Source organism: Hordeum vulgare, chromosome 5H, assembly GCF_904849725.1.
Source record: "Hordeum vulgare subsp. vulgare chromosome 5H, MorexV3_pseudomolecules_assembly, whole genome shotgun sequence".
Classification (NCBI taxonomy): Eukaryota; Viridiplantae; Streptophyta; class Magnoliopsida; order Poales; family Poaceae; genus Hordeum; species Hordeum vulgare.
In genome coordinates, this window is record NC_058522.1 from 288,440,198 (window position 1) to 288,584,376 (window position 144,179).

Genomic DNA, 144,179 nt, shown 5'->3' on the forward strand with positions numbered 1-144,179 from the left:
CAGAATCTAACTCGCCCGGTCTTTGTGGGGTTCACGCAGGGATCGGAGGAACCAGAACACTTGGCGACTCAGGAAGTTACCCCGGTCAACTCTGACGATGAGTCATCCATGGGCGATTCAGATTCCATCCGGTCTCTCCATGGGGACGGTCTCGGAGGCTTGTCACTGGCCATGGATCCGTAAATCCTTGATCGAACCCGCCGCCAGATCGCCATCTACATGGCTGGGGCAACTCAACCCGCACAAAACCCTACCGGAGGCGATGGGACCGGCGGGACATCCAGAAGTGCATCCGTAGTCCTGGTGGATTTAGCGGCGGAAATCACGAGACTAATGGCGACTCCCCTCACGCCAGAGAACCAAGAGGAGATAAATGCAGAGTTAGCAAAGCTCAGAGAGGCGGTGGCAAAGGCCGATCAGGATGCTGAGATGGAGTCCGCCAGGATCGATACTCGACAAGCCCAAATCACGGCCGAAAGGATGCGATTGAACACTGACAACTGGCGGCTCGAAAGGCAGCAGCGCGCGTCCGACGCCGTCCATCAGCGGAGACACCAGGGTCGCCTGCCCCATGACCTCAACCCGACCCGTCTATTCGACACCCCTCGAACCCCCGGGATGGGAGCCGCCCCAGCAGGAGGACCGGGCCGCCCACCTAACCCGCCGGTTCAGCCGACTGAGGGTCAAATTCCTCGGTTCTGGACCCCTCAAGGCCACTTCTCCACCCCGGTGGATAACGTGCTTGCCGCAACTCGCCACCTGGAGTCCCTTCCGATTCACGGCAACACCCCAGCTGAGATTGAAGCGAGGAACGCCATCGAGATGTTGAAAACAGCGGTGGTTCAAAACGCCCAGTTCTCACATAGCCTCGAGAGATTGCACTCCACCCCTCAGGCAAGCTATACCAGGAGCAGGCCGGAGGACCAGCCTGCCGTAAACAGTGGGCCGCGACACTTCACGCAGGACAACCCGCCCGAGCGGAACCCGCCGGGCCGAGATCTCCCTAATATCCAAGACGCCCCGGCCCCCCTCGCAGGTGGCGGAGGGCGAGTTGGGGTACCATGCTTATCCCCGGCCCTTCGGAACGAAAGGATGCCCAAAGACTTTAAGGGACCAAGGAAAGTGCCTAATTATACACCAGACCTCGAACCAACGTCATGGATTGAGGGTTACGAGATTGCCATGGACATGCTCGACGTAAACGAGGCGGTTTGCGCCCGATACTTCACTATGATGCTCGAGGGGTCGGCACGCACCTAGCTGAAAAATTTGCCTCCCAATTCCATCCAGTCCTGCGCCGAGTTAAAAGAGCGTTTCATCAAAAACTTCCGGGGAACCTGCAAACGTCCAATGACGATTGTCGATCTACAACACTGTGTCCAGCGCCCGGATGAATCGGCCCACCATTGGTCGCGGCGGGTGGTAGAAATTATTCATTCGTCAGATGGTATTACGGCGGCTCAAGCTGTGCTCATCCTCGAGCACAATTGTCATTACGAGCCCTTAGTACAGAAGTTGGGGCGACTCAAACGGAAGGTCCAAGACATGGGCGAACTAATGGACACCCTCACTAGGTATGCCGAGGCCGATGATACTAAGGATCCCGGCGAGGATGGCAAGGCTAACTCACCCAAAAAGGGCGAGTCGTCCAAAAACCATGCCCGTTTCCAGGGGCGCAACCGTCACAATCAGGGGACCAATGGCAAGCGTAGACCGCAGGAGGAGCCCTCGGACTTGGTCGCCAACACCAATGCTAATGATGGCAAAAAGAAGAACGAGGCTTCAGTGGGAAAAGGCCGCGTAACTATGAAGAGTTACTCAAGGGCCCCTGCCCACACCACGTCGCGGCTGACGGCCCGACGAGTCATTCTTGGGAAAACTGTTTCGTGATGCGAGAATTTCGGGCGGAGGCAATCAAGAAGAGCCAAAACGAAGATCCAAACCGGCACCAGGACCAACTCGCCGCGTCCAACCAAAGGCAGAACCCCTTCGGCGGCTTTCCCGAACAGGGGGCTCAGGGAGGCCCGGAACCAGGCGGCGGCCAGTACCCGGTACACTACCAGCGGCGGTACAACCCGCCGGGAGTCTTCCAGCAGCCGCCCCCACAGGGGGCTCCACAGGACCAGGATGACAATGGGGGCTTCCGCAGCAATCCCAAACAGCTAAGTAATGGGCAGTACCACGTTTTCACCACTAATGCTTGCAGGCGTGATAAAAAGGTAAGTCACCGGGTGTACAGTGTAACTGAGCCAGCGATTCCTAGATATCTCCACTGGTCCGAGCAGACCATAACCTGGAGCAGGGAAGATCACCCGCCAAGAATAGATAACCCGGGCGACCTGGCATTAGTCGTGGCCCCCCAAGTGGGGGGTTACACCTTGTCAAAGGTATTAATGGATGGTGGCAGCAGCATCAATATCCTATACTTCGACACCTTCCAGAGGATGAATCTATTGGAGAAAGATTTGATGCCTTCGACCACGGTTTTCCACGGAATTGTCCCGGGCAAGTCGGCTTATCCCATAGGCCGGGTCAGGCTCTCAGTAGCGTTTGGAACTGCGCAGAATTACAGGTCGGAGTCTCTAACCTTCGAGGTGGTCAAGCTGAAAAGCCCATACCATGCGCTGTTCGGGCGACCGGCTTACGCCCGCTTCATGGCCCCCCCGTGCTACGTCTACCTCAAGCTCAAGATGCCTGGTCCTAAAGGACCCATCATGGTTGATGGAGATAGAAGGATCGCAAAGGAATGTGAAGAAGGGGACGCGACTTACGCAGAAGTCGCCTGTGCGGCGGAAGAGCTCAAGCACCATAGGGCCAATGTTGACCCGGCCGACATGTCACCACTCAAGAAGCCGACTACAGATTCTGAGTCGCCCCTCAAGTTCAAACCGACGGATGACACTAAGACAATCGATTTTGTACCTGGCGATTCATCCAAGCTGTTCACCATTTGGACGGGTCTGGACCCCAAATAGGAAAGCGCGCTCATCGAATTCATCCGTGAGAATCGGGACATCTTCGCATGGAAACCTTCTGACATGCCTGGTGTACCGAGAGAATTCACCGAGCACCATCTTAACGTTGACCCAAAATGCAAACCTATCCAGCAGTACCTTCGCAGATTCAACGAGGAACGACGCAAGGCGATTGGAGAAGAAGTCGCCCACCTTTCAGCCACCGGGTTCATCATGGAAGTTTTTCACCCCAAATGGCTGGCTAACCCGGTGTTGGTACTCAAGAAGAATGGCACTTTCCGTATGTGCATTGACTATACAAACCTCAACAGGGCTTGTCCCAAAGATCCTTTCGCTCTTCCCCGCATCGATCAAATCATTGATTTGGTGGCGGGATGCGAACGATTGTGTTTTCTGGACGCCTATTCAGGATATCACCAGATCAAGATGGCCGTGGAAGATCAGGAGAAGACAGCCTTCATAACCCCCTTCGGGGCCTTTTGCTATGTGTCCATGCCTTTCGGACTCAAAAGCGCGGGGGCGACTTATCAACGTTGTATCCAGAAATGTCTTCGTAACCAAATTGGTCGCAACGTCCATGCCTATGTCGACGATATTGTGATCAAGACCCGCCAGGGGGAGACACTATTGGAAGACCTTAAGGAGACCTTTGATAATTTACGAGTATATCAGATGAAGTTAAATCCTACCAAGTGCGTTTTTGGTGTACCTGCAGGAAAATTGCTGGGTTTCTTGGTATTAGAGCGTGGCATCGAGGCTAACCCGGACAAGATCGAAGCGGTTACTTCTCTTGGAAAGCCGGCGAATGATAATCAAGTTCAACGGCTGGCGGGTCGAATTGTGGCTTTAAGTCGTTTTGTGAGTCGCCTAGGAGAAAAGGCGATTCCTCTTTATCAATTGTTAAGGAAGTCTGGTCGATTCGTGTGGACAAATGAGGCAGACCAGGCGCTTGAGGCCCTGAAACGCCAATTGGTTAACCCGCCGGTCCTGGCAGCCCCGACTGAAAAGGAGCCTATGCTTCTGTATATCGCGGCGAATTCCAAGGCAGTAAGTGTGGCTGTGGTCGTTGAAAGGAAGGAAGAAGGGAAGGAATACCCAGTGCAACGCCTAGTATATTTTATCAGCGAGGTGTTAACTCTTTCCAAACAGCGATACCCGCATTGACAAAAACTGGTCTATGGGGTGTTTATGGCGAGTCGAAAACTTAAGCATTACTTCCAGGAGCACCCGATCACAGTGGTAAGTTCTGCTCCCCTTGGTGACATTATCCAGAATCGGGAGGCAACACGGCGAATCGCCAAATGGGCGATAGAGCTTGGGTCTCATCACATACAGTATACTCCCCGCACGGCTATCAAATCCCAGGCACTAGTTGATTTCGTTAACGAATGGACCAAGCTACAGGTTCCAGAAGACCGGCCTGACCTTACCTACTGGACTATTTACTTTGATGGATCTAGGCAGCTGGAAGGCTCGGGGGCTGGTGTGGTGTTAGTATCCCCTCAAGGAGATAAGTTATGTTACGTTCTCCGACTCATGTTTCCCTGCACTAATAATGCGGCGGAATATGAAGCTTTGCTTCATGGCTTACGACTCGCGAAAGAGATGAACCTAACACGAGTGAGGTGTTTTGGCGATTCCGATTTGGTGGCGCAACAAGTTTCGGGTACCTGGGACTCTCGGGATCCCATGATGGCGGCTTACAGACGAGTTGTGTCTGACGTAGCGGGTTATTTTCATGGCTATCAGGTGGACCATATTGATCGGTGACTCAACGAGGCAGCTGACGCCCTCTCGCGACTCGGCTCACAGAGAAAACCGGTTCCCCCTAATGTTTTTCTGGATATCTTGCATAAGCCATCCGTGGTCTTACCCTCAGAGGAGGAATTGGCGATACCAGATCCTGAGTCTCGGCTCGTAGCTGCTCTCCATGTCATTCTGGATTGGGTTCTCCCTTATCTGGCTTATCTCACTCGCGGGGAGTTACCCGCCGACGAAGTTTTGGCCCGCCAGATCGTTCGGCGCAGCAAATCCATGGTCATCATTAATGGCGAGTTGTATAAACGGAGCGCTTCTGGGGTTTTCAGCGATGTGTCTCCCCCGAAGAAGGATGCGCGATCCTAAATGATATTCATTCCGAAGACTGTGGACATCACGCCGGGTCACGTTCTTTGGTATCAAAGGCTTTTCGTCATGGTTTCTTTTGGCTGACGGCTCACGCAGATGTAGAAGACATAGTTCGTCGCTGCGAAGGGTGCCAACGTTATGGGAGGCAGGCTCACGTGCCGGCTCAAGAATTGAGAATGATTCCCATTACTTGGCCTTTCGCAGTCTGGGGGCTGGACATGGTTGGTCCCTTTAAAATGTCCTCCAACAAAAAGACCCACCTATTGGTGGCGGTTGATAAATTCACCAAGTGGGTTAAGGCGGAACCTGTTGGAGCTTGTGATGCGGAGACAGCGGTCAAATTTTTGAAGAAGCTGATTTTCCGGTTTGGATATCCGCACAACATAATTACTGATAATGGTACTAACTTGTCCCAAGGGGCGATGCAGGATTTTTGTCGTCGAGAACATATCCGACTTGATATTTCTGCGGTTGCTCACCCGCAATCTAACGGGCAAGCAGAACAGGCGAATCAGGAGGTCTTGCAAGGGATCAAGCCCCGACTCATGGTTCCCCTGGAAAGGACTCCAGGATGTTGGGTTGAAGAGTTACCTTCGGTACTGTGGAGTATTCGGACTACCCCAAACCGGTCCACGGGATTCACCCCTTTCTTTTTGGTCTATGGAGCAGAGGTTGTTCTTCCTACGGACATAAGGCATGACTCCCTTAGAGTCGCCCCATATGTGGAGCAAGATAATGAGCTGGCGCGTCAAGATTCTTTGGATGCCTTGGAGGAGGCGCGTGACCTGGCTGCGGCCCGTTCGGCTATCTACCAGCAAGATCTACGGCGTTATCATAGTCGCCGGGTTAAGAGTCGGACCTTTCAGGAAGGCGACTTAGTGCTTCGTCTAATAAAAGATCGAGCAGGCATGCACAAAATTTCACCCCCTTGGGAAGGGCCGTTCGTCGTCAGCAAGAACCTCCACAATGGTTCTTACTATTTGGTGGATCTTCGGCCTAATCGACCAACCACAGAGGCTGAGTCAATTCGCCCTTGGAATATTGCCCACTTGCGGCCTTACTACACTTAAGCTCTTAAGCTTTACACCTTGTAAGTTTTTCAGTTTCATTATGAAGTAATAAAATTTTCCTTTACTTGGGGGCTTCTCTATTAAAAAGCAAATTGTGTCATCCTGTTGCTACCATATGAGCCGACAGAATCTGCATTTAGGGTGGGTGCACGAGCTTTCTGACTCGCCTCCCCCTGTCGCGACCTTATGAGCCGACGAAACCTGCATTTAGGGTGGCTGCACGAGCTTTCTGACTCGCCTCCCCCTGTCGCAACCTTATGAGCCGACGAAACCTGCATTTAGGGTGGGTGCACGAGCTTCCTGACTCGCCTCCCCCTGTCGCGACCTTATGAGCCGACGAAACCTGCATTTAGGGTGGGTGCACGAGCTTTCTGACTCGCCTCCCCCTGTCGCGACCTTATGAGCCGTCGAAACCTGCATTTAGGGTGGGTGCACGAGCTTTCTGACTCGCCTCCCCCTGTCGCGACCTTATGAGCCGACGAAACCTGCATTTAGGGTGGGTGCACGAGCTTTCTGACTCGCCACCCCCTGTCGCGACCTTATGAGCCAACAAAACCTGCATTTAGGGTGGGTGCATGAGCTTTCTGACTCGCCTCCCCCTGTCGCGACCTTATGAGCCGACGAGACCTGCATTTAGGGTGGGTGCACGAGCTTTCCGACTCGCCTCCCCCTGTCGCGACCTTATGAGCCGACGAAACCTGCATTTAGGGTGGGTGCACGAGCTTTCTGACTCGCCTCCCCCTGTCGCGACATTATGAGCCGACGAAACCTGCATTTAGGGTGGGTGCACGAGCTTTCTGACTCGCCTTCCCCTGTCGCGACCTTATGAGCCAACGAAACCTGCATTTAGGGTGGGTGCACGAGCTTTTTGACTCGCCTCCCCCTGTCGCGACCTTATGGGCCGACGAAAATACTATTGCTATTTTTCGTTGTGGCATAGTTCTGAAGGTTTTAAGCCTTTTTTCTTTCGCATACTTGTTGAAAATATCTATAGTTTGTTTGCTTTCACATGTGCTATTCTCAAGGCTTAAGAAAGGAGGGTGATAAGAGTTTTTTCATTCATGGCGAATTAAGCGCTATAAAAGACTCTTATAAAAAGTCGGGTCAAATATTTCAAGTCGCCTTAAGGGCGATGTAAAGATTCGTGCAAGAGCTATCATCAAAAACAGTACTGATTTATGGAAAAGGGACCTATTACATGGCTCTCAGGCCAATCTCAATAAAATTTACTTTGCTGGCGCCTCGGGATCATCCTGATGTGAGCTCTGGCCGACTTCGATTTGCAAGTCGCCCAGTACCCAATTACACCTGGCCAAAGCAGCAAAGTCATCTTCATCAGTCAGAATTGATGCTAGGTCCGCCTCCAAGTCGAAAGGATTCTTGGGTCGCCGAGGAGTTAGGCTGGTCGTCACAAAGGTTGGCGGGCTGACCTTCTTGTTTCTGTTATCATAAGCCGCCTGGTATTTTGTTAAGTCAAGGCTTGCGGCAAGTTGAGTCGCGGCCAGCCGAGAATTCTTGACGACTCGCTGATAGTCCTCTTCAACAAATTCGGACCCATCGTCCTTAAGCTGAGGAAAGCCTGCGGCTACTTCTTCTACGTTGATTTCTGGGGCATATGCTAAACAGCGACTCAGGGTAGTCAGAATACCTCTCCGGGCGGCTGACCGAGTTAACTCGCCAATCTAAGGGGGAAGTGTGGACAAGCAGCCAAGCACCTTCTTGATGGAAGTGATAGGTTCTTTGGCACCCATCACAGCTTTAACTGTCAAGACACTGCCTGTGTATAATTGCTCTGTCAGCGTGTAAATCGCCTTCAGCATCAACACACAGTCTTCTTGAAGGTTGGCGGCTCTTGGACCTGAATCATGATGATTAGCGACTTATCGTAAGTAAAACAAAGAAGAGAGGAGGAGATCAAAGGTTTAAGTAAAGCTTACCAAAGATGGCTTGCGTCATGTTGGAGATATGACGCTTTAAGCCGGACAATTCCTGTTGCACAGTGGCCAGCCTAGCTTCAGCTTTCTCTGCCCTCTTCAAGGCGGCATTTTGTTCAGCTTGAGCTTCTTTCAACTCGGCCTTAAGTTTCACCAGTTCGGTCAAGGCCAATTGACATTTTTCCTCCTACTTAGCTCGGGCGTCTTGTTGTCCAGCTAAGTTTTTCCTTAAATCGCCCAGCGCCGATTCGGTCTGAGCAAGGTTTTCCTATTGAAAGTTTGAAATAAGGACAAGTCTCAGAATTACTGTAAAGCAATATCCCTGACACTTGGGGGCTAATGTATATTTTTTTCAGAAATTATACAAAAATCAAGACACGGCTCATCTTTTTACTGATGACCAGGCCCTTGGGGGTTACTGGTCGCGAAGCTTTTTCTAAAGTTCTCGAAGACCCGGCTCATCTTTTTACTGATGACCCGACCCTTGGGGGTTAATGGGAATAATATAAGTGTAACAAAATTTACCTCGTGTTTGTTGTTTAACATCTTCAGCAGGTTTTTCTCCATCTCATAGCTCGCCTCCAGGCGACTTGCAAAGCCAGAACAGAGTTCCTTAAACTCCAAATTTGCATAGTCGGAAAGTTTCGCCTTGGAGAGCCCATACTCGGGAATGGCCTGAGAGGAGGATGCTACATGTTTCGACAAAACTGTCGCTGCCGGCTTAGAAAAGCCAGAGCCAGTAATAACTACATCATCTGGGTCTTCTGTTGTCATCAATGGGTCCGGCGATTTAGAGGCATCCATTGTTTCCTTTGGCGACTCAGGAAGATCCACTTGAATCGCAGGCTCAGCCTGATCCGGATCGTCTTGAGTCGGAGTTGATTTCTTCAGGGGTTCTGATGTTGCATCAGGAATTGATCCACTAGTTTTTCTTTTCTTGGCTTGTGCCCTAACAAAAGGGAATAAGCACGTTAAGGAATTAAAAAGATCGTTATTCTCAAAAGTCGAGGCAAGGTTATCAAAAGACTTACCCCGGAACTCGAATCATTGGTGGAAGTGTTGACATCACTGAATCGCCGGAAGTAGGAGGAGAGTTCTGCAAGAGTTATACATCAATAATACAGGCGGGTTACAAATGTGATCCAAAGAAGCACGAATAATGGTTATTCATAAAAGTACCTCGCTTGGCTTTCTTTTGTTCGTTGCTGGTAAGCCAGATACCAGATCGCCAGAGTGACTTCGTGTTTTCCGGTTAAAGGCGTGCTGTGCTCTCTTTAGTAGGAAATTTGGGTCCAAATAAGCATTTGGATGTGAGAAGGGAACTTTCCCACATATTCGCCGGGCCGGCTTAGGTGGAGAAGGAGATGAATCGAAGGAAACAGAAATTACCTCAATAGAGTCTTCTTGGCTTTCGTTATCTTCATTCTATTACAAGGAGAGAGAAAGATATAAATAAAAGGTCAAAAGTGACAGGTGGCGAGTGAAAAAGAGGACGGATTTGTACCTCTGAAAGTGCATCGCCGACTTGAGATTCGTCGACTTCGGATGGCTCAGCCGCAGCACATTTTCCTTTGCCCTTGGCTTTCTTAGAGGGCGGCTTAGCAGTTTTCATGGCTTGCTTTTTAGGTCTCCTGGACCAGAACTTATCGCCTTTCTGAAAAGGTATATATTATGAAACCATGACAGCAATGAAACAGCAGGGATAAATACCGAGGGCGGGTCAGGTTTGGTTACCTTGGGCGCCGGGTTAATCTTGCAAAAAGGCTTAAGGCCGATTTGGCCGCACTTTCCCGCAGGCTCGCCAGTCAACTTTTTGATGATGGTAACAATGTCCTTTTCTGTTAATGCTGTGTGAAAGTAGCATTGAGGATGATCCAGAGTACCATCAAACTCACACATCAGACCATCTCGGCGGCTCAGAGGAAGAATCCGCCATTCAACCCAGCAGCGGATTACGTCAACCCCGGTAAGGCCATTGTTCGTCACAGATCTTAGCTCAGATAATATTGGGATGAACTCCGACTCTTCTTCCTCGGTGAGCTTATCTGGGAGCTTGAAGTTAACCGGAAGGCGGGTTGGCCTGTAACCCAGAAGCTTGTCCTCACCAGCGGGAGACGTCTCTTGACAATAAAACCAAGACCAGCCCTTGGGATGGCTAGGCATGATGAGTGAAGGGAACGGACTATCCCTACGGCGCTGGACGTTGACGCCGCCGAGTTCCAAACTAGGGCCATTGTGGAATTCCGTCTAGCGATTCAGATGAAAAAATGCCAAAATAGAGGGACAGAAGGCTCGATCCGCAGATAAGCTTCACAAAGAACTTGGAACTGACTCAAATTGCTTATGGAATTGGGTCCCAGATCCTGGAGTCGGACGTTCATGAAGGTCAAAGCGTCCCTAAGAAATTTCGATCCGGGCGGCTTAAAACCCCGTTCCAAATGTTCGACAAAAACTACTATTTCCCCTTCTTTGGGGTTAAGGAGATCTTCTCCCAACCCGGTGCGCCATCCAATGACATCTTGAGGATCCAAACAGCCCGCTTTCACATAATTAGCTAAGACAGCGTCATCAACCTTGGTAGGAAGCCAATCACTCTTGAAAACGGTGCCCATGCTACAAGTAAGTAAAAGTATGATGTTACATGTCTTGGACACCTACTATATGGGATGGAATCGGTTCATTTAACCCGCCGAGTACTTTAATTAAAGAAAGATTTAACCCGCCAGACCAAGAGGCCGGGTTGGGTTGCTATGGCGATTTATGGAAGTAGGGTTATTCCCAAAGGCTACGTTTCTGCGGATGGTAAAATCTATTCATTCTGAAGCACTAAGGGGGGATGAAGACTACAAACGGCTTTTCGCAAACAGTAAATGAGGAATGGATCTACCGAGCAAATGTGAAAACCTACGAATATAACTGGGCACGAACAATTTATTATCAAGTGATGCCCCTCGTTTGGTGAAAACATTGTGTCCAAAGATTCGCGAGTATAGCGGATAAGTAAAAGTATTCAGGGCACTGGCTACCCAATCGGCGCTCGTGCTAATCGATTCGAGGAAGATGAGCGACTATGAGCGAAAAGCTTCAAAGGTACGGCAATGGCGAAAGCTCAAGCAAGGAATGGACCTACTCCTAAAGGGGTGAATGAAGGCCTAACCTGATGCTCTCGATCGGAGAAGGCCGACGGTGACGGAGATCGTTGAAGAAGCGCAGGGGTCCCGAGGAACGAAGAGATCTTCGGCTGCGGCGGAGCTCAAGGCAAGCAACGAGGTGGTCGATGATGATGCGGTGGTCAATGGCGGCGGACAGATCGTCCGCGGTGCGAGGCTTGACGACGACAACGGCTTATGGGCGGCGCTGAAGTTTCTCGGACGAGGGCGGAAGGTGCGGCCGGCGGCGGAGCCCTCGGGTGACGATGAGGCCTTCTGCTGTGATAATGGGGGGAGACTGACGAGACTGGTAGGTGGGATGCACCAGCCCTGTCCCCCCGTCTATTTATCAGGACGGGTGCTGGAATCGAGGCGCCGTGAGCGGAAACCGCTGGGGAATAAAAAGATTCGCCATGATGACGTCCGAAGATTTTGGGATAACGATGCACTAAACATCCGTTGGGATTATGTTAGTTTTCCCGAGAATCGAGGGATAAGAAGATGCCAACAGGAAATGGTTTGGCGACTCAAAGATTTTTTCGGTGTCGGATGGCGAGTTACAATTTCTGACGCATGGAGAAAGGCGAAGGAGTGAATCACCTTCAACTGAGCGGAAGCATTGGCGTGAAAATTTCAAGTCAATCTGGGGCCTAATGTTGGGGATATTACCTATTAAATGACCCTCCCAAGATGGGCCGGGTTACCAGTAAGGCGATTCATCTTCTAGGTTATTCGGGCTTCGACCTGGCCGGTTCAAGGCTGCGGGACGGTTATGATTTATGGAAGGTCTCCGGGTTTTGAAGGACGGCGACTTAGAGACCACAATGGTCACGAGTTGTAAGAAGGAAGGGACTCTTGTAAACCCTAGGGCCTCGACCTATATATAAAGGCGAGTCCTAAGGAGGAGAGGGAGAGTTAGAAATCATCGAGTGCTAGGTTAGGCAAGTTTCGCCTCCCTTGTAATCGAATCCACATCAATACACACAAAGTAGGACGTAGGCTATTACCTCCTCTCGAGGGGCCGAACCTGGGTAGATCGCCGTGTTCCTCCCGTTCAAACCCCTTTGAGTCGCCACCAAGGTGCGATGGCTCCAGTACAAAGTCCTTTCACGAGGACACCTGCCGTGACAAAACCACGACATACATGGTACTTCCTTCACAAAGCTTCCAAATAGGCAGAAACTTAGGAGAATTTCTTGGACAACACTAAAGAAAGGGATGGAGCTGGTTTTTGGTATTCACTAGTGATTTAACAATATAAACCACCATGAAAAGTTTCAGCTCAAGGAGATCAAGGAATAGAGCACTTCCTTTGCAAATTTCCCAACTGAACAGAATTTGCAATTTGATGTTGTGCTCAAAATTTGAATTAGGGAACTTGGGATTTTGATGGAATTGGGGAATATATGGATAGGAGAAGCTCCACAAATTATTTGGGAGTTTTCCTGGCTACCAAAATGGTAGTTCCTTTAGAAAGTTCCCAGAATGCAATATTGGCATTAAATGGGAAAATGCAATTTTCCTTTATTCTATGATGGCCAATATTTTATGGGAGCTTAATATGATCACAAAGAATAGCTCCACAAGTTTTCCTAAGCTTTGGAGATGGATAGCTATTTTTCTGGATTTAATTCCTTCAACTAGCAGAAAAAGGAATTAACTATAAATCAAAAATATTGCAAATGACTTAGCAATATTTTTGGCATATCTAGGGTTTAAAGATAAGGGATGGTTACTAGGAAACGTTTTGGGAGGCAACAAGGCAAAATAATTTGGGGTTTTTTTGAAACAGGAGAGATCAGGGTTTCCCTTCCGGCAACTCGGAAGGTAGGGTTTTGATGGCAAAACCCCGAGAATATATCTTGGGTGGAAAGGCTAGACTGGGGAGAATTTTTGTGAAGGCAAGGCTAGATGACCATCTTCACATACGCAAGAGTGAAAGAATTCCGATAACATCGATAAAAAAATGGGAGTCAAATCTACAAAGGAAAAGAAAACAGGGAGCGAAAACCAGGGTGTTACAATTGGATGAGGTATCGATATGACGAGAATAAGGAGTGGTAAGACCCTTAGCTTGGGGATGCCCCGGAAGGCATCCCCTCTTTCATCTTCAACACTATCGGTATATCTTACATGCAGTTATATTTTAATTCATCACACGATATGTGTTTTGCTTTGAGCATCATTTTATTTTGTTATTATTTTATTGCTGTTATATATGACCATATTTTTCCATAAAAAGTTCTAAGAATTGCGTGTAGAATGCTTGAATTGCATGTGTGATGTGTGTTTTACAAACAATTTTTTTTGTAGTATTTGAATTATGAGATTTTACCGAAATGTGGGAATTTTCTGAATTTTTTTACATAGTACCGTCATAATAACTCGTTAGCCTGTCCTAAATGTTCTGAATTTTTGAGTTAGAGAAGTATACTTTTGAAATGAATTTCTACAGACTGTTCTACTTGGACAGATTGTTGTCATAGTTTGGGTATCTACTTATCCTAGAGTTTTCATGGCTTATATTGGTAGATATAAATTGTGGAATTGATAGTATATAGTACCTAATGTTTGAAAATTATTGTGCAACTTGTCTTGGAAGTACATGAAGTGTTGATTTATTATTATGTGTACTAACCTATCTAACGAGTTCTTTTCATATTTTTGAGACTTAGATGAAACAAGGATATGAGAGGATTGAACGAGATGAAAAAGCTCAAGCTTGGGGATGCCCAAGGCACCCCAAAGCAATATTACACGAAGTCTCAAACAACTAAGATTTTGGATGCTACACATCCCACCTACCTTCATCAAGAAATATCGGTTAGCCAATGTTGATCCTAAGTTTTTATTCATTCACATCCAACCTATGCCAGGACACCAGCTTCCTTGGAGGCGCACCTGTGAAGGCGGGAGTCGTGACTTGTCTTGTAGCGAGGGGCTCGGTGATGTAGAACCACTCGCGCCGCGAGAGCTTCACGGTCTTGATGAAGGTTCCCTTTAGCCACTCCCGTTTCTAGAGTTTGCTAATATAGCGCCCCTGTGCTCGACGAATTCGACACCGTCGCTCTTCGGGTTGACGCGAAGGTCTTCAGCCACATGCCGAAGTGCGGTTCCATGGGAAGGAATGCCTAACAAACTGTGATGAAGGTGGTGATGTGCATAATGGAATTTGGGCTAGATTATTGAAATCTAGACCATAGAAGAAAACAATCCACCACATGAAAGGGTGATGGGGAACCCCAGATGTGAGACGAGGTGGGGAATGAACAAAAACCGCTCCTCGGGCAGGGGGGTGAGGATGCGCTGGCCGGGCTATGAAGCGGTGTAGGCGGCATCGGCCGGGATGTATCCCGATGCTCGGAGCTCTTCCATGGTGGCATTGGTGACCCTGGAGGCCACCCACCTCCCCTTTAGACCCTCTTCGTCCATGGGCAGAGGGTGCAGAAGCTTGGAGAAAGCGTTATGCTTGGAAAGGGGATTGGGGTGCGAGAGCTTGGAGTGTTTGGGAGCTGGAGCAGAAGGGTAAAGTGGGAGAAAAAATATTGTCGCCCCTTGCTCTTTATAATTCAGTAAAAATTTGAAGTTTCCCCTGCTTTGCACCGTAAAAATTGCCACATTTCGACAAATTGATCTATTATGGCCGCACTGGGTGAAAAAATCGATTGATGATATCCCCTAAAATGCGAGGCATGATCTCTGTCTGATACGACATACCAATGAGAGGGTTACCTCGTACCTTGATTCAAGTAAATAATAACTGATGCATATGATGTCATGGGTTGTGAAGCTTCTAAAAAGTTGTTAGTAATTGACTGTTGAACACACATATGCTTATTGTCTTTGAGACTAAGTAAGCCACGCACTTAGGATGAATGAAGATGCATTTTGGCTTTACCACTTGTCAAAGGGATGATATTAGCCTATTGGGGATCTACGAGCTTTGTGTGGATGCTTAGGTTGGGGTCTTGAAATCTCCTGCTAAGCCGAAGACTATCCGGATGAAGACATTATCCGAAGAGGTTTATCCTCCTCTGCTTAAGACCAGTTTGTGGGATATAGATGGTGTCCTGGACTAGGGGGTCCCGACCTAACCATACTAGTCTGTGGGTGGAACTGACGACCCGTTAATGAAGAGGGACTCTCGAGGCCTCTAACCTGTGGCGTGAGAAGGTTGGTCTTCATCAAGGACTTGGAGTGCACTCCAAGAATGTTTATGAGCTGCGGCGTATAATCCCTAGATGGAAACCTACCATATATAACCCTAGATACCCCTGGTGCCTATATAAGCCAGAGGGTTTAATCCGTAGAGAAATATTCCTTCATTCACCATCACCCCTAGGGTTTACGGTCCCGAGGTAGATCAACTATGTACTTTCATACATCCAGAATATAAGCAAGATCATGACATAGGGTTTTACCTTCTTAAAGAGAGCCCAGACTTGGGTAAAATCTTTTGGAGATACGCCCTAGAGGCAATCTTGTATGATGATAGTTCCTATGTGTTTATGAATAAAGATAGTCCTTAGACATTAACCATGATGTGTATTAACAAGTACGCGACTTGTTTGTGCGACTATGCATTGTATGATGACTGTCATAAATAGTCCATAGTCAAAAGGGTTGTGTGGATGCGCATCCAATTAGACTAGCATATGACACGGTGGATGGTTCGGTCTCACTAACCATGTGGCATTGCATGCTAGCCGGATAATATCGACTTAGAAAGATCTCGATAGTCGGGTCCGAGTCAAGATAAGGTGTGCGTTGGACAAACCCGACTATGAGACACAACGTCAGGTCATCTATGAGTCTCTAGTACAACATATGTTTTATGTCCTAAGACCTGAGCTGGCGCCTGTACTCGGGATGGTGACAAACCTACTTTTGGACAACCAAACGCTACTCCATGACTAGGTAGTTACAAAGGTACGTTTCGGTCTTGTCCACACCCATGCTACAAGATATGGTCAATCAAGATGGGATTTGCCCCTGCAATGATGAGAGATATACTCTAGTCCCTTCGGGTGATCCGACCTAGATAAGCATGGCCATGAGATGAGGATTATAAGATAATCCGTATTGTTGGTCGGATTCACCTGAATGAGAAAGAGATCGTGTTGTAATAAGGATGACCATGTTGCCTTGAGCACGACAATGATATGTTGGAAATATGCCCTAGAGGCAATAATAAAATAGTTATTATTATATTTCCTGTTTCAAGATAATCGTTTATTATCCATGCTATAATTGTATTGAATGGAAACATAAATCCATGTGTGGATATATAGACAAAACAATGTCCCTAGTGAGCCTCTAGTTGACTAGCCTATTGGTTAAGGATGGTTAAGGTTTCCTAGCCATAGACAAGTGTTGTCACTTGATGACGGGATCACATCATTAGGATAATGATGTGATGGACAAGACCCAAACTATAAACATAGCATGTGATCGTGTCATTTTGTTGCTATTGTTTTCTGCATGTCAAGTATACATTCCTATGAACATGAGATCATGTAACTCACTGACACCGGAGGAATGCCTTGTGTGTATCAAACGTCACAACCTTACTAGGTGACTATAAAGGTACCCTACAGGCTTCTCCTAAGGTGTCCGTTGAGTTAGCATGGATCAAGACTTGGATTTGTCACTCCGTGTGACAGAGAGGTATCTCGGGGCCCACTCGGTAATACAACATCACAAACAAGCCTCGCAAGCAATGTGACTAAAGAGTTAGCCACGAGATCTTGTACTACGCAACGAGTAAAGAGACTTGCCGGTAACGAGATTAAAATAGGTACTGCGATACCGACAATCGAATCTCGGGCAAGTAACATACCGAAGGACAAAGGGAATGATATACGGGATTGTGTGAATTCTTGACATAGAGGTTCAACCGATAAAATCTTCATAGAATATGTAGGATCCAATATGGACGTCCAGGTCCCGCTACTGGATATTGGCTGGAGAGTGTCTCGGTCATGTCTACATAGTTCTCGAACCCGCAGGGTCTCCACACTTAAGGTTCAGTGACATTTTCGGTATAATTGAATTATTGATGTTGGTAACCAAATAGTGTGTGGTCGTTGATGGTCAATTTTCTGCCCTCCTTAGTCTTTCCTTGATTCGGTGGTATTGTTGGATTGAAGCGGCCCGAACCAACTTTACTCGTACGCTTACGAGAGACCAGTTTCATCGAGTGACATGCAACTTGTTGCATAAAGATGACTGGCGGGTGTCTGTTTTTTCAACTTTAGTTGAATCAGATTTGACCGAGGCGGTCCTTGGAGAAGGCTAAATAGCAATTTGCATATAAACGTTGTGGCTTTGCGTAAGTAAGATGCGATCATACTAGATACCCATAGCAGCCACGTAAAACATGCAACAACAAATTAGAGGATGTCTAACTTGTTTTTGCAGGGTATGCATGTGATGTGATATGGCCAAAGACATGATATAATATATTGGATGTATGAGATTATCATGTTGTAATAGTTAAATATCAACTTGCACGTCGACGCTACGGCAACCGGAAGGAGCCATAGGGTTGTCTTTTAAACTAACATTTGTGCTTACAGATGCTTTTACTATATTGCTAGGTTCTAGCTTTAGTAGTAATAGCATAGATAGTGCGACAACCTCGATGGCGGCACGATGATGGAGATCATGCCGGTGATTTGCTGATGGAGATTAAGAAGCACAAGTTCATGGCCATATCATGTCACTTATGATTTGCATGTGATGTTAATCCTTTTATGCACCTTATTTTGCTTAGAACGACGGTAGCATTATAATGTGATCCCTCACCGTTCACATACAACGGGTGCAGAACAGTTGCACACGCGGCACACTCGGGTTAAACTTGATGAGCCTAGTATGTACATACATGGCCTCGAAACTCAAGAGACCAAAAGGTCGAGCATGAATCATATAGCTGATATGATCAACATGGAGATGTTCACCACTGAAACTATACTCAACTCACGTGATGATCAGACTTGAGTTAGTGAATTTGGATCACGCAACACTCGAATGACTAGAGGGATGTCTATTTGAGTGGTAGTTTATTGGTAATATGATTAGCTAAAATCAATTGTCTTGAACGTAATCTAAGTAATCTTTGCAAAATTGTATGTTGTAGATCAATGGCTCGCACAGTAGCAACCCTGAATTTTAATACGTTCCTAGAGAAAGCTAAGCTGAAAGATGATGGAAGCAACTTTGTTGACTAGGCTCAAAATCTGAGGCTTATCCTGCAAGATGGCCAAAAGCAATATGTGCTTGATGCTGCGCTAGGCAATGCACCACCCGCTACGGCAGACCAAGATGTTTTGAACGCTTGGCAAGCACGTAAGGATGACTACTCACTAGTTCAATGTGCAGTTTTGTATGGCTTAGAACCGGGATTTCAAAGATGTTTTGAACGTCATGGAGCATATGAGATGTTCCAAGAGTTGAAGTTTATCTTTGAGAAGAATGCCCGGATCGATAGGTATGAGACCTCCGATAAGTTCTATGCTTGCAAAATGGAGGAGAATTCGTTTGTTAGTGAACACGTGCTCGGAATGTCTGGGTACTCTATCTGTCTAGCTGAGCTTGGGATTGAACTCTCGCAAGAAGCTATCACTGACAGAATTCTTCAGTCACTGGCACCTAGCTATAAGAGCTTCGTGTTGAACTATAACATGCAGGGGATGAATAAGTCACCCGCGAGTTATTTGCGATGCTGAAAGTCGCTGAGTGAGAATTCCAGAAAGAACATCAAGTATTGATGGTCAATAGGACCACTAGTTTCAAGGAAAATGGCAAAGGCAAGAAGGTAACTCCAAGAAGAGTGGCAAAGCTGTTGCCCCTCCGACGAGGAAACCCAAGGCTGGACCTAAGCCAGAAACTGAGTGCTATTATGGCAAGCGGACTGGTCATTGGAAGCACAACCGCCCCAAGTATCTGGATGATAAGAAGGCGGCTAACACCAAACAAGGTATATATGATATACATGTTATTGATGTGTACCTAACTAGCTCTCGTAGTAGTGCCTGGGCATTTGATACTGGTTGTGTTGCTCACATTTGCAACTCGAAACAGGAACTGCGGAATAAACGAAGGTTGGCAAAGGATGAACTGACGATGCGCGTGGGAAATGGTTCCAAGGTTGATGCGATCGCCGTCGGCACGGTCTCACTTCAGTTACCATCAGGAATAGAGATGAACTTAAATAATTGTTATTTAGTGCCTGCATTGAGCATGAACATTATATCTGGATCTTGTTTATTGCGAGATGGTTACTCATTTAATTCAGAGAATAATGGTTGTTCTATTTATATGAGTAATATGTTTTATGGTCATGCACCCAATGTGAAGGGTTTGTTCATATTGAATCTCGATTGTGATGACACTCATATCCATAACATTGACACCAAAAGATGTAGAGTTAACAATGATAGCGCCACTTTCTTGTAGCACTGCCGCTGAGGTCATTGTCGGTGCACTAAAGACTGGGGTCCCTAGTTCCCCAGACTTGTGCACGGGCGCAAAGAGCCCCTGGCGGTAGGACATGGCAGGACCCAAACAAGATGCACCCCAAGATTAGCAAGGCCCCGACAAGCCTGCCTTGCCAGGAAGATAACCAAGTTCACGCCCATTTAGTGGGCGTGATGAACTCACCAAGTACAAGACCTCGGCATACCTCCCTTCCCGAGATGACAACCGAAGCCCCGGCAAGCTTCCTTGCCAGGACGAAGACCCAAGACTCCGACAAGGTCCCTTGCCGGGATGACGGGTTGGGCACTGGAGGGCAACCGCCCTTGCCACAGTGCCACCGCCCCCAAGTTCCAACGCATTCCGCATGCGCCAGCGCAGACGTCCAGGTGTCGAAATGCATGGACACGTGTCTTCACCAGCACATTGCTGACAAGGACAAGACATGCATTTAATCTACCTGCGAGCGATAAGTGGATAAGCACCGCTCTAGGTTCACTTTAACTTCTCATGAACCTACCACCGAGCACTATAGGTGACCCCTTTGCCTATAAAAGGAGGCCCTTAGCTCATTCACAAGGGGTTAGACTCTTTGGACATTGGCCAGAAAACGGTTATCATCAGTCACTATAACAAACAACAAAACGCTTAATACAACTAGACGAGCAGGACGTAGGGTTTTACACGTAAGCGTCCAGAACTTGGGTAAAAAGGCTTGCCGGACGTTGATCGTTAGCTCTGCTCTTGACGTCGTCTTTCCCCGCCCTACGATCACAAGGGTTTCATATTGATTCCCATAGGTGTAGACCTAGCATCCCGACATCTTTGGCGCGTCAGGTAGGGGGGAAAAGTTGCGTTAACCTGACCTAGCCATTAGTGCACCACCTCTTCTTCATCGCCATGGCACCCAAGATAAGGGGCGCTCCGGTGACTAATGCTCCCGTACCCAGCCCTCCAGCCCCGGTGGGGGCAGGAGAAGGTACGGGCGCAGTACAAGGGGGCGGAGGCCCCGAGATTCTGTAGCATTCTGGAGAACAAACCCAAGCGAGTGGAGTCGCATGCAGCCGCGGCGATCATCCTCGCCGTGGTGCATCGAAGGACATGGCCGCACGACCAACCGATGGCGCGGCCACGTCTAAAGACGCGCCGACGCCTTTCAAGGCGCCCACGCAAGCACATGCGTCGTGGCCTTCTCAGGCCACGCATGACAGATCGCCCAGGAGGGCGGCGATCCGCTGCCACCTAAGGGGACCTCTGGACCCCGTTCTCGAGGTACGCCGAGCAGGCGTACCTGCTCTATTACGGCGCGGGCTGGCGAGCCGCCACGTGACCAATAGGGAGCTCCTTCTAACACGGTTAGAAGTAAGAGCCCCTCGAGGTCTTCGCTCATCTTGCTGCCACCCGCACGGGCAGAAGCACTGAAGCAGGCCCAACTGCTCCTAGATTTCCCTCCAACGGCGGACAAGCAAAAGGAGTGGAGAACCACCATCCAAAGCCTCCTCGCAGTCACTGATGGAGACCAGCCGCAACAGGCAGGGACGTCGAAACGACCATCCAACAAGCACACTCGGGACCGTGCCGAGAAGACTGGGGCTCCCACGGCCAACGTACACTCTCCTCCATGGCGGCGGGAACATGTCACCATCTGTGACGACTCGACCGGGTCTTACAACCCCCGCCACCGCCGCGACCAGTGGGACATTCTCCGCAAGCGACACGGGGAAGATGCCCGCACCCTCATTGAGCGACAATGCGAGACGCGCCGTCAATCGGATATGCGCGCTGGGACCGCCGCTGGCACGCCAGCTTCAGGGTACCCTAGCGACCTACCCTATGAGGTGTGCTGTCCAGTGTTTACCCGTGAATTACGGCAAGTACAATGGCCCAGCTCCCGTACTTTCATGGCGGAGATTCCGGAAAAGTACGATGGCAGGACCCACCCGTCGGAGTTCCTCAGTGATGACCCACAACTACAGGGGATCTATTGTAGTCCTTTCGATAAGTAAGAGTGTCGAACCCAATGAGGAGCAGAAGGATCTAACAAGTGGTTTTCAACAAGGTAATATCTGCAAGCACAGAAATTAACGGTAACAAGTAGTCGTGTGGTGAGATGATTCGTAGCAAGTAGCAAGTAACAAAAGTAACAACGGTGCAACAAAGTGGCCCAGTCCCTTTTGTAGCAAGGGACAAGCCTGGACAAAGTCTTATATGAGGTAAAGCGCTCCCGAGGACACATGGGAATTTCTGTCAAGCTAGTTTCCATCATGTTCATATGATTCACGTTCGTTACTTTGATAGTTTGATATGTGGGTGGACCGCCGCTTGGGTACTGCCCTTACTTGGACAAGCATACCACTTATGATTAACCCCTCTCGCAAGCATCTGCAACTACAAAAGAAGAATTAAGACAAAGTCTAACCATAGCATTAAACTAGTGGATCCAAATCAGCCCCTTACGAAGCAACGCATAAGCTAGGGTTTAAGCTTCTGTCACTCTAGCAACCCATCATCTACTTACTACTTCCCAATGCCTTCCTCTAGACCCAAATAATGGTGAAGTCTTATGTAGTCGACGTTCACATAACACCACTAGAGGAAAAACAACATACAACACATCAAAATATCGAACGAATACCAAATTCACATGACTACTTATAGCAAGACTTATCCCATGTCCTGAGGAACAAAAGTAACTACTCACAAAGCATAATCATATTCATGACCAGAGAGGTAATGAGTAGCATCAAAGATCTGAACATAAACTCTTCCACCAAGTAATCCAACTAGCATCAACTACAAAGAGTAATTAACACTACTAGCAACCTTACAAGTACCAATCGGAGTCGCGAGACGGAGATTAGTTACAAGAGATGAACTAGGGTTTGGAGATGAGATGGTGATGATGAATATGTTGATGTTGATGAGTCCCCTCCGATGAGAGGAGTGTTGGTGATGACACCGGCGACGACTTCCCCCTCCAGGAGGGAAGTTTCCCCAACAGGATCGTCCTGCCGGAGCTCTAGATTGGCTCTGCTCAAGTTCCGCCTCGTGGCAGCGGCGAATCCTCCGAAAAGCCTCCTCTTGATTTTTTCCAGACCGAAACCCTTCTTGTAATAAAAGGGGGGAGCCAGAGAGCTAGCTGACAGCCCACAAGCCCCTAGGCGTGGCTAGGGGGGCCCGCGCCTAGCAGGCCTGTGGCCTCCTGCTTGCGCTCCACTCGTACTTCTTCGGTCCAGTATTTTTTATAAATCCCAAAAAAATCCACGTTGATTTTCACGGCTTTTGGAGTTGCGCAGAATAGGTATCTCAAACTTGCTCCTTTTTCAGGCTAGAATTCCAGCTGCCTACATTCTCCCTCTTCATGTAAACCTTGCGAAATAAGAGAGAAAAGGCAGAAGTGTTGTACCGTGAAGTGTAATAACAGCACAAAAAGCAATAAATATCAACATGAAAGCATGATGCAAAAAGGACGTATCAACTCCACGAAGCTTAGACTTCGCTTGTCCTCAAGCGAAAGCCGAGATCAATAAATATGCCCACATGTTTAGAGAGAGAGGTGTCGACAAAACAAGATACGAACATGCAGGCATCATGATCATGATCAGAACAACAATACCATCATATCATCCCTTATGCTAAAGTGACAATTCCTTCACAAAGTAAAGCATGGATCAAGAACCTTACCGAGAATTAACAACCAAGAGCCTTTAGTTATTGAAGCAATTGCAATTTATCACAACATCAGAAAGAGTCAAATAAGAGCTTGTAAAGCAAATCCACATACTCAATCATCCTTTCGTTCTCTACAATTGCTACAACTCACGTGGTAATCATGAGATCAAAGTTTCAGCTGGACACAGAGAAATATAGGGGCTTATAGTATCGCCTCCCAACCATTTAACTCAAGGGTAATGTCAACAATAATAATTCCTGAATACTTACTTCCAAGTTGACATATGAATATAGATCTTTCCCAAGCATATGACGTTAGCAAAGATAAAAACGAGATAAGGAATTGGTGAAGATCACCATGACTCTTTCAGGGGCAAAAAGTAAAGGTACGAGAAAGGCCCTTCGCAGAGGGAAGCAGAGGTTGTCATCCTCTTTTGAGGTTTGGATGTGTGTCCTCTTAGTGCGGAGGAACGTCACTTTATATTGCCTCCTATGATAAAGAACTTTATTATGCAGTCTCTTGCTTTTATGTCTTCCTCATCACAGGTTCGTACAACGCTTATTTTCCACACACTAATAGATCGTACATAATTAGGGAGAAATTTTTATTGCTTGCACCGATGACAACTTACTTGAGGGATCTTATTCAATCCATAGGTAGGTATGGTGGACTCTCATGGCAAAACTGGGTTGAAGGTTTATGGATGCACAAGTAGTATCTCTACTTGGTGCGGGAGGTTTGGCTAATATAAGGTGGAAGCGATCGTCACATGCTAAGGGATCTCTAGTCATATAACATTGTTTGGAACCAAGCAAACACAATTCATTATGTTGTATTCCTTGTCCAACATCTACTTCTAAGCATGCAATAGTTTAGTGAGTGTTCACAATCATAGATGGTGTCAAAGATGATGTATTTATATGTGAACCTCTCCTTCTTTATCACTTCCTATTAATTGCAACAATGACCAAGGTCTACATTTGTCTACCCTCAACAAGTTTCAATCAACATTCTTTTTATATGTGAAGCCATCACTTCCCATAAGATCATTACATGATCTTTCATGCTTTCTTTCTTTTCTCATTCTCTTGATCATGGCATGAGGCAAGGCCCTTAACTAAGGCACTCTTTATTATATGACTCACGAGCTCGAATACATCGGGGGTGACACAAAGCAAAACTCAAGCCTAAAACACTAAGTCCTTTAATCTACTAGAGAAAGATAAAACTGAAAAGGAACAAACTAAAACAAAGGTAAAGGCAAAAGATGTGATGGTGATACGATACCGGGGCAACTCCCCCAAGCTTGGCACAAGCCAAGGGGATTGCCCATACCCATGCTTAGTTGTCTTCCTTTGGAGGTGATGGTTGTGGAGTTGTTGCAACCTGGGTTTGATCCTCCGTATTCCAAGGCATAGGTGCTCCATCATGGAAAGATGACCGAGTCTCCGGAATCCTCAAATCTGCAGCCAACCGTATTGATTTAAATCTATACTCATACTCATAGTTTTGGTTCTGCAGGTCATAGATCTAGGCTTGGAGGTGATCAATTCTATCATAGAGCCTGGAGACGTGCTTCCCGATGTCATTGGCATCGATCTTGTGCTTGTTGGTGAACTCCGTGATCATCATGTGGTTGGCGTTGAGTCCACGCTCCACCATCCCTTGACACTTGAAGACTTGTTGCTCCATTGCTTCGAGCCTCGCCTCCATGCTTCCGGTCTTCTTGGGCCCCTCAACATCACGGATGTGCAACATCCCCTCACGCATCTCGATAGATTGAGGGTGTTGCAGCACTCTCGCGAGGTAGCGATTGATGACCTTCTCGAAGATCTTGTCCTTCAGAGCTTTTGGGGACGCCATAGCGATCTAGATCTGCAGCAGAAACAGGCTTGAAACGAAAACACACGAAATTTGCGTCATACGAGGGTCAGACCTTTCGGGAGAATATATAATGATTTTTTTCCGACCAGAAGGAGTACTCTGCAAGAAAACAGAGTTCGGGAGGCACACGAGGTGGCCACAAGCCCCCCAGGCGCGGCCAGGGGGGTGGCCCGCGCGTGCGAGGCTTGTGCCTCCTTGTGCGCTTTTCGGACTATATCAAAATTTTCTATTTTTCTAAAAATTCCAAAACGGAGAAAAATTCCTACTGGAAAAGTTTTGGAGTCTGTTTACTTACCGAAACACATACCTCTTTGTTTTCGGAGTCTAAAACAGGCTGATAAATATCCCTTAGGTATTCCTCCGGAGTTATGGTATTGATAATATTGCTTTCAACATTTATGGGAGTACCTGAGATATAGTGCTTGATTCTGTGCCCATTTACCACTCTCGGACAATTACCTTCCGTGTTGTTGATCTTGATAGCACCAGAACGATGTACTTCCTCAACAATGTAAGGACCTTCCCATTTAGAGAGAAGCTTGCCTGCCAAAAATCTTAAACGAGAATTATATAGCAAGACATAATCACCTACATTGAACTCACGCTTTTGTATCCTTTTATCATGCCACGTCTTAACATTTTCTTTGAACAATTTGGCATTTTCATATGGCTGAGTTCTCCATTTATCAGGGGAGCTAATGTCAAATAACCTCTTCTCGCCAGCAAGTTTGAAATCAAAGTTGAGCTCTTTGATTGCCCAATAAGCTTTATGCTCTAGCTCAAGAGGTAAATGCCATGCTTTACCGTACACCATTTTGTACGGAGACATGCCCATGGGATTCTTATAGGCAGTTCTATAAGCCCACAATGCATCATCGAGCTTCTTAGACTAATTCTTTCTAGACCTGTTGACAGTCTTTTGCAGAATCAGTTTAATATGTCTATTGCTTAGCTCTACTTGACCACTGGACCGAGGGTGATAGGGGGACGCAATTATATGGTTGACTTCATACTTAGCAAGCGTTTTACGGAAAGAACATGAATGAAATGTGAACCACCGTCGGTCATTAGGTATCTAGGGACTCCAAATATAGGGAAAATAACTTCTTTAAGCATCCTGATAGAGGTGTTGTGATCAACACTACTAGTGGGGATAACTTCTACCCACTTAGTGACGTAATCAACAGCAACTAGGATATGAGTATACCCATTGGATTTTGGAAAAGGTCCCATATAATCAAAGCCCCAAACATGAAATGGTTCAATGACAAGTGAATAGTTCATAGGCATTTCCTGACGTTTACCGATATTACCTATTCTTTGACATTCGTCACAAGACAAGACAAACTTACGGGCATCCTTGAAGAGAGTGGGCCAATAGAAACCTGATTGCAATACCTTGTGTGCAGTTCTGTCTCCCGCATGGTGTCCTCCGTAGGCCTCGGAGTGACACTTCTGTAGGATCTATCCCTATTCATGTTCAGGTACACAACGTCTAATAACACCATCTACCCCTTCCTTATAAAGGTGAGGATCATCCCAGAAGTAATGTCTTAAATCAAAGAAGAATTTCTTCTTTTGCTGGTAAGTGAAACTAGGTGGTATATATTTGGCAACAATATAGTTTGCATAATCAGCATACCATGGTGTACTACGTTAAGCATTGATGACATTCAATTGTTCATGAGGAAAGCTATCATCAATAGGTTGTGGGTCATCAAGAACACTCTCCAACCTAGACAAGTTATCTGCTACTGGGTTATCAGCACCCTTCCTGTTGGCAACATGCAAATCAAATTCTTGTAGCAAGAGAACCCATCTGATAAGTCTAGGTTTAGCGTCCTTCTTCTCCACGAGGTACTTAATAGCAGCGTGATCAGTGTGAATAGTGACTTTGGAATCAACTATGTAAGACCTGAACTTTTCACATGCAAACACGACTGCTAAAAATTCCTTCTCTGTAGTAGCATAGTTTCTTTGGGCACTGTCTAGAGTTTTACTAGCATAGTGAATAACATTCAACTTCTTATCAACTCTTTTCCCTAGGATAGCACCAACATCATAATCACTAGCATCACACATGATTTCAAAAGGTAAGTTCCAATCAGGTGGTTGAATAATAGGTGCAGTTATCAAGGCCTTCTTAAGTATTTCGAAGGCTTCCTCACAATCATCATCAAAAACAAAAGGAATATCCTTTTGCAAGAGATTGGTAAGAGGCCTACAAATCTTAGAGAAGTCTTTAATGAACCTCCTATAGAAACCAGCATGACCAAGGAAACTTCTTATACCTTTGATATCTGTGGGGTATGGCATTTTCTCGATAGCATCGACCTTAGCCTTATCGACTTCAATACCTCTTTCAGAAATTTTATGTCCTAAGACGATGCCTTCATTAACCATAAAGTGGCACTTCTCCCAATTCAAGACAAGGTTGGTGTCTTGACATCTCTGCAAGACTCGATCAAGGTTGTTGAGGTAATCATCAAAAGAAGACTCCTAAATGGAGAAGTCATCCATGAAAACCTCGACAATCTTTTCACAAAAGTGAGAGAATATAGCCATCATACATCTTTGAAAGGTGGCAGGTGCATTACATAAGCCAAAAGGCATACATCTATAAGCAAAGGTACCGAAAGGGCAGGTGAAAGTGGTTTTCTCCTGATCAGCTTGTGCAACTGGTATTTGGGAGAAACCAGAATAACCGTCTAGAAAGCAGAAGTGTGTGTGTTTAGACAGTCTTTCTAGCATTTGGTCGATAAAAGGCAAAGGGTAATGATCTTTCCTAGAGGCCTTATTCAATTTCCTTAAATCGATCACCATCCTATAGCCAGTAATAATCCACTACGGGATCAATTCATCCTTATCATTACGGACAACGATAATACCTCCCTTCTCAGGGACGCAATGCACCGGACTCACCCAATAACTATGAGCAACAGGATAGATAATACCCGCTTCCAGGAGCTTTAGTATTTATTTTTTTACTACCTCTTTCATCTTAGGATTTAATCTCCATTAATGATCAGCAACTGGCTTGGAATCAGGATCGGTTTTAATCTTGTGCTGGCACAGAGTGGGGCTAATGCCCTTGAGATCATCAAGAGTATATCCAATAGCAGCACGGTGCTTCCTCAGAATTTTTAGTAACTTCTTTTCTTCATGGTCTGAGAGGCTAGCACTAATTATGACAGGATATATCTCTTTTTCGTCAATATAAGCATACTTAAGAGTATCAGGCAACTGTTTAAGCTCGAACACAGGATCACCTTTTGGTGGGGGTGGATCCCCAAGCAGTTCAACAGGCAAGTTATTCTTAAGGATAGGATATTGTTCTAAGACAACTCTATCTATCTCATCCCTTTCATCCATATGCATATCATTTTCATGCTCAAGCAAGTATTGCTCTAAGGGATCAGTAAGAGGCATGACAATAGAAGCTAAGGCAATAGTTTCATCCTAACTAGTCAACTCTTTTTCATGAGGTTGTCTACCAAACTTGGAGAAATTGAACTCGTTTGACACACCTTCAAAGCCAACAGTGACAATTTGCTTCTCACAGCCAATATGAGCATTGACAGTATTGAGAAAAGGTCTACCAAATATGATGGGACAAAAGCTATCTTGGGTGGTAGCAAGAACGAGGAAATCAGCAGGATACTTCGTTTTACCACACAAGACTTCAATATCTCTAACAATTTCTACATGGCAGATAGTATCTCTATTGGCAAGCTGAATAGTGACATCAATGGGTTCTATCTCAACAGGTGCAATCTCGTCTTTAATTTCATCATATAATGATTGAGGTATTGCACTAACACTAGCACCCACGTCACATAAATCATGATAACTATGATCTCCTATCTTAACAGAAACAACATGCGTGCCAACAACAGGCCTATGTTTGTCTCTAGCGTGTGGTTTAGCAATTCTAGCAGCATCTTTACAGAAGTGAATATTATGGCCATCAACATTGTCGGATAGGAGATCTTTGATAATAGCAATGCTAGGTTCAACTCTAATTTGCTCAGGGGTTGTAGCTGTTGTATTGTAGCCTCTACGTATCAGAGTTGAAGCTTTAGAATGATCCTTTATCCTAACAGGGAAAGGTTGTTTCTCAATGTAAGCACTGGGAACAATAAGATCATTATAGGCAATGGCTTTCTCTTCTACTTGATTGGGTTTAACTACATTGACTTCTAAGGGAGGATGATATTTCAACCACTTCTCTTTGGGGAGATCAATATGAGCAGCAAATGATTCACACAATGAAGCTACTATCTCAGAGTCAAGTCCATACTTCGCGCTAAAATCACAAAAAGTATTTGTTTCAACAAAGGATTTAACGCAATCAAACTTGAAATTCATACCTGACTCCTTACCTACATCAAGCTCCCAATCTTCAGAGTTGCGTTTAATTCTCTCCAATAAATTCCATTTGAAGTCAATATCTCTCTTCATAAAAGAACCGGTACAAGAAGTGTCAAGCATGATGCGATCGTCATGAAAAAGCCGAGCATGGAAGTTCTGAATGATAATTTCTCTCGAGAGCTCATGGTTGGGGCATGAATATAACATTGATTTAAGCCTCCCCCAAGCTTGAGCGATGATTTCTCTATCACGAGGCCAAAAATTAGCAATATAACTCCGATCATGATGTACTAGATGCATAGGATAAAACTTTTGATGAAATTCCAATTTCAACCGATTGTAGTTCCATGATCCAGTATCATCACATAGCCTATACCATGTCAACGCCTTATCCCTCAAAGATAAGGGAAAGACCTTCTTCTTGACCTCATCCTCGGGCAAACCTGCTAGCTTTAATAAACCACAAACTTCATCTACATTGATTAGATGCAAGTCAGGATGTGATGTTCCATCTCCTCTAAAAGGATTAGCTAGCAGTTTCTCAAGCATACCCTAAGGAAATTCATAGCAAATATTTTCTGTAGGTGCAGCAGGTTGAGGAGCAACTCTGTGTGCTTCCGTTCAAGGTGAAGATACGCCAAACAAGCCCCTCAAAGGATTAGTTTCCATAGTGACAAGTGACAATAAATTTCAACACTTTATATAAATGTTTCCTTAGCAATTTCCACTTACCAAAGGCGCTTCACTCCCCGGCAACGGCGCCAGAAAAGAGTCTTGATGACCCACAAGTATAGGGGCTCTGTCATAGTCCTTTCGATAAGTAAGAGTGTCGAACCCAGCGAGGACTAGAAGGATCTGACAAGTGGTTTTCAACAAGGTAATATCTGCAAGCACTGAAATTAACGGTAACAAGTAGTTGTGTGGTGAGATGATTCGTAGCAAGTAGCAAGTAACAAAAGTAACAATGGTGCGGCAAAGTGGCCCAATCCCTTTTGTAGCAAGAGAAAAGCCTGGACAAAGTCTTATAGGAGGTAAAGCGCTCCCGAGGACACATGGGAATTTCTGTCAAGCTAGTTTTCATCATGTTCATATGATCCGCGTTCGTTACTTTGATAGTTTGATATGTGGGTGGACCGACACTTGGGTACTGCCCTTACTTGGATAAGCATCCCACTTATGATTAACCCCTCTCGCAAGCATCCGCATCTACGAAAGAAGAATTAAGACAAAGTCTAACCATAGCATTAAACTAGTGGATCCAAATCAGCCCCTTACGAAGCAACACATAAACTAGGGTTTAAGCATATGTCACTCTAGCAACCCATCATCTACTTACTACTTCCCAATGCCTTCCTCTAGGCCCAAATAATGGTGTAGTGTTATGTAGTCGACGTTCACATACAACCACTAGAGGAAAAACAACATACAACACATCAAAATATCGAACGAATACCAAATTCACGTGGCTTCTTATAGCAAGACTTATTCCATGTCCTCAGGAACAAAAGTAACTACTCACAAAGCATAATCATATTCATGACCAGAGAGGTAATGAGTAGCATCAAAGATCTGAACATAAACTCTTCCACCAAGTAATAAAACTAGCATCAACTACAAAGAGTAATTAACACTACTAGCAACCTTACAAGTACCAATCGGAGTCGCGAGATGGAGATTGGTTACAAGAGATGAACTAGGGTTTGGAGATGAGATGGTGCTGATGAAGATGTTGATGGTGATGAGTCCCCTCCGATGAGAGGAGTGTTGGTGATGACGATGGCGACTCTTTCCGCCTCCGGGAGGGAAGTTTCCCCGGGAGGATCGTCCTGCTGGAGCTCTAGATTGGTTCTGCTCAAGTTTCGCCTCGTGGCGGTGGCGAATCCTCCGAAAAGCCGCCTCTTGATTTTTTTCCAGACCAAAACCCTTATTCTAGCAAAAGGAGGGAGCCAGAGGGCCAGCTAGGAGCCCACAAGCCCCTAGGCGTGGCCAGGGGGCCCGCGCCTAGCATGCTTGTGGCCTCGTGCTGGCGCTCCTGTACTACTTCTTCGGCCCAGTATTTTTTATAAATCCCAAAAAAAATCCATGTTGATTTTCATGGCTTTTGGAGTTGCGCAGAATAGGTATCTCAAACTTGCTCCTTTTTCAGGCCAGAATTCCAGTTGCCGGCATTCTCCCTCTTCATGTAAACCTTACAAAATAAGAGAGAAAAGGCATAAGTATTGTACCGTGAAGTGCAATAACAGCCCAAAAAGCAATAAATATCAACAGGAAAGCATGATGCAAAAAGGACATATCACTCAACATCTACACCATCGCGGTGCAGGCTGCCGGGGGACGAGACGAGAAGATACTGGCCAACTACTTCTCGTTGGTGCTCAAGCCCAACGTCAGGTCATGGTTGATGCACCTCCCCAAGAACTCCATTTCCTCCTGGAAGGAATTGTGCCAGGACTTTGTTCACGCCTTCACTGGCGGCCACCGAGCTCCTGGTCAGGAAAGCGACTTGCACATCATCCCCCAAAAGGAGGGTGAACCCCTGCGCAAGTACATCCATAGGTTTAGCCGCATCCAACACAATATCCCGGACGTCCACCCAGCTGCCATCATGAGCGCGTTCCACCAGAATGTGCGCAATCGAAAGATGCGCGAAGAGTTGGCGATGAACAAAGTCCGCGATGTCACCGAGCTTTACGCTGTGGCGGACATATGCGTGCGTGCAGAAGAGGGAAGGAGACTTCCCGGCGAGAATGCGGTGTTGAAGCCGACTCCAAAGACGAAGACACCGACGTCCCCACCAAGAGGGGAAAGTAGCGTAACAAGAAGCGGAACGACAAAACCGTGTTTTCCGTCGAGGCGACTGGCGATACCGACTCTGCCAAGAAGGCGAAAGCCGAGACCTCCGGAAAGGATGCTGCTGGGTGTGGCTCCTGCTAGGGCTTGGCGGCCGCCGACAAACCGGATGGCTCCGGCGTCCAGTACTGCAAGATCCACCGCACCAAGGGCCACGACCTCCAACACTGTCGGCAGGTTGAACAACTTGTCGAGAAGCAGAGATTCGAATACCAAAGGCGGGACAAAGAGAAGGCCCAGAAAGGTGGCGAAGGGTCAGACGGGAAGAAGGGCGCCCTGGAAAGTTCAAAGGCAAGAAAGCAAGGCCCGCACAACCGGGGGAGAAGGTGGAGGAGGAGGATGATGCAGACTGCACCGATGACGACTCCAGCGACCACGAATTCCAGAGGGCAACGGACATGATGTGCCTTGAAAGAGGTGCCTTGCTACATTCTTCCCACCACCAGATCAAGAAGTGGGCGCGTGAAGTGATTGCAGCAGAGCCCTCCACCGACGCGTGCAAGCCCCTAAGATGGTCGCAGACACTGATCATTTCGACTCTGAGGACCACCCAGACCTATCACTGCGGTCGGGTGCTTGCAATTGCTGGTATCACAATGATCCACAACCTCAGAGTGACGAAAATGTTGGTAGACGGAGGGCCTGGCCTAAATCTCATCTCTCCCGATGTGATCCAAAATCTGCAGATCCCCGAAGAAGACCACGAGGACATAGGCGCGTTCAAAGGTACCAACATCGGGAAGATGCAGCCCAAGGGAAAGATCACGTTGTCGGTAACTTTCGGCAGCGATCAGAACTACCGGACGGAAAAGGTCGTCTTCGATGTCGCCGATAATCCGTTCGCGTACAATGGGATCCTGGGGCGCCCTGCGTTGGACAAATTCATGACGGCCTCGCACTACGCCTACAGTACCCTGAAGATGCCTGGCCTGGTCGGCGTCATCGTCGTCCGCGCCGACAAGAAGGACGCGCTCCGATGCACGGACGACCTCTACCGGGAGGCCGTGGCGGCGCCCGTCGCCAGGGCCCCTTCCACCGCCGCGAAGATCCCAGGAGGGAAGAAGGCCAGGAAGAGGACCTCCTGCGTCGACCCCGGCAAGCGCACCTCGTTAGAGTGCTGTGCTACCAGCAAGGACGTTCCTGAAAGCTCCACCACACAAAGAAAAAGGTCCATGGCCGCTCCAGCCAAGGAAGATGGCTTGGGTGAAAATTTCACCATTAGTTCGACCCTCGACAACAAATAGGAAAGCGCGCTCATCGCCTTCCTATGGGAAAATCTTGATGTGTTTGCCTGGCAACCATCAGATATTACCGGTGTTCCTAGGGAGGTGATTGAGCACCACCTTGCCGTGTATCCACACGCGCGGCGAGTCAAGCAGAAGGTGAGGAAACAAGCCCTGGAGCGGCAAGAGTTTATTGCCGAGGAGATCAAGAATCTAGAAGCAACCGACCTAGTCAAAGGGGTCATCCATCCCACATGGTTGGCCAATCGAGTCGTTGTGCGCAAGGCGAGCGGGAAGTGGCGGCTTTGTATTGACTTCACCGACGTCAATAAGGCATGTCCCAAGGATCCCTTCCCCTTACCGCGCATCAACCAGATTGTCGACTCCACTGCCGGCTGTGACCTGCTGTCCTTCCTCGGCGCCTACTCCAGTTATCACCAGATCTACATGGTCGAGGAAGATGAAGAAAAGACCGCGTTCATCACCCCATGTGGCACATACCGCTTTGTGCGGATGCCTTTTGGATTGAAGAACGCCGGCTCAACTTTCGCAAGGGTGATCCATATCAGTTTTGAACCCCAACTCCATAGGAATCTGGAAGCCTATATGGATGACATAGTGGTCAAAACCAAGGACAGATCGACCCTTGTGCAAGACCTGGAAGAAACGTTTGCCAATCTGCACAAAATCAACCTCAAGTTCAACCCCGAGAAATGTGTCTTCGATGTCCCATATGGCAAGCTTCTCGGGTTCTTCGTGTCCCAAAGTTGGATCGAAGCCAATCCCGACAAGATCAAGGCCATCGAACAGATTGAGGCACTGAAACGCGTCAAGGATGTGTGACGCCTAGCCGGGTGTGTAGCTGCCCTGAGCCAGTTCATCTCCAAGTCCGCTGAGCACGTCCTACCCTTCTTCAAAATCCTAAAGACGATGGGGCCGATGAAGTGGACTCCTGAGGCAGAAGTGGCACTACAAGATTCAAAGAAATACCTCTCCTCCGCACCCGTGCTGGTGGCCCCTAGACCCCAAGAGCCGCTGCTCTTGTATCTGGCGGCGACCAACCAGGTGGTCAGTGCTACCCTGGTGGCGCAGAGGGAGGAAGGCGATGAAGCCCAAGCAAAGGCGACGCCACTCAATGAGGATGCGCACAACGGTGAACAAGGGCCCCCTACGGAAGCAGGGGGCAACCAAGGGAACCTCGTCAACCGGCGAGCCTGAGCAAAAGAAGAAGTTGGTGCAACGTCCAGTCTATTTCGTCAGCTCCCTCCTACAAGGGGCCAGGACGAGATATTTAAGAGTGCAAAAGTTGCTTTTTGGCCTCCTCATGGCCTCAAGAAAGTTACGCCACTACTTCCAAGCACATGGGATCACCATCATCACTCGCTTCCCGCTGCAAAGGGTTCTGCGAAACCCCGACGCAACCGACAGGATAGTATTGTGGGCATTGGAGTTGTCCAGCTCCGGCCTCAAGTTTGAGAGTACCTCGACCATACAGAGTAGGTCCTTGGTGGAGTTCATTGCAGAATGGACCCCAACGCCACACGAAGAAATACTAGAATCAACCCTCCCGGGCAGGGAATCAGACCAGGAATGGGTCATGTACTTCGATGGAGCGTTCTCCCTCCAGGGCGCCGGGCTAGCGTGCTGCTAGTCGCGCCTACCAGAGAGCATCTCAAGTACGTGATCCAGATGTATTTCCCCCGGGAGAAGTCAACCAACAACACCGCAGAATATGAAGGATTGCTTGCCCGGCTCAGGATCGCGACAGATCTTGGAATTCAGAAGCTCATCATCAGAGGTGATTCCCAGCTAGTCATCCGACAAGTCAACAAAGACTATCAAAGCCCGTTGATGGAAGCCTACGTGGAGGAGGTGAGAAATTTGGAGGAACGCTTTGACGGTCTACATATGGAGCATGTACCCCGTGCTGAAGACACCATCGCAGATGACCTGTGAAAGCGTGCAACACTTAAACTTCCTATGGAACCAGGGACTTTCGTGCTACGACTGACTCAATCCTCCGTGGCACCATCGACCAAGACAAACAAAAGGAAGAAGCTTAACTCCGACAAGTACTTCCCGGCAGACCTGTCGAGGATCCTTGGCAAGAACCTTGCCGCGAAAGAAGTTGCCGGACCAGAAGCAAAGCCTGCCCGGGGGGATCCCACCCCGGCGGAAGAAATCCCGTTAGTCCTCGCCGTCGAGCCCCACGCTCCGGCATGGGCACAGCACATAGTCCGATACATCCAAACTGGGGAATTGCCAGAAGAACCCGAAGAAGCAGAAAAAGTAGCTCGCCAGTCAATCATGTACCAATTCATGGATGATGCCCTCTACAGAAGATGACTGAACGACGTGAAGTTGAAATGCATTCCCTAGGAGGAGGGACTGGAGCTGTTGGCCGAAATACATGGAGGAATTTGTGAATCCCACATAGGATCGAGGGCCCTTGCCGGCAAGGCGTTTCCGCAAGGTTTCTTCTGGCCCACAGCCCTCCAGGATACAACTGCACTAGTAACCAAGTGTGAAGCGTGCCAGTTCCATTCAAGAAAGCTTCATCAGCTAGCACAAGCTCTCCAAACGATCCCTCTCTCATGGCCATTCTCATTCTGGGGGCTCGATATTCTCGGGCCATTGCCCCGCGCCGCCGTGGGCTTTGAGTACTTGTATGTCACAATCGACAAGTTCACAAAGTGGCCAGAAGTGGAGCCAGCGAGAAAGGTGACAACGCAATCGGTCGTCAAGTTCTTCAAGGGGATAGTCTGTCGCTTGGGCGTCCCGAACAGGGTCATCACCGACAATGGCACCCAGTTCATGAGCCGCATCTTCATGCAATACGCCCAGGACTTCAATAGCAAAATATGCTTCGCTTCCGTCGCTCACCCAAGGAGCAACGGTCAAGCCGAAAGAGCAAATGCCGAGGTACTGCGCGGGCTCAAGACCGGGACTTTTGACAAGCTACGCGAACATGGAAAGCACTGGATTGATGAATTGCTGGCGGTTCTTTGGTCGATCAGAACGACACCAGATCGAGCCACTGGGCAGACACCCTTCTCCCTGGTCTACGGGGCAGAAGCAGTTCTTCCCACGGAACTCATCTACGGATCACCTCGAGTGCTCGCTGATGATGAGGTTGAGCAAGAGAAATTGCGCCTAGACGACGCCGTGCTCCTTTAGGAGAGCCAAATTCAGGCGGCTATGCGAGCCTCTCGCCACCAGCAAGCCTTGCACCTCTATCATAGCCGCAAGGTACGAGCCATAAGTTTTGAGGAAGGCGACCTTGTTCTTCGGCACATTCAGTCGGCCAAGAATACCAACAAGTTGACGCCGAAGTGGGAAGGCCCATATCGGGTAGTGCGAGTCACTAGCCCCGGCGCTGTCCGCCTGGAGACCGAAGATGGCCTACCGGTGAGCAACTCCTGGAACATAGAGCATCTTCGAAAGTTCTACCCGTAGGGAGAGGTTGCTGGGCTGACCGGCGACCACCTTTTGTACAAGTCTTGCCGAAGTTGCATGTAATCCTTTGTACAGAGCCAGGCAAAGACCGTGAGCGCAGTCAAATAAAGCATAGCGTCCTGCATCATCATATAGATTCTCATGATAGAAAACATGCATGCATCTATGATTTTGTGAGACGCATGAACTAACAAGGGGACCATAGCCCCGACAGATATTTTCCTTGTCCTTCTTTCCCTCGAAAGACTGGTATAACCCCGCGCACAGGTTTGCCGCGAGGGGGGGGGAGGGAGATAGTCGGGACGCCCACATAAGATAGTGGGGATGCCCACAACAGTAGCAAGAGCCAAGATAATCCACTCAAGGCCGAAAAAAGCAAACGCAGCCGACAGATAAGTTGCGAACACTTTGAGTAAGTTACTCGGTGAGTACAGACCTCTCCTCTCTAAAACATCCTCTATTTTCTCACGTGGAAAAACCTGTGCGCTGGGGATCACTATCATGATCCTTCCAGACGTCGCCCCCAAGCATGCTCAACAACCGAGGTGGCTTGTCCGGCATACCTCTTTTGTAAAATGCGTGCTCGGCGACCCATGGTGAGGCCCGGAAGAGAGCTGAATATCCCGCCCGTAGTGACGGCCCCGGACAAAGTATCACAGGAAAGAGAGAAGGGGGCAATAGAGGAAGAGAAGCACTTCTATGTCGAACAAAGGTTGAGTATACTGCAGATAACACTAATTATGTTTAAAGCACAAATTGCAGTAACAAGGAGCACGGGGCTAGTCCCGACGTGAACCTTGCACTCTCTTAACTTTGTCTACCCTATCGACGATAGGCATGACCTTCTCCTCAAAGGGCTTGGGGTCCACGTCCTTCGGCAGGCGTACCATGGAGAGATTCAGATCGGGGTTCATGTACGCCAGCTTGGTGAGCACCTTGAGGAGGACGTTCCGGCACAACCGCCGAGCCTCACTCGCTAACCGCGTTGCCTCGTCGGTCTGAAGACGCTTCAGGGCGTCGGTCAGACTCTCGAAGAACAAGGCCAAGTTGACGCTTGGAGGAGCCCCTGGAGAAGGAGAATAGCCAGGACCTTCGAGATCCATGGTGGCCAGCTGGTCGGCGATGGCGGACGCAGCATTAACAAGGCGATCCGTCCAGAACTTGACCATCTTCACGTACTTGTTGTGGTCGACAGAGGCGGCATCGAGTTGCTCCACCGCGACCTGGAGCCTCTGAGTCAAGTCCTCCTCCCGGGCCACGCCCTCCTTGAGCTCCTCTTCCATAGGAGTCAATTTGTTTTGCAGGGCGCCCAGGGAGGCATTGGCGCTACGAAGCTGGGCGGCCTTGTCGGCCGCAGTAGCCTCAGCATCCTTCAAGCTGGCAAGGTCCTTGTCCCTCGCGGAAGAAAGCACCGACACCTTGTCGCGGAGGCCATTGAGCTCTTCCTCGAGCTCTTTGACCATCCCAGTGAGCCCATACTTCGCGACCTGGGCGGCAGATGCTCGGTCGGTGACCTCAGGGAGCTTGCCGGCATACTCCGAAGCCTGGGCATCGAGGTCGTTCTTGAACTGGTCTACCAGCTCCTGGGTACGCTGCGCCACCAATTTCTCGACCTCCTCGTCCTTGGCGCGGAGCCACTCGCTGAGCGTGCGCTCACGAGTGGCGAGGTCCTTCTCATGGTCTTCGAGGCCGATCCGGATGTTTGTGAGGCGGGCTTCCTCGACTGAAGTTCGATGTATCCAACCGAAGGTTGAGGGTTTGGTCCTCGCCCTTCAGCTTCTCGCGCTCGTCCTATAGCTCGTTGTAGGCCTCGTCGAAGTGAGCCCGTGTTTCTTTGAAACGCTTCTCAAACGCCTCCTCCGCTGCCTTGATAACCGCCTCCCGGGAGTCCAGTTTCTCCCTCCTGGCGCGATACAAGGCTGGGAGCTGGCCGACGTGGTCCCTCATGGACAGGAAGAGTTGTTGCTTATGAGCTTTCCGCCGCCGGCTTCTAGCCCCACCAGGGCATCGACACCAACGCCAACAGAAACCTCCGCATCAACGCTCTCCCCCTCCACCACGACCCTTGATCGCTCCGCCCCCGGTGGGACGACGAACATCTCCCCGTCGACGCGGAGGTACGTGCTGCCTAGGATACCCTCGGGCCTGGGAGGCTTATTGCCACATGCCTCTCCTCCCGCGGCTGGGATTCCTTGCCTCGGGCAGTCTCCTCGCCCCCGGCGAGCGAAGAGTCATCGGGATGTGCTACCTCTTGAGCTTGCGTTAGTTTTTCTCAAGAAGAGGGAAGGGTGATGCAGCACAGAACCAAGGTATCAACCTAGTAGGAGTATCAAGGCAAGTCACCAATGTACCTGCGCAAAAACAAACAAACTTGCACCCAATGCTATAAAGGGGTTATCAATCCCTTCACGATTAATTGCAAGGTGAGATCTCAAGGTGGAAAGTGCAACAAAGTAAAAGTGTAGAGCTGAAAATATGATGTGAAGTAGTGCCCGGGGGCCATAGTGTTCACTAGAGGCTTCTCTCATGATAGCAAGTATTACAGTGGGTGAACGAATTACTGTCGAGCAATTGATAGAACCGCACGAAGTCATGATGATATATAAGGCAATGATCATACATATAGGCATCACGTCGGAGATAAGTAGACTGATACTGTCTACATCTACTATAATTACTCCACACATCGACCTCTATCCAACATGCATCTAGTGTATTGAGTTCATAACAAACAGAGTAACGCCTTAAGAAAGATGACATGATGTAGAGGGATAGATTCATGCAATAGATATAAACCCCATCTTTTTACCCTTGATGGCAACAACATGATGCGTACCTCGCTACCCCTTCTGTCACTGGGTGAGGACACCGCACGGTATGAACCCAAAACCAAGCACTTCTCCCATTGCAAGAATTATAGATCAAGCTGGCCAAACGAAACCCATAACTCGAAGAGAATTACAAGGATATGAAATCATGCATATAAGAGATCAGATGAAACTCAAACAATATTCATAGATGATCTGATCATAAATCCACAATTCATCGGATCTCGACAAACACACCGCAAAAGAAAATTACATCGGATAGATCTCCATGAAGACCATGGAGAACTTTGTATTGAAGATCCAAGAGATAGAAGAAGCCATCTAGCTACTAGCTATGGACCCGAAGGTCTGTGGTGAACTACTCACGCATCATTGGAGAGGCAATGGTGTTGATGAAGAAGCCCTCCATGTCCGAATCACCCCTCTGGCAGGGCACCAGAACGTGCCCCAGATGAGATCTTGCGGAGACAGAAGCTTGCGGCGGCGGAAAAATATTTTCGTGGCTCCCTCCGGCAGTTTAGGATTTTTAGGGAATTTATAGGCGAAAGAAGTAGGGCAAAGGAGCCACGGGGGGCCCAAAAGCCTGGTAGGCGTGCCCCCCAGGCCGCGGCTAGTGGGCTTGTGGCATTCCCCGAGATCATTTGCCTTGGTTCTCAAGTTCCCTGCGTATCTTCTGTTATGGAAAAAATCATTCCGAAGATTTTATTCCGTTTGGACTCCGTTTAATATTCTTCTCTGAAAAGGGTCAAAAACACGAAAAAAACAGGAATTGGCACTTGGCACTGAGTTAATAAGTTAGTCCCAAAAAATATATAAATGCATACAAAACATGCATAGTTGACAAGATAATAGCATGGAACCATCAAAAATTATAGATACGTTGGAGACGTATCAAGCATCCCCAAGATTAACTCCTGATCGTCCACGAGTAGGGAAGTGATAAAGATTGAATTTTTGATGTGGAATGCTACCTAACATATTTGTCCTTTGTAACTTATTTCTTGTGACATGAATGTTTAGATCCGTAAAATTCAACACAATAGTTTACTATTGACATGAAAACAATAATACTTCAAGCAAACTAGCAAGGCAATCATGAACTTTTGAAATAACAAGGCCAAATAAAGTTATCCCTACAAAATCATATACCTGTCTATGCTCCATCATCCCCACACAACGAATTTAAATCATGCAGAACCCTGGTATTGGCCAAGTAATTGTTTTCGCACTCTTACTTTCTCAAACCTTTTCAACTCTCACGCAATACATGAGCGTGAGCCATGGATATAGCACTATAGGTGGAATAGAGTGTGGTGGAGGTTGTGATGCAAAAAAGGAGGAGATGGTCACATCGACTCGGCGTATCAACGGGCTATGGAGATGCCCATCAATAGATATCAATGTGAGTGAGTAGGGATTACCATGCAACGGATGCACTTAGAGCTATAAGTGTGTGAAAGCTCAAGAGGAAAACTAGTGGGTGTGCACCCAACTTGCTTGCTCACGAAGACCTAGGGCAATTTTGAGGAAGCCCATCATTGGAATATACAAGCCAAGTTATATATTGAAAGTTCCCACAAGTATATGGAAGTGTCAAAATGAGAGACTCTCTATCATGAAGAACATGGTGCTATTCTGAAGCACAAGTGTGGAAAAAGATAGTAGCATTGTCCCTTCTCTCTTTTTCTCTCATTTTTTGTTTGGGCTCTTTGGCCTCTTTTTTTTCATTTTTTGGTGGGCATCTTTGGCCTCTTTTTTTTATTTCCTCACATGGGACAATGCTCTAATAATGATGATCATCACACTTTTATTTACTCACAGCTCAATGCTTCGAGCAATGATGACTCTATAAGAAATGCCTCCAGCAGTGTACCGGGTTGTGCAACGATCTAGCTTAGCGTATGACGTTGAAACATCTTGCTAGCTATCTTACGATCATGCAATGGCAATATGAAAGTGGCGGCACAAGTCATGAGACGGAACGGTGGGAGTTGCATGGCAATATATCTCGGAATGGCTATGAAAATGCCATAATAGGTAGGTATGGTGGTTGTTTTGAGGAAGGTATATGGTGGGTTTGTGCACCGGCGGAAGTTGCGTGGTACTAGAGTGGCTAGCAATGGTGGAAGGTGAAAGTGCATCTATACCATGGACTCACATTAGTCATGAAGAACTCATATACTTATTGCGAAAGTTTTTATTAGTAATCGAAACAAAGTGCTAAACGCATACTCCTAGGGGAAGGGTTGGTAGGTGTTAACCATCGCGCGATCCCGACCGCAACACAAAGGATGACAATCAATAAATCAATTATGCTCCGACTTCCTAACATAGCGGTCCACCATACGTGCATGCTACGGGAATCACTAACTTAAACACAAGTATTTCTAGATTCACAACACCCTACTAACATAACTCTTATATTACCAAATCCATGTCTCAAAACTAATTGAGAGGAATCAAACTTCTCTTTACTAATCGATGCACATGAATATGGAATTTTTCATTATATCCTCTTTGGATGCCTATCATCTTTAGGACTAGTTTCATAGGAAAAGCCAATTACCAAGTTACCCAGAGAGAGCACTCTCAAAAAGATATAAGTGAAGATCGAGGTTCTTATTTCTCCAAAATATGACACCGCCGTGCTCTAAAAAGATCTAAGTGAAGCACTAGAGCAAAGTTATCTAGCTCAAAAGATATAAGTGAAGCACATGCGAGATAAATTGCCTAACTCAAAAGATATAATCGAAGCTCAATGAGTATTCTAGGAAATTCACGATGAGTGCATGTACCTCTCAAAAAGGTGTGCATCAAGGATGATTGTGACACAACAAAAAGAAAAGACTCCTATAATACACGATGCTCCAAGCAAAACACATATCATGTGGTGAATAAAAATATAGCTCCAAGTAACATTACCGATGGATTGAAGACGAAGGAGGGGATGCCTTTCCCGGGCATCCCCAAGCTTAGGCTTTTTGGTGTCCTTGAATTTGGCTTGGGATGCCTTGGGCATCCCCAAGCTTGAGCTCTTCCCACGCTTTATCCCATTGTCCATGAGAACATCACCCAAAACTTGAAAACTTCACAACACAAAACATAAACAGAAACTCGTGATATCATTAGCATAAGAAAACAAACCACCACCTCTTTAGGTACTGTAGCAAACTTGATTTCTATTTATATTGGTGTTATATTACTGTCGTCTCACTTTTCCATGGCTAGTACCCCCCGATACTATCCATAGTTTCATCAAATAAGCAATCAACACAGCAAAACAGAATCTATCAAAAACAGACCAATTTGTAGCAATCTGTATACTTCGTATACTTGGCATATCAACCATCAGCAAAAAGAATCAACTCAAAAGCTCTTTCTGGATAGGAATTAAAAATAATTTCGTGAGCGTAAAGTTTCTTTCTTTTTCAGCAAGATCAAAAAACCATCACCAAAACTAGTCATAAAGGTTTTACTTGGCACAAACACAAAGGGAGACACAAAAACACAATCATAACAGAATTATCATGGTGTGGACACAACAAAACAGAAAGCAAAAAGCAAAGATAAATTCATTGGGTTGCCTCCCAACAAGCGCTATTGTTTAACGCCCTTAGCTAGGCATTGATAATTCAATGATGCTCACATAAAAGAAAAGAACTGGAGCACAACGAGAGCATCATAAAGTATGTGAAAATCACATCTAAGTCTAACATACTTCCTATGCATAGGCATTTTATAGGAAAACAAATTATCAAGACAAGCAATAACGACCATATGCAAGGAAGAAGAAAGAGACAATAGCAATCTCAACATAACGAGAGGTGATTTAGTGATATGAAAGTTTCTACCACAATATTTTCCTCGCTCACAACAATTACATGTGGGATCATATTCAAATTCAACAATATAGCTATCACATAGGATATTCTTTTCATGATCCACATGCATGCAAAGTTGATGCTCTTCAAAAATAGTGGGATTAACATCAACTAAAGTCATGACTTCTCCAAACCCACTTTCAATCTTATTGCAAATATCATAATCATCATGAGGCTTACAATTTTTTTCAAGATCATAAGAAAAATCATTACTCCAATCAAGATCATTGCAACAAGTAGTGGACATAGAAAAACTAGCATCCCCAAGCTTAGGGTTTTGCATATTTTTAGCATGATTAGCATTAATAGAATTCATAGTGAAACCATTGCAATCATGCTTTTCATTCAAGGAGCCCTCGTGAATCACTTCAAAAATTTCTTCATCACAATTTTCAGATTCACGTATGTGAAGCAAAACTTCATAAAGAAACTCTAGTGCACAAAACTCACTAGCAATTGGATCAACATAATTGGATCTCTTAAAGAGATTAACAAGTGGGCGAGGATCCATATCAATAGATTCTTAGCAAGCGAAGATGCAAGCATATTGAAGGCACATAGCACACAAGCAAAGGAAAGGCAAACGAAAAAGGCAAATATTTTTGTAAATTTTTGTTTTTCAGAAGTGGGGGAGAGGAAAATGAGAGGTAAAAGGCAAAAAAAGTAAATGCAAGAGATGAGTTTGCGATAGTTACTTGGATAAGATTCACTTAGAATAGTCCCCGGTGCCAGAAATTGACACGTTGAAGGGAGACTATTCTTGACTTGATACTCGCCGGCAACGACGCCAGAAATTCTTCTTGCTACCTCTTGAGCTTGCGTTGGTTTTTCCCTTGAAGAGGAAAGGGTGATGCAGCACAGTAGCAGTAAGTATTTCCCTTAGTTTGAAAACCAAGGTATCAATCCAGTAGGAGTATCAAGGCAAGTCACCAATGTACCTGCGCAAAAACGAACAAACTTGCACCCAACGCAATAAAGGGGTTGTCAATCCCTTGATGATTAATTGCAAGGTGAGATCTGAAGGTGGAAAGTGCAACAAAGTAAAAGTGTAGAGCTGAAAATATGATGTGAAGTAGACCCGGGGGCCATAGTGTTCACTAGAGGCTTCTCTCATGATAGCAAGTATTACGATGGGTGAACGAATTACTGTCGAGCAATTGATAGAACCGCACAAAGTCATGATGATATCTAAGGCAATGATCATACATATAGGCATCACGTCCGAGACAAGTAGACCAATACTGTCTGCATCTACTACTATTAATCCACACATCGACCGCTATCCAGCATGCATCTAGTGTATTGAGTTCATAACAAACAGAGTAACGCCTTAAGCAAGATGACATGATGTAGAGGGATAAATTCATGCAATAGATATAAACCCCATCTTTTTACCATTGATGGCAACAACACAATGCGTGCCTCGCTACCCCTTCTGTCATTGGGTGAGGACACCGCACGGTATGAAACCAAAACCAAGCACTTCTCCCATTGCAAGAATTATAGATCAAGTTGGCCAAACAAAACCCAGAACTCAAAGAGAATTACAAGGATACGAAATCGTGCATATAAGAGATCAAAGGAAACTCAAATAATATTCATAGATGATCTGATCATAAATCCACAATTCATCGGATCTCGACAAACACACCGCAAAAGAAGATTACATTGGATAGGACTCTGTGAAGATCATGGAGAACTTTGTATTGAAGATCCCAGAGAGAGATGAAGCCATCTAGCTACTAGCAATGGACCCGAAGGTCTGTGGTGAACTAGTCACGCATCATCGGAGAGGCAATGGTGTTGATGAAGAGCCCTCCGTGTCCGAATCCCCCCTCCGGCAGGGCACCAGAACGTGCACCAGATGGGATCTTGTGGAGATAGAAGCTTCCGGCGGCGGAAAAGTATTTTCGTGGCTCCCTCCGACAGTTTTGGATTTTTAGGGAATTTATAGGCGGAAGAAGTAGGGCAAAGGAGCCATGGGGGCCCACAAGCCTGGTAGGCCCCCTGGCCGCGGCTAGGGGGCTTGTGGCCTCCCTCGGGATCCTTTGCCTTGGTTCTCAAGTTCCCTGCGTATCTTTTGTTACGGAAAAAATCATTCCGAAGATTTTATTCCGTTTGGACTCCGTTTAATATTCTTCTCTGAAAATGCTCAAAACCACGGAAAAAGCCGGAACTAGCACTTGGCACCGAGTTAATAAGTTAGTCCCAAAAAAGATATAAAATGCATACAAAACATCCAAAGTTGACAAGATAATAGCATGGAACCATAAAAAATTATAGATACGTTGGAGACGTATCAGGACGCGCCTCCGGGCCCTCAACGGGCCCCTCTGCGGGCTCCTGAATATCCTCCTCCTGCTCCCTCTCCTCGTGGGCGGCCTCATGCGCCATGGCTTCGGAGGCTTGAGCCACCGCTTCGCGGGCGACCTCCGTAACCACGATGTCGACATCCATCGCCTCCACGGGAGAAGGATCTGTGGAACAGGAAGAGAAGAGGAATAATCGAGATCAGGCAAATTAAGAAAGAAGAAAAATCAAGACCCAACTTGCGGATGCTTTTGGACAGACGCTCACCTTCCTCCTACTGGTGGATGGTAGTTGTCCCCTCCTCGGCAACGTCCCTTGCCGGGGGCTTGTCCTCATGCTCCACAGGCTCAGGCGATGCACGCTGGGGGCTTTGCCGGGGGCTGGACACGAGAGTGGCCGGAGGCGCCGGCGGGGCCTCCGGGGCATCCGCCAAGGGATTGTCGCAGGTTGGCCCCGCGGCGCCTGTCGGGGGCCCTTCACCGGCCGACGCATCAAAATCCACCAAAGGACCGCCCTCAGCCGAGCACTTGGGGCTTGCCAGGGGCACCCCGCCAGCCGATGTGTCCGCTCTCGCCGATCGCCCTCTTCGCCGAGCTTTGGGCCAGCTTCTTAGTGTCCCTTTGGGTAAACGACAACACCAAGTCAGGAAAAGCACCAAGCAAGCAAGGGTGAGGGGGAGGCGGAAGATCGAACTGTTACTTGTTCTCCTCCTCCTCTGAGCTCAAGGTCGAGATATCATAATCCACCTCCACCCCGGCACTCGTCGAGGGGGGCGCTGATACGTCCATTTTGCATCATGCTTTCATGTTGATATTTATCGCTTTATGGGCTGTTATTACACTTCACGGTACAATACTTATGCCTTTTCTCTCTTATTTTGCAAGGATTACATGAAGAAGGAGAATGCCGACACCTGGAAATCTGGCCTGAAAAAGGAGCAAGTTTGAGATACCTATTCTGCGCAACTCCAAAAGCCGTGAAAATCAACGAGGATTTATTTTGGAATTTATAAAAAATACTGGGCCGAAGAAGTACCACAGGGGAGCCAGCAGGAGGCCACAAGCCTGCTAGGCGCGGCCTACCCCCTGGTCGCGCCTAGGGGGCTTGTGGGCTCCCAGCTGGCCCTCTGGCTCCCCTCTGTTGTACAAGAAGGGTTTCGTTCCAGAAAAAATCAAGAGGAGGCTTTCGGGAGGAATCGCCGCCGCCACGAGGTAGAACTTGAGCAGAACCAATCTAGAGCTCAGGCAGGGTCGTCCTGCCGAGGAAACTTCCCTCCCGGAGGGGGAAATCGTTGCCTTCGCCATCACCAACACTCCTCTCATCGGAGGGGACTCATCACCATCAACATCTTCATTAGCACCATCTCATCTCCAAACCCTAGTTCATCTCTTGTAACCAATCTCTGTTTCGCGACTCCGATTGGTACTTGTAAGGTTGCTAGTAGTGTTAATTACTCTTTGTAGTTGATGGTAGTTGGATTACTCAGTGGAAGATTATATGTTCAGATCCTTGATGCTATTTAATACCTCTCTGCTCATGAATATTATTATGCTTTGTGAGTAGTTACTTTTGTTCCTAAGGACATGGGATAAGTCATGCTATAAGTAGTCATGTGAATTTGGTATTCGTTCGATATTTTGATGCGTTGTATGTTGTTTTTCCTCTAGTGGTGTTATGTGAACGTAGACTACATAACACTTCACCATTATTTGGGCCTAGAGGAAGGCATTGGGAAGTAGTAAGTAGATTATGCATTGCTAGAGTGACAGAAGCTTAAACCCTAGTTTATGCGTTGCTTCGTAAGGGGCTGATTTGGATCCACTAGTTTAATGCTATGGTTGGACTTTGTCTTAATTCTTCTTCCGTAGTTGCGGATGCTTGCAAGAGAGGTGAATCATAAGTGGGAGCTTTGTCCAAGTAAGGGCAGCAACCAAGCACCGGTCCACCCACATATCAAACTATCAAAATAGCGAACGTGAATCATATGAGCATGATGAAAACTAGCTTGAGAGAAATTCCCATGTGTCCTCGGGAGCGCTTTACCTCCTATAAAAGTTTGTCCAGGCTTGTCCCTTGCTACAAAAGGGATTGGGCCAGTTTTCTGCACCTTTGCTACTTGCTACTTGTCACTTGCTACTTACTATGAATCATCTTATCACGCAACTACTTGTTACCGATAATTTCAGTGCTTGCGGAGATTCCCTTGTTGAAAACCACTTGTCAGATCCTTCTGCTCCTTGGTGGGTTCGACACTCTTACTTATCGAAAGGACTATGATAGATCCCCTATACTTGTGGGTTATCAAGACTCTTTTCTGGCGCCGTTGCCGGGGAGTGAAGCGCCTTTGGTAAATGGAATTTGGTAAGGAAACATTTATATAGTGTGCTGAAATTTATTGTCACTTGTTACTATGGAAACTAATCCTTTGAGGAGCTTGTTCGGGGTATCTTCACCTTGAACGGAAGCACAAGGATCTTCTACTCAACCTGCTACACCTACTGAAAATATTTTCTATGAATTTCCTTCGGGTATGCTTGAGAAACTGCTGGCTAGTCCTTTTACAGGAGATGGAACATCACATCCATACTTGCATCTAATCTATGTAGATGAAGTTTGTGGTTTATTTAAGCTTGCAGGTTTGCCCGAGGATGAGGTCAAGAAAAAGGTCTTTCCCTACAACCGGTTGAAATTGGAATTTCATCAAAAGTTTTATCCCATGCATCTAGTACATCGTGATCGGAATTATATTTATAATTTTTGGCCTCGTGATAGAGAAACCATCGCTCAAGCTTGGGGGAGGCTTAAATCAATGTTATATTCATGCCCCAACCATGAGCTCTTGAGAGAAATTATCATTCAGAACTTCTATGCTCGGCTTTCTCATGATGATCGCACCATGCTTGACACTTCTTGTACCGGTTCTTCTATGAAGAGAGATATTAACTTCAAATGGAATTTATTGGAAAGAATTAAACGAAACTCTGAAGATTGGGAGTTTGATGAAGGTAAGGAGTCAGGTATGAATTTCAAGTTTGAATGCGTTAAATCCTTTGTCGAAACAAATACTTTTTGTGATTTTAGCGCTAAGTATGGACTTGACTGTGAGATAGTAGCTTCATTGTGTGAATCATTTGCTGCTCATATTGACCTCCCCAAAGAGAAGTGGTTTAAATATCATCCTCCCTTAGAATTCAATGTAGTTAAACCCAATCCAGTTGAAGAGAAAGTCATTGCCTACAATGATCCTATTGTTCCCAGTGCTTACATTGAGAAACCACCTTTCCCTGTTAGGATAAAGGATCATTCTAAAGTTTCAACTGTGATACGTAGGGGATACATTAGAACAACTACACCCCCCCGAGAATATTAGAGTTGAACCTAGCATTGCTATTATCAAAGATCTCCTATCCGACAATGTTGATGGGCATGATATTCACTTCTATGAAGAAGCTGCTAGAATTGCTAAACCACAAGCTAGAGACAAACATGGGCCTGTTGTTGGCACGCCTGTTGTTTCTGTTAAGATAGGAGATCATTGTTATCATGGTTTATGTGACGTGGGTTCTAGTGTTAGTGAAATACCTCAATCCTTATATGATGAAATCAAAGAGAGATTGCACGTGTCGAGATAGAACCCATTGATGTCACTATTCAGCTTGCCAATAGAGATACTATCTGCCCTGTGGGAATTGTTAGAGATGTTGAAGTCTTGTGTGGTAAAACAAAGTATCATGCTGATTTCCTCGTTCTTGCTACCACACAAGATAGCTTTTGTCCCATCATATTTGGAAGACCCTTCCTCAATACTGTCAATGCTTATATTGACTGTGACAAGCAAACTGTCACTGTTGGCTTTGAAAGCGTGTCACATGAGTTCAATTTCTCCAAGTTTGGTAAAAAACCTCATGAAAAAGAGTTGCCTAATAAGGATGAAACTATTTCCCTAGCTTCTATTGCCGTGCTTCCTACTGATCCTTTGGAGCAATACTTGCTTGAGCATGAAAACGATATGCATATGGATGAAAGGGATGAGATAGATAAAGTTATCTTTGAACAATATCCTATCCTTAAGAATAATTTGCCTATTGAACTGCTTGGAGATCCACCCCCACCAAAGGGTGATCCTGTGTTCGAGCTTAAACAGTTGCCTGATACTCTTAAGTATGCTTATCTTGATGAAAAAGAGATATATCCTGTTATAATTAGTGCTAGCCTCTCAGAGCATGAAGAAAAGAAGTTACTAAAAACTCTTAGGAAGCACCGTACTGCTATTGGATATAATCTTGATGATCTTAAGGGCATTAGTCCCACTCTATGCCAGCACAAGATTAAAACCGATCCTGATTCCAAACTAGTTGCTGATCATCAACGGAGATTAAATCCTAAGATGAAAGAGGTAGTAAGAAAAGAAATACTAAAGCTCCTGGAAGCTGGTATTATCTATCCTGTTGCTCATAGTGATTGGGTGAGTCCGGTGCATTGCGTCCCTAAGAAGGGAGGTATTACCGTTGTCCCTAATGATAAGGATGAATTGATCCCACAGAGGATTATTACTGGCTATAGGACGGTGATCGATGTTAGGAAATTGAATAAAGCCACTAGGAAAGATCATTACCCTTTGCCTTTTATCGACCAAATGCTAGAAAGACTGTCTAAACACACACACTTCTGCTTTCTAGACGGTTATTCTGGTTTCTCCCAAATACCAGTTGCACAATCTGATCAGGAGAAAACCACTTTCACCTGCCCTTTCGGTAACTTTTCTTACAGACGTATGACTTTTGGCTTATGTAATGCACCTGCTACCATTCAAAGATGTATGATGGCTATATTCTCGGACTTTTGTGAAAATATTGTTGAGGTTTTCATGGATGACTTCTCCGTTTACGAGTCTTCTTTTTCTGATTGGCTCAGCAACCTCGATCGAGTCTTGCAGAGATGTAAAGACACCAACCTTGTCTTGAATTGGGAGAAGTGCCACTTTATGGTTAATGAAGGCATCGTCTTAGGACATAAAATTTCTGAAAGAGGTATTGAAGTCAGTAAGGCTAAGGTTGATGCGATCGAGAAAATGCCATGCCCACAGATATCAAAGGTATAAGAAGTTTCCTTGGTCATGCTGGTTTCTATAGAAGGTTCATTAAGGACTTTTATAAGATTTCTAGGCCTCTTACCATTCTCTTGCAAAAGGATATTCCTTTTGGTTTTGACGATGATTGTGAGGAAGCCTTCGAAATACTTAAAAAGGCCTTGATAACCGCACCTATTGTTCAACCACCTGATTGGAACTTACCTTTTGAAATTATGTTTGATGCTAGTAATTATGTTGTTGGCGCTCTCCTAGGACTAAGAGTTGATAATAAGTTGAATGTTATTCACTATGCTAGTAAAACTCTAGACAGTGCCCAAATAAACTATGCTACTACGGAAAAGGAATTTTGAGCACTCGTGTTTGCATGTGAAAAGTTTAGATCTTACATTGTTGATTCCAAAGTCACTATTCACACTGATCATGCTGCTATTAAGTACCCCATGGAAACAAAAGACCCTAAACCTAGACTTATCAGATGGGTTCTCTTGCTACAAGAATTTGATTTGCATGTTGTTGATAGGAAGGGTGCTGAGAACCCAGTAGCAGATAACTTGTCTAGGTTGGAGAATGTTCTTGATGACCCACAACCTATTGATGACAGCTTTCCTGATGAGTAATTGAATGTCATCAATACTTCACGTAGTGCACCGTGGTATGATGATTATGCAAATTATATCGTTGCCAAATATATACCACCTAGTTTCACATACCAGCAAAAGAAGAAATTCTTCTTTGATTTGAGACATTACTTTTGGGATGATCCTCACCTTTATAAGGAAGGAGTAGATGGAGTTATTAGACGTTGTGTACTTGAACATGAACATGGACAGATCCTACAGAAGTGTCACTCGGAGGCTTATGGAGGACACCATGCGGGAGATAGAACTGCACATAAGGTATTGCAATCAGGTTTCTATTTGCCCACTCTCTTCAAGGATGACCGTAAGTTTGTCTTGTCTTGTGATGAATGTTAAAGAATAGGTAATATCAGTAAATGTCAGGAAATGCCTATGAATTATTCACTTGTCATTGAACCATTTGATGTTTGGGGCTTTGATTATATGGGACCTTTTCCAAAATCCAATGGGTATACTCATATCCTAGTTGTTGTTGATTATGTCACTGAGTGGGTAGAAGCTATCCCAACTAGTAGTGCTGATCACAACACTTCTATGAGGATGCTTAAAGAAGTTATTTTCCCTAGATTTGGAGTCCCTAGATATCTGATGACTGATGGTGGTTCACATTTCATTCATGGTGCTTTCTGTAAAACGCTTGCGAAGTACAATGTCAATCATAGAATTGCGTCTCCCTATCATCCTCAGTCCAATGGTCAAGTATTGCTAATTAATAGAGAGATTAAACTAATTCTGCAAAAGACTGTCAATAGGTCTAGAAAGAATTGGTCTAACAAGCTTGATGATGCACTGTGGGCTTATAGAAATTCCTATAAGAATCCCATGGGCATGTCTCCATACAAAATGGTTTACGGTAAATCATGTCATTTACCTCTTGAGCTAGAGCATAAGGCTTATTGGGCAGTCGAAGAGCTCAACTTTGATTTCAAACTTGCTGGTGATAAGAGGTTATTTGATATTAGCTCACTTGATGAATGGAGGGCTCAGGCATATGAAAATGCCAAGTTGTTCAAAGAAAAGGTTAAGAGGTGGCATGATAAAAGGATACAAAAACATAGGTTCAATGTAGGTGATTATGTCTTGCTATATAATTCTCGTTTAAGATTTTTTGCAGGCAAGCTTCTCTCTAAATGGGAAGGTCCTTACATTGTTGAGGATGTATATCGTTCTGGTGCCATCAAGATCAACAACACGGAAGGTAATTTTCCGAGAGTGGTCAATGGGGAAAGAATCAAGCATTATATCTCAGGTACTCCCATAAATGTTGAAAGCAATATTATCAATACCATAACTCCGGAGGAGTACATAAGGGATATTTATCAGCCTGCTTCAGACTCCAAAAATGAAGAGGTATGTGATTTGTTAAATAAACAAACTCCAAAACTTTTCTAGTAGGAATTTCTCTCCGTTTTGGATTTTTTAGAAAAACAGAAAAATTTAAAGTAGTCCGAAAAGCGCACGAGGAGGCGACAAGCCTGCCAGGCGCGGGCCACCCCCCTAGCCGCGCCTGGGGGGCTTGTGACCACCTCGTGTGCCTCCCGGACTCCGTTTTCTTGCAGGAGTACTCCTTATGGTCTCGAAAAAATCATTATATATTCTCCCGAACGGTCTGACCCTCGTATCACGCAAATTTCCTCTGTTTTTGTTTCGAGCCTGTTTCTGCTGCAGATCTAGATCGTGATGACATCCCCAAAAGCTCAGAAGGACAAGATCTTCGAGAAGGTCATCAATCCCTACCTTGCGGGAGTGCTGCAACAACCTCAATCTATCAAGATGTGTGAGGGGATGTTGAACATCCGTGATGTTGAGGGGCCCAAGCAGACCGGAAGCATGGAGGCAAGGCTCGAAGCAATGGAGCAACAAGTCTTCAAGTGCCAAGGGATGGTGGAGCGTGGACTCAACGCCAACCACATGATGATCAGGAGTTCACCAACAAGAACAAGATCGATGCCAATGACATCGGGAAGCACCTCTCCAGGCTCTATGACAGAATTGATCACCTCCAAGCCCAGATCTACGACCTGTAGAACCAAAACTGTGAGTATGAGTATAGATTTAAATCAATACGATGGGCTATAGATTTGAGGATTCCGGAGACTCGGTCATCTTTCCATGATGGAGCACCTATGCCTTGGAAGACGGAGGACCCAAACCAGGTTGCAACAACTCCACCACCATCACCTCCAAAGGAAGACAACTAAGCACGGGTATGGGCAATCCCCTTGGCTTGTGCCAAGCTTGGGGGAGTTGCCCCGGTATCGTATCACCATCACATCTTTTGCCTTTACCTTTTCTTAGTTCGATCCTTTTTGGTTTTATATTTCTCTAGTAGAATAAAGTTCTTAGTGTTTTAGGCCTGAGTTTTGCTTTGTGTCACCCCCGATGTATTCGAGCTCATGAGCCTTATAATAAAGAGTGTCTTAGTTAAGGGCCTTGCCTCATGCCATGATCAAGAGAATGATAAAAGAACAAAAGCATGAAAGATCATGTAATGATCTTATGGGAAGTGATGGCTTCACATATAAAAAGAATGTTGATTGAAACTTGTTGAGGGTGGACAAACGTAGACCTTGGTCATTGTTGCAATTAATAGGAAGTGATAAAGAAGGAGTGGTTCACATATAAATATATCTTCTTGGACACCACCAATGATTGTGAACACTCACTAAACTATTACATGCTTAGAAGTAGATGTTGGACAACGAAGACAACATAATGAATTATGTTTGCTTGGTTCCGAACAATGATTATATGACTAGAGATCCCTTGGCATGTGACGCTTGCTTCCACCTCATATTATCCAATACTTCCGCACTAAGTAGAGATACTACTTGTGCATCCATAAACCTTCAACCCAGTTTTGCCATGTTAGTCCACCATACCTACCTATTGATTGAATAAGATCCCTCAAGTAAGTTGTCATCGTTGCAAGCAATAAAAATTGCTCCCTAAATATGTATGATCTATTAGTGTGTGGAAAATAAGCTTTGTACAAACCTGTGATGAGGAAGACATAAAAGCGACAGACTGCATAATAAAGTTCTTTATCTCAGGAGACAATATAAAGTGACGTTCTTAACAATAAGAGATCACACATCCAAACCTCAAAAGTGCATGACAACCTCTGCTTCCCTCTGCGAAGGGCCTATCTTGTACCTTTACTTTTGTCCCTGAAAGAGTCATGGTGATCTACACCAATTCCTTATTTCGCCTTTATCTTGGCTAACGTCATATGCTAGGGAAAGATCTATATGCATATGTCAACTTGGAAGTAAGTATTCATGAATTATTATTCTTGACATTACCCTTGAGGTAAATATTTGGGAGGCAAAACTATAAGCCCTTATCTTTCTCTGTGTCCAACTAAAACTTTGATCTCATGAGTACCACGTGAGTTGTAGCAATTGTAGAAGACGAAAAGATGATTGAGTTTGTGGATTTGCTTTACAAGCTCTTATTTGACTCTTTCCGATGTTGTGATAAATTGCAATTGCTTCAATGACTATAGGCTATTGGTCGTTAATTCTCAGTAAGGTTCTTGATCCTTATTTTACTTTGTGAAGGAATTATCACTTTAGCATGAGAGATTATATGTTGGTCTTGTTGTTCTAACTATGATCATGATGCTTGCATGTACATATCTTGTTTTGTCGAAACCTCTCTCTAAACATGTGGGCATATTTATTGATCTCGGCTTTCGCTTGAGGACAAGTGAGGTCTAAGCTTGGGGGAGTTGATACGTCCATTTTGCATCATGCTTTCATGTTGATAGTTATCACTTTATGGGTTGTCATTACACTTCACGGTACAATACTTATGCCTTTTCTCTCTTATTTTGCAAGGATTACATGAAGAGGGAGAATGCCGGCAGCTGGAATTCTGGCCTGAAAAAGGAGCAAGTTTGAGATACATATTCTGTGCAACTCCGAAAGCCATGAAAACCAATGAGGATTTTTTTTGGAATTTATAAAAAATACTGGGCCGAAGAAGTACCAGAGGGGAGCCAGCAGGAGGCGACAAGCCTACTAATCGCGCCCTACCCCCCTGGCCGCGCCTAGGGGGCTTATGGGCTCCCAGCTGGCCCTCTGGCTCCCCTCTTTTGCTACAAGAAGGGTTTCGTTCCAGAAAAAATCAAGAGGAGGCTTTCGGGAGGAATCGCCGCCGCCACGAGGCGGAACTTGAGCAGAACCAATCTAGAGATCCGTCAGGGTCGTCCTGCCGGGGAAACTTCCCTCCCGGAGGGGGAAATCGTTGCCATCGCCATCACCAACACTCCTCTCATCGGAGGGTACTCATCACCATCAACATCTTCATCAGCACCATCTCATCTCCACACCCTAGGTCATCTCTTGTAACCAATCTCCGTCTCGCGACTCCGATTGGTACTTGTAAGGTTGCTAGTAGTGTTAATTACTCTTTGTAGTTGATGCTAGTTGGATTAACTGGTGGAAGATTATATATTCAGATCCTTGATTCTATTCAATACCTCTCTGATCATGAATATTTTTATGCTTTGTGAGTAGTTACTTTTGTTCCCGAGGACATGGGATAAGTCATGCTATAAGTAGTCATATGAATTTGGTATTCGTTTGATATTTTGATGCGATGTATGTTGTTTTTCCACTAGTGGTGTCATATGAATGTCGACTACATAACACTTTACCATTATTTGGGCCTAGAGGAAGGCATTGGGAAGTAGTAAGTAGATGATGGGTTGCTAGAGTGACATAAGCTTAAACCCTAGTTGATGCGTTGCTTCGTAAGGGGCTGATTTGGATCCACTATTTAATGCTATGGTTAGACTTTGTCTTAATTCTTCTTTCGTACTTGCGGATGGTTGAGAGAGGGGTTAATCATAAGTGGGAGGTTTGTCCAAGTAAGGGCAGCACCCAAGCACCGGTCCACCCACATATAAAACTATCAAAATAGCGAACGCGAATCATATGAGCATGATGAAAACTAGCTTGATAGAAATTCCCATGTGTCCTCGGGAGCGCTTTACCTCCTATAAGAGTTTGTCTAGGCTTGTCCCTTGCTACAAAAGGGATTGGGCCACTTTGCTGCACCTTTTCTACTTGCTAATTGTCACTTGCTACTTGCTACGAATCATCTTATCACACAACTACTTGTTACCGATAATTTCAATGCTTGCACAGATTACCTTGCTGAAAACCACTTGTCAGATCCTTCTACTCCTTGTTGGGTTCGACACTCTTACTTATCGAAAGGACTACGATAGATCCCCTATACTTGTCCGTCATCAGGCGCCGCCCTTGGACGTTTGGCGGGTGCGGTAGGCAGGCCTTGACGGACCGGGATGTTGGAGCCAACGCGACGGAGCACTCGCATGGGCTCCTGGCGAGCTAAGCGCTCCTCCATCTCCTCCTCATCCTTGTGCGCCCCGATGGAAGGTGTCTGTTCCTTTAGGTGACTCCCAACAGCCGAGCCGCCACCATCCTGGGCGAACTCCGCTTGCGGCGGAGCCTCTTCCCCGGTCACTTCACAGTCGTGGAGGCCCACATCCCCAGCCCCGAGGGTGAGGGTATGCTCCTCCACCCGGCGGGTGATGTGCGCTTCTTCCCCGGCGGTGGTCTCGCGGACGAGGTCGGTTTCCTCTCGGATGGAGACCTCCGACAATCCGTCAAAGAAAGACGAGACCACCTCCGCCGCAGTCTCTAGCCAGGTCGCGACCACGCCATGAGCATCACAATCCGGCATCATCACCGTGAGGCTGCTCAAGGCCGAGCTGTTGCACAACGGGAAGACCCGTTGCGATAGCTGGATCTTCAGCTCAAAGCTGAACAACTTCTGATAGAAGTACCCAAGTTCCATGGCCGTCAGATTGTTGTCCACCCCCGGCCGCAGTGGCATGACATCCGTCGCGTTCACAAAGGCCGAGGCCGGCCTCCCTCCCCTGTACTGGAGGGGGGCGATGCGCCTGCGGATGAAATCGGCGGCCACCATATCGATCGTCAACCCTGCGGCTCTAAGGCGCAGGTTCCTGGTGGTGGCTATGGTCACCTTATCGTCATCGGGGACAAATCTCTCCAGCCCTCTCCCTAGGACACAACCCTGGAGGTCCTTGGCTCGTAGCAGGGCAAATACCCCTCCTGACGAATCCAACACCATTTCCCCCGCCACTGATCCCACTTCTCACGAAGGTACCTCCCAGGTACGGCTCCTTGCACCCAGTCCTTGGGACCCAAGCAATGGAGCCCGAAAGGGCCTCCCCGCCCTGGATGCGAGGAGTGAAGTAGTGGTGGAAAAGAGCTGTGTTGGGGGTGATCCCGACGAAGTTCTCCCAGAGGTGCGCAAAGATGGACATGCACGTCACCGCGTTCGGCGTAAAGTCGAGGAGGCGGAAACCATAGGTGTGAATGAGGTCGATGAAGAATGCTGAAAATGGTGGGCAAAGCCCGCAGAAGAAGTAGTCGGCGAAGAAGGGGAACTGATCTGGCTCCCCACTTCCCGTCCCGGGGAGCTCTAGCCGAGGGTGGCAATGGCGGCGGTGTTTGAGATTGGAAAAGGACCGAGGACAGTGGGCTAGGAGAGCTCATGCTTTCCCCTCCTATGGGGATGCGGGCCAACCCTTTGCCTACTCAACCAACGGTTCCCCACGCTCGCGGCCGCCTAGGCCACTGCGTGCACAACTCCCCACTCCGCACGTTCAATGCGCGACATGGGGAAAAGCAACTGCCAGCAGATCCAGCCTTGAAGGCCCGTGCAGCTCTTTGGGCCTGGCCCAACAATGCTTCCCATGCGTGTGTGTCCCAAGCCCGGGGGCTCCTGACGGTGCACTAAAGACTGGGGTCCCTAGTGCCCGAGACTTGTGCACGGGGGCAAAGAGCCCCTGGCGATAGGACATAGCAGGACCTAGACAGGATGCACCCCCAAGATTACCAAGGCCCCGACAAGCCTGCCTTGCCGGGAAGATAACCAAGGCCACACCCATTTAGTGGGCGTGATGACCCAAGTACAGGACCTCAGCAGACCTCCCTTGCCGGGATGACAACCGAAGCCCCCGGCAAGCTTCCTTGCCGGGACAAAGACCCAAGGCCCAGGCAAGCTCCCTTGCCGGGATGACAGATTGTGCACTCGAGGGCAACCGCCCTTGCCGTAGTGCCACCACCCCCAAGTTCCAGCGCATTCCGCATGCGCCAGCGCAGGCATCTAGGTGTCAAAACTCCTGGACACGTGCCTTCACCAGCACATTGCTGACAAGGACAAGACGTGCATTTAATGCACCTGACTGGTAGATGCATAAGCACCTTTCTAGGTTCACTGTAACTTCTCGTGAACCTACTACCGAGAACCGTAGGTGACCCCTTTGCCTATAAAAGGAGGCCCTTAGCTCATTCACAAGGGGTTAGACTCTTTGGACATTGGCCAGAAGACGGTTATCATCAGTCACTATGACAAACAACAAAACGCTTAATACAACCAGACGAGCAGGACGTAGGATTTTACGCGTAAGCGGCCCGAACCTGGGTAAAAAGGCTTGCCACGTGTTGATCGTTAGCTCTGCTCTTGATGTCATCTTTACCCGCCCTACGATCAAAAGGGTTTCACGTTGATTCCCATAGGTGCCGACCTAGCATCGCCGAGAGTCATATTGGCGTTAAGCGCATGAAGAAACTCCATGCTGATGGACTTTTGGAGTCACTTGATTTTGAATCACTTGACACATGTGAACCATGTCTCATGGGCAAGATGACTAAGACTCCGTTCTCTGGAACAATGGAGCATGCACTAACTTGTTGGAGATCATACATACTGATGTATGCTGACCAATGAGCATAGAGGCACGCGGCAGATATCGTTATTTTCTCACTTTCACTTACGATTTGAGTAGGTATGGCTATATCTAGTTGATGTAGCACAAGTCTGAAACGTTTGAAAAGTTCAAACAATTTCAGAGTGAAGTTGAAAATCATCATAGCAAGAAGATCAAGTTCCTACGATCTGACCGAGGAGGTGAATATCTGAGTTACGAGTTTGGTGCTCACATAAGACAATGTGGAATTGTTTCACAGTTGACACCGCCTGGAACACCACAACGTAATGGTGTGTCCGAGCGTCGTAATCATACTTTATTAGATATGGTGCGTTCTATGATGTCTCTTACCGATTTGCCATTATCATTTTGGGGCTATGCATTGGAGTCAGCTGCATTCACTTTAAATAGGGCACCATCAAAATCCGTTGGACAACACCATATGAGCTATGGTATGGCAAGAAGCAAAAGTTGTCGTTTCTTAAAGTTTGGGGATGTGATGCTTATGGCAAAAAGCTTCAGCCTGAAAAGCTGGAACCCAAAGCGGAAAAGTGCATCTTCATAGGTTACCCAAAAGAGACAGTTGGGTATACCTTCTATCTCAGATCCTTGGTCAAAGTGTTTGTCGCTAAGAATAGAGCTTTTCTTGAGAAAGTGTTTCTCTCGAATGAATTGAGTGGTAGGAAGATAGAACTTGATGAGGTTGCAAAACCTCTTCTTCAACAAGATGATAGCGCAGGGCAGAAAGAAATTTCTGTCGAGGCAACACCAATTGAAGAGGAAGCTAATGATGATGATCATGAAGTTTAGATCAAGTTACTGTCGGACCTCGCAGGTCGACAAGAGCACATACTGCTCTAGAGTGGTACGGGAATCTTGTCTTATCAATCATGTTGTTGGACAACAATGAGCCTACGAGTTATGGAGAAGCAATGGTGGGCCCATATTCCGAGAAATGGTTAGAAGCCATGAAATCCGAGATAGGATCTATGTAAGAAAACAAAGTATGGACTTTGGGAGTATTACCTTAAGGTCGCAAGGCTATTCAGAACAAATGGATCTTTAAAAAGAAAATGCAAGCGGACGGTAATGTGACCATTTATAAAGCTCGACTTGTGGCAAAGGTTTTTTCACAAGTTCAAGGAGTTGACTACAATGGGACATTCTCACTCGTAGCGATGCTTAAGTCCGTCCGAATCATGTTAGCAATAGCTGCATTTTTTGATTATGAAATCTAGCAGATGGATGTCAAAATGGCGTTCCTTAACAGTTTTATTAAGGAAGAGTTGTATATGATGCAACCCGAAGGTTTTGTCGATCCAGAGAATGCTGACAAAGTGTGCTAGCTGCAGTGATCGATTTATGGACTGGTGCAAGAATCTCAAAGTTGGAATCAGCGATGTGATGAGGTTATCAAGGCGTTTGGGTTTATACAAGTTTTTGGAGAAGCTTGTATTTACAAGAAAGTGAATGGGAGCTCTATAGCATTTCTAATATTATATGTGGATGACATATTGCTGATTGCAAACAATGTAGAGTTACTGGAATGTGTAAAGGATTACTTAAATAAAAGTTTTTCAATGAAGGACCTAGGAGAAGCTGCTTACATATGGGGCATAAAGATCTATAGAGATAGGTCAAGGAGCCTAATAGCTCTTTCACAAAGCACATACCTTGATAAAGTTCTGAAGAAGTTCAAAATGGAACAATCCAAGAAGGATTTCTTTCATGTGTTACAAGGTATAAAGTTGAGTACGACTCAAAGTCCAGTAACTGTAGAAGATAGAGAAAAGATGAGTGTCCTCCCCTATGCTTCAGCCATAGGGTCTATCATGTATGCAATGTTGTGCACAAGACCGGATGTCGGCCTGTCCATAAGTATGGCATGCAGGTTTCAAAGTGATCCAAGAGTGGAATACTGGGCGGTGGTCAAGAATATTCTAAAATACCTGAAAAGGACTAAGGAAATGTTTTTCATTTATGGAGGTGACGAAGAGCTCATCGTAAATGGATACATCGATGAAAGCTTTGACACTGATCCGGATGACTCTAAGTCTCAAACCAGATACGTATTTATTCTTAACGGGGGTGAGGTAAGCTGGTGCAGTTCCAAGCAAAGCGTCGTAGCTGATTCTACATGCGAAGCGGTGTACATTGCTGCCTTAGAGCTCGCTAAGGAGGGTGTCTAGATGAAGTAGTTCATGTCAGATCGTGGAGTAGTGCCAAGTGCACTGGATCCAATCAATTTGTTCTGTGACAACACTGGTGCCATTGCTCTAGCCAAGGAACCAAGGTTTCAAGAGAGGACCAGACACATAAAGCGACGCTTCAATGCCATCTGCGATTACATCAAGGAGGAGGACATAAATATTTGCAAAGTGCACATGGATCTGAATGTTGCAGATCCGCTAACTAAACCTCTTCCACGAGCAAAGCACGATGAACACCAGAACTATATGGGTGTTAGATTCATTACATTGTAAATCACATAGAGATGTGAGGCTAGATTATTGACACAAGTGCAAGTGGGAGACTGTTGGAAATATTCCCTAGAGGCAATAATAAAATAGTTATTATTATATTTCCTGTTTCAAGGTAATCGTTTATTATCCATGCTATAATTGTATTGAATGGAAACATAAATGCATGTGTGGATATATAGACAAAACAATGTCCCTAGTGAGCCTCTAGTTAACTAGCCTCTTGGTCAAGGATGGTTAAGGTTTCCTAGCCATAGACAAGTGTTGTCACTTGATGACGGGATCACATCATTAGGAGAGTGATGTGATGGACAAGACCCAAACTATAAACGTAGCATGTGATCGTGTCATTTTGTTGCTATTGTTTTCTGCATGTCAAGTATACATTCCTATGACCATGAGATCATGTAACTCACTAACCCCGGAGGAATGCCTTGTGTGTATCAAACGTTGCAACTTTACTGGGTGACTATAAAGGTACTCTACATGCATCTCCAAAGGTGTCCATTGAGTTAGCATGGATCAAGACTGGGATTTGTCACTCCGTGTGACAGAGAGGTATCTCGGGGCCCACTCGGTAATACAACATCACAAACAAGCCTTGCAGGCAACGTGACTAAAGAGTTAGCCATGAGATCTTGTATTACGGAACCAGTAAAGAGACTTGCTGGTAACAAGATTGAAATAGGTATGGAGATACCGACGATGGAATCTTGGGCAAGTAATATACCGAAGGACAAAGGGAATGATATATGGCATTGTGTGAATCCTTGACATAGAGGTTCAACCGATAAGATCTTCGTACACTATGTATGATCCAATATGGACATCCAGGTCCCACTATTGGATATTCGCTGGAGAGTGTCTCGGTCATGTCTACATAGTTCTCGAACCCACAGGCTCTGCACACTTAAGGTTCGGTGTCATTTTCGGTATAGTTAAATTATTGATGTTGGTAATGGAATGTTGTTTGGAGTCCTGGATGAGATCACAAACGTCGCGAGTGTCTCCGGAATGTTCCGGAAATGAAGATTGATATATAGGATTGTTGTATTTGGCTTCCGGAAAGATTTCGGGCATTACCTGTAAAGTACTGGGAGTGACGAATAGGTTTTGGGGTTTAACCGCGAGGGGCCATCCACCCGGGAGAGGACCTAATAGACCCATGGGTGGCGCACCAACCCTTAGTCAGCTGGTGAGGCTGGCCCAATAAGCCTATTTCGTCCAAGGCAAAAAAAAGGAAGGAGGTGTACAAGAAGGAAAGGACTCCTCCACCAAACCGAATTGGAGGAGGAGACCTTCCTCCTTGGCTCGGCCGACCCCTCCTATTTGGAGTAGGAGGCAAGGCAGCCTCCCTCTTGTTCCTCCTATATATAGTGGAGATTTGAGAGGGTTTTTGCACCTCAAGCCTTTGTGCGACCTATCTCCCTCCACTACTTTGTGACACCTCGTAGCTAGATCGGTATGGCACGGCGAAGCCCTGCCGGAGTAGCTCCACCATCAGCACCTCCACGCTGTTGTGCTGCTGTAGAATTCATCTACCTCTTCGTCTCTCTTGCTGGATCAAGAAGGCGAAGATCATCATCGAGATGTACGTGTGGTGAATGCGGAGGTGCCGTCCGTTCGGTGCTAGATCGGGACGGATCGTGGGACGGTGGCGATTTGGATCGTGAAGACGTTCCACTACATCAACCGCGTTTCTTAACTCTTCTCGCTTAGCGATCATAAGGGTATGTGGATCCGATCTCCCTCTCGTAGATGATAATCACCATGATAGGTCCTCGTGTGCGTAGGATTTTTTTGTTTCCCATGCAACGTTCCCCAACATGATATATTGTGTGGACAACGGAACAGAAGTGTGAAGTAGAGGTTCGCCTAACCAGCTTCATCAAACACATGGAATCGGCTAGCTTTGCTAGAGGCTGCTACCAACTAGCCGAGCCGGAAGTGATCTGACTCGCAACGAAGTAAACGAGAACCTAAGGGGTCACACGGTTAAGGGAAGGAACTTGTGGGCTTTAGGATCCATACGAGGTCCAAGAGTTGAGCCCATGGTGGATGCCTATATATAGTGGAGGTGCGGAATACTCATTCAGTTGACTGTTTTGATGCCAGCATTAGAGCTTTGCATGTGTTGCAAGTAGCCACCTCCACTCAGCGCCGATTGTGTGATCACACCTAGCACTCCGTTGCATGGTGTTCCTCCTGCACACGTGAATACCATTATATGCCGTGCACTTGTGCTGCTTTGGCCAACTTTTACGTGGGATCTGACGACCGACTATTTGAGGGAGATCACACGAGGAGGAGAAGACTCTAGATGCGCTGCCCCAACTCTACTTCCGATGCACGACACTGCGCTTCTAGTGGTAACGGTCCATAATCCAGCTTTGTAGCATGCTCATGGTTGTTCCGTGCATAGGAAATTTTATATTTCAACTGATGCACCTACCATATAACCCAAAAGTGGTATTAGAGCCTCCTCTATAGGATTTAGATTCAGATCAGATGCATATTTGATATGTGGAGATGGCAGATAAGATCTGTAATCGTTTATGAGATGGGCTATGTGCATGGTTGATGAGATCAACCTCACATGGGGATCGTTGAGGCTAAGTTTTCTATCAATAAGAATCAAAGAGGTTGTGACACATCCTCCCCCTACCAGCCAGTTTCCTCCATCGAGGTTAACAGTGAAAAGTAAATCCAAATCGGGTTCGTGATAATCGATGAGATCGGCCAGACCAAAAAATTCGGCGTGGTCGGAGTACATATTCGATTTGTGATTTCGAAAAACGTCGGGCGCTTCCCCCACTCATGTGGGGTGCTGCCCCTTTGAACCCTGGACTATCGTGTCTGTACAGCCATATCTTTCGTACACGATCATTCAAATGGTAGAATGCGATTCTACACATAACTTTGCTTTACATGTTTGATGTGAATAGTATGGCTCATATGTATGTGATGCATGCATGTAATTTAACATGACCCACGTGTCATCATTGCCAGTGGGAACAATCCAAACTGTTGTCATTCTATTTTATAATGACCTGCGTGTCGATTTCCGATTCTTTGTAAAATTCATTACTAGTTGTATTACATGGAGGGTAGAGATCAAGTTCACAGCTTGGCATCCTGGCATGACGAACAAGATGGAGTTCCACCCTGGTCTTTAGAGTCGGAGCCGACCTGTGTCGGGGAAGACCAACACCTATGGTAAACTCGGGGAGTCCATTGATCATTTGGCGGGGAGAGTGAGTTATGGCGACGAGAGCGGAACTAACAATCAACACCCGCAAGGTTCTTTTTACCCAGGTTCGGGCCGCTTGGCGCGTAAAACCCTACTCCTACTTAGTTTGTATTGTGGGCTTACTGTTGGTTGATTTTGCTACAGTAACTTAGGTGGTGATTAGGGAGTCTCTGATCCCCAAAAGGTCAAACCCCTAAGAATGAGCTTTGGGCCTCCTTTTATAGGCAAATGTGTCACCAACAGTGCGCTCAAGGGATGTACAGTGAACAATGTTCACCGCTTTACTTCTTCGGTGGTGTTAGGGGTAGTAAATTCCTTATCTGGCCCCTGACCTGTCGCACGGGGGAGCGACACCTACCCAGGTGAGTCGACACCTGGGCCTTGCGCTGGCACACGAGGGGTGTGCTGGAAAGATCAGATTGTGGTAGAAACTTGTGGGGACACCTGGCGAGCGAACATGGACTTGCTGGCCTGGAGCCTCCTTTGGGTGACTTGGTCACCTTCCGACAAGGAAGGCTTGCCGGGGGCTAGGATACCTTCCTGGCAAGAAGGCTTGCCGGGTGCCTCGAGTCTTTCCGACAAGGGAAGCTTGTCGGGGTCTTGTTGATCTTCGAGTAGTCATCCCGATGGAGCGTGCCTGCCGGGGCCTTGGGAGTTGTCCCGACAAGGGGGACTTGCCGGGGCCTTGCATCCTGAGCCCTTGTATCTCGCGCCCCTAGAGTGGGAAGGGCGTGGCCTTGGCGGGTCTTGGATTGTATCCCTGCTGTCTTCCAGACACACTATTTGCCGGGGGCGTTGCTGATGCCCATGCACAAGTCTGGGGCACGAGGGACCCCAGTCTCTAGTGCACCGACAGCCTGTAAGGATGTCCATGAAGCAACCATACTATTTCACATATTTATGATTATATGCGATTGATATTGCTTCTTGTTTCTATGCATTTTAAAATGGTAGAAAGATCCCTCGTTAATATCAAGAACATTGTCATTCGGGATGTTGCACCTTCACACGTCAAGTACGTTTGGTAGTAGGCTCATAAAATCTAGGTGCTACTAGGTGGTCTTGAACTAGAGGGTTCATGTCGGACACGGACATGCACTCCATCAAGTTAACTTGACAAGGCTATCAAAACGGTTCTGGGCCTTGTGGAAAAGAAGGTTGAGAGCCAAGGTATAGCATCATCTTGCCTATTCTCGGTTGTAGATCAATAGCACAACCTACTCAAAAGAACATTGGTTGAAACCAATTCTGGAAAAGGATAAACTGAATGAAACACACTTTACCACGTGGCATAGAAATTCGAGAATTGTTCTCAAGCACGATAAAAGGAACATATTCTAGAGGATCCACTTTGAGAGGTACCTGCCGATAATGCTAATGCCACAACCAAGAATGCCTACCAGAAACTTGGTGATGAATTGAACGAGATCAGCTGCCTCATGCTGGTTTGTATGGAGCTCGATTTGCATCAACATTTCAAAGATGTTGGGGCTTTCAGTATGATCGAGAGTCTCAAGAGCATGTTTCAGGTGTAGGCTAGGACCGAAAGGTTCAACGTATGGCGATCATTGATGGATTGCAAGCTCAGACGAACTGTTTGCGATGATCAAAAGTAACACAAATGATTCGGTGTAATAAGATGTGTGTGATACCCGCCAAACAGGTCAGTAATCATAATTATGTTGGAAGACCAATAAAAAGGCACACGATTCCTGATGATAATATGTGTGTGCTATGGGGAAACACTTGCTCGCACCCAATTGTCTATGATTGTTGAAATCATCACCGACATGTTCCTTTCGCTAATCGTAAGCGATGTGATTTGCTCTGCATACCATCTATGCTCTATCTATAAAACAAAAAGATGATCGCATAACCTAAATAAACATCCAATTACATTACTGACTACAGATAACATTTGCACACCTCAATTAACAAGTCCATGCATACTAAAATAGTAGTAACGATCATCAAATCATCTATACTTCTTGTGTTGAGGGGTGCCAGTCTGTGCAGGATGGAGGGACTTCCTCATGTCAAGGATCCGTATGCACATCTCATAGCTTACGTACGCATCCTTGGTCGCGTATTTGACGTGATCTTCATCCAGTCTTTGGGCCTAGGAGTGGTGCGAGGCAACCTTCTTCTTCTTGCGAAGATCCGTTATGCCTGTGTAGTAGGGGTCGATGATAGCCATGGCGAGGTCAACCAGGGAGTCCTTATATTTCTCCTCGACGCCTAAGACTTGTAGTGGCATTGGATGTCCACAATATTCCGATAGGCCAAGCCTTTGGTCTTGAGAACCTTTTCATTGTTGGTGTTGTCCACAGTACCGAATATGTAGTCGGGCTCTTGATAAACCTGGTCAAACGCTCTCAAGGCCTTGTGGCCAGGTAGTAGTGTTAGACAAGGACATAACGACCCACACATAGTTGGGTTACGGCAACCTTCTGATCATGCCCGACGGGACCGCCGGTGTACTCGAGGTCAAAATCGACCACTTTGTACTTGTCATAGGCAAGTAATTGCTCCATGGTGTGGATCGAGTTCTCCACCCAGACCGGGTCGTTGGTGTACACCACCGAGAGTTTCTTGAACCATACGTGGGTGTCCACATAGACACGAATGGTGAACTACCACTCATTGTCGGCAACCGCTGGGAGTTCTGCCATTGGAGCCGAGCAGGATATCTTCTCTGTATTTTGAGTCATGGGTGTGCTTCTTGCGTTGTGGGGAATGGTTGAAGAAAGATAATAGGTTAGATGAGCGGTGGAGTAAATGGGGGCTGGACGGCCTGTAATTGGCACGTCTTGTCACCGCGTTCCCGACGGAGGATTATTGTGCAAGCTTGACCCATGTGCAAACACGCGGTTCGTTTGGCCAAACGGTGGCTCGAGGTGCCTCGAATGTATAATTGGTGAGTCCGTTCCCGTGCAACTGCACATGTTTCCGCATGCAACTACGAACAACTTCCCCGCCCGACGCCGTTGGCCACACACTGGCTGGAAGAAGCTCCCATTATTGTGGGTCTTAAATGGCAAACGGTTGGCAAAAATGAAGTGTGTGCAATGACTTAAAGCAGCGCACATGTTCAACACTATGCAGCGGGTGTGACATGCAGTGTTGGGGAGGAGTGCGGGTGCGATCGAGGAAGTGAAGGGGGTGAATGTTTTGTGATGTGGGACGATGGTGAGGGTTTTCTCAGCCAGAATAATAATACGCTTCGGAGGTGACGGTTCAGTAGACACAATCGTGTATGGTAAGTGCCACTACCGTGTGAGCGGATTGTCGTGATCCGTGTAAATCCTAAAGTTGCACACGTGCGATCCACAGGAATGTGTTTTGGACAATCACGACACGCGTGTTGTGGCACAATGTTAGTCATCGCACATGGTTTCAATCCAGAAAAATAACCAAGTTTGCAAATGGGTTCCAAATTTCCTTTTTCGTGTGACACCTAGATTTTTTACCGCGTTCAACAAGTTTCAAGGTAAGTCTAGCATTTTTTACTGTAATATGCATAGTGTAAAAAAATGCTAACACTCACACGTAGATGTGCGTGCAATGGCCTATGGGCAAACAGTTGCTAGTAGTAAATTGTGTGGGAAGTCTAAGATAAGCATAAATATTCTATCAACCAAACTAATTGCAACTCAAGACTGCAATTACATTTCTCTAAGTATGTCACATCCCTAGCTACCCCTTTCATGATTAGCAAGATTGTGCTCATATTTTCATTCTTGCATTAAAAAATGAAAATGGAAATCAAAGAGAAAATCCCTAGCAACTCTATATTCAAAACAATTCAAAGTGGTGACAAATCAATGAACCTAAAATGGCCTTCATAAAAGTCCATTAGTTTTGATAAATTTTGGAAACCACAATTCAGGGGTGGATTTCTTTTTAAAAATAGTTTTGGCATTTTATTTTGAACACAAAAGCCACTGAAATCAACTATATATTTGATTTCAAATATTTCAAAGTTTCATAAAATGTTGAAAACTTCATATGGGGTTGGAAATATTACAACTAACACCCAAACATTATTTTCACTATTTTAGAAATAGTTTGGAGCCAAAAAGAAAATCAAACAAATGTGAGAATTGTTTTAACAGAAAACAGAAAAGAAAGAAAAATGGAAAATGCTTATGTGTTGCTCACCTGGACGAGCCCATCTTCTCCCTCGCTGTCGTCTACCTCGTGCCAGTCGGCAGCAGGAGGTGGCCGCCGCCTCCTTCGGCGAGGCCACCCCCTCTTTGCCTCTCCTCTCGGCCGCCATTCGAGCGAGCTCGAGCTCGAGCTCGCCGTCATCTCCGGCCACCTCTAGCCTCTCTGAGCATGTCGTTCTATCCGCCTTGATGAGCACGTCATTCCTACCTAAGGAAAGGAGCCCCCGATCCCTACACCGCCTCCATCATCGTCGTCTTCTACCTTTGGCCGCCCGCAAGTCGGCGTCAATCCGTTAGATCCAGCGCCTCCCCGAGCAGCCCGAGCCCTCCATTGGCACCGCAGTGAGCTCCTGATGGTTTCCCCCTCGTGTCCCCCCCTCGATCCCTTGCTCTAGGCCTCGATTCCACTGGAGCCTGACGAGATCCGCCGCGGGAGCTCGTCCCCGGTGACGCTCCGGTGATCGACTGGTCGATCTGAGGCTACCATCAGCTCCAACTCGACGAGTAGGTGCTGTAGGAGCCCAAACCCGCGCGCGTTAGGCCCCGTAGTTGTTATCTTGATGATGCCCGAGCTCCGGCAGCCGCCGAGGTCGTCGCCGGCGTTAGCTCGGCCACTTCAGCCCCTGAGCATAGCAAAAATGGATGCGCCATCGAGTGGCCGATCTCCTGGTGCCCTTCGCCGTCCTTTTGGTCGCCGGAGGAGCAATCCCGAAGCCCTACACCGTCTCTGGAGCCACCAGAGGCTTGCCGCCGGTGGGTTTGACCCCATCGCCGGTGGGTTTGACCCCCTGGGTCTATGACAAGTGGAGCCAGCCCCCTGACTAATTAAGTTTATGTCAATAAAAATAAATGATTAATTAAAACCCTAAACAGTCACTGACATGTGGGCTAGTCCTTGTTAAATAACTAATTAACTTAAAGTTTAACTGGAATTTGACCAGAGTCACTGACCAGTGGGTCCCACTAGTCAGGTTTGACTTTGAACGACCAGTTGGACCTGTTGATGTCATGCTGATGCAGTAATACTAATTCTGCTTTATATTAATTCCAGAATAAGTGCAAAAGTTTGGAAATTCATAGAAAATTGATTATAACTCCAAATTTGACAAATAATATATGCAAATTGATCAGAAAAGTTCAATGAACACAATGGTGCTACTTTCATGCATGAAAAACAAAGTTATCAAACAACATCAGGTCAAATCAATTAAATGAATATGGTAAATATACTATTTCAACTAATATTTGAATTTGAGTTCAAATCAGCATCATCCCAAAGGTTTGATAGCCACACTAGCTCATGCTACATTTTATTTCATGCCATGATCATGCATCGTATTGTTGCATATGAATGTTATTGATTGTCGTTATTATTTCGGTAGGCTCTGCCCTTCCGGATACGTCCGAATATCCGACTTACAGATTTAATCCCTCTATTGAGCAACAAGGCAAGCGGCCTTTTGATCATTCCGATATAATCCCATGTTCTAGCTCCTGTTCCCACTTATTGCATTAGGACAAAATATTTCAAATGGTTTATTTTGGTAGCTGAACCTATTCCTTTGCATGACCTGTAGTTGTCACAGTAAATAGCCAAACCTTGCAACCTAGCATACCTGGTAGTTGCCTGAGCTATGATGTGTTTTTCCTGCTATGCTTGCTATGCCTAGAGTTGTGTCAAGTCTGTTTCATCTAGGTGATGAACAGGAATGGCTGAGTGTGTTCTAGTGACAAAGAATAAGTGTGGAACCTAATTTGGTAAAGGTACCGATGAAAGCTATGTAGGAGTACATGGCGGGTTATTTCATTAGAACATCCTTAGGAACTGAGTTTCGTGTATTAAATCCAAGACAAGTTACTACCACATGCTGGGCCCTGAAATATGACCCCGCTCGACTTATTAATTGCCTAGTACTCGGTCCAGGAGTTGCAAGTAGTTTCTGGTCTTTATAGTCATGCTGGAGGCCGTGCATAGTGCTGACCTTAGAGGTGGGCTATGATGCGGTAGGCAGTGGCACGGTGTACCAAGTGGCACCCGGATGATGGGCTTGGGAACCCTGTGCACATCGTTTGGGGCCGTGGCGGAAACCTCGACCGTACTTCCATGCGGGTTCACCCTCAAATAGGCGATAAACCTGGACTAGGTATTAGTGTGGTTAACGGTCGTGGCCGACTCCCTTGCTGGGCTTCCGCTTGAAGGTTGCCGAGGTGCATGACATACACATGGTGATAAGTGGCGAGAGCGTGTGTGAAGAAGTACACCCCTGCAGGGTTATGATCTATTCGAATAGCCGCGTCCGTGGATATGGACTACTTGGAGACATATGTTGTTCATAGACAACTTTAATGGCTACTCATATAAGTATCAAGACATGCGTGAGTATCATGTATGGCATTTCCGTAGGGAGACGGAAAGGAGTTCATGATAGTGTATTGTTGTGGTGGTAGTGGACTCGTGTACGACTTATCAAAGTTGTTTAAAACTATTTAAATTTGTAGTTAGTCTAGCCAAGAGTCAAAGCTGGCTTGCTTCATGAAACACCACAACCCCCTTTATTGATACGTGAGCATGAGTAGATAGACCTGTTCTAAAGTCTTGCTGAGTACTCTTGTACTCATGTTTTCTTAATAATTGTTGCAGAGGATACCCACGAGACAATAGGTGGGTTCTATCTAAACATCGATGATGACGAGTAGCTCGTGTCCCAGCTATGACCTGGCCCCTTTCAGAAGGGATCTGTAGATAGTCAGGCTTTATGCCTTTTCCTTTCAACTGTCTGTACTCAGACAACTTTTATGCTTCCGTTGGTTTGTATAACTTGAGTGTCGGGTCATGTGACCCCTGCCTGTATGAACATATTATGCAAGACTCTTACGAGTCTTCTAAATGAATGTTGTGTTGTTGTATGGTTATGTTGTGATGCCATTTTTGTATCTATGCATATCGAGTATGTCATGCGTACGTGTGATGCACTGTGATATGTATGGGATTCGACACCTAGTCGTATGCCCTTAGTAGCTCTCTATACAGAGAAATGCCCCTTTGTGCTTCCAATGAGCCCTGGTAGTTCGCTACTGCTCCGTACACATTGGTTGACCGGCATGTATCTTTCTTAGTTGTTGTGTCTGTCCCTATGAGGAAATGGCACGCGGTGTAATGGAGTCCTTGTAGCTTGCTACGACTCGTCTACACTCGCTGATGACCGACACCTGCTTTGCTGGGTTATGTATGCATGTCTTTGTATAGTTGAGCCACTTGAGTTTATGACTAGATATGTCGACCCGGGTTCTTTGACATTGGAATGCTAGCGACACAAATGCATACGTGAGTCAAAAGGTGCAAACGGTCCCGGATAAGGTAAGGTGGCAGCCGTGGGGTTAACCGTGCGTTAGACCGCAAATGGTTGGAATGTGTTACAGGCTGGAGCCCTATGGCTTAGGATCGGGGTCCCGACAACGTTTGTATCAGAGCCAGACAAACTGTAGGATTACCAAGCCAAACTAGTCAAAGTTGAGTCTAGAATTGCCTTAGTTATATACAAGGGAATTGTTTGTGGAAGGGAACGTAAGATTCTTGCTTCTCTTCTCAAAGTCATTCTATTATGGTCATCCCCGTCTTTTCTACGGGGATTAAGAACTAGGTTACTTATCTATCTCTCAGGATCGCGTGTCACTAATCGGTAGATTGTAGGAAGACGGGTCGAGAGTTAATCCGAGTTTCTTTTGTTCCAAGGAAAATAAAATAAGTTTTGATGACCATGGAATTGAACTTGATAGTTGAGTGGTTATGCTATCCTATCTTTTGTGGGTTGTCTCAAAATTGTTTTTGAGCATTTACAGCCGTTATGCTGCCCAATTTTATCTCCAGAGCTCTAATGCCTTTTGCATTGCTCTCTATTTCAGATGCCTGGCCGTCCTTCTGGTCAGGTGGTTCGTCTGACAAGGTGCATTTATGTGTCGGGTCACATGGCCATGCTGGTCAGGATGATGTCAGTAGCCGGTTACCGCTGGTACCCAGAGTATACAGTGGAGGAGCAGTATCGGGATTTCAACCAGAGTCAATACCTGTGCACTGTTAGGGTATTCCCAGATTACCCAGGAGCCGAGGAGCCGATCCATTGGTCTTATGGATTGGGGGTTACTGTTGACATGGCGATACAAGATGCTGCCTACTCAATGTTGACCATCATGAGAGCCAGACATGCACTACTGCAGAATTCAGAGTTCTGTTATGTTCCCGCTTCTCAGTTCGGAGAAGAAGGATACCTCAGTGGGGTCTACTTTGATTCCTCTATGGAGGATCCGCTGCTGCAGTCCACCGTTGAGATGTTAGAGAATATTGACAGAGATGCTCGTGCCCTTCGTACAGAGCTCTACGCTACTCGTGCCCGTTTGTGGACAGCCTTGACACAGCTGGCGCCTGTAGTTCAGACAGGGTATGGAGATATGGAGATGGTGAACCCCGTTATGGCCCATCTTCCAGCTCATGTTGACTAGCCTACTATAGGAGGTGTTACCCCTCTTCGGGGACCTCTACTACCACCAGTCAGGGGACCAAGGCCACACCCGTGTCCTTATGGTTCCCGGGGCTCTCAGGCTCGAGTATTTCCTGATCCACAGGTTGAGCTCCCAGGCCATGGAGGCAACCTTTATGAGATGTTTTATGCGGATGCTTGAACCCCTGAGTGGAAGAGTAGTATGGTAGTAGTTGTACTTCCACAGTCATGTGTGTCTTGTGGAGTATGCTTATGTTGTGAGATGAGTTCCGGAGGCATAGATAAATAGTGTATATGAAGCTTGGAAGGCCTCTGATGAGTAGTATCATCTTTTCAGTAGTTTGCTCTTCCGTTTGAGGTTGTACTGAACTATGTAATGGTGTGTATGAACCATGGTGTATATATAGCAGTTGCTTGTTACCATGTTGTTCGGATGTTCATTTCCGCATTCCATGTGTTCAGTACATTCTTAATCCATAGTTAGTATTGATGTTGATTCTAGTCTAAGTTGTGAGTTTGTTTGCGAGGATGGTGTTTACCAGGCTGAACCGTTCCCCTACCCATGAGTAGGGAGAAGGTAGTCAGGCAACACAGGAGGAACTGCCTCACCCGCCTTCTTTGGCGGAAGTTATGCTTGAGGCGGAAAGAAACAAGCGAGAGACCAACTGTCTGCTAGAACGTATTCAGCAAAACACGGCTCGTCAGCCGTGAAATGACGCAGTGTCCCTCAATGACTTCGTGAAGCTGAATCCCCCGAAGTTCCATCACTCCGTCGATCCTCTCGACGCTGATGACTGGTTGTGCAGTATATCGCACAAGATACTCTCTGCAAATGTTTCTGAGGCTGACAAGGTGAACTTTGCTGCATACTTTCTGGAAGGCCCGGCCAATCTTTGGTGTGAGAATTTTGAAGCTATGCGTCCTGCCGGACCAGCACCCACATGGGCAGAATTCAGTGCAGCCTTCCGTCTGCACCACATTCCAGAGGGTCTGATGGACCGTAAGAGAGAAAAATTATGTGCCTTCACCGAGGGAAGGTTGACCGTGGATGCTTATAGCCGCGAGTTCGGTAATCTCGCTTGCTACGCAACTGAAGAGGTGTCAACTAATGTCAAGAAGCAAGCAAGATTCCGCAAGGGTCTGAGCCCCGAACTTCGTCATAACCTGTGCCTTCATGAATGTACAAGTTTTCAAGCTCTTGACAACAAGGCGATTAGTGCCGAGACTGGTCATACCGACTATGAAGCCACAAAGAAGCACTCTCGCGATTCAGACTCCTCATCTGGTTCCGCGTTTCCAAAATGTAGGTTGTGGGTCCCGAATAGCTCTCTGCCACCAAGATATACCCCGAGGTCATCCTATGTGGCGCCTCACGCGAACCAGACCAACCCTCTAGCAAAGACCTACGGTGGCCCAGCTAGCAATCCTGCCCCACGTGCCAATCAGGTGATCTGTTACAAGTGTGGAGAACCATGGCACTACTCACGAGAGTGTCCTCAGAATATAGGTGCCAAGCAACCTGGAAAGTCCGTTGGGCAAGGCAAGTCGGGCAAAGCTTATTATGTGAAGCAAACTCCTGCGCGTGGCCGCGTGAATTATGTCTCAGTAGAATAAGCTGCAGAGGATCTCGATGTCATTTTGGGTACACTTCTTGTCAATCACCACCCAGCGTCTGTTATTTTTGACACTGGGTCATCCCATTCCTTCATTTCCGAAAGTTATGCGCAGTTGCATAACATGTCCTTTTTTGATATTCCAATTCCATTAGTTGTCCAAACCCCTAGTAGTAAGTGGCAAACTTCTAGGATAAGTTATGACAATGAAATCCTAGTAGACAGGCTAGTTTTTCTAGCATCATTGATAGCCCTGAAATCCTCAGATATCAATATCATCTTGGGTATGGACTGGATGTCACCACATTATGCCAAGATTGATACCCATTCTAGGAATGTTCAGCTTACCCATCCCTCGGGTGAGATAGTTAATGTCTCTACTCGAGTTGCCAAATGCCAACTCTATTCCCTCAATGCTAGTCCTCTCCCAGAGATTGAAGACATCCCGGTAGTCCATGACTTCCCGGATGTTTTTCCATAAGAACTGCTAGGAATTCCACCTGACAGGGATGTAGATTTTGTGATAGATCTTGTTCCAGGAACTGTCCCAATAGCCAGAAGACCCTATAAGATGGCACCCTTGGAGCTAGCCGAACTTAAGAAGCAACTAGATGAGGCCTTGAATAAAGGTTTCATTCGTCCTAGCTCTTCTCCTTGGGCTTGTCCCGTCCTCTTCGTCAAGAAGAACGATGGAACGGACTGGATGGTTGTAGATTATCGACCAGTTAACCTGGTCACCATAAAGAACAAGTATCCACTCCCCAGGATCAACGATCTGTATGATCAGCTTGCTGGATCCTCAGTCTTCTCCAAAATGGATTTGAGGTTGGGTTACCATCAAATCACGATCAAGAACAAGGACATTCCAAAAACGACCTTTGTCACTCGTTATGGCCAATACGACTACAACGTCATGTCCTTTGGTTTAACCAATGCCCCAGCCACCTTCTATCGCTTGATGAATTCAATCTTCATGGAGTATTTGGATAAATTCGTCGTGGTATAGGATACGTCTCCAACGTATCTATAATTTTTGATGGTTCCATGCTATTATCTTGTCAACTTTGGATGTTTTGTATGCATTTTATATCTTTTTTTGGGACTAACTTATTAACTCAGTGCCATGTGCAAGTTCCTGTTTTCTCCGTGTTTTTGACACTTTTCAGAGAAGAATATTAAACGGAGTCCAACCGGAAGAAAATCTTCGGAATGATTTTTTCCGTAACAGAAGATACGCAGGGAACTTGAGAACCAAGGCAAAGGATCCTGGGAGAGGCCACAAGCCCCATAGCCGCGGCCTGGGGGCGCCTACCAGGCTTGTGGCCCCCCCGTGGCTCCTTTGCCCTACTTCTTACGCCTATAAATTCCCTAAAAATCCAAAACTGCCAGAGAGAGCCACGAAAATACTTTTCCGCCGCCGCAAGCTTCTGTCTCCGCAAGATCCCATCTGGGGCACGTTCTGGTGCCCTGCCGGAGGGGGGATCCGGACATGGAGGGCTTCTTCATCAACACCCTTGCCTCTCTGATGATGCGTGAGTAGTTCACCATAGACCTTCGGGCCCATAGCTAGTAGCTAGATGGCTTCTTCTCTCTCTTGGATCTTCAATACAAAGTTCTCCATGATCTTCATGGAGATCTATCCGATGTAATCTTCTTTTGCGGTGTGTTTTTCGAGATCCGATGAATTGTGGATTTATGATCAGATTATGTATGAATATTATTTGAGTTTCCTCTGATCTCTTATATGCATGATTTCGTATCCTTGTAACTCTCTTCTAGTTGTGGGTTTTGTTTGGCCAACTTGATCTATATTTCTTGCAATGGGAGAAGTGCTTGGTTTTGGGTTCATACCGTGCGGTGTACTCACCCAGGGATAGAAGGGGTAGCGAGGCACGCATTGTGTTGTTGCCATCAAGGGTAAAATGATGGGGTTTATATCTATTGCATGAATTTATCCCTCTACATCATGTCATCTTGCTTAAGGCGTTACTCTGTTTGTTATGAACTCAATACACTGGATGCATGCTCGATAGCGATCGATGTGTGGAGTAATAGTAGTAGATGCAGATAGTATCGGTCTACTTGTCTCGGACGTGATGCCTATATGTATGATCATTGCCTTAGATATCATCATGACTTTGCGCGGTTCTATCAATTTCTCGACAGTAATTCGTTCACCCACCGTAATACTTGCTATCATGAGAGAAGCCTCTAGTGAACACTATGGCCCCCGGGTCTACTTCACATCATATTTTTAGCTCTACACTTTTACTTTGTTGCACTTTCCACCTTCAGATCTCACCTTGCAACTAATCGTGAAGGGATTGACAACCCCTTTATAGCGTTGGGTGCAAGTTTGTTTCTTTTTGCGCAGGTACATTGCTGACTTGCCTTGATACTCCTACTGTTTTGATACCTTGGGTCTCAAACTGAGGGAAATACTTACTGCTACTATGTTGCATCACCCTTTCCTCTTCAAGGGAAAAAACAACGCAAGCTCAAGAGGTAGCAAGAAGAATTTTTCGCGCCGTTGCCGGGAAGTATAAAGTCAAGAATAGTCTCCCTTCAATGTGTCAATTTCTGGCACCGGGGACTATTCTAAGTGAAGCTTATCCAAGTAACTATCGCAAAATCATCTCTTGCATTTACTTTTTGCCTTTTGCCTCTTGTTTTCCTCTCATCCACTTCTGAAAAACAAAAAATTACAATTTTTTTGCCTTTTTCGTTCGCCCTTCTCTTTCGCTTGCTTTCTGTTCGCTTGTGTGCTTGTCTACTTGCTGAAGTCACCATGACTGAAAACACCAAATTGTGTGAATTCTCGAATACTAATAATAATGATTTTATTAGTACTCCGATTGCTCCCGCCACTAGTGCGGAATCATATGAAATCAATGCTGCTTTGCTGAATCTTGTTATGAAAGAGCAATTTTCTGGCCTTCCTAGTGAAGATGCCACATCCCATCTTAATACCTTCATTGAGTTATGCGATATGTAAAATAAGAAAGATGTGGATAATGATGTGATTAAATTGAATCTATTTCCGTTCTCATTACGAGATCGAGCAAAAACTTGGTTTTCATCTTTGCCCAAAAATAGTATTGATTCTTGGAACAAGTGTAAAGATGCTTATATATCCAAGTATTTTCCACCGGCTAAGATTATCTCTCTCCGTAATGATATCATAAATTTTAAGCAACTATATCATGAACATGTTGCACAATCTTGGGAGAGAATGAAATTGATGATTAGAAATTATCCTGCTCATGGCTTGGGTCTTTGGATGATTATACAAATCTTCTATGCTGGTTTGAATTTTGCTTCTAGAAATATCTTGGATTCCGCCTCCGGTGGAACTTTCATGGAAATCACATTAGGAGAAGCCACAAAACTCCTAGACAATATCATGACAAATTATTCTCAATGGCACACTGAAAGGTCACCTACTAGTAAAAAAGTGCATGCTATAGAAGAAATTAACTCTTTGAGTGCTAAGATGGATGAGTTAATGAAATTGTTTGCTAGTAAAGGTGCTCCTCTAGATCCAAATGATATGTCTTTGTCTTCCTTGATTGAGAATAGCAATGAGAGCTTGGATGTTAATTTTGTTGGTATGAATAATTTTGGAAACAACAATGGTTTTAGAGGTAACTTTATTCATAGGCCTTTTCCTAGTAATCCCTCTAATAACTATGGCAATTCCTACAACAATACTCACGGAAATTACAATAAATTACCCTCTGATCTTGAGAGTAATATTAAAGAGTTTATCAACTCCCAAAAGATTTTCAATGCGTCCACAGAAGAAAAACTACTCAAAATTGATGACTTGGTTAGGACCGTTGATAGAATATCTCTTGATATTGATGCTTTGAAATTGAGATGTGCTCCTCCCAAGATTAATATGGATGAAACTTTGAAAGCTATGTGTGTTTCCATGAATGAGAGTAAAGAAAGAACCGCCCAAATTTGTGCTAGACATGAATGGCTTAAAAAGGCGTGTTCTCGTGATGAGAATCACGAAGATCTTAAAGTGCTTGGTGTGACTCCTATTGAATCCTTGTTTTCTAATGTCAATTCTAATGATGAAGGGGCTGGGTATGAATCCACTTTGCTTGAGAAACGCCCAATGATTCGGAGTCTATCTATCTTGATGCTAAAAGCACTCAAAGTGGAGTAGAGGATATCAAAACTTTGAGTAGTAATGAAATTACAACTTTGTATTTCAAGGAATTCAATTATGATAGTTGCTCTTTGATTGAATGTATTTCCTTGATGCAATCCATGCTAAACTCTCCACACGCTTATAGCCAAAACAAGGCTTTTAACGATCATATCGTTGATGCTATGATGAAATCTCTTGAAGAGAAACTTGAGTTGGAAGTTTCTATTCCTAGAAAACTTCATGATGAGTGGGAACCTACTATCAAAATCAAGATTAAAAACTATGACTGCAATGCTTTGTGTGATTTGGGTGCTAGTGTTTCCGCTATTCCAAAGTCCTTATGTGATGTTCTAGGCTTCAACGCGATTGATGAGTGCTCTCTTAATTTGCATCTTGCGGATTCTACTGTTAAGAAACCTATGGGAAGGATCAATGATGTTCTTATTATTGCAAATAGGAACTATGTACCCATGGATTTCATTGTGCTTGATATTGATTGCAATCCGACATGCCCATCATTCTTCGTAGACCTTTCCTTAGAACTATTGGCGCTATCATCGATATGAAGGAAGGGAATATTAGATTTCAATTTCCATTAAAGAAGGGCATCGAACGCTTTCCTAGAAAGAAAATAAGATTGCCTTATGAATCCATGATGAGGGCTACTTATGGTTTGAGCACCAAAGACGACGATACTTGATTCTATCGCCTTATGCCTAGCTAAGGGCGCTAAACAATAGCGCTTGTTGGGAGGCAACCCAATGAATTTATCTTTGCTTTTTGTTTTTTGTTTTGTTGTGTCCACCCATCATAATTCTGTTATGATTGTGTCTTTTTTTGTGTTTGTGCCAAGTAAAACCTTTATGACTAGTTTTGGTGATGGTTGTTTGATCTTGCTGAAAAAGACAGAAACTTTGCACTCACGAAATTATTTTTAATTCCTATCCAGGAAGAGTTTTTGAGTTGATTCTTTTTGCTGCTGGTTGATATGCCAATTTCCCTAATTGTCATAATTGTTTAAAACTATTTAGATACCAGAAGTATACGAAGTATACATATTGCTACAGACTGGTCTGTTTTGACAGATTCTGTTTTTGTTGTGTTGATTGCTTATTTTGATGAAACTATGGCTAGTATCGGGGGGTACTAGCCATGGAAAAGTGAGAATACAGCAATGTAACACCAATATAAATAGAAATCAAGTTTTCTACAGTACCTAAAGAGGTGGTGGTTTGTTTTCTTATGCAAATGATATCACGAGTTTCTGTTTAAGTTTTGTGTTGTGAAGTTTTCAAGTTTTGGGTGATGTTCTCATGGACAATGGGATAAAGAGTGGGAAGAGCTCAAGCTTGGGGATGCCCAAGGTATCCCAAGCCAAATTCAAGGGCACCAAAAATCCTAAGCTTGGGGATGCCCCGGGAAGGCATCCCCTCTTTCGTCTTCAATCCATCGGTAACGTTACTTGGAGCTGTATTTTTATTCACCACATGATATGTGTTTTGCTTGGAGCGTCGTGTATTATAGGAGTCTTTTACTTTTCTTGTGTCACAATCATCCTTGCTGCACACCTTTTTGAGAGGGACATGCACTCATCGTGAATTTGCTAGAATACTCATTGAGCTTCACTTATATCTTTTGAGTTAGGCAATTTAGCTCGCCCGTGCTTCACTTATATCTTTTGAGCTAGATAACTTTGCTCTAGTGCTTCACTTAGATCTTTTTAGAGAACGGCGGTGTCATATTTTGTAGAAAGAAGAACTCTCTATCTTCACTTATATCTTTTTGAGAGTGCTCCCTCTGGGTAACTTGGTAGTTGGCTTGTGCTATGAAAGTAGTCCTAAATATGATAGGCATCCAAAGAGGATATAATGAAAACTTCCATATTCATGTGCACCGATTAGTAAAGAGAAGTTTGATTCCTCTCGATTAGTTTTGAGACATGGATTTGGTAATATTAGAGTTATGTTAGTCGGTTGTTCTGAATCTAGAAATACTTGTGTTGAAGTTAGTGATTCCCGTAGCATGCACGTATGGTGAACCGCTATGTTAGGAAGTCGGAGCATAATTGATTTATTGATTGTCATCCTTTGTGTAGTGGTCGGGATCGCGCGATGGTTAACACCTACCAACCCTTCCCCTAGGAGTATGCATTTAGCACTTTGTTTCGATTACTAATTTAAACTTTCGCAATAAGTATATGAGTTCTTCATGACTAATGTGAGTCCATGGTATAGATGCACTTTCACCTTCCACCATTGCTAGCCTCTCTAGTACCGCGCAACTTTCGTCGGTGCACAAACCCACCATATACCTTCCTCAAAACAGCCACCATACCTACCTATTATGGCATTTTCATAGCCATTCCGAGATATATTGCCATGCAACTCCCACCGTTCCATCTCATGACTTGTGCCGTCACTTTCATATTGCCATTGCATGATCGCAAGATAGCTAGCGAGATGTTTCAATGTCATATGCTAAGCTAGATCGTTGCACATCCCGGTACACTGCCGGAGGCATTTCCTATAGAGTCATCATTGCTCTAAGCATTGAGCTGTGAGTAAATAAAATTGTGATGATCATCATTATTAGAGCATTGTCCAATGTGAGGAAATAAAAAAAGAGGCCAAAGATGCCCACCAAAAAAATGAAAAAAAGAGGCCAAAGAGCCCAAAAAAAGAGAGAGAAAAAGGGAGAAGGGACAATGCTACTATCTTTTTCCACACTTGTGCTTCACAATAGCACCATGTTCTTCATGATAGAGAATCTCTCGTTTTGACACTTCCATATACTAGTGGGAATTTTCATTATATAACTTGGCTTGTATATTGCAATGATGGGCTTCCTCAAAATTCCCCTAGGTCCTCGTGAGCAAGCAAGTTGGGTGCACACCAACTAGTTTTCCTCTTATGCTTTCACACACTTATAGCTCTAAGTGCATCCGTAGCATGGTAATCCCTACTCATTCACATTGATTTCTATTGATGGGCATCTCCATAGCCCGTTGATACGCCGAGTCGATGTGACCATCTCCTCCTTTTTTCCTCACAACCTCCACCACACTCTATTCCACCTATAGTGCTATACCCATGGCTCACGCTCATGTATTGCGTGAGAGCTGAAAAAGTTTGAGAAAGTAAGAGTGCGAAAACAATTACTTGGCCAATACCGGGGTTGTGCATGATTTAAATTCGTTGTGTGGGGATGATGGAGCATAAAGAGACTATATGATTTTGTAGGGATAACTTTATTTGGCCTTGTTATTTCAAAATTCATGATCACTTTGCTAGTTTGCTTGAAGTATTATTGTTTTCATGTCAATAGTAAACTATTGTTTTGAATCTTACGGATCTAAAAATTCATGTCACAAGAAAGAAGTTACAAAGGACAAATATGTTAGGTAGCATTCCACATCAAAAATTTAGTCTTTATCACTTCCCTACTCCAGGGCGAGCTTGGGGATGCTTGATAGGTCTCCAACGTATCTATAATTTTTGATGGTTCCATGCTATTATCTTGTCAACTTTGGATGTTTTGTATGCATTTTATATCTTTTTTGGGGACTAACTTATTAACTCAGTGCCAAGTGTCGGGTCCTGTTTTTTCCGTGTTTTTGACCCTTTTTAGAGAAGGATATTAAACGGAGTCCAAACGGAATAAAATCTTCGGAATGATTTTTTCCGTAAGAGAAGATACGCACGGAACTTGAGAACCAAGGCAAAGGATCCCAGGGGAGGCCACAAGCCCCCTAACCGCGGCCTGGGGGGTGCCTACCAGGCTTGTGGGCCCCCCGTGGCTCCTTTGCCCTACTTCTTCTGCCTATAAATTCCCTAAAAATCCAAAACTGCCAGAGAGAGCCACGAAAATACTTTTCTGCCGCCGGAAGCTTCTGTCTCCGCAAGATCCCATCTGGGGCACGTTTTGGTGCCCTGTCGGAGGGGTGATTCGTACACGGAGGGCTTCTTCATCAACACCATTGCTTCTCCGATGATGCGTGAGTAGTTCAGCACAGACCTTCGGGTCCATACCTAGTAGCTAGATGGCTTCTTCTCTCTCTTGGATCTTCAATACAAAGTTCTCCATGATCTTCATGGAGATCTATCCGATGTAATCTTCTTTTCCGGTGTGTTTGTCGAGATCCGATGAATTGTGGATTTATGATCAGATTATCTATGAATATTATTTGAGTTTCCTTTGATCTCTTATATGCATGATTTCGTATCCTTGTAATTCTCTTCGATTTGTGGGTTTCGTTCGGCCAACTTGATCTGTAATTCTTTTAATGGGAGAAGTGCTTGGTTTTGGGTTCATACCGTGCGGTGTCCTCACCCAATGAAAGAAGGGGTAGCGCGGCACGCATCATGTTGTTGCCATCAAGGGTAAAAAGATGGGGTTTATATCTATTGCATGAATTTATCCCTCTACATCATGTCATCTTGCTTATGGCGTTACTCTGTTTGTTATGAACTTAATACACTAGATGCATGCTGGATAGCGGTCGATGTGTGGAGTAATAGTAGTAGATGCAGACAGTATCGGTCTACTTGTCTCGGACGTGATGCCTATATGTATGATCATTGCCTTAGATATCATCATGACTTTGCGTGTTTCTATCAATTGCTCGATAGTAATTCGTTCACCCACCGTAATACTTGCTATCTAGTGAACACTATGGCCCTTGGGTCTACTGCACATCATATTTTCAGCTCTACACTTTTACTTTGTTGCACTTTCCACCTTCAGATCTCACCTTGCAATTAATCGTGAAGGGATTGACAACCTCTTTATAGCGTTGGTTGCAAGTTTGTTTGTTTTTGCGCAGGTACAATGGTGACTTGCCTTGATACTCGTACTGGATTGATACCTTGGTTCTCAAACTCAGGGAAATACTTACTGCTACTGTGCTGCATCACCCTTTCCTCTTCAAGGGAAAAACCAACGCAAGCTCAAGAGGTAGCAGTATACCTTGATGATATTCTCATCTACTCGAAGAACGAACAAGAACATGCCGAGCTTATAAGGTTGGTATTGATGAAACTTCGAGAGCATCGCCTTTATGCCAAGTTTTCACAATGTGAATTTTGGTTACCAGAAGTGACCTATCTAGGCCACGTAATCTCTGGAAAGGGTATTGCTATCAACCCCGAGAGAGTTCAAGCTGTCCTTGATTGGACTCAACCTGAATAGGATAAGCAATTTAGGAGTTTTCTTGGTCTAGCGAGCTATTGTCGCCGCTTTGTAGAGAACTTATCCAAGGTTGCAAAGCCTCTAACTGAACTCCTCAAGAAAGATAAAAAGTTCGAGTGGACACCACAGTGTGAGCATAGCTTTCAAGAACTGAAAAGACGCTTGACTTTCGCACCTGTGTTGCTACCACCAGATTTCTCTAAGGACTTTGTTATCTATTGCGACGCCTCGCGACAAGGATTAGGTTGCATTCTCATGCAGGATCGTCATGTGATTGCATACGCATCTCGACAGTTGCGCCCACATGAGGATAATTATCCCACACATGATCTTGAGTTTGGAGCTGTAGTCCATGCGCTAAAAACCTGGCGACATTACATTCTTGGTAATCGTTGCAAAATATTCACTGATCACCAAAGTCTGAAATATATCTTCACCCAGCCGGACTTGAGTCTCATGCAAAGACGGTGGGTTGAGTTGATCTCAGATTACGACTTAGGGATAACTTACACCCCGGGGAAGGCCAATGCCATGGCTGATGCACTAAGTCGTAAGTCTTATTGTAACAATCTGATGCTACAACGAGGTCAACCACGTATCTATGAGGAATTTCGGAAGTTAAACCTTCACATTGTTCCTCAAGGATTTCTTTCTACCCTGGTGGCGAAACCTACTCTTAGGGATCAAATCATAGCTAGCCAAAGGCGTGATAAGGGTATATCACGAATCAAGGAGAATATTATTAGCGGAAACGCTAAGGAATTCTCCATGAATGATCAAGATGTTGTGTTTTTCCAGAACCGTCTAGTGGTTCCTAGGAATCCACATCTAAGGCTATTGATCCTTATGGAGGCTCATGAATCTCCTCTAACTATTCATCCTGGTAGTACTAAGATGTATCATGACCTACACCAGAGGTTTTGGTGGACTAGGATGAAGAGAGAAATTGCTGAGTTCGTTGCTAACTGCGACATTTGTCATCGAGTTAAAGCGGAACATCAAAGGCCTGCTGGCACACTTCAACCTTTAGCTATTCCTGAATGGAAATGGGATAAAGTCAGTATGGATTTCATCACTGGATTTCCCAAGACCAAGAAAGGAAATAATGCTATCTTTGTGGTCATTGACCGTCTTTCCAAAGTAGCTCATTTTCTTCCAGTTCGTGAGAGTATAACAGCTAGCCAGCTAGCAGAGTTATATATCACTCGATTAGTGTCTCTTCATGGTGTTCCTGTGGAGATTAACTCAGATCGTGGAAGTATTTTTACTTCTCATTTCTGGGCAAGTTTTCAGAATGCCACGGGGACTCACCTATCTTTTAGCACTGCTTTCCATCCTCAATCAAGTGGTCAAGTAGAAAGAGTGAATCAAATCCTAGAGGGTATGCTCCGAGCTTGTGTTATATCGTTCGGTATGAATTGGGAGAAGTGCCTTCCATTCGCCGATTTTTCTTATAACAACAGTTATCAATCAAGCTTGGGCAAGGCCCGTTTTGAAGTTCCCTATGGACGAAGATGTCGAACACCTCTTAATTGGTCAGAAACCGGAGAGAGGCAACTCTTTGGTCCGGATATGATCCAGGAAGCAGAAGAACAAGTTCGCATTATTCGTGAAAAGTTGAAAACAGCCCAATCTCGTCAAAAGAGCCAATATGATCGTCATCATAAGGCTGTGACCTTTGAAGTTGACGAGAAGGCTTACCTTCGGGTTAAACCTTTGAAGGGTACCCATCGTTTCGGTATCAAAGGCAAATTGGCTCCTCGTTGCATTGGTCCTTTTCGCATTCTTGCCAAACGAGGAGAATTTGCCCACCAGTTGGAACTTCCTCCGCATCTTTCCAAGGTTCATGATGTTTTCCATGTCTTGCAACTCAGGCGTTGTTTTTCGGATCCTATCCATGAAGTGGACCACGAAACGCCTGATCTCCAAGATAACCTTTCATACCGAGAATACCCTGTTCGTATTCTTGATCAAGCTGAGCGTACCACTCGACGTCGAAACCTCAAGTTTCTTAAAGTTCAATGGTCAAATCATTCTGAAAAAGAGGCAACATGGGAACGAGAGGACCGTCTCCGACTTGAGTATCCCGCACTATTCCCGACGACTTCCAAATCTCGGGACGAGATTCTTTTGAGTGGGGGTGAGTTGTCACATCCCTAGCTACCCCTTTGATGATTAGCAAGATTGTGCTCATATTTTCATTCTTGCATTAAAAAAGATGAAAATGGAAATCAAAGAGAAAATCCCTAGCAACTCTATATTCAAAACAATTCAAAGTGGTGACAAATCAATGAACCCAAAATGGCCTTCATAAAAGTCCATCATTTTTGATAAATTTTGGAAACCACAATTCACGGGTGGATTTATTTTTTAAAAGTACTTTTGGCATTTTATTTTAAACACAAAAGCCACTGAAATCAACTATATATTTGATGCTTACCTGTCGCTCACCTGGCCCAGCCCATCTTCTCCCTCGCTGTCGTCTACCTCATGTGAGTCGGCAGCAGGAGGTGGCCGCCGCCTCCTTCGGCGAGGCCACGCACCTGCGTGCCTGCCTGGACCCTCCTTCACGCTGGCAAGGAGGATAACCCTCCCCGCAACCCATTCCAGCTCTCTCCCTCTCTCCATTCGCCCCCTCTGTGCCTCTCCCCTCGGCTGCCATTGGAGCGAGCTCGAGCTCGTGCTCGCCGTCATCTCCGGCCACCTCGAGCCTCTCTGAGCACGTTGTTCTCCCCGCCTTGACGAGCACGTCGTCCCTCCCTAAGGAAAGGAGCCCTGCATCGCCCCCATCACCGTCGTCTTCTACCTTTGGCCGCCCGCAAGTCATCGTCGACCCGTAGGATCCAGCGCCTCCCCGAGCAGCCCGAGCCCTCCATCAGCATCGCAGTGAGATCCTGATGGTTTCCCCCTCGTTTTCCCCCTCGATCCCTTGCTCTAGGCCCCGATTCCACCAGAGCCCGACGAGATCCGCCGTTGGAGCTTGTCGCCGGTGATGCTCCGGTGATCGGCTGGTCGATCTGAGGCTACCATCAGCTCCAGGTCGACGAGTAGGTGTTGTAGGAGCCCAGCTCCGCGCGCGTTAGGCCCTGTAGCTGTGATCTCGATGATGCCCGAGATCCGGCAGTAATGTCTACTATGAAACCTTCTCCTTGTAGATGTTTTTGGGCCTCCAAGTGCAGAGGTTTGTAGGACGGTAGCAATTTTCCCTCAAGTGGGTGACCTAAGGTTTATCAATCCGTGGGAGGCGTAGGATGAAGATGGTCTCTCTCAAGCAACCCTGCAACCAAATAACAAAGACTCTCTTGTGTCCCCAACACACCCAATACAATGGTAAATTGTATAGGTGCACTAGTTCGGCGAAGAGATGGTGCTACAAGTGCAATATGGATAGTAGATATAGGTTTTTGTAATATGAAATTATAAAAACAGCAAGGTAATTAATAATAAAAGTGAGCACGAACGGGGTTCATACTTTCACTAGTGAAGTTCTCTCAACAATGATAACATAACTGGATCATATAATTAGCCCTCAACATGAAACAAAGAGTCACTCCAAAGTCACTAATAGTGGAGAACAAACGAAGAGATTATTGTCGGGTACAAAACCACAACAAATTTATTCTTTCTTATCAATCTATCCTAGAGTTCGTACTAGAATAACACCTTAAGACACACATCAACCAAGACCCTAATGTCACCTAGATACTCCATTGTCACCTCAAGTATCAGTGGGCATGATTATACGATATGCATCACACAATCTTAGAATTATCTATTCAACCAACACATAGAACTTCAAAGAGTGCCCCAAAGTTTCTACCAGAGAGTCAAAACATGTGCCAACCCATATGGATAGGTTTTCGATGTCAAGAAACCCGCAAGTTGATCACCAAAACATACATCAAGTACTCACATGAATATCCCATTGTCACCACACAGATAGACACGTGCAAGACATACATCAAGTGTTCTTAAAGACTCAATCCGATAAGATAACTTCAAAGGGGAAACTCAATTCATTACAAGAAGGGAGAGGGGCAAGAACATCATAGGATCCAACTATAGTAGAAAAGCCCGCGGTTCATTGATATTATGACATCTCAAGAACACGAGAGAGAGAGAGATCAAACACATAGCTATTGGTACATACCCTCAGCCCCGAGGGAGAACTACTCCCTCCTCGTCATGGAGATCGCCGGGATAATGAAGATGACCACCGGAGATGGATTCCCCCTCCGGCAGGGTGCCAGAACGGGCTCCCGATTGGTTTTTGGTGGCTACAGAGGCTTGCGGCGGCGGAACTCCCGATCTAGGTTTATTTCTAGAGGTTTTTGTATTTATAAGACCAGATGGCATCGAGAATAAGTCAGGGGGGACCCATGAGGGAGTCACGAGCCCCCCAGGCGCGCCTAGGGGGGGTGGGGCGCCTCCCTGGCTTGTGGTTTCCTCGGGACTCCTCCCTAGTATCCTTTTCTTCTGGTATTTTTTATATTTTCCATAAAAAATCAAGGCGAAAGTTTTATTCCGTTTGATATTCCTATCTGAAAAAGGTCAAAAACAAGGAAAAAACAGGAACTGGCACTGGGCTCTAGGTCAATAGGTTAGTCCCAAAAATAATATAAAATAGCATATTCATGCATATAAAACATCCAAAGTTGATAATATAATAGCATGGAACAATCAAAAATTATAGATACGTTGGAGACGTATCAAGGATCCCCAAGCTTAATTCCTGCTCGTCCTCGAGCAGGTAAATGATAAAAAAACAAATTTTTGATGTGGAATGCTACCTAACATATATTGTAACATGCATATTCAGATCCATATGATTCAAAGCAAAAAAAATTAATATTCACATAAGAACAATAATACTTCAAGCATACTAACAAAGCAATCATCTCTTCTCGAAATAACATGGCCAAAGATAGTTATCCCTACAATATCATATAGTCTCGCTATGCTCCATCTTCCCCACACAACGTATTTAAATCATGAACAACCCCGGTCTTAGTCAAGCAATTGTTTTCACACTTTTACTTTGTCAAACCTTTTCAACTCTCACGCAATACATGAGCATGAGCCATGGACATAGCACTATAGGTGGAATATAATATGGTGGAGGTTGTGAGGCAAAAAGGAGGAGATGGCCAAATCAACTAGGTGTATCAACGAGCTATGGAGATGCCCATCAATAGATATCAATGTGAGTGAGTAGGGATTGACATGCAACGGATGCACTAGAGCTATAAGTGTATGAAAGCTCAAAAAGAAACTAAGTGGGTGTGCATCCAACTTGCTTGCTCACGAAGACCTAGTGCAATTTGAGGAAGCCCATCATTGGAATATATAAGCCAAGTTTTATAATGAAATTCCCACTAGTATATGAAAGTGACAATATATGAGACTCTCTCTTATGAAGATCATGGTGCTACTTTTTTTTGAAGGAAAACTGTAAGGGAACCCCCACAGCGAGTTTTTTTTAAAATAATAAGAACCCAAATTCGCGCCCGTAAAGGATAGTAGCATTGTCCCTTCTCTCTTTTTCTCTCATTTTTTTGTTTGGGATCTTTGGCCTCTTTTTTTTATTTTTTTTATTTTCATTTTTTGTGGGATCTTTGGCATATTTTTTTTTCTTTTTTATTTTAAGTGCTAGACGCATGCTCCTAGGGGAAGAGTTGGTAGGAGTTAACCATCGCGCGATCCCGACGGCCACACAAAGGATGACAATCAATAAAAATATCATGCTCCGACCTCCTAGCATAGCGGTTCACCATACGTGCATTCTACGGGAATCACAAACTCTAACACAAGCATTTCTACCAATCCATAATTACTCACTAGCATGACTCTAATATCACCATCTTTATATATCAAAACTATATGCAAAGAATCAAACTTCTCATAGTATTCGATGCACTCTATATGAAAGTTTTTATTATATCCCTCTTGGATGCCCATAATATTAGGACTAGATTCATAACCTAAGAAAATTACCATGCTGTTTAAGACTCTCAAAATAATATAAGTGAAGCATGAGAGTTCAATTATTTCTATAAAATAAAACCATTTCAATGCTCTACAAAGATATAAGTGAAGCACTAGAGCAAAAGACAAACTACTCCACAAGATATAAGTGAAGCTCAATGAGTAGTTCAATAATTATTTGGCTATGTGAAGAGTCTCCCATCTAAGAATTTAAGATCCTAAGTACCTTATTCAAAAAAAACTTCAAGTATAACACGAAACATGTGAAGAAGCAAAAAACTTAGGTTCAGCCGATACTAACCGATAATTGTCGTAGAAGAAAGGTGGGATGCCAACCGGGGCATCCCCAAGCTTAGACGCTTGATACTTATTGAAACATGGATTGGGGATGACTTGGACATCCCCAAGCTTGAGCTTTTTGTGTCTCCTTAATTCCTATCATACGATGGTTTCCGAAATCTTAAAAACTTCATCCACACAAAACTCAATCAAGAACTCGTGAGATAGGTTAGTATAAATCAATGCAAAACTTTATCATCCTCTACTGTAGAAAATCACTAAAATCATTATTTTACGTTGCATACTAAATGCCTCTGCATATTTAAAACTACCATCCTCAAATGGAATCGTTAAACAAGCAAACATATGCGAACAATGCAAACATAACATCAATCTGCCTAAACAGAACAGTCTGTGAAGAACGCAGCAATATCCATACTTAATTAACTCCAAAAAATATGCACAAATTCCACGCTGTAGATAATTTATAAGATCATACTGTGTCCAAATTTCAAGTTATTCTGACATACGGAAAATTCTAGGGAAGTTTTGCACTACAAGCAAACTTTCTGTTTTGGAACAGCAACTCCTAAACTTGCAAATTAAGCATGGTAAAGGCTATCCTTGACATTTTTATTGAACTAAATGATGCAAAACGTTAATATAAATAACAGCAATCAAGTATTAATAAAATAAAATGAAGCTCCAAGCAAAACACATATCATGTGGTGAATAAAAATATAGCCCCAAGTAAAGTCACCGATGGATTGAAGACGAAAGAGGGGATGCCTTCCCAGGGCATCCCCAAGCTTAGGATCTTTGGTGTTCTTGAATATGGCTTTGGGGTGCCTTGGGCATCCCCAATATTAGGCTCTTGACACTCCTTATTCCATAGTCCATCCAAACTGTCGGGACCCCGATCCTAAGCCATAGGAATCCAGCCTGTAACACATCGCATCTCTTTGTGGTCTCACGCACGGTTAACTCCACGGCTGCAGCCTTACCTTAGCCGGGACCGTTTGCGTCTTTTGACTCACGTATGCGATCGTGTCGCTAGCATTCCAATGTCAAAGAACCCGGATCGACATGTCTAGTCATAAACCAAAGTGGCAGTTCCGCACAAGGACACGCATACATGACCCAACAAAGCAGGTGTCGGTCATCAACGAACGTAGACGAGTCGTAGCAAGCTACAAGGACTCCATTACGTCGTGTGACATTTCCCCAAAGGGGACAGACACAGCAGCTAAGAAGGACACATGCCGGTCAACCAATGCGTCCGGAGCAGTAGCGAACTACCAAGGCTCGTTGGATCACAAAGGGGCATTTCCTTGTAAGGAGTGCTACTAAAGTTCATGACTAGGTAATCGAACACCATACATATCAAGTAAGACACACGTACGCATGGCATACTGATATGTATAGATACATCGATGGCATCACAACATAACCATAAACATACAAGCTTTATTGAAGAGGCTCGGAAGAGCCACACACATATTATTACACATTAAGGGTCTCACGACCCATAATATCAGTCACACAATACAAGCCAGCGGAAGAGTTATAAGCTGTCTGGGTACAGACAGAGCAACTAGGAGGCACATGGCTGACTATACTACAGAGCCGACGTAGGGCCAGATCGTAGCTGGGACACCAGCTACTCGTCGTCGTCGATGTCTACGAAGAACCCTCCATTAGGGTCATTAACAACCTCTGCAACATGATTAAGCAAACATGAGTACGGAGGTACTCAGCAAGACTTTAGGATGGCTAACTACTCATGCAAGGTATCAAGAAGGTATTGTGGGGTTTCATGCGGAAAGCCAGCATTTGACTCGTGGCTTGACAACTTGCTTTTTGAAATTAGTTTTGACAACTTGATTTCTCGCACACGAGTCCGCTAACACCACAACAATACACTATCGTGGAATCATTCCGTCTCCATACGGAAATGCCGTCCACGACACTCACGCTTATCTTGACAATTTTATGAGTAGCCATTGAAATTATCTATGAACAACATATGTCTCCAAGTAGTCCATATCCGTGGACGCGGCTATTCGAATAGATCATAACCCTGCAGGGGTGTACTTCGTCACACACGCTCCCTCCACTTATCGCCATGTGCACGTCATGCACCTCGGCAACCTTCAAGCAGAAGCCCAGCGAGGGAGTCGGCCACGACCGTTAACCACGCTAGTACCTAGTCCAGGTTTATCGCCTATCTGAGAGTAACCCGTACGGAAGTCCGGCCGAGGTTTCCGCCACGGCCTCAAACGATGTGCGCAGGGTTCCCAAGCCCACCATCCGGGTGCCACTTGGTACACCGTGCCACTGCCTACCGCATCACGGTCCACCTCTCAGGTCAGCACCATGCACGGCCATCAGCATTACTATAAACACCAGAAACTACTTGCAACTCCTGGACCGAGTACTACGCGATTAATAGGCCGAGCGGGGTCATATTTCAGGTCCCAGCATGTGGTAGTATCTAGTCTTGGATTACATACACGGAACTCAGGTCCTAAGGACGGTTCCAATGAAACAACCCGCCATGTACTCCTACACAGCCTTTCACCGGTACCTTTACCAAATCAAGTTTAACACACGACCTTTGCTTACCGAACACATTCCACATTTCTGTTCATCTCCCAGATGACAGACCATACACAACTCTAAGCATAGCATGCATAGCAGGATAAGTCACATCATAGCTCAAGCAACTACCAGGTATGCTAGGTTGCAAGGTTCGGCTATTTACTGTGACAAGGTTAAGTCATGCAAAGGAAGTGGGTCCAACTATCGTGGCAAAAGCAGTTGAAGCATTTGATCCTAATGCATTAAATAGGTGCAGGAGCAAGAGCATAGGTGTTATCGGGATGATCAAAAGGTTGCTTGCCTTGTTGCTCAGAGGAGGAACGATATCCGTCGGGCGGATATTCGGTGGAATCCGGGGGTGCGGAGCCTACCGAAATGAACGGCAACATTCAGTAACAATCATGTGCAATCAAAATGATGCATGAGCATGGCATGAGAATGCAAGTGATAAGTTATTATAATCAAGATGTTTTAAGTTTAGAGTTGATTTGAATCACATTCGAATAGCAATTCTAACGGGTATTCCCGGATACCGGTTTAATTGATTTGACCTGATGCTCAGATCAACCTAATGTTAACATGCATGAAATGTCATGTTATGGTACTGATTTACATCTAGGGCAGTGTGTGATCATTGCATTTATGATGAGATTTGGATATTTTTGCAATTTCCATTTATAAAGTGATTAAAAGAATTGAATTATTCCTTATTTCACAATTTAGGGTTCTGTAACTTTTTCAAACATAGCTGAAAATAGCATAATCAGAATCCTTGAATTTTTCTGATACTTTTTCATATATAAATTATTTTCATTGGAGTTACAGATTAATTTCTATGATTTTTGCAATTTTTAGCAATTTCCTGAATTATTTCTATACTGGAAATTCCATTTATTGCATCGGGCTGACGTCAGCAGGTCAGCCGACCTGTGCAGGTCAAACCTGACAGGGGGCCCCCACTGGTCAGCCTCTCTGGGCTAATCCCGCACTGACCAGCCCCTAATTGGGGTTTGACCAGGCGTGGGGCCCTCTGGCAGCGACTCAGGGAAGGGCGATTAGGCACTAATGGCCGACCACGTCGACGGCCACCGGAGGATGGTCGCCGGCGACCAAACCCGCGGCGGAGGGCTCGTCGGAGGCGACCTAGACGGCGCTGCACAGCACCAAATCGCACGCGGATGGCAGCTATAGCAAGCTCGCGAAGCGGCCGATCTGGCAGGACCAACTGGGGAGGCTAGGGTCGCCGGAAGAGGCGTCGGCGACGAGCCGGAGCGGCGGCCGAAGCTCGGGCGTCGTCGGGGGGCTTGAATCAGAGGGTTCCACGCTTAGATCTTAGCTGCTACGGCATCTACGCGTCGTCCTGGAGCTTCTGGTGCTCACGGGAGGACGAGCTGGACATCGGAGGGCTGCCGGCGACGAGCGGCAGCGGCGGTGCTCGTCGGGCTCCGGTGGAACTAGGGCTAGAGGAGGGGATCGACGGGGAAAGCTTAGGTAAAACCACCGCATGCTCACAGGGAGTGCAGAGAAGAGCTCAGACGGCTCGGGGAAGGCCTGGGGGCGACGAATCGACGGGAGAGGTCCGGCGGCCGGATGAAGAAGACGACGGCGTTGCGGGCGTTGCAGGGCTCGAGGGGACTTCGGCTTCTGCAGAGACGACCAGGGCGACGAGGCGGATCTAATGGAGTGCTCGGGGAGGGGTTCCTATGTCCAGGGCAATGGCCAGCTCGAGCTCGAGCTCGGCTCTAATGGCGGCAGCAGGGAGAAGGAGGGGATCCGGGCGGAGGAGGAGAACCGAGGCGGGGAATGGATAGGGGAGGCTCTGGGGAGCTTATCCCCGCCGTCGCCAGCGCGAACCGGCGGCCAGGCAGGCACGCAGGTGCGTGGCCGCGCCGGAGGAGGCGGCGGCCACCTCCTGCTGCCTACTGGCGCGGGGAAGGGGACGAGCGGCGAGATGGGCTGGGCCTGGCGTGGGCGTCAGGTAAGTCTTTTCCTTTTTCTTCTACTTTTGTTTTTATGTTTTGCTATTTATTGCTTTGCTAATTATTTCAGCTCCAAAACAAAAAGGAAAAACTATTTTAAACCCCCTGAAATATTTGTTATAATGTCCCCACTCATTTCCAAGACTTTCAACATTTTTGGAAAATTATAGCTTCTGTTTTCAAATTTTTAAATTTGAAACCAGTGGCTTTTGCATTTATTTAAAATGCTTGAAGTGCCAAGGAAATAGTTTTCTCCAATGCTCATTTACTTTCATGATTTAACAGAAAGTTTGAACATTTCTTGAGGCCATTTTGGGTTCATTGATTTTGAACTAGTTTGAAATTTCCTTTAATTGAAATGGTGGCTAGGGTTTTGAGTTTTTCCTTTTGCCACTTTGTTGTTTTTGTTGAAACTTCTTAGATGCAAATGCAAAGAAGACATGAGCTCAATGCTATCTAGCTTAAGGTTTAGGGATGTGACAACTCACCCCCACTCAAAAGAATCTAGTCCCGAGATTTAGAAGTCGTCGGGAATAACGCAGGATATTCAAGTCGGAGACGATCCTCTCTTTCCCAAGTTGCCTCCTTTTCAGAATGATTTGACCATTGAACTTTAAGAAACTTGAGGTTTCGACATCGAGTGGTACGCTCAGCTTGATCAAGAATACGCACGGGGTATTCTCGGTAAGAAAGGTTATCTTGGAGATCAAGCGTTTCGTGGTCCACTTCACGGATAGGATCCGAAAAGCAACGCCTGAGTTGCGAGACGTGGAAAACATCATGAACTTTGGAAAGATGCGGAGGAAGTTCCAACTGGTAGGCAACTTCTCCTCGTTTGGCAAGAATGCGAAAAGGTCCAATGTAACGAGGAGCCAACTTGCCCTTGATACCGAAACGATGGGTACCCTTCAAAGGTGTAACCCGAAGATAAGCCTTCTCGTCAACTTCAAAGGTCACAGCCTTATGAGGACGATCATATTGGCTCTTTTGACGAGACTGGGCTGTTTTCAACTTTTCACGAATAATGCGAACCTGCTCTTCTGCATCCTGGATCATGTCCGGGCCAAAGAGTTGCCTCTCTCCGGTTTCTGACCAATTAAGAGGTGTTCGACATCTTCGTCCATAGAGAACTTCAAAAGGGGCTTTGCCCAAGCTTGATTGATAACTATTGTTATATGCGAATTCGGCGAATGGGAGGCACTTCTCCCAATTCATACCGAACGAAATAACACAAGCTCGGAGCATATTTTCTAGGATTTGATTCACTCTTTCTACTTGACCACTTGACTCGGGATGGAAAGCAGTGCTAAAAGATAAGCGAGTCCCCATGGCATTCTGAAAACTTTCCCAGAATCGAGAAGTAAAGATACTTCCACGGTCCGAGTTAATTTCCAGGGGAACACCATGCAGAGACACTATTCGAGAGATATATAACTCTGCTAGCTGGCTAGCTGTTATATTCTCACAAACAGGAAGAAAATGAGCCACTTTGGAAAGACGGTCAATGACCACAAAGATAGCATTGTTTCCTTTCTTGGTCTTGGGAAATCCGGTAATGAAATCCATGCTAACTTTATCCCATTTCCATTCAGGAATAGCTAAAGGTTGAAGGGTGCCAGCAGGCCTTTGATGTTCTGCCTTAACTCGACGACAAACGTCGCAGTTAGCAACGAACTCAGCAATTTCTCTCTTCATCCTAGTCCACCAGAACCTCTGGCGTAGGTCCTGATACATCTTAGTACTACCGGGATGAATGGTGAGAGGGGAATCATGAGCCTCCTTAAGGATTAACTGCCTTAGAGGTGGGTTGTTAGGAACCACTAAACGATTCTGAAAGAACACCACACCTTGATCATTCATGGAAAATTCTTTAGCGTTTCCGCTAAAAATATTCTCCTTGATCCGTGATATACCCTTGTCACGCTTTTGGCCAGCTATAATTTGATCCTTAAGAGTAGGCTTCGCCACCAGGGTAGAAAGGAATCCTTGAGGAACGATATGAAGATTCAACTTCCGAAAGTCCTCATGGAGAAGTGGTTGACCTTGTTGTAGCATCAAATTGTTACAATAAGATTACGACTTAGTGCATCGGCCATAACATTGGCCTTCCCCGGGGTGTAAGTTATCCCTAAGTCGTAATCCGAGATCAACTCAACCCACCGTCTTTGCGTGAGATTCAAATCCGGCTGGGTGAAGATATATTTCAGACTTTGGTGATCAGTGAATATTTCGCAACGATTACCCAAAAGGTAATGTCGCCAGGTTTTTAGTGCATGGACCACAGCTGCAAGCTCAAGGTCATGTGTGGGATAATTATCCTCATGTGGACGCAACTGGCGAGATGCGTATGCGATCACATGACGATCTTGCATGAGAATGCAACCTAATCCTTGTCGCGAGGCGTCGCAATAGATAACAAAGTCCTTAGAGAAATCTGGTGGTAGCAACACAGGTGGGGAAGTCACGCGTCTTTTCAGTTCCTGAAAACTATGCTCACACTGTGGTGTCCACTCGAACTTTTTATCCTTCTTGAGGAGTTCAATCAGAGGCTTTGCAACCTTGGAGAAATTCTCGACGAAGCGGCGACAATAGCTCGCTAGACCAAGAAAACTCCTAACTTGCTTAACCGATTCAGGTTGAGTCCAATCAAGGACAGCTTGAACTCTCTCGGGATTGACAGCAATACCCTTACCAGAGATTACGTGGCCTAGATAGGTCACTTCTGGTAACCAGAATTCACATTTTGAAAATTTGGCATAAAGGCGATGCTCTCGAAGTTTCATCAATACCAGCCTTAGATGCTCGGCATGTTCTTATTCATTCTTGGAGTAGATGAGAATATCATCGAGGTATACTACGACGAATTTATCCAAATACTCCATAAATATTGAATTCATCAGTCGAGAGAAGGTGGCTGGGGCATTGGTTAAACCGAAGGACATAACGGTGTACTCATATTGGCCATAACGAGTAACAAAGGCCGTTTTTGGAATGTCCCCGTTCTTAATCTTGATTTGATGGTATCCCAACCTCAAATCCATTTTGGAGAAGACTGAGGATCCAGTGAGCTGATCGTACAGATCGTTGATCCTGGGGAGCGGATACTTGTTCTTTATGGTGACCAGGTTAACTGGTCGGTAATCTACAACCATCCGGTCCGTTCCGTCTTTCTTCTTGACGAAGAGGACGGGACAAGCCCAAGGAGAAGAGCTAGGACGAATGAAACCTTTGCTCAAGGCCTCATGTAATTGCTTCTTAAGTTCGGCTAGCTCCAGGGGTGCCATCTTATAAGGTCTTCTGGCTATTGGGACAGTTCCCGGAACAAGATCTATCACAAACTCTACATCTCTGTCAGGTGGAATTCCTGGCAGTTCCTCTGGAAAAACATCCGGGAAGTCACGGACTACCGGAATGTCTTCAAGTTCCGGAAGAGGGTTGGCATTTAGGGAATAGAGTTGGCATTTGGCAACTCGAGTAGAGACATTTACTATCTCACCCGAGGAATGGGTAAGCTGGACATTTCTAGAGTGGGTATCAATCTTGGCATAGTGAGCTGACATCCAGTCCATTCCCAAGATGATATTAATATCCGAAGATTTCAATGCTATCAATGAGGCTAGAAAAACTAGCCTTTCTACTAGAATTTCATTGTCATAGGTTATCCTAGAGGTTTGCCACTTACTACCAGGGGTTTGGACCACCAATGGGATTGGCATATCACAAAATGACATGTTATGCAACTGTGCATAACTTTCTGAAATGAAGGAATGAGAAGACCCAGTGTCAAAGCGAACGGACGCTGGGTGATGATTAACAAGAAGCGTACCCAGCATGACGTCGGGATCCTCTGCAGCTTCTTCTGCTGACACATAGTTCACACGGCCACGTGCAGGAGTTGGCTTCACATAAAACGCTTTGCCCGACTTGGCCTGCCCGACGGACTTTCCGGGTTGCTTGGCACCCACATTCTGAGGACACTCACGGGAGTAATGCCCTGGTTCTCCACACTTGTAGCATATCACCTGGTTGGCACGTGGTGCAGCATTGCCAGCTGGACCACCATAAGCTTTTGCTGGAGGGTTGGCCTGATTCGTCTGAGGCGCCACGTAGGATGGCCTCGGAGTGTATCTTGGCGGCAGAGAACTGTTTGGAACCCACAGCCTGCGTTTTGGAAACGCGGAACCAGAAGACGAGCCATAGTCACGGGAGTGCTTCCTTGTGGCTTCGAAGTCAGGATGACCAGTCTCCGAACTGATCGCTTTGTTGACCAGGGCTTGAAAGCTTGCACACTCATGGAGGCACAGATCTCGACGGAGCTCAGGGCTCAGACCCTTACGGAATCTTGCTTGCTTCTTGGCGTCAGTAGACACCTCCTCTGTTGCATAGCGGGCGAGATTACCGAACTCGCGGCTATAGGCATCCACAGACAACTTGCCCTGAGTGAAGGCACAGAACTCCTCTCTCTTTCTGTCCATCAGACCCTCTGGGATGTGGTGCAGACGAAAAGCTGCACTGAAGTCTGCCCATGTGGCCACTGGCTCAGCGGGACGCATAGCTTCAAAATTCTCCCACCACAGATTGGCGGGTCCCTCCAGAAAATACGTCGCAAAGGTCACCTTGTCGGCCTCACACATTCGCAGAGCGAATCTTGCGTGAAATGCTGCATAGCCAGTCATCAGCGTCGAGGGGATCGACGGAATGATGAAACTTTGGAGGATTCAGCTTCACAAAGTCATTGAGGGATACTGCAGCATTCCTAGGCTGTCGAGCCGTATTCTGCTCAATACGCTCTAGCAGTCGATTGGTCTCCCTTTTGTTTCTTTCTGCCTCAAGCATCACTTCTACCAGAGAGGTGGTTGAGGCAGGTCTTCCTGCGACGCTTGACTACCCTCACCTTGCTCATGAGCTGGGGCACGGTTCAACCTGGTGAACACCATCCTGACAAACAAACTCATAGCTTAGACCAATATCATATCATTACTAGCTATGGATTAAGAATGTACTGAACACACGGAATGCGGAAATGAATATCCGAACAACATGGTAACAAGCAACTGCTATATATACACCATGGTTCATACACACCCTTACATAGTTCAGTACAAACTTACTCGAAGAGCAAACTACTGAAATGGTGGAACTACTCATCAGAGGCTTACAAGCTTCCTATACATTATTTATCTAGGCCTCTGGAATTCGTTTCACATTACTACCATACTCCACAAGTCACACAGGACTGTGAACGGACGGCTACTACCATACTATCCTTCCGCTCACAGCTCAGGCATCCGCATAGAACATCTCATAGAGATTACCTCCATGACCTGGAAGCTCAACCTGCGGATCAGGAAACACTCTAGCCTGAGATCCCTGGGATCCATAGGGACACGGATGTGGCCTTGGTCCCCTGACTGGTGGTAAGAGGGGGCCCCGAAGAGGTGTGACTCCTCCTATAGCTGGCCAGTCAACGTGAGCCGGAAGATGGGTCCTAACAGGGTTCAGCATCTCCATCTCTCCATACCCTGTCTGGACTACCGGTGCCAGCTACGTCAAAGCTGTCCACAGGCGGGCACGGGTAGCGTAAAGCTCCATGCGGAGAGCACGAGCATCCCTGTCTCTGTTCTCTAGCATCTCAACAGTGGACTGCAGAAGTGGGTCCTCCGTAGAAGTATCAAAATAGACTCCACTGAGGTATCCCTCTTCACCAGACTGAGAGGCCGGAACATAGCAGAACTCTGAATTCTACAGCAGTGCATGTCTCGCTCTCATAATAGTCAGCATTGAATAGGCAGCATCTTGTACTGCCATGTCAACAGTGACTCCCAACCCATAGGACCAATGGATTGGCTTCTCCGCTCCAGGGTAGTCTGGAAATACCCTAACAGTGCAGATGTACTGGCTCTGGTTGAAGTCTCGGTACTGTTCCTCCACTGTGTACTCGGGGTACCAGCGGTAACCGCACACCGACATCATCCTGACCAGCATGGCCATATCACCCGGTACATCAATGCACCTGGTCAGACGTACCACCTGACGAGAAGGACGGCCAGGCATCTGTAAATAGAGAGTAATGCAGAAGCATTAGAGCTCTGAATGCAAAATTGGGCAGCATAACGGCTGTAAATGCTCAAAAACAAATTTTGAGACAACCCAAAAATGAAATAGCGTCACCACTCAACTATCAAGTTCAACTCTCTGATCACCAAACTTACTTCCTGCTTCCTAGGAATAAAAGAAACCCAATATCTCTCAACCCGCAGTCCTATAATCTACCGATCAAAAATCCGAGCCTAGGAGAAGATGAGTAACCTAGTCCTTAATTCCCGCGGAAAAGACGAGGATGACCAGAATAGAATATCTTGAGAAGAGAACAAGAGTGTTACGTTCCCTTCCACAAACAATTCCCTTATATATAACTAAAGCAATTCTAGACTCAACTTCGACCAGTTTGGCTTAGTAATCCTACAGTCAGTCAGGCTCTGATACCAACGCTGTCGGGACCCCGATCCTAAGCCATAGGAATCCAGCCTGTAACACATCGCATCTCTTTGTGGTCTCACGCACGGTTAACTCCACGGCTGCAGCCTTACCTTAGCCGGGACCGTTTGCGTCTTTTGACTCACGTATGCGATCGTGTCGCTAGCATTCCAATGTCAAAGAACCCGGATCGACATGTCTAGTCATAAACCAAAGTGGCAGTTCCGCACAAGGACACGCATACATGACCCAACAAAGCAGGTGTCGGTCATCAACGAACGTAGACGAGTCGTAGCAAGCTACAAGGACTCCATTACGTCGTGTGACATTTCCCCAAAGGGGACAGACACAGCAGCTAAGAAGGACACATGCCGGTCAACCAATGCGTCTGGAGCAGTAGCGAACTACCAAGGCTCGTTGGATCACAAAGGGGCATTTCCTTGTAAGGAGTGCTACTAAAGTTCATGACTAGGTAATCGAACCCCATACATATCAAGTAAGACACACGTACGCATGGCATACTGATATGTATAGATACATCGATGGCATCACAACATAACCATAAACATACAAGCTTTATTGAAGAGGCTCGGAAGAGCCACACACATATTATTACACATTAAGGGTCTCACGACCCATAATATCAGTCACAGAATACAAGCCAGCGGAAGAGTTATAAGCTGTCTGGGTACAGATAGAGCAACTAGGAGGCACATGGCCTGACTATACTACAGAGCCAACGTAGGGCCAGATCGTAGCTGGGACACCAGCTACTCGTCGTCGTCGATGTCTACGAAGAACCCTCCATTAGGGTCATTAACAACCTCTGCAACATGATTAAGCAAACATGAGTACGGAGGTACTCAGCAAGACTTTAGGATGGCTAACTACTCATGCAAGGTATCAAGAAGGTATTGTGAGGTTTCATGCGGAAAGCCAGCATTTGACTCGTGGCTAGACAACTTGCTTTTTGAAATTAGTTTTGACAACTTGATTTCTCGCACACGAGTCCACTAACACCACAACAATACACTATCGTGGAATCATTCCGTCTCCATACGGAAATGCCGTCCAGGACACTCACGCTTATCTTGACAATTTTATGAGTGTCCATTGAAATTATCTATGAACAACATATGTCTCCAAGTAGTCCATATCCGCGGACGCGGCTATTCGAATAGATCATAACCCTGCAGGGGTGTACTTCGTCACACACGCTCCCGCCACTTATCGCCATGTGCACGTCATGCACCTCGGCAACCTTCAAGCGGAAGCCCAGCGAGGGAGTCGGCCACGACCGTTAACCACGCTAGTACCTAGTCCAGGTTTATCGCCTATCTGAGAGTAACCCGTACGGAAGTCCGGCCGAGGTTTCCGCCACGGCCTCAAACGATGTGCGCAGGGTTCCCAAGCCCACCATCCGGGTGCCACTTGGTACACCGTGCCACTGCCTACCGCATCACGGTCCACCTCTCAGGTCAGCACCATGCACGGCCTCCAGCATTACTATAAACACCAGAAACTACTTGCAACTCCTGGACCGAGTACTACGCGATTAATAGGCCGAGCGGGGTCATATTTCAGGGCCCAGCATGTGGTAGTATCTAGTCTTGGATTACATACACGGAACTCAGGTCCTAAGGACGGTTCCAATGAAACAACCCGCCATGTACTCCTACACAGCCTTTCACCGGTACCTTTACCAAATCAAGTTTAACACACGACCTTTGCTTACCGAACACATTCCACATTTCTGTTCATCTCCCAGATGACAGACCATACACAACTCTAAGCATAGCATGCATAGCAGGATAAGGCACATCATAGCTCAAGCAACTACCAGGTATGCTAGGTTGCAAGGTTCGGCTATTTACTGTGACAAGGTTAAGTCATGCAAAGGAAGTGGGTCCAACTATCGTGGCAAAAGCAGTTGAAGCATTTGATCCTAATGCATTAAATAGGTGCAGGAGCAAGAACATAGGTGTTATCGGGATGATCAAAAGGTTGCTTGCCTTGTTGCTCAGAGGAGGAACGATATCCGTCGGGCGGATATTCGGTGGAATCCGGGGGTGCGGAGCCTACCGAAATGAACGGCAACATTCAGTAACAATCATGTGCAATCAAAATGATGCATGAGCATGGCATGAGAATGCAAGTGATAAGTTATTATAATCAAGATGTTTTAAGTTTAGAGTTGATTTGAATCACATTCGAATAGCAATTCTAACGGGTATTCCCGGATACCGGTTTAATTGATTTGACCTGATGCTCAGATCAACCTAATGTTAACATGCATGAAATGTCATGTTATGGTACTGATTTACATCTAGGGCAGTGTGTGATCATTGCATTTATGATGAGATTTGGATATTTTTGCAATTTCCATTTATAAAGTGATTAAAAGAATTGAATTATTCCTTATTTCACAATTTAGGGTTCTGTAACTTTTTCAAACATAGCTGAAAATAGCATAATCAGAATCCTTGAATTTTTCTGATACTTTTTCATATATAAATTATTTTCATTGGAGTTACAGATTAATTTCTATGATTTTTGCAATTTTTAGCAATTTCCTGAATTATTTCTATACTGGAAATTCCATTTATTGCATCGGGCTGACGTCAGCAGGTCAGCCGACCTGTGCAGGTCAAACCTGACAGGGGGCCCCCACTAGTCAGCCTCTCTGGGCTAATCCCGCGCTGACCAGCCCCTAATTGGGGTTTGACCAGGCGTGGGGCCCTCTGGCAGCGACTCAGGGAAGGGCGATTAGGCACTAATGGCCGACCACGTCGACGGCCACCGGAGGATGGTCGCCGGCGACCAAACCCGCGGCGGAGGTCCGGCGGCCGGATGAAGAAGACGACGGCGTTGCGGGCATTGCAGGGCTCGAGGGGACTTCGGCTTCTGCAAAGACGACCAGGGCGACGAGGCGGATCTAATGGAGTGCTCGGGGAGGGGTTCCTATGGCCAGGGCAACGGCCAGCTCAAGCTCGAGCTCGGCTCTAATGGCGGCAGCAGGGAGAAGGAGGGGATCCGGGCGGAGGAGGAGAACCGAGGCGGGGAATGGATAGGGGAGGCTCTGGGGAGCTTATCCCCGCCGTCGCCAGCGCGAACCGGCGGCCAGGCAGGCACGCAGGTGCGTGGCCGCGCCGGAGGAGGCGGCGGCCACCTCCTGCTGCCTACTGGCGCGGGGAAGGGGACGAGCGGCGAAATGGGCTGGGCCTGGCGTGGGCGTCAGGTAAGTCTTTTCCTTTTTCTTCTGCTTTTGTTTTTATGTTTTGCTATTTATTGCTTTGCTAATTATTTCAGCTCCAAAACAAAAAGGAAAAACTATTTTAAACCCCCTGAAATATTTGTTATAATGTCCCCACTCATTTCCAAGACTTTCAACATTTTTGGAAAATTATAGCTTCTGTTTTCAAATTTTTAAATTTGAAACCAGTGGCTTTTGCATTTATTTAAAATGCTTGAAGTGCCAAGGAAATAGTTTTCTCCAATGCTCATTTACTTTCATGATTTAACAGAAAGTTTGAACATTTCTTGAGGCCATTTTGGGTTCATTGATTTTGAACTAGTTTGAAATTTCCTTTAATTGAAATGGTGGCTAGGGTTTTGAGTTTTTCCTTTTGCCACTTTGTTGTTTTTGTTGAAACTTCTTAGATGCAAATGCAAAGAAGACATGAGCTCAATGCTATCTAGCTTAAGGTTTAGGGATGTGACACAAACTCTACCCAAAACTTGAAAACTTCACAACACAAAACTTAACGGAACTTCGTGAGATGGGTTAGTATGATAACGAGCAAATCAATCACTTGGGTACTGTCAAAACAAGACTCATAATTATTTTCACACAATTCCTACCGTATATTACTATTTCCACAATTTATATTACTCAATATAATCTATGGAAACACCAAAACAAGCAAACTATGCATTGAAAACAGAATCTGTCAAAAACAGAACAGTCTGTAATGATCTGAATGATAACCATACTTCTGCACTTCCAAAAATTCTGAAACAATTACGAAAATTAAGGCAATTTGTATATCAATCAGGATCAAAAAGAATCAACCTAAAATCACTCTCTGGATAGAAATTATAAATGATTTCTCGAGCGCAAAGTTTCTGTCTTTTTCAGCATGATCAAACAACTATCACCCAAACTAATCATAAAGGCTTTACTTGGCATTTATTGAAACTAAGGCAATAAAACATGATTAATACAGTAGCTTAATCATGTGAACACACAAAAACAGTAAGGATACATATTGGGTTGTCTCCCAACAAACACTTTTCTTTAATGCCTTTCAAGCTAGGCATGATGATTTCAATGATGCTCACATAAAAGATAAGGATTGAAACATAATGGAAGCATCATGGAGCATATGACTAGCACATTTAAGTCTAACCCACTTCCTATGAATAGGGATTTTGTGATCAAACAATTTATTGGAGCAAGAATCAACTAGCATAGGAATATAAAACAAGCATGACTTCAAAAGTTTCAACACATGGAGAGGAAGCTTGATATTATTGCAATATGTAGAACCATATGATCCTCTCTCATAATAATTTTCAGTAGCATCATCAATGAATTCAACAATATAACCAGCACCTAAAGCATTCTTTTCATGATCTACAAGCATAGAAATTTTACTACACTCCACATAAGGAAATTTATTCTCATCAATAGTAGTGAGAGTATCGTAAAAGACTTGAACACTACGAATTGTTTCCACATTAAAAGAGTAATGTTCAGTAAGAGGGTACTCATAATTGTGACAAGTTTTATTATCATTCTTATTTATAGCATAAGTATCATCACAATAATCATCATAGATAGGGGTCATGCTTTCATCATAATAATTTTGAACATTCAAAGTGGGGGAACTAAAAAGATCATCTTCATCAAACATAGCATCCCCAAGCTTGTGGCTTTGCATATAACTAGCATCATGGGTATTCAAAGAATTCATACTAACAAAATTCAAATCATGCTCATCATTCACATATTTTATGCCAATCATTCTATGTAATTCTTCTTTTAGCACTTGAGCACAATTTTCATTTCCATCATTTTCACGAAAGACATTAAAAAGATGAAGCCTATGAGGCAACCTTAATTCCATTTTTTAGTTTGTAGTTTTCTTTTAATAAACTAAACTAGTGATAAAACAAGAAACTAAAAGATTCGATTGAAAGATCTAAAGATATACCTTCAAGCGCTAACCTCCCCGGCAACGGCGCCAGAAAAGAGCTTGATGTCTACTATGCAACCTTCTCCTTGTAGACGTTGTTGGGCCTCCAAGTGCAGAGGTTTGTAGGACAGTAGCAATTTTCCCTCAAGTGGGTGACCTAGGGTTTATCAATCCGTGGGAGGCGCAGGAAGAAGATGGTCTCTCTCAAGCAACCCTGCAACCAAATAACAAAGAGTCTCTTGTGTCCCCAACACACCCAATACAATGGTAAATTGTATCGGTGCACTAGTTCGGCGAAGAGATGGTGATACAAGTGCAATATGGATAGTAGATATAGGTTTTTGTAATCTGAAATTATAAAAACAGCAAGGTAATTAATAATAAAAGTGAGCACGAACGGTATTGCAATGCGTGGAAACAAGGCCTAGGGTTCATACTTTCACTAGTGAAGTTCTCTCAACAATGATAACATAATTGGATCATATAAGTAGCCCTCAACATACAACAAAGAGTCACTCCAAAGTCACTAATAGTGGAGAACAAACGAAGAGATTATTGTCGGGTACGAAACCACCACAAAGTTATTCTTTCTGATCAATCTATCCTAGAGTTCGTACTAGAATAACACATTAAGACACACATGAACCAAGACCCTAATGTCACCTAGATACTCCATTGTCACCTCAAGTATCCGTGGGCATGATTATACGATATGCATCACACAATCTCAGAATCATCTATTCAACCAACACATAGAACTTCAAAGAGTGCCCCAAATTTTCTACCGGAGAGTCAAAACGTATGCCAACCCATATGCATAGGATCCCGATGTCACGAAACCCGCAATTTGATCACCAAAGCATACATCAAGTACTCACATGAATATCCCATTGTCACCATAGATAGACATGTGCAAGACATACATCAAGTGTTCTTAAAGACTCAATCCGATAAGATAACGTCAAAGGTGAAACTCAATTCATTACAAGAAGGGAGAGGGGGAAGAACATCATAGGATCCAACTATAATAGCAAAGCCTGTGGTACATCGAGATCATGACATCTCAAGAACATGAGAGAGAGAGATCAAACACATAGCTACTGGTACATACCCTCAGCCCCGAGGGAGAACTACTCCCTCCTCGTCATGGAGATCGCCGGGATGATGAAGATGGCCACCGGAGATGGATTCCCCCTCCGGCAGGGTGCCGGAACGGGCTCCTGATTGGTTTTTGGTGGCTACAGAGGCTTGCGGCAGTGGAACTCCCGATCTAGGTATATTTCTGGAGGTTTCTGTATTTATAAGACCATATGGCATCGCGAACAAGTCAGGGGGACCCACGAGGGAGTCATGAGCCCCCCAGGCGCGCCCATGGGGGGTTGGCACGCCTCCCTCGCTCGTGGCTTCCTCGGGACTCCTCTCCGGTATCTTTTTGTTCTCGTATTTTTGATATTTTCCATAAAAAATCACGACAAAAGTTTTTATTCCGTTCGGACTCCGTTTGATATTCCTATCTGAAAAAGTTCAATAACAAGGAAAAAACAGGAACTGGCACTGGGCTCTAGGTCAATAGGTTAGTCTCAATAATAATATAAAATAGCATATTCATGCATATAAAACATCCAAAGTTGATAATATAATAGCATGGAACGATAAAAAATTATAGATACATTGGAGACGTATCAGGCAGCCGCCGAGCTCGTTGTCGGCGTTAGCTCCGGCCACTTCAGCCCTTGAGCATAGCAAAAATGGATGCGCCATCGAGTGGCCGATCTCCTGGTGCCCTCCGCCGTCCCTTTGGTCGCCGGAGGAGCAATCCCAAAGCCCTCCGCCGTCTCTGGAGCCACCGGAGGCTCGCCGTCGGTGGGTTTCACCCCCCTGGGCCTATGAAAGGTGGGGCCAGCCCTTGACTAATTAAGTTTAGATTAATAAAAATAAATGATTAATTAAAACCAACAGTCACTGACATGTGGGCCAGCCCGTGTTAAATAACTAATTAACTTAAAGTTTAACTGGAATTTGACGAGAGTGACTGACCAGTGGGTCCCACTGGTCAGGTTTGACTTTCAACGGCCAGGTGGACCTGTTGATGTCATGCTGATGCAGTAATACTAATTCTGATTTATATTAATTCCAGAATAAGTGCAAAACTTTGGAAATTCATTGAAAATTGATTATAACTCCAAATTTGACAAATAATATATGCAAATTGATCAGAAAAGTTCAATGAACACAATGGTGCTACTTTCATGCATGAAAAGCAAAGTTATGAAACATCACCAGGTCAAATCAATTACATGAATATGTTAAATATACTATTTCAACTAATATTTGAATTTGAATTCAAATCAGCATCATCCCAAAGGTTTGATAGCCACACTAGCTCATGCTACATTTCATTTCCTGCCATGATCATGCATCATATTGTTGCATATGAATGTTATTGATTGTCGTTATTATTTCGGTAGGCTCTGCCCTTTCGAATATCTTTCTAACAGATTTAATCCCTCTACTGAGCAACAAGGCAAGCAACCTTTTGATCATTCCGATATAATCCCATGTTCTTGCTCCTGCTCCCACTTATTGCATTAGGAGAAAATATTTCAAATACTTAACTTCGGTAGTTGAACCTATTCCTTTGCATGACCTGTCATTGTCATAGTAAATAGCCAAACCTTGCAACCTAGCATACCTGGTAGTTGCTTGAGCCATGATGTGCTTTTCCTGCTATGCTTGCTATGCCTAGAGTTGTGTCAAGTCTGTTTCATCTAGGTGATGAGCAGGAATGGATGAATGTGTTCTAGTGACAAAGAATAAGTGTGGAACCTGATTTGGTAAAGGTACCGATGAAAGGCTATGTAGGAGTACATGGAGGGTTGTTTCATTGGAACCGTCCATAGGAACTGAGTTCCGTGTATGTAATCCAAGACGAGTTACTACCACATGCTGGGCCCTGAAATATGACCCTGCTCGACTTATTAATTGCCTAGTACTCGGTCCAGGAGTTGCAAGTAGTTTCTGGTGTTTATAGTCATGTTGGAGGCCGTGCATAGTGCTGACCTTAGAGGTGGGCTATGATGCGGTAGGCAGTGGCACGGTGTACCAAGTGGCACCCGGATGGTGGGCTTGGGAACCCTGCGCACATCGTTTGGGGCTGTGGCGGAAACCTCGGCCGGACTTCCGTGCGGGTTCACCCTCAAATAGGTGATAGACCTGGACTAGGTATTAGTGTGGTTAACGGTCATGGCCGACTCCCTCGCTGGGCTTCTGCTTGAAGGTTGCCGAAGTGCATGACGTGCACATGGCGATAACTGGCGAGAGCGTGTGTGAAGAAGTACACCCCTGCAGGGTTATGATCTATTCGAATAGCCACGTCCGCGGATATGGACTACTTGGAGACATATGTTGTTCATAGACAACTTTAATGGCTATTCATAAAAGTATCAAGATATGCGTGAGTAATGTATGGCATTTCCGTAGGGAGACGGAAAGGAGTTCATGATAGTGTATTGTTGTGGTGGTAGTGGACTCGTGTACGACTTATCAAAGTTGTTTAAAACTATTTAAAATTGTAGTTAGTCTAGCCAACAGTCAAAGTTGGCTTGCTGCATGAAACACCACAACCCCCTTTATTGATACCTGAGCATGAGTAGATAGACCTGTTCTAAATTCTTGCTGAGTACTCTTGTAATCATGTTTGCTTAATAATTGTTGCAGAGGATACCCACGAGACAACAGGTGGGTTCTATCTAGACATCGATGATGACGAGTAGCTGGTGTCCCAGCTACGACCTGGTCCCTTTCAGAAGGGATCTGTAGATAGTCAGGCTTTATGCCTTTTCCTTTCAACTGTCTGTACTCAGACAACTTTTATGCTTCCATTGGTTTGTATAACTTTGCTTGTATAACTTGAGTGTCGGGTCATGTGACCCCTGCCTGTATGAACATATTATGCAAGACTCTTCTTAGTCTTCTAAATAAATGTTGTGTTGTTGTATGGTTATGTTGTGATGCCATTGTTGTATCTATGCATATCGAGTATGTCATGCGTACGTGTGATGCACTATGATATGTATGAGATTCGACACCTAGTCGTATGCCCTTAGTAGCTCTCTATACAGAGAAATGCCCCTTTGTGCTTCCAATGAGCCCTGGTAGTTCGCTACTGCTCCGGACACATTGGTTGACTGGCATGTATCCTTCTTAGTTGTTGTGTTTGTCCCTACGGGGATATGTCACGCGGTGTAATGGAGTCCTTGTAGCTTGCTACGACTCGTCTACACTCATTGATGACCGACACCTACTTTGCTGGGTTATGTATGCGTGTCTTTGTACAGTCGATCCACTTGAGTTTATGACTAGATATGTCGACCCAGGTTCTTTGACATTGGAATGCTAGCGACACAAATGCATACGTGAGTCAAAAGGCGCAAACGGTCCCGGTTAAGGTAAGGTGGCAGCAGTGGGGTTAACCGTGCGTGAGACCGCAAAGGGATGCAATGTGTTACAGGCTGGATTCCTATGGCTTAGGATCGGGGTCCCGACAAAGTAGTAACTCATAAAACGAAGTCTCACCAACATCTAGATCAACACATAATAAACATACTCAAGCAGAGATGTAAGACACACAAATTAGATAGTTAGGGTAGTGCTGGCCATCAGGACACATATATATAACTCAATCCTGATCGTACCCACCAACAACATAAACTTTCTCCAGGTACTCTAGGTATACGGCGTGCGCCACCTTTCGAGAATACTTCTACCTGAAGGATCCAACGGCTCATCCTCTGGCATGTGACAAACCACTTGCAAATGAGGAGTAAAGCCTCTAGGCACAGAACGTGCATCCGAATCCCCCATTCTGGTACCTTCTCTGCTCATATTTATTGCTGCCAACATCGCCAGATAGCACCTATACATATAATAAAGTAATCATGACATTGATAAATGAAATGCATAAAATGATATTACAAAAAACTTAGTGCAACAAAGTTATTAACTAATGACTAAAAATGCATGAAGCGATTATTGTCAAACAAACTAGAAACTTTCAAGTAAGTACTACTCCCTATATCACTAAAGTAGTGACCTAAATGCTCTTATATAGTGTTTATTTACGCAGGGTTACATGTATAATCATCTATATATGTAGACATATTATTAGAAAAATGATCATTTGTACAAATCAACCATTAATCATAGTAACTTTAGACAGAATATTAGTATAAAGTTTGTATAGATGTCACTTATCCACTTCACTTATCATTTACCTAACAAACAATCATACGTACACTACACGGATCTATCAAATCTTACTCTGATTACATGGATTGACATAACATTAACCCCGGGGTCTCCATTCCAAAAAAGGCGGAAACAGAACTAACCAAAGATACCATATGATATAGTTACCAAAATAGTGGATCTAACCGGTTCTCCATCTTCGTCAGAGTTATCGCCGTCAGAGTCGTCAGAGTCGCCGCTGCTGGGGAGGCATGACGAGGCTTATGACATCATGGCCATGCTTTTGTCCTTGCGAGATCACATCGACGAGGAGGGAAACCTCGTCAGCCGGCATCAAGAGATGCTTAGGTGCTTTGCCGGCCCTGGCTTCGAACCCCGCGTCACCACTCCCTCCGATGGTGTGCTTTGGTCGCCATCTGATACACTTCCGAGAGCGTTTATGACTGGGAACAACATCGATGATGCATGCGGTGTGTGTGGAGTGGGGAGTGCGGCCGCCTGTTATAACCAACGGCACAAACACAATTAATATAGAGTGGTTGGGAGCTAGGCGAGAGGCGGTTAAACGACTCGCCTTTTGGTGAGCCTGCATAGCGGTATTCTCGCATGCCTCTCATTATTTCACACCCTGCTCGCACGTCTCCCGGTGAGCCTGCAGAGAGGACTACTCGCACACGTCTCGTCAATTCACACACCTGCTCGCATGTCTCCCCGTGAGCTAGCGCAACGGCTTGCTCGCACGCATCACGTCAATTTACACACCTACTCGCACGCCTCACGATCAATCTGAGTAGCGGACTGCTCGCATGCGTCCCGTCAACTCACGTCCGCTCGCGTGGCATGCGGGGCTCGTGGTTGTATGTAATATATTGTTGGGGCTAATGCACACGGTTTGAATATTTAACCATTTGTGATGGTAACGTGACAACTGTGTCTATCAACCTTTAATAAGTTCCCGTTTGTAAGAAAAGTATATAAAAACTTGTCTCCTATATGGCCAAATATATATATATATATACAGAAAAACAAAGATATAAAGTTACGCTGGAGCGTAAGCAATATGTGCAGCACGTTATATGTTGGGATACACGCATGTGTGTGTGCATGTGAGAGAGAGAACCTCATCTACAATAAAGTGTGAATCACGGCAAACAAACGGTTCAGATAGCAACCACCCCAATTAGTGTTGATAGCAAATCCATGCTATATATACTCACATCCGAGGTATTCTATTTCGCGTAACAGAATATTATTTTCTTACTATTTTTGAACCGATGACTTCGAGCACTTGTACTGATATTGTCATTTATTGAACCAATTGTTTTTTTATTTAAAAAAATTCATGATATTTTCGTTGGAATGGGACGTGTAATATATCGTTGGAAAGCTCCTCACATCTAGATTACAATCATGTAGATTCTTTTCGCAAAATCATCATGGTTTAGGACCATTTTAAAAAAAGGATTTTTAAAACCAAAAACGTGAATCGTATTTTGGAGATAATTTTTAAACGGTCTATCAGAATTGAGAAAATGAGATGGCTTTGGAAAGCTGGTGAAAATCCGCATCTTCCATATATAGATTGCCTTTTCAAATTCTGCATGATTTAAAAGTAATTTGAAAAACGGTGAAATTCTGGGCGAAAAGCATTTTTGCGATTTTTTGCAAACAATTTGTTGGATTGACGCAAATGATATGGCTTTGGAAAGCTATGAAAAATGCGCAACTTTTGAGTATTGGAAGTTTTTTCTAATAGCTTACGGTTTAAATTCGAATTCCAATTCGGTAAATTTTTGTTTTGATAGTGTTTTTTTTTAAAGTTTGTTGAAATGAGGCAAATAATATACTGTTGAAAAGCTATCAAAAATGCGAAACTTAGTCATGTTGACTGTTTTCTCAAATTCGCAACCGTTCAAGAGTAATTTGGAATACGGTGAGATCCATCTTGCCGTTTTACGAGTACTCGTATATTTGTACTCAGCGTGTTTCACTCACACACTCAGTATTCTTTACTCTGTATTTTGGTACTGTTTTCGCCAGAACTTTTCAAGCATTTGTCAAAATTGAGCAAATGATATTATTTTGTTACTATTCCCAAACTGACGTCTTGGAAGTGTTGTACCGGGTATTTTCTATAGACTAAATTTGAATGGATCCAAAAATAAAATACTTGAACTGATAGTCGCATGGGTGTGTACTGAGCGTGTTTTCCCAAACTGAAGTTTACTCTATTTTTTATATGATTTTCCTCGTAACTTTTGAACATTTTACGGTATTATCGTCCCTGAACTTTCTTGGTTTATATCGTTGAACTGAATGATATTTTTTTTAAATGAAATGTTGCGTGCTTTTTAACACATTTTTTTGCAAGGATGTTTTGGATTTGTCTTGTTTTGTGACTCAAACTGCCCTAAGTGTCCAGATCGAATTGATGATGGGATTCAAAGGTGGCGCTGTTGATGCTTGCAAGAAGCTTCAGGAGACAGCAACGCTCCTGCTGGTGGTGGAGATCCGGCGAGTATGGGAGGCAGCAACTGGTTGCACAAATCACGGATCTGGCGAACAGCTCCAGGGAGGGGGCGGCTATTGCCGGAGATAACGGATCCTTCGGTGAGGGGGCGACTGGAGGTGGAGATCACGCGAGGAAGGAGATGATGACAGTGGATTCAGCCAATGAGCAAGGAGACGACGACGGTTGATCCAACGACAAACCGTCATGGTGCTGGAGGCTCCCTCGCTCCGGCTACCGCCGTCACTCACTCGCCCATGACGGCTGCCCCCCGGTGGTAGGAGGCGGGTCGGGGTGGGGCGGGTCGTAGTCGTGTCACACCTCGTACCTATTGGGCGCGTTGCGCCTTATAGGGGGCGATAGTAATAGCATAATATTCTGTTACTAGTAACAGAATAGTTCTATCCTCTATATATATTTTGACATCACCGCTTAAGACTTTATTCTTACACCAAAACGAGTGCCGACGTTTGGAGCTCGGCCTCCATGGAGGCCGAAATTTTTGAATAATTCAAAATTCAAAATTTTCGGTTTCAAATAAATCTGAAATAAAATATGGAAGTAAAGAAGGATGTTATGCGTATCTGTGCAAAAATTGAGGATAAAATACCTTGAAATACGATCTCCACAAAAAAGACAAATTCATGACCTAAAATGATGAATAGTGTCATGTGTAAAAAAGCCTCAGATTTGTCTTTTTTGCACAGCCCTCATTTCAATGTATTTTTTTCTGAAAATTTACACACATGTGTGTTACGCCTTCACTTATCCCTGTATTTTTTCAGAATTTTTTGAAATGTAAAAATATGAATTTTCATGAAATTTGAATTTCAAATTTAAAGGCCTCCATGAAGCTCGGCCACCAAAAGCAATTTCCGCATCAAAACGTCCTATTTTGACACCACTTCTGCTCTATGAAAAACATCGAAAGCAATCACTCACCCACCCCAAACCGAACTGCAGCTACAAAATAAAGTCGGGCGGGCTTCTTCCTCCCCCCTCCGGCCCGCACGAACCCCACCTCTCTTCACCTTCCCTCCCGATCCACTCCCAACCTCCCAGGTTCCCGCTCTAGCTTCTGCCGCCGGAACCGCCTATCTAGCAAACCCATCCCCATGGGGGCTCTCCCTGACCTTTGGCCCTCCTCCACCCTTAGCCCCTCATGGCGTCTCATCCCACATAGCTGCCTCCCCCAACCACCCTTACCATGATAACACGCCGCCGCGCACTGACGCGCTTCCCCACCACCTTCCTCGGCCACCACCACCAGCGCAGGCCGACCACCATATGCATCTTCTCCCCTCTGTGCTACAGGTGACAAGGAGGCGTGGTGCCCTGCACCTTGCTCCGAGGTCAAATGTGTGCAACAGGGATCCGCCGCACTGGTGTGCCTCCATTAACCTTGATCTCCGCAGCCTCCCGTGCACGAGCGCCAAAGCACGAGACCTCACACCTGCTCCCTTCCTCTCCGCATCAATCTTTGCCGGTGCCAGGACCAGCCACCGACCGCAACTGAAGCTGACACGCAGCGATGTCCCCTGGCACACCCCTTTCTTCCTCCTTTTTCTATCTCTAACATGCCTTCCACCCAAGGGCGAATAGCTCATGTGCGACGTTTTTGAGGTGAATTGGAAGGAGTGCGGCGTCGTTCGTCTGAATTGCCTCACTGCGACATTTCTGAACGAGGAAATATCCCACACACGACATGGCACTTAATCTGAACTAATGCCCTCATTAGCTATATGGAGTTGGACCCACAACTTATCCACGTAAGCACGGGCCCCACTTGTCAGTGCATCAGGTCAAACGTATCCCCATGCCTGTCTGAATGAGTATCCCTATCTGAACCTGTGTTGCTCCCTCCTCTTCGTTCCCGGTGGTGAGCCAGCGGCGGCGGAGGAGCTTTTGTTTTGGGTGACAGCAGCGGCGGCGCTTTCGTTCTCGGCGACGTCGGCGACTGTGGTGAGAGCCCCCTCTATTTTCCTTTATTCTCGAGTTCGAGCTCGAGGAATACACATAAGGCCCTTGTCGCGGCGGTGGCGTTCGTGCACTTGAAAATCCAGTCGGTTCATCTTCCTCCTCTCCGGTCGTGTCTGCGGTGATCACCGACGAGCCGCGGTTCATTTTTGTCCTGACATTTGGTATCAGAGCGAGAGTGAGAGGGGGAGGTCGCCACCCATGGCGCTCGTTTCGGCTACTTCACTCTCATTGCAGGTTTATATATCAAGCCATCCAAAGAGTCACCACTCACATCTGCAAACTTGATAAGCCCTCGCCGGCTTATCCTTCTTGGCGATCACCGCCAACGCCGCGTCCTCCGGCGGCACCACCGCCTCCCAGAGACCGACGGCATCCAGGTCGGCCTCCACCTTGATGGCCCAGGTGGTGAAGTTCTCCCCTGTGAGCAAGGGGACCGACGTCGCCATCACATTCCCCGATCCACTAGAGTACGGCACGAGCGCCATGGCCGGCGACCTCCCCCTCTCAACCTAGCTCTGATGCCAAATTTCAAGACAAAAATGGAACCGCCACGCTCCGGCGATCACCGGAGACAACCAACAAACGCGAGAGCGACAACGCCCAGGGTTCCCCGGTGCACAAACACCTTGTCAGATCAGAGAAGGAAGAAGAACAGGGACACGGCGAGGTGGTTTTTCCGGCGCTCGAACGCCCTTCCTTGAGCTCATACTCAAAACACACACTCTCCAGCGAGCTACAGAACAGAGAGAGGATTTATATTCACGAGCACTTCCTTCACACAACATCCTGCTGGACAGAATCTTACAAGAATTACTAGGAATAATTGGCTAAATAAAATGAGCTCAATATTTGTTTAGAGAGGTTTTATAGGTAGGAGAATGTCCTGGTAAAATTTCAGATTCTATGGAGCAACATAAAACATAGTTGCTTCACAATCCAAAATAATGACCAGAGACAAAGATTTGATGCTATGGTCACATGGTTGAAGGAGTGATGCTCAAATTTGTAGAAGAGGCATTATTTGAGAATTTTGAGATGATGGCAAAGTTTCAATGCATTTGAACACTCCTAGCTAGCACTTGCTTCGCAAAGCTTCCTTTGGATCAGAAACTTTGGAAATTTGCCAAGAAATATTTACTAGCTTGAGTTGAATTTTGGCATGAGGCAATGATATGGATAGGAGAATGTCCTGGTAAAATGTCAGAATTTATGGAGCAACATAAAACATAGTTGCTTCATAATCCAAAACATAAAACATAGTTGCTTCACAACTTTGACCAATGAAAGCACTTCCCGCGGATCGCTGACATAGCCCTGCTTCCTGATCCAGATCGTTCATTCACGACGATCTAATGGTCCGGACAGGTGCGGGGTTTTGATGGGGTTTTGAGAGGTTTTCAAATGTTAGGGTAGAGCATAAGTAATTCAAAAAAATCAAAAATATAGGAAACTTGTGGTAATCATCATTATATGTGACTAACTCCATAGGAAAAATAAGAAATCTGGACTATGGAGTTTTTCATGAAAAAACCTTCACAAACTTGGCTATCACGAACGAGGTTGTACGGTTTTCAAACGTTAGGGTTGAGCATATGTAATTCAAAAAAAATCAAAAAAATAGGAAACTTCTGGCAATCATCATTATATGTGACTAACTCCATAGGAAAAATAAGAAATCTGGACTATGGAGTTTTTCATGAAAAAACCTTCACAAACTTGGCTATCACGAACAAGGTTGTACGGTTTTCAAACGTTAGGGTTGAGCATAAGTAATTCAAAAAAAATCAAAAAAATAGAAAACTTGTGGCAATCATCATTATATGTGACTAACTCCATAGAAAAAAAAATCCGGACTATGGAGTTTTGCATGAAAAAAACTTCACAAACTTGGCTATCACGAATGAGGTTGTACGGTTTTCATACGTTAGGGTTGAGCATAAGTAATTCAAAAAAATAAAAATAAAATAGAAAACTGGTGACAATCATCATTATATGTGACTAACTCCATATGAAAAATAAGAAATCTGGACTATGGAGTTTTTCATGAAAAAACCTTCACAAACTTGGCTATCACGAACGAGGTTGTACGGTTTTCAAACGTTAGGGTTGAGCATAAGTAATTCAAAAAAAAATAAAAAAAATAGAAAACTGGTGCCGATCAATTTGAGTTGTTAGTATATAACAAAGTAAGAACATGTGTACTGGTTTTCCAATATATATATTTTAATTTTTTATGCTCATTTCAAACTTGGTCAAACCTAAGTTTGACAAACATTTAAACAAGTTGCAAACATGAAAATGACAAACCAAGCCTGGATCCTTCTTAGTCACTCCAAAATGAAGCTTTTGTGATGTTTTTCAAAGTTTGAAGTTCAACACCCAAAACCATTTGTCTTCACACATGTGTTTCAAATTAGCTCCAAAGGGGGTAAATACCCCATTTCTAAAACAAGTTTTTTTGTCCATCATGTCTAAAACAGCCAAATCAATTTGAGTTGTTAGTATATGACAAAGTAAGAATATGTGCACTGGTTTTCCAATATTTATTATTATTATTTTTTATGCTCATTTCAAACTTGGTCAAACCAAAGTTTGACAAACATTTAAACAAGTGTCAAAAATGAACAAGATAAGTTTCAAAAATGAACAAGAGAAGTCAAAAATGAACAAGAGAAGTCTCAAACATTTAAACAAGGATATGCAGAAAAGGGGAAAAGGGGGAAACATTTAGGCCCTGTTTGGGACATTGTTTTCACTCTGAATACATTTGTAAAATATACAAACCATTGTTCACCGTTTTCGTTTACACCTGTAAATTGCTCTTCGCGTGTAAGTTACATGTGACACCCTCGGTTTAATCGTACGCTAATCATACACGCAAATGCGTACGATCAAACTCAAGGACTCATGGGAAGATATCACAACACAACTCTAGACACAAATAAAACAATATCAGCTTCATATTACAAGCCAGGGGCCTCGAGGGCTAGAATGTGGAAGCTCGATAAACACACGAGTCAGCAGAAGCAACAATACCTGAGTACAGACATAAAACATGGGGAGCCTTAGAGAAGGCTAGCACGAAAGATACAACGATCGAACGAGGCGAAGCCTCCTGCCTGGGAACCTCCTAACTACTCCTGGTCTTCAGCGGCCTCCACGTAGTAGTAGGCACCGTCGGGGTAGCAGTCGTCGTCGGCGGGAACCTCCATCTCCTGGGCTCCATCATCTGGTCGCAGCACGGATCAAGGGGACAAAGGGGGGGGAGCAAAGCAACGGTGAGTACTCATCCAAAGTACTCACAAGTCTTACATCAGAACTATTCTAGGTATGCATCAACATCAAAGAAGGGGGTAGTTATATGTGGACTGACTGCAGAAATGTGAGAATAGAGAGAGAAGGCCTAGTCCTATCGAAGACTAGCATCTTCAGGGTCTTGTAGCAATAGACGAGAGTAGAACAGGGTAACACAATTAATAGTCATATTGTTGCAGCATTATTAAAGTGAGGTCACGCCCAGAGATCCTCCCTCCACTTCCTGCGAGGAAGCAATCCCGAGGCAACTAATTCCAGTTAAGTAACAATTGTAGTTGTATAAGATCAGGGCACAACTCCAAGTCGTCCTATAACCATGGACACAGCTATCCGAATAGTTAATTTTCATCCCTGCAGGGGTGCACCACATGTCCCGTCACGCTCGATAACACTCTGGCCGGACACACTTTTTTGGGTCATGCCCGGCCTCGGAATATCGACACGTCGCAGCCCCACCTAAGACTCAACAGAGAGGCCAGCTCGGCGGTCTAACTACTAAGCACAAAGGGTTCGTGGGCCCAGTTCCCCTTCGCGCCCCTGCATGATGCGTGGGAGTCCGGTGTCAGTCCTAGCATCCCTTAATCACAAGCACGATGCATCTCGGGACCACTCGAGCGCGCGCCGCTACATTGCTGACATCTGAAAAGCTTCGGCTAATACTGCGACGTCGAGTACCCATAATTCTTCCTGCGTAGCCGGTTAGTGCGAAAAGGTCTCCAACCAACCCAGATCAAATACCCAAATCCATTATCATTTTAATTAGTCCATCAACACAATCTCGCGGGAATCCACCCGTCTAACATCTAATCACCAATGATCCCAGTAATATGGTCGAGTAACTCTGTGGTTGTAACATCAGGGGGAATCCGAGGTATCACCCTCGTTGGATTCCGAACGATGTATCCGTCAAGGTGGGCTTAGAGGAATCACCCTCGGGGGTCCCACACTAGAGGGGTTGCACGACAAAGGCATCATCGGGAATGGTGAAAGAGGAATCACCCTCGATAACCATGACCGACTAGCTATACTACAGAGATATCGTCAGGAGTACTTAGCGAGGTGTCACCCTCGGTACCCGATAGTATCTCTTTAGCGTCGTACAACTAAGGGGGTGTATGTGTTGTGTCGGGTTTGGCTCGTCGATCAGGGATTGAGATTTGAAAGTGTCGGTGAATACTCACAACATATGCCATAGGTAGGTTAAAGTCGGTGAGAACCGAAGGGACAAAGGAGGGCGCTGGAAACGAGGTTGGTACAAGCATGGAACGCACGATGTACCCAGGTTCACGGCTCTCCGTAGAGATAAGACCCCTAGTCCTGCCGGAGTGTTTGATGTGTATGAATGGATTACAGGGTTGCTCCTAGAGCTGTGTTGGGGGAGGAAGAGGGGAGCAGCCGGCTTGTCTCTGCTTCTCTCTATGTGGTTGGTGGCTGTGAAGTGTTGTTCGACCGACCCTCTGCATGGAGGGTGACCGGGGGGTTTTGTAGACGAACCCACCAGCCTATAATATGGATAAAGGGTAAAAGAGTGGGACCCGACTGGCAGCCTCACCGGCTGACCAAGGGCCCACGAGAGTCTTGTCTTGTCGCTTGAGGGGCCCGCCGTCTGCATGGTCTCGATTGGTAGTGGGACCCGCCGGCTGGCCAATGAAGCTCTCGCGTAAGGTTCACGCCGAGCACGTGATGTACGTCGAGCGTCGTCCAGCGAGATTCGTCATGGGCAGGTAGTATGACCGCCTCCACTGTTCCCCACGCCGAGTGCAGTAATGGAGTGGGAGTGCGACGGTCCGACACTATGCTAGGTGATGGATCAGAGCCGGGGTAGGTCAGCGGCGTGGCCACCGAGGCTCGTACCTGCCGGACGCCCCATTCTAGTACCTTTGCTCATGCGTAGCTACCTTTAATCGTAAGGTATCATCCTGACCTATGATCTGATGTGACTTGTGATTCCCGGCCGGCTAGCCTGCTTGGCCAGCCGGCTTGGGCATGGCCGCCTCATTCCTAGCCGGCTGGCTGGACCAGGCCGGCCTAGAAAAGGTAACCGCCTCGAATCTAGCCGGTAGGGGTTGCCTGGTCGGCCAGAGAGATGGCCGCCTTGTCCCCCAGCCGGTAGGCGCAGCCTAGCCGGCCAGAAGACTCGGGCCTTAGGAAACTTTATTTGTTCATGTCCTTTGAGCCGGAAATGAAGGAGCAGGCTTGTTGAGCCTACCCAGGGGTTATCCCCCCGAGAATAGTCCCCGAAGCTGGAGAGGCCTGCCGCCTGCGGGCGGGCGGCATCACTGGCTTGATGATTTGACTTGGTATTTTTTGCCGCCATTCATGACGAGGAGCGCCGACTCCGAAACCGGCTGGCTTCGAAGCGTCGCCTCGTCTTTGCCGTAGGTCGCCCAGAGAGCGCCACGTGCCAGGCCCCGCCTGACGTAATGATGGTGATTACTCGTGACGGGACCGGGCCTGGGCCCTGGGTCTCGCCACGACGCCCCCTCGGCCTCCGCGTGAGAGATCCTCTGCAGATTTACTCCGTGATGGTTGGGCTTAGGGAAGCGTTACCATCCGTAATACACGGGGTTAGTGGGGGTCCCGCGTGCACCAGATCCCCTCCCCACGACGCTTCGTGCGGGTTTAAATGGGATGCGGGGGTTCCGAGGAGGCCATTCGCCCCCCCCTTCTCGCCCCGCATCCACGCTTTCTTCCTCCCTGAGTCCAGAGAGAAAGAGCTCGCCTTCTTCATCTCCCTCGCCTTCGTCGCCGCAAAGCCACCAGCCCCTTCGAGTTCCAGCCGCCCGCAGCCATGGTCGGCGGCTCTTCCTCGAAAAGGTCCTCGTCGCAGAAGGCCTCGTCGCAGGGAGCCTGGCTGGGTAGCCAGGTCGGCGAAGAGCACATCGAGGCGCTCCGTCATCACCTACTACTGCCCCCAGTCTCCCAGGTGCTGGTGCGACTCCCCGGCACCGAGACCGCTCCCACACCCGCCGTGGGAGAGGTCGTGGTCTTCACCGAGCATTTCTACTAGGGCTTCGGGCTTCCGGCCAGCGCCTTCTTCTCCGAGTGGCTTCGTTTCTTTGGCATGCACCCGCATCACCTGGCGCCGAACGCCATACTGCAGCTGTCGGCCTTCATGATCCTATGCGAGGGCTTTGTGGGGATCGAGCCCCGCGTCGATCTATGGCGCAACTTGTTCTTCTTCAAGCGGCAATCCATTGCCATGGAGAAGTCACAGGTGGAGAAGCTCACCGGACCGCGCCCGATGATGCCGTGCGGAGCCGCGCTGGTGCATCACCGTTCGAAGTCGGGCTTCCCCAGATGCCCCTGCAGGAATCCATCAAGCAGTGGGAGAAGGGCTTCTTCTACGTGAAGAATGCCGACCCCACCCAGGACGCCCTCAATATGCCCCCGTTCAACATCGACCCGCCGACGAGGTTGAACTGGGCGGCGAAGACCCCTAAGCCAATTCCCGGGGTGGCGCTGATCTGTGCCCACCTCAAGATATTGGAGAAGAGCGGCCTCCTTGGCCGCGACCTGCTCACCACTATGGTGACCCGCCGGATCCTGCCTCTGCAGAGGCGGCCACATCTGGTTTTCCAGATGACAGGCCGGCATGATCCCTGCAGGCTGTCCACCAAGAGGTTCACCCCTGGCGCGGTAGCGCGACGGGTGAACCTGATCTCCACCGCCCGCATGGACGACGACGGGGAATGGTCGTGGGGGATGACCCCCTTCAACAGGTCTCGTTCGTCTCCAATGGTAAGTGGTCTCTTCGTTCTTCATTGTTCGTCTTGCAACCGACCGTCTCGCTGAGCCGGTGGTTGAATCCTTTTTTGCAGCTGTTCGAGAAGCTGCAGGGATCCCTCCGTGTGCCCGCTCCCGACGTGGAAGTGTCCGATGCCTCGGAGATTGAGGATGAGGGCGTGATTGAGTCTCGCTCGGACTCCTCCGCGGGCTCGAAGAACGCCCTAGAGTCGGAAGGGACAAAGCCGTCTGGTGAGTACCCGCGGCCCTCCGTCACAGACTGGACGGACGACGGTGAGACTCCCTCATTCTTCTCTGGTGCAGCCTTCGCGGAGGACTCCGACGGGGAGGAGGAGGTCACCAGCCCGCCACTGACGCGCGGCCGACGTCAAAGGGTCGGGGCAACCGCCACCGATGAGGCGGCCGGGAGGAAGGGCAAGGGTGCCACAACATCCAGGGCGCCTCCTAAGCGGCCGACACCGGGTCCTCCAGCCGGAGCACGAGCAGGCGACGCCAAGAAGCACCGTGGTGCTCGCCGGAGGCAGGTGCCGATGGTCGCGGGGTAAGATTCCCGCCCCGATTTCTTCGTTTATCTCGTGGGAAGATTTGTTCCTTAAGAACTTTGCTTGACAGGGAGGCGGAGGATGTGGAGAAAGACACCGCCTCCACAGCCGAGCGGGCTGGCTGGGCAGCAGCCGATGCTGCCCAGAGGGAGCTTGCGACGCATTCCAAGCGCCGGCGGGACGTGGCCGCGGGGAAGACGGTCGTGGACCAGCCTCGCCCATGCCGGGCCGAGAAGCCGGCGGGGAAGCGTGCGAAGGCTAGACATGACCACTCCGCACAGGCTCGCGCGGAGGAGCCATCTAGCGAGGCGGCTCTGAGGCACGCCCCGAGGGCTGAAGGGGCCCAGCCCTCCGAGTCGGATGCCTCGGTGCCGGTGGACTTTAGGCGATCCCTGACTCCCCCAGGGCCGAAGCGGCGCCCAACACGTAGGAGCTGATCCTGGACGCGCCGGACACGGCCCCTGATGCGCCTGGGGTGGACATGGATGCGCCGGATGCGGCCCATCCACCTCCCGCAGAGGAGGCAGCACCGGCCGTGATATTGGCGGAGCCGGCTATCGAGCCGGCACCCGGAGCCGGTGCCATCGTCGTTCCCCACCATGCTCCGGCTGCGTCGGGAGCTGGAGGCCGGGTTGGGAGCGATAGCGCACCCACTGGGTGTAGCCCTCGAGAATCGGGTCGGCCGATCATCGGCTAGGCCGAATCTCTTTGAACTTTTTATCTTGTTGTGCTTCTTTAGTGGGGGCGCGCTAGCGCACCCACTGGGTGTAGCCCCCGAGAATCGGGTTGGTTAGGTTTTAACCAGGCCGAATCTTAATCCTGCTTCTTCTTTGCTTTTTTGGCAGGAACTTTATGATCCTCAGGCGCATGCCTATAATGAGTTGCGGACTCAGCATCTGGCAGCCAATGGCCAGATCGCTGAGCTTGAAGTTCGGCTGGGCGAGGTCGCCATGGAGCGGGACGCTCTGCGAGGCGCTGGCGACCGGCTCCAGGAGCAGCTGGCTCTTCTCCAGACGGAGAAGAAGGAGCTCGAGGCGGTCGGCCGGGTCGAGCTGGAGCAGCTGCGCGGCACGCTGCAGGAGAAGGAGGCCTCCTACTCTGCTGACTGGACCGCCTTGCGACGGTTCATCTCAAGGAGATGGCCCTCAAGGACGCCGCCTTGAGGGAGAAGGAGGGGGCTCTTGTCCAGATGCAGTCGCAGCTGGCCAAGGCCTTGGAGTCTGCGGCGACTCTCCAGGAAGAGGTTGCCCGCCTTACTCACGCGAGCAAGGTGCGGGAGCTCGAGGTCCTGGAGAGCGCCCATGAGACCGATGGTGCCTTCGATCATGAGTTTCTCTTTTTTGTTTTGTGTTGAGCTTTTTGGTCGTCTCCTCTTCTTACTGCGCCCTTGTTTTCTTGTCTCAGGCCTCTTCCCAGCGACCCAGGTCGCAACCGACACTGCCGTCGAGGTGAGCCGTGAGGAGCGTCGCGCGGCTGGGCAGGAGGTAGATACTACCTCCGGCTGGAGCGTGGAGGAGATCGGGGTGGGAATCCGGGCCCGCCTGCATGCCCTGGGCGAGTTTGTGGCTCAGCTCCAGGTTACAGGCTCGTCGGTGGTGGTGGCCTTGTGGTCGGAAGGCATGGAGCCGGCGTCGATGAGCCGGCTCGCCCGCTGGATTGCAGCTGGCAAGGAACGCCTGGATGCCTGGCGCGCTTCTGATGCGCGCGTTGCAGCCTACATGGCCCTGTGCTTGGCCAAGTCCTGGTATCGAAACCTAGACTTGGGCAAGCTCATCGCTCAGCGCGACGGCTCGGAGGCGGAGCTGCAGGGCATGGAGGAGGCGCTGCGTGTGAGGGCCAGCGGCATCACCGATTACGCCGCTTGGGATGATTTTGTTTTGGAGCGGGGTGAAGATGGCAGTGTGATCCCTGAAGATCTGCACGACCTTCAGCCCTGTGACCCCGATGGCAGCTCCGGCGAGGCGGCCCGCGCTGTGGTTGGAGCCGCCTCCAGCAGTGCGGCGTACGCCGACTCTGGTGAGGATGGAGCCGGGAGCCCTCGCGAAGGAGATGGCGCAACCGCCTCGGGAGCAGCCGGGGATGGTGAAGCCACCACTTCAGGAGCAGCGGCCGGGGCGACCGATGAGGCCGCAGCCCCGTAGTTGGTGTCCTTTTTGTTGTTCCACCCACTGGGGGATGTAATGAACGTCGGCCGTGGGCCAATGCATTTTGAATGTATGTATTCAGCATTATATTCGTATTGCCATGCGTGCCGTTTTATATCTTTATCTTTTGATTCCGGGTTGAGTCCTTTTTCTCCAATTCTTGTATTACTAAGTTTCCACCCCGCCAGCCAGACAGCTGGGAGCCGGTCTGTGACTGGGTCGAGGTTTCTGACCTTAGAGCACAAGACTTAGATTTTTTGAAGCCATCAAGACATAAAGATTAAGACATAAACCAGCAGAGGCCAGCCTGAATGAGATCGTAAATTTGATCGAGCCAGCCCGAGCCGGCAACCCTTTTGTAGTCGAACTTTGCATGCATCCGGCCTTACCTGGCGTCGCCCCGCAAGCCAGACAGCCGGAGCCAGTCCGCAAGCTCGTACGAGGTGACCAGGGATCGGTCGGCTTACACTATGTGTTCTTCTACAATATAGGGAAGGCGTCCGAGCGGCTAGCGAGCCCCCGAGCTTGTTGAAGCCAGCAAGGGGCATACACAGCGTAGCCCCAGAATTTATTGAAGCCAACAAGGGGCATACGCAGTGTAGCCCCCGGGCTTATTGAAGCCGGCAAGGGGCGTACACAGTGTAGACCCCGGGCTTATTGAAGCCGGCAAGGGGCGTACACAGAGTGAGCACTCTCAATAAAAAGAAGCATGAGGCATGCTCTTTTTATTGCATTCATTGAGGCTCCCTGAATAGGGAGAAAGATACATATGCATGCTCTTTCCATTGTTTGATACTTGCCTTCTAGCAATAGAACAGGCTAAGCAACATTGCGTTTCATGGACATCCCGTCTCCTGGCCGGAGTCGTCCCTGTTGCGCTTCCTTGGCTTTTGGGCATCGATCAAGTAGTAAGCGTTGTTATGCAACGCCCTACTGATGATGAAGGGTCCCTCCCATGGGGATGAGAGCTTGTGCTGGCCGGCAGTGCGCTAGATTCTCCTGAGGACCAAATCTCCCTCCCTGAAAGAGAGAGGCTTGACCTTTTTGCTGTGGTAGTATCTCAGCTTCTATTGATAGATGGCCGTCCGGCTCAAGGCCAAACCCATTGCTTCTTCGAGGAGGTCCACGCCGTCTTCTCTTGCTTCCTTCGCCTCTGTTTCCGTGTATAGGGTGACCGGAGGTGAGTCGAACTCGATATCCGTGGGAATAATAGCCTCGGACCCGTATACAAGGAAGAATGGAGCGAAGCCAGTTGACCGGTTGGGCGTGGTGCGGAGGCTCCATAACACAGTCGGCAGTTCTTCGATCCAGCAACCGGCCGATCTGACAAGTGGTACCACCAGTCAGGCCGTTGGCCCTCTTCGCTTGGCCATTCGACTGGGGATGTGCCACTGATGCCAAATCGAGCCGGATGCCTACCTTGGAACAATAGAGCGCCAGAGCGCCTTTGGCGAAGTTGGTGCCGTTGTCGGTGATGATACTGTGGGGGACGCCATATCGAACAGAGACCTCCGTGATGAACTTGACGGCCGTGGGGCCATCAAGCTTCTTGATAAGTCTGGCTTCAATCCACTTGGTGAATTTGTCGATGGCTACCAAGAGATGGGTCATTCCACCACGAGATGTCTTGAAGGGTCCTACCATGTCCAGCCCCCAGACGGCGAACGACCATGATAGGGGGATGGTTTTGAGGGCCGAAGGCGACATGTGGCTCTTTGCGCTGAAGAACTGGCAGCCTTCGCATTTGTCGACCAGATCCACGGCCTCCTCGAGGGCCGTGGGCCAATAGAATCCGTGGCCGAACGCCTTGGACACCAGGGTTCTAGAGGCAGCATGATGCCCACACTCCCCCTGGTGAATGTCTCTAAGGATCTCCTGTCCCTTTTCCGATTCGACGCAGCATTGGAACACGCCGGTCACGCTGCGCCATACCAGCTCGCGATTGATGATGGCGTAGGCTGCAGACCTGCGCTGGATCTGCCTCGCCTCCGCCTCGTCTTGAGGAAGCTCGCCGTGAAGGAGGAAGGCCATGATAGTTTGAGCCCATGACGGAGCCGACACAAGGGCTGGCTCCGCCTCGACCTGACTGTTAGGGGCTTCTGCAGCCCTCGAGCTTGATGGAGCGGCGGTCGTAGACTCGAGACGAGGTGTCTCTGGTGCTGCTGTGGTAGCTGGCTTGCCGTCAACCTCCATGACGTCCACCCGCTAGGTGTTGAGACGACAGGATTCGAGGCAGGGCGGACCCGGAGTCGTTGTTGTAGTCGGTGCTGCTATTGGAGTCGGCATGGCCAGCGTAGCCGACACAGCAGCTGTAGCCAGCGTAGCTAGTGGAGCCGACGATGCTTGCACCATGGGCTCAGCCGGTGCCGCTATTGGAGTCGGCATGGCCTGTGTAGCCGGCATAGGAGTTGTAGCCGGCGTAGCTGGTGGAGCCGACGACGCTTGCACCGTAGAGTCAACCGACACGAAGATCGATGCCGACTCGGGAGACGGCCTGATAGATGACTTATGTAGTTGCTCGAAGGAGACGTCGGCAGGGATATCGTGTCTCATGGAGCCAATCTTTGCCATTGTATCAGCCACCTCATTGTCTACTATGGGAGCGTGGTGGAACTCACAACCCTCGAAGGGGCCTCTGAGCTACTGGATGAGGAAGCGGTAGCTTGCCATGTTGGCGTCCCTGGCATCCCATTCGCCAGAAACTTGCTGTACCACCAGTTCTGAATCGCCGAAACATATGAGCCGCTAGATTCCAATCTCCTTGGCGAGCCGGAGGCCGTGGGCTAGTGCTTCGTACTCGGCGACGTTGTTGGAGGCGGCAAAGTGGATCTGGAGAGCATACTTGAGGTGGTCTCCTTTTGGAGACGTCAAGACGATGCTGGCTCCCAGACCCGTCCGCATCTTCGAGCCGTCGAAGTGCATCCGCCGATGTGTATAGTCTGGAGGCGGCGGCTCAAACTGGGTCTCGGCCCAGTCGACTAAGAAGTCGGCCACCACCTGAGATTTGATGGCGGTGCTGGGCTCGTACCGAATATCATGGTCCGCCATGGCGATGGACCATTTGGCAATCCTTCGAGTCGCATAACGGTTGCCAATGATCTCTGAAGGTGGAGCAGTGCTCACCACAGTAATGGCATGCTCTTGGAAGTATTGCTTCAACTTCTTCGCAGCAAGGTAAACGCCATAACACATTTTTTCATAATGTGGGTAGTTCTACTTGGAGGCGGACAAGACCTCGCTGAGGTAATAGACAGGGCGCTGCACTAGCAGTGCCATGCCCTCCTCCTTGCGCTGAACTACCAACACTACAGTAACCACGCAAATGGCCGCTGCAATGTATATGAGTATGGGTTCCCTTTCGGCCGGCGCTGCCAAGATTGGTAGGCTCGAGATGACCCGCTTGAGGTCGCGGAAGGCTTCGTCTGCCTGGTCGTTCCACTCGAACTTCGTCGTCTTCTTGATGAGCTGGTAGAGTGGAAGGGCCTTCTCGCCAAGCCGGCTGATGAACCGGCTAAGGGACGCCAGGCAGCCAACGAACTTCGGGACGTCGAGGATCCGAGTCGGTCGCACCATCCGCTCGATGGTGCCGATGTTCTCGGGGTTCACCTCGATGCCACGAGCGGACACGAAGAACCCCAAGAGTTTCCGTCTGGAACCCCGAAGACGCACTTCTCCGGGTTGAGCCGGATCTTGTACTCGCGCAGGTTGGCGAACGTCTCCCGCAGGTCGTCGAGGAGGCTGAAGTGCTGCTTCGTTTTGACGACGATGTCATCCACATAGACGTGGATGTTTCTGCCGATCTGTGGCAGTAGGCACTGCTGCATGCAGCGTTGGAACGTCGCACCAGCGTTCTTCAGACCGAACGTCATGGTGGTGTAGAAGTAGGCCCCGAAGGGCGTGATGAAGGAGGTATTCAAGCTATCAGCTGGATCCAGCTTGATTTGATGGTAGCCTGAATAAGCATCCAGAAACGACAGCAATCCGCAGCTTGCAGTGGAGTCGATCACTTGATCTATCCTAGGCAACGCGAAAGGGTCCTTCGGACAGGCCTTATTCAAGCTAGTGTAGTCGATACACATTCGCCAGGTATTGTTCTTCTTTAGCACCAGGACTAGATTAGCCAGCTAGTCTAGGTGGAAAACCTCCATGATGAAGCCGGCTGCAAGGAGCCGGGTGATCTCTTATCCGATTGTGCGTCGCTTCCCCTCGGGGAAGCGGCGCAAAGGTTGTTTCACCGGCTTTGCATCCGGTCTCACGTGAGGCTTGTGATCGGCGTACTTCCTCGAAACACCCGGCATGTCCTTGGGGGACCATGCAAAGATATCCTGATTCTCACGGAGGAAGTCGACGAGCTCGCCTTCCTATTTGGGGTTGAGGCCAGCCCCGATGGTGACGCACTGCTTGGGGTTGGCAGTGTCGAGTGGGACCTGCTTGGTCTCTTTGGCTGGCTTGAAAGAGCCCTTGCCGGCCGATTGGGACAGAGGAGAAGGAATTGCCGACTACTCGGTGGCCTGGGCCACCAGTCGGTCAATCTGCCGCTTCTCCTCAGCGATCACCAGGGCGTCGGCGAGGCGGCTGCTATCTTGGGCACACTCGAGCGACTTCTTGTAGTCGCCAGCAACAGTGATGATGCCCTTGGGACCCGACATCTTCATCTTAAGGTAGGTGTAGTGCGGAATAGCCATGAATTTGGCCAGAGCCGGTCTGCCCAGCAACGCGTGATACGGGCTGCTGAGGTCCACTACCTCGAACCATATGGGCTCTCAGCGGAAGTGAGCTTTGTTGCCGAAGAGGACGTCCGGCTGGATTTTGCCAATGGGGGAGCAGGACTGTCCAGGCACGATGCCATGGAAGACAGTACTGGTCGGCAGGACGTCCGTCTCTTTGAGCCCGAGATTGAGGAGAGTGTCGAGGTAGAGGATGTTGATGCTGCTGCCGCCATCGACCAGCACCCGGGAGAATCGGCAGGTGAGCCTCTTGGAGGCGAAGGTGGGGTCGAGGACGAGCGCGTATGAGCCCGGGTTGGGCATCACCGCAGGATGGTCCACCCGACTCAATGTGATTGGTTTGTCAGACCAATGCATGTATTGGGGAACCGGGGGAACCGTGGCGTTCACTTCGCGCCGTCTCTGGCGCAGGTTGTGCTTGTCGTCGCCTTCACTGGTGAAGACGATGAATTCTCCGTCTTGATGAGGGTAGTCGTCATGGAGGTGGCCGTCGTCGTGAGGGGTAGTGGCGGAGCCGGGGCAGGACCAGGAGCCGGTGCACGAGGCGCCGCCTAAACTCCTGGGGGAGCCGGCAGGCCGTCCCCTTGCGACAGCCGGCGCGCAAAGCTGCACTGTCGAAGGGTGTGGATGGACGGTTGCGCCCTAGAATGTAGCTTGCAGGGGGGCGTCGAGCAGTTGCTCGAAGGACTGCCTGGGCAGCTCGTTGGTGTTTTTCCTGTTGGAATGCTTCCGTGGAGGCCCGGCTTGAGGAGCCGACGTCTCGCCTTCCATGCTGGCTACCAACTTGTTGTTGGAGCGCGAATCCATCTGATCCGCCTTGCGCTTGTTGTTGTTCTGGCCACCTCGGTTGTCCCCAGCCGGCTTGGGAGTAGCCGGCGTAGGGACAGCCTTGTGCGAGGCGGTTAACTTGACGCGCATCGCCGAGTCGGCCATGGCGTACTTGTCCGCCTTGGCCATGAGCACCGCCACAGAGGTGGGCTCGGATCACATAAGCTTGTGCTTGAGGAGGGTGCCGTCTCGGCAATTGTCGATCAAGTACTGGATGGCTTGTACCTCATGCACCCCCTCGCAGGAGTTGCGGAGCTCGGTCCACCGGGTGACGTAGTCGCGAAGGGGATCGTCGGGCTTCTGGACGCACATGGCCAGCTCGCGAGGCCGGCCAGGGCGCTTGTAGGTGCTAGTGAAGTTGCGGACGAACGCCTCCTCGAAGTCCACCCAGGAGTTGACGCTGCCGGCCGGAAGGCTGTTAAGCCAAGTCCGGGCCGAGCCGGCCAACATGAGCGGTACGTAGCGGACCACTACGCGCTTGTTGCCCCTGGCAATGCCGACGGCCATGGTGTAGTCGATCAGCCAGTCCTCTGGCTTGGCTGTGCCATTGTATTTGGGCGTGTCCCGTGGCAAGGTGAAACCTCGAGGGAGCGGCTCCCCTCAGATCCGGGGGCAGAAGCAGGCCGGACCGATGGGACCGTCCTCCTCCAGGAGGGCTAACTGGGCCAGGACGATGAGACGCCTGCGGGCGTCCCGATCATCCTAGGAAGTGCGAGCGCCAATCTGAGTGGCGAGAGCGGAGGCGCCTCGCGAACTAGAGACATGAGTTCTTCCCGGGTGAAGAATCTCACACTCTGAATCGCCTTCGTCGTCTCCGCGACGCCTACCCGAAGTGTGCTCGCTCTGGCGCTGGGAGCGCCGGTCTTGGCTTCCCTCGCCCCTTCGACCGGAGGGGCGATGCGAGGAAGATCCTTCTACGTGATGCTGACCGCTATGGTTGCGGCATGCTCCGGGGTTGGGTCCCGGAGACTCTGACTGGGCTTGACCGGGGTCAAGCCGAGCGTGCTGCTGGTTGGCGGCGTCAAGGAGATCCTTGATCCGCTTCTCCTGGAAAGCGCACTCCTCGCCTTCCAGGCTCGCCATCTCCTCCATGGCCGCCTGCGCCGCTCGCATGTTGGCTGCAGGGGTCTCGTAGGTGGGCAGATCGCCGCCTAGGACTTCGGCAATGAACCGGCTGCGGCTGCGGACCGATCCAAGCTGGCTAGGGGCCTCGGAAATCGGAGTGAGGCCCTATGTGGAGTTATACTTGCGCTGCGTGGCCTCCATCCGATGCTTTGCCGAGGCGACGAAAATGCCCTCCTCCAAGATACGCTTGCGAGCCTCCTCCAGTGAGGCCCGGGCGTCACTAGGGTTCGCGGAAGCCGCGACGGGTGTCTTCAGGCCGGCGATGGCATCCCGAAGAGTATCAGCGGTGGCAGCAGCGGGCTCACCAGCGTCTACTGATGCCTTGCCATGAGCCGCACTGGTGCCAGCGCCGATAACCATCACCTCCACGACGTTGGAGACGGCGGCGGCGTGGTATGGGGTGAAGAACCCCACCGACGGCGGAGGGCCGTCGAAGACGAGGACATTGCTGGGATACACGTCACGGGCAGGCATCTCAGCGATAGAGAGCCTGCTGAAGCTGGCGCAACGCGCCTCAACGTCGAAATCCTCGCCGAAGTAGCACGGACCATCGTTGAGACGTAGGTCACTAAAGAGAACGCTGAGGTTCTCCATAGCAGCGACGACGACGCTAGGAAGCGCCTCGTCATCAGAATCTTCGTCCGAATCTGCATGGCGGACGGGGACGTCGATCATCATCGGTGTTGCCTCGTCGAAAGCGGGCTCCACGGGCATGCAAACCGATCCGGACGCGATGCATCCGGTGGTGTAGGTGCGGGGCCCCGCCCAGCGTGTAAAGCCAGCCGATGTCACGATCGGCCCCATGGTGGGTGCCAAATGTCAGTGAATACTCACAAAATATGCCATAGGTAGGCTAAAGTCGGTGAGAACCAAAGGGACAAAGGAGGGCGCTGGGAACGAGGTTGGTACAAGCATGGAACGCATGATGTACCGAGGTTCACGGCTCTCCGTAGAGATAAGACCCCTAGTACTGCCGGAGTGTTTGATGTGTATGAATGGATTATAAGGTTGCTCCTGGAGCTGTGTTGGGAGGAGGAAGAGGGGAGCAGCCGGTTCGTCTCTGCCTCTCTCTATGTGGTTAGTGGGTGTGAAGTGTTGTACGATCGACCCTCTGCATGGAGGGTGACCGGGGGGTTTTATAGACGAACCCACTGGCCTACAATATGGATAAAGGGTACAAGAGTGGGACCCGGCTGGCAGCCTCGCTGGCTGACCAGGGGCCCACCAGAGTCTTGTCTTGTCGCTTCAGGGGCCCGCCGGCTGCATGGTCTTGATTGGCAGTGAGACCCGCCGGCTGGCCAATGAAGCTCTCGCGTAAGGTTGACGCCGAGCACGCGCTGTACGTCGAGCGTCGTCCAGTGAGATTCGTCATGGGCAGGTAGTACGACCGCCTCCACTGTTCCCCACGTCGAGTGCAGTAATGGAGTGGGAGTGCGACGGTCCGACACTATGCTAGGTGATGGATCATAGCCGGGGTAGGTCAGCGGCGTGGCCGCCGACGCTCGTACCTGTCGGACGCCCCGATCCAGTACCTTTGCTGACGCGTAGCTACCTTTAATCGTAAGGTCTGATCCTAACCTACGATCTGATCTGACTTGTGATCCCCGGCCGGCTAGGCTACTTGGCCAGCCGGCTTGGGCATGGCCGCCTCATTCCTAGCCGGCTGGCTGGACCAGGCCGGCCCGGAAGAGGTAACCGCCTCGACTCCAGCCGGCAGGGGTTGCCTGGCCGGCCAGAGAGATGGCCGCCTCGTCCCCCAACCGGTAGGCGCAGCCTACCCGGCCAGAAGACTTGGGCCTTAGGAAACTGTATTTGTTCATGTCCTTTGAGCCGGAAATGAAGGAGCAGGCTTGATGAGCCTACCCCGGGGTTATCCCCCCGACAGAAAGCACAGCGGGCAACTGTACTACGGGGTCAGAGGGGATGACTGCTCCACCTATACTAAGCAGATTTAAAGTACAGTACTGAAAGTAGCAGTTCATCAACAATAGGCTATGCATCAGATATAGGAGCTAACTACAACAGTAGAAAAATACTAATGCAAGCAGAAGGAAGAAAGACATAGGCGATATAGGGATGATCAAGGGGGGTTTGCTTGCCTTGCTGCTCTGGGGAAAAGGACTGATCGGTAGGGTCGTAGATGTACCCGGCAGCAGCGTCAGTGTCGGGGTCTACCGGTAAGAAGAGGGGGAAGAAACAATAAATAATAGCAATGGTGCAACGGTGCAACACAATGCATGACATGGAAAGATGCAGGCTAGACATGAGCTAAAGCACCAACATCCGTCATAGACGGGTCGGACGAATATCTGACGATACTTTTCGGTCTTTGGCTACTACCGGTCAGACTGCAAACAATGGAAAAGTTCCATGTTTGCTATGCTAGGGACGCGTGACACACGAATGGACCGTGTATCCGGGTTCATCCGGTTCTGCTGATCAACTTTCATGTTGAAAATATTTTGATTCAACTTACGGATTATTTTATATGAATTTTTAAAGTTATATTCAATAATTAGGAATTAAAAACAGATTTAATTAAATGCTATTATGATATCAGCATGATGTCATGCTGACATCAGCAGTTGACTGGTCAATTCACCAGTGGGTCTCAAGCGTCATAGACACAAGTTTTTAATTAAGATTAAATAGTAATTAATCAAATTAATTTAGTGGGGGACCCACGTGTCATACTCTAATTTCCTATTTCATTAATTAACTAAATAATTAAATAATATATCTATTTATTTATTTAATAAAAACATATTTTTATTTTTATATTTTAATTTTCACTTTTCTTAACACCGGGTGTGGGGCCTCCGTGTCATAGAGAGCGGGGTGGGTTGTCCCCACCGGTAAGTGGCTTAGGCCACATACACACAAAACACCCATACACATATTCATACAATTAACGTATTTCTCCCTATACCTACATGCATATATACATACATACGTGCATCTCATACATACAAAATACATACGTGCCTTTTTATTTTATTTTCTATCTAGCTCTCCTCTCTTCTCCAACCCCTCTGTTTACAATAGAGAACTCTCAACAACAAGAGAGAAAGTGACATCTCCATCTACCCCTACACGAGCACCACGACGTCGGAACGGAGCGTCGTTTGCCGGAATGGAACCGGGACGGCGCAAGGATGGAGACAGTGAGAGGAGCCCCAAAAGGGGCTCACCGACGTTGACGAGAGGGCTCGGTGAAGCCGGCGTTCTTGGGGAGGGGCAGAGGAGACGGCATGGAGGAGGACGGGGTGGCGGCGGTGGCGGTCACGCGGTGAAGTTGGTGACGAGGAGGGCCAGCCGGTGGAGGTCGCCGGAGGGGCCGGCCGGGGTGCGGTGAGCAGGGGAGGCGAGGTAGGGGCCGCCGCAGTGGGGGGAGGCCGACGGGAGGGATCTGGGGCTCTCGGTGGGGAGGGTGTGTTGTGGAGAGGGAGAGAGACCGAGAGGAGGGGCCTCGGTAGGTGGGGTTGTCGGTCTGGGAGGGAGACCGAGAGAAGGGCGAGGGGCTCGCGGTAGGTGGGAGGTGGTAGGGCTGGTGAGAGCGGTAGGTGGGGGGGGAACGTCCTGGCGGCGGCTAGAGGGAGGAGTGGGTAGCGGGGCTCGGGATTAGGGTTCCTTCAGGGTTTTTATACCCCACGGGGGGTGGGCCGAATGGCGGTGGCCGGGTGGGCCAGTTTTGGCCCAGTTGGGCGAGGGGGTTTCCCGTTTTTTAATTATTTTTTAATATTCTTTTCTGGTTATTTATTTTTATTTACTATATCCTTTTATTATTTAATCTTACTTACTTTATTTCCTTTATTTATTTTACCTAAAGCTTCTCTTTTAAATATATAGGGATTACCTAATAATTTCAAAAGTGCCTGATTCTCATTTATAATTTTTTAGAGAATTTTTATAACTCCCCGACGTTTTTATTTTAACAACCGAAATCTTTCCTCGTTCGACTTTAATTCTAGGTCTCGAATTTTAATTCGGTTTCAACTAACAATCGCGAGAGCAACGATAGTAATCACCATGACATGGCAGGATAACTGTAGCTTAATTACATTCATTAGTGTAGCAAAAGTTGAGGATGTCACAACTCTCCCCTACTAACAAGAATTTTCATCCCGAGAATTAAGAGGTAGAAGGAAAGAGCTCGGGGTATTCATCACAAAGATGATCCTCGCGTTCCCAAGTGGCTTCAGCTTCAGAATGATTTGACCACTCCACTTTAAGGAACTTGGTGACTTTGCGACGAGTCTTACGTTCAGCTTGGTCGAGAATGCGGACCAGATGATCTTTATAAGAGAGGCCTTGTTGCAGCTCAAGCATACCATGATCCACTGCTCGAATAGGATCCTTGAAGCAGCGACGGAGCTGAGAAACATGGAAGACATCATGAACCTGAGAAAGGTTCGCCGACAGTTCCAATTGATAAGCCACTCTTCCACGCCTTTCGAGAATAGTGAAAGGACCAATATAGCGAGGAGCTAACTTCCCCTTGATCCCGAAACGGTGTGCACCTCTCATTTGTGTGACACGAAGATAAGCCTTTTCGCTAGGTTGATAGACCATATCTTGATGATGACGGTCATACTGACTCTTCTAACGAGACTGAGCAGCCTTCAGATTCTCATGAATAATGCGGACTTGATCTTCAGCATGTTGAATAATATCCGGACCAAAGAGTGATCGTTCCCCAGTTTCTGACCAATTCAGAGGAGTTCAACAACTTTGTCCATACAATACTTCGAAAGGGGCCATCTTCAGACTAGCTTGATAGCTATTGTTGTAAGAGAACTCGGCATACGGGAGAGATTCCTCCCATTTCTTACCGAAAGAAATGACACAAGCTCTAAGCATGTCCTCAGGAATTTGGTTGACTCGTTCAACTTGTCCTTGGGATTGAGGACGAAATGCCGTGTTGAAGGACAGATGAGTCCCCATAGCCTTCTGAAAACTTTCCCTGAATTTTGAAGTGAACAAGCTGCCACGGTCCGAGCTGATTACCAATAGAATACCGTGAAGTGAAACAAATCTTGACATATAAAGATCTGCCAGCTGACTAGCATTAATTGTTTCTTTGATGACCAGGAAATGTGCAACTGTGGACAGTCGGTCAATGACGACAAGAATAGCATCATTACCTTTCTGAGATTTGGGAAAACCAGTGACAAAGTCCATTTCAACATGGTCCCATTTCCACTCAGGAATAGAGATAGGTTGCAGAGTTCCAGCAGGATTTTGATGTTCTGCCTTGATATGCCGACATATATCACATTCTTCCACATAGCGTGCAATGTCTTGTTTCATATTGGGCCACCAAAATCTTTGCTAGATGTCTTGGTACATCTTGGTACTACCCGGGTGAATAGACAATGGTGTGTCGTGAGCTTCTTTCATCACCTCTCTGGTCATCCTGATATTTTCCTTCTTATTTGGTACGAATAGGCGACCCTTGAAGTACAAGGCGCCATCTTCAACCACAGTGAAAAAGGAGGGCTTACCCTTCGCAATATAGTTCTTAATCCTTTCGACATCATCTTCAAAGCCTTGCAGGTTTTTGATGGTGCCCACAAGATCTGGTTCAACAACTAGGTTACTGAGGGAACCCTGATTAACAACACGAAGATTCATCTTTTGACACTCTTCAGGAGGGGGAACAAGGTAACCCTGAGGAACAATATGGAGGTTCAGCTTACGGAATTCCTCTTGCAGACGATCATGAACCTTATGAACCTGGAGGTGGTTGTAGTATGACTTGCGACTCAAGGCTCAACCATTACGTTAGCCTTGCCAGGGGTATATGATATACTACAGTCAAAATCTTCTATACGCTCCATCCATCTTTGTTGACGTAGATTCAGCTTAGGCTGAGTGAACAAGTACTTCAGACTTTGATGGTCGGTGTAGATTTCACAGCGATTACCGACAAGGTATTGTCGCCATTCTTTCAGTTCATGAATAACTGTGGCAAGCTCAAGATCACGATCTGGGTAGTTCTCTTCATGAGCACGCAACTGACGTGAAGCATAAGCAATCACCTTGCGGTCCTGCATCAAGACACAACCTATTCCTTGACGAGAAGCATCATAGTATATGACGAAATCCAGAAATCCATTTTCGTATCCGGAGGAGCAAGTACTGCAGCGGACGTCAATTTGTCCTTGAGCGCCTGGAAACTTTCCTGACATTTATCAGTCCACTCATACTTAACAACTTTGTGAAGCAGGTTGGTTAAGGGCTTCACAATCTTGGAGAAGTTCTCAACGAATCAACAGCAATAGCTGGCGAGTCCGAGAAAACTTCTGACTTGCTTGACATTCTTCAGGGGAGTCCAGTCAAGAATAGCTTGAATTCGTTCGGGTTTGACTGCGATACCATCCTTGGAAATCACATAACAAAGGTAAGTCACTTCGTCTAGCCAGAATTCACATTTGGAATACTTCGCATAGAGTTTATGCTCCCGAAACTTATCCAGTACAAGACGAAGATGTTCAGCATGCTCTTCTTTATTCTTCGAAAATACCAGAATATCATCCAGATATACCACGACGAATTTGTCGAGGTAGTCCATGAATATAGAGTTCATCAATCGAGAGAAGGTTGCCGGTGCATTGGTTAAGCCGAAGGACATGACGGTGTACTCGTATGATCCATAACGAGTAACAAAGGCGGTCTTGGGAATATCCTCTTTGTGAACACGGATCTGGTGGTATCCCAACCTAAAGTCGAGCTTAGAGAAGACGGTGGAACCAACAAGTTGATCATACAAATCATTTATCCGAGGGAGAGGATATTTGTTTTGAATAGTGGCCTGGTTGATAGGACGATAGTATTGAACCAATCGATTTGTCCCATCCTTCTTCTTAAAAAAGAGAGAAGGTGCTCCCCAAGTAGAGGAACTCGGACGAATGAAACCCATACGAAGCGAGTTGTCAATTTCTTGCTTAAGTTCAAGGAGTTCATGTGGTGGAATTTTATAAGGACGCTTGGCAATAGGAGTGGTATCGGGTACCAAGTCAGTGACAAACTCGACAGCTCAAGCAGGGGGAATCCCCAGAATTTCTTCTAGAAAGACATCTTGGAATTCTCGGACCACTGGAATGTTTTCAATCCCTTCAAGAGGCGACGCATTTAATGCATTCAAGGCATATAGCCGTGCTTCACCATTTCGGATGAGATGAGCATGGTAGCTTATTAATTCATCTGAAGGGTGTAGGAGGTGGACGGTCTTGGTGGCACAAACGATCGATGCCTTATGAGCTTTCAACCAGTCCATCCCCAGTATGAGATCAATGTTGGATGACTTTAGCAGGATGGGGTTGGCTAGGAATTCTAATCCTTCAATTTCAACTGAAACCTGGAGGCAAACCACAGAGGTTCGACATTCGCCCCCAGGGATGTTTACCACTATCGGGATGTTCATCTCTTCGCTCCTAATGTCATGCATGTATGCAAAATTTTCCAACATAAAGGAATGCGATGCTCCTATATCAAACAATACAGAAGGAGGTACTGAGTTAATGAGAAGTGTACCCATCACGGTAGCAGGCTGGTCTTGAGCTTGACCCATATCAATGTTGTTGGCCTGACCACGAACATAAGGAGGCTTAGCGTTGAAGTTGCGGTTCTGGTTGTTGCCACTGCCAGTTGAGGGAAGTGTCAGCTGATTCGGATTCTGCCTACAATCTCTAGCACGGTGACCTGGACGACCACACTTGAAGCACAGCCCGTCCTCAGGACGGGAAGGAGGAACTCGAGGCGGTGGAGCTGGAAGCCTCGGCTGCATAGGTGGTGGAGGAGGCAGGCGAGGTGCAGCATAGGACGGCCTCGGAGAAGGAGCAGGTGCATGGTACATGTTGTTGGGAATCCAAATCTTTCGCTTCTGTGCAGATGAGCCCAAAGATGAGCCCATGTCACGGTTGCGCTTGCTGCTATCCTTGTATTCTTGTTGCCTTGGAACAGGTTGCGGAATTCACGCTTCTTCCGGTCCATGATTCCCTGAGGAATGTAGCGAGGACGGAAAGCAGCATTGAACTTTGTCCAAGTGATGAGAGTTCCATCGGGCTGAGAGCGCCTGTGGCTATCCCACCATTGAGCAGCGGGACCCTTCAGGAAGTAGGCGGCAAAGTTGACCTAGCTCGCTAGGGGCACATTAGCAGACTCCAGCTCATAAGCAATGTCACGGAGCCAGTCATCAGGAGGCTGAGTTGAGCTGTGGTAGATCACAGGGTTGAGGCGGCAAAAGTCTTGCAGTGTCACGCCTTGTTGTTGGTTCATGTTCGGCCTTTGGAACTGATCCATGAGCCCTTGCATAAACTCGCGGTTCAGTTCAAACTGTTGGATGATCCTCGCCATATACTGAGGAGGCGAGGGTGGTGCATCGGTGGCAGGGCCACGCGGGCGGCCAGGTGGTCTAACCATCCTGTTAAAATTTAATAGGGGTAGTTTAGCTTAAAGTAATTGCAATGGCATCGCACGCATTCATGAAGTAATCAAGGATGATGAAAGGGAAATGCGATAGATACTTCATAGTAGTTGAGTTCGACATACAGACACATACATAAGTTCGATTACAGACCAACGATTACGAATTCAAAATTTGGTGATAGCCTGGACGCATTAGACGATACCCTAGACTCTCTAGGCGGCACAATCTCACGGGAATCCACCCGTCTAACACAATGTCGCGGGAATCCACCCGTCTAACACAATCTCGCCAGATCAAATACCCAAATCCATTATCATTTTAATTAGGCCATCAACACAATCTCGCGGGAATCCAGCCGTCTAACATCTAATCACCAATGATCCCAGTAACATGGTCAGTAACTGTGTGGTTGTAACATCGGGGGGAATCCGAGGTATCACCCTCGTTGGATTCCAAATGATGTATCCGTTAAGGTGGGCTTAGAGGAATCACCCTCGGGGGTCCCACACTTGAGGGGTTGCACGACAGAGGCATCATCGGGAATGGTGAAAGTGGAATCACCCTCGATAACCACGACCGGCTAGCTATACTACACAGACATCATTAGGAGTACTTAGCGAGGTGTCACCCTCGGTACCCGGTAGTATCTCTATAGCGTCGTACAACTAAGGGGGTGTATGTGTTGTGTCGGGTCTGGCTCGTCGATCAGGGATCGAGATTTGAAAGCAAAGTGGGCAATTGGATTACGGGGTCACAGGGGATGACTGCTCCACCTATACAAACCAGATTTAAAGTACAATACTGAAAGTAGCAATTCATCAACAATAGGCTATGCATCAGATATAGGAGCTAACTACAATAGTAGCAAAATACTAATGCAAGCAGAAGGAAGAAGTACATAGGCGATATAGGGATGATCAAGGGGGGTTTGCTTGCCTTGCTGCTCTGCAGCAAAGGACCGATCAGCAGGGTCGTAGATGTACCCAGCAGCAGCGTCAGTCTCGGGGTCTACCGGTAAGAAGAGGGGGAAGAAACAATAAATAATAGCAACGGTGCAAGACAATGCATGGCATGGCAAGATGCGGGCTAGACATGAGCTAACACAGTAACATCCGTCATAGACGGGTCAGAAGAATATCTGACGATATTTTCCGGGTCTCCGGCTACTACCGGTCAGACTGAAAACGATGGAAAAGTTTCATGTTTGCTATGCTAGGTACGTGTGACAGACGAATGGACCGTGTATCCGGGTTCGTCTCGTTCTGCTGATCAACTTTCATGTTGAAAATATTTTGATGTGCCTTACGAATTATTTTATATTAATTTTCAAAATTTTATTCTATAATTAGGAATTAAAAACGTATTTAATTAAATGCTATTATGACATCAGCATTATGTCATGCTCACATCAGCAGTTCACTCGTCAACTGATCAGTGGGTCCCAAGCTTCATAGACATAAGTTATTAATTAAGATTAAATAGTAATTAATCAAATTAATTTAGTGGGGGACCCACTTGTCATACTCTAATTATTCTAATTACCTATGTAATTAATTAACTAAATAATTGAATAATATATCTATTTATTTATTTAATAAAAACATATTTTTATTTTTATTTTTTAATTTTCACTTTTCTTAACAGCGGGTGTGGGGCCTCCTTGTCATAGACAGCGGGGTAGGTTGTCCCCACCGGTAAGTGGCTTAGGCCAGATACACACAAAACACCCGTACACATATTCATACAATTAACGTATTTCTCCCTATACCTACATGCATATATACATACATACGTGCATATCATACATACAAAATACATATGTGCCTTTTTATTTTATTTTCTATCTAGCTCTCCTGTCTTCTCCAACCCCTGTGTTTACAATAGAGAACTCTCAACAACAACAGAGAAATAGACATCTCCATCTACCCCTACATGAGCACCACGACGTCAAAACGGAGCGCGATTTGCCGGAATGGAACTGGGACGGCGCAAGGA